The 143,779-nt window shown below is 30.4% G+C and overlaps 16 protein-coding genes and 1 pseudogene across 37 annotated transcripts in view; 8 read left to right on the top strand and 9 right to left on the bottom strand.

The window, feature by feature from the left end:
* The first annotated feature begins 8,138 nt into the window (after window positions 1–8,138).
* On the top strand, window positions 8,139–15,752 carry LOC105250783 (glutathione S-transferase theta-3). The gene is made up of 5 exons (XM_011257050.3): window positions 8,139–8,243; window positions 12,914–13,140; window positions 15,092–15,242; window positions 15,328–15,508; window positions 15,582–15,752. The coding sequence occupies exons 2-5, from the start codon at window positions 12,941–12,943 to the stop codon at window positions 15,737–15,739; spliced, it is 690 nt and encodes a 229-aa protein (XP_011255352.1). The 5' UTR covers window positions 8,139–8,243; window positions 12,914–12,940; the 3' UTR covers window positions 15,740–15,752.
* Window positions 15,753–16,900: 1,148 nt separating this feature from the next.
* Window positions 16,901–33,224, bottom strand: LOC105250784. 10 transcript variants are annotated; one of them, XM_025414223.1, is made up of 10 exons: window positions 33,156–33,224; window positions 32,842–32,905; window positions 25,589–25,968; window positions 24,707–25,061; window positions 23,044–23,567; window positions 21,907–22,845; window positions 21,441–21,547; window positions 21,086–21,284; window positions 20,118–20,345; window positions 17,297–18,499 (listed from the first exon to the last, which is right to left on the bottom strand). In XM_025414223.1, the coding sequence occupies exons 2-10, from the start codon at window positions 32,900–32,902 to the stop codon at window positions 17,297–17,299; spliced, it is 3,996 nt and encodes a 1,331-aa protein (XP_025270008.1). In that variant the 5' UTR covers window positions 32,903–32,905; window positions 33,156–33,224. The 10 variants fall into 10 exon arrangements, with proteins under 10 accessions (XP_019882942.1, XP_025270008.1, XP_025270007.1 ...); XM_025414222.1 differs by lacking the exons at window positions 32,842–32,905; window positions 33,156–33,224 and adding exons at window positions 27,561–28,333; window positions 29,906–30,480; XM_025414221.1 differs by lacking the exons at window positions 32,842–32,905; window positions 33,156–33,224 and adding exons at window positions 27,561–28,333; window positions 29,760–30,480.
* Window positions 33,225–33,269: 45 nt separating this feature from the next.
* Window positions 33,270–48,641, top strand: LOC105250826 (cilia- and flagella-associated protein 45). The gene is made up of 7 exons (XM_025414228.1): window positions 33,270–33,414; window positions 38,575–38,972; window positions 39,876–40,280; window positions 40,378–40,763; window positions 40,934–41,066; window positions 42,383–42,676; window positions 48,267–48,641. Exons 2-7 carry the CDS (start codon window positions 38,802–38,804, stop codon window positions 48,459–48,461), a joined length of 1,584 nt encoding a protein of 527 aa, XP_025270013.1. The 5' UTR covers window positions 33,270–33,414; window positions 38,575–38,801; the 3' UTR covers window positions 48,462–48,641.
* A 77-nt stretch (window positions 48,642–48,718) lies between these two features.
* Window positions 48,719–50,718, bottom strand: LOC105250786 (GATOR complex protein NPRL2). The gene is made up of 8 exons (XM_011257055.3): window positions 50,565–50,718; window positions 50,387–50,478; window positions 50,131–50,287; window positions 49,914–50,031; window positions 49,614–49,848; window positions 49,408–49,538; window positions 49,153–49,322; window positions 48,719–49,084 (listed from the first exon to the last, which is right to left on the bottom strand). Exons 1-8 carry the CDS (start codon window positions 50,670–50,672, stop codon window positions 48,908–48,910), a joined length of 1,188 nt encoding a protein of 395 aa, XP_011255357.1. The 5' UTR covers window positions 50,673–50,718; the 3' UTR covers window positions 48,719–48,907.
* A 923-nt stretch (window positions 50,719–51,641) lies between these two features.
* LOC105250787 (notchless protein homolog 1) lies at window positions 51,642–54,004 on the top strand. Its single transcript, XM_025414334.1, has 7 exons — window positions 51,642–51,816; window positions 52,092–52,443; window positions 52,529–52,768; window positions 52,898–53,151; window positions 53,245–53,473; window positions 53,549–53,770; window positions 53,848–54,004. Exons 2-7 carry the CDS (start codon window positions 52,092–52,094, stop codon window positions 53,985–53,987), a joined length of 1,437 nt encoding a protein of 478 aa, XP_025270119.1. The 5' UTR covers window positions 51,642–51,816; the 3' UTR covers window positions 53,988–54,004.
* Window positions 54,005–57,597: 3,593 nt separating this feature from the next.
* Window positions 57,598–61,963, top strand: LOC105250788 (pre-mRNA-processing factor 17). The gene is made up of 8 exons (XM_011257057.3): window positions 57,598–57,782; window positions 58,514–58,730; window positions 59,399–59,725; window positions 60,002–60,216; window positions 60,382–60,645; window positions 60,914–61,047; window positions 61,122–61,343; window positions 61,693–61,963. Exons 1-8 carry the CDS (start codon window positions 57,648–57,650, stop codon window positions 61,868–61,870), a joined length of 1,692 nt encoding a protein of 563 aa, XP_011255359.1. The 5' UTR covers window positions 57,598–57,647; the 3' UTR covers window positions 61,871–61,963.
* LOC105250789 (probable ATP-dependent RNA helicase pitchoune) lies at window positions 61,940–66,331 on the bottom strand. Its single transcript, XM_011257059.3, has 10 exons — window positions 66,141–66,331; window positions 65,839–65,901; window positions 65,627–65,680; window positions 65,272–65,532; window positions 64,655–64,969; window positions 64,274–64,575; window positions 64,035–64,187; window positions 62,987–63,157; window positions 62,552–62,729; window positions 61,940–62,144 (listed from the first exon to the last, which is right to left on the bottom strand). Exons 1-10 carry the CDS (start codon window positions 66,223–66,225, stop codon window positions 62,020–62,022), a joined length of 1,707 nt encoding a protein of 568 aa, XP_011255361.1. The 5' UTR covers window positions 66,226–66,331; the 3' UTR covers window positions 61,940–62,019.
* Window positions 66,332–67,104: 773 nt separating this feature from the next.
* Window positions 67,105–69,543, top strand: LOC105250790 (BRISC and BRCA1-A complex member 1). Its single transcript, XM_011257060.3, has 3 exons — window positions 67,105–67,513; window positions 67,656–68,500; window positions 68,863–69,543. Exons 1-2 carry the CDS (start codon window positions 67,381–67,383, stop codon window positions 68,459–68,461), a joined length of 939 nt encoding a protein of 312 aa, XP_011255362.1. The 5' UTR covers window positions 67,105–67,380; the 3' UTR covers window positions 68,462–68,500; window positions 68,863–69,543.
* Window positions 68,971–72,026, bottom strand: LOC112639641 (annotated as a pseudogene).
* On the bottom strand, window positions 71,980–92,022 carry LOC105250792 (laccase-2). 4 transcript variants are annotated; one of them, XM_011257063.3, is made up of 12 exons: window positions 91,963–92,022; window positions 89,836–90,092; window positions 79,753–79,820; window positions 78,953–79,242; window positions 77,468–77,678; window positions 77,035–77,312; window positions 76,005–76,128; window positions 75,244–75,464; window positions 74,976–75,162; window positions 73,357–73,572; window positions 73,058–73,276; window positions 71,980–72,495 (listed from the first exon to the last, which is right to left on the bottom strand). In XM_011257063.3, exons 2-12 carry the CDS (start codon window positions 89,847–89,849, stop codon window positions 72,134–72,136), a joined length of 2,190 nt encoding a protein of 729 aa, XP_011255365.2. In that variant the 5' UTR covers window positions 89,850–90,092; window positions 91,963–92,022; the 3' UTR covers window positions 71,980–72,133. The 4 variants fall into 4 exon arrangements, with proteins under 4 accessions (XP_011255365.2, XP_011255367.2, XP_011255366.2 ...); XM_011257065.3 differs by lacking the exons at window positions 89,836–90,092; window positions 91,963–92,022 and adding an exon at window positions 84,721–84,820; XM_011257064.3 differs by lacking the exons at window positions 89,836–90,092; window positions 91,963–92,022 and adding an exon at window positions 82,446–82,701.
* On the top strand, window positions 91,729–94,106 carry LOC105250791 (E3 ubiquitin-protein ligase MSL2). 2 transcript variants are annotated; one of them, XM_011257061.3, is made up of 4 exons: window positions 91,729–92,614; window positions 92,742–92,977; window positions 93,398–93,595; window positions 93,704–94,106. In XM_011257061.3, the coding sequence occupies exons 1-4, from the start codon at window positions 91,870–91,872 to the stop codon at window positions 93,974–93,976; spliced, it is 1,452 nt and encodes a 483-aa protein (XP_011255363.1). In that variant the 5' UTR covers window positions 91,729–91,869; the 3' UTR covers window positions 93,977–94,106. The 2 variants fall into 2 exon arrangements, with proteins under 2 accessions (XP_011255363.1, XP_011255364.1); XM_011257062.3 differs by having other exon boundaries at window positions 91,730–92,614; window positions 92,742–92,905.
* Window positions 94,107–98,078: 3,972 nt separating this feature from the next.
* LOC105250793 (kinetochore protein ndc80) lies at window positions 98,079–100,892 on the bottom strand. The gene is made up of 2 exons (XM_011257067.3): window positions 100,663–100,892; window positions 98,079–99,828 (listed from the first exon to the last, which is right to left on the bottom strand). Exons 1-2 carry the CDS (start codon window positions 100,814–100,816, stop codon window positions 98,114–98,116), a joined length of 1,869 nt encoding a protein of 622 aa, XP_011255369.2. The 5' UTR covers window positions 100,817–100,892; the 3' UTR covers window positions 98,079–98,113.
* A 368-nt stretch (window positions 100,893–101,260) lies between these two features.
* LOC105250795 (transcription elongation factor, mitochondrial) lies at window positions 101,261–104,360 on the top strand. 4 transcript variants are annotated; one of them, XM_025414284.1, is made up of 6 exons: window positions 101,261–101,289; window positions 101,665–101,810; window positions 101,908–102,118; window positions 102,231–102,377; window positions 102,612–102,783; window positions 103,119–104,360. In XM_025414284.1, exons 2-6 carry the CDS (start codon window positions 101,713–101,715, stop codon window positions 103,433–103,435), a joined length of 945 nt encoding a protein of 314 aa, XP_025270069.1. In that variant the 5' UTR covers window positions 101,261–101,289; window positions 101,665–101,712; the 3' UTR covers window positions 103,436–104,360. The 4 variants fall into 4 exon arrangements, with proteins under 4 accessions (XP_025270069.1, XP_011255372.1, XP_011255370.1 ...); XM_011257070.3 differs by lacking the exon at window positions 101,261–101,289 and adding an exon at window positions 101,406–101,427; XM_011257068.2 differs by lacking the exon at window positions 101,261–101,289 and adding an exon at window positions 101,466–101,537.
* A 6,881-nt stretch (window positions 104,361–111,241) lies between these two features.
* Window positions 111,242–130,193, bottom strand: LOC105250796 (cAMP-dependent protein kinase type II regulatory subunit). Of its 5 annotated transcripts, none has more exons than XM_011257076.3 (9): window positions 125,809–125,894; window positions 124,806–125,072; window positions 123,012–123,103; window positions 116,375–116,458; window positions 114,889–114,995; window positions 114,333–114,594; window positions 112,852–113,010; window positions 112,640–112,742; window positions 111,242–112,379 (listed from the first exon to the last, which is right to left on the bottom strand). In XM_011257076.3, exons 2-9 carry the CDS (start codon window positions 124,840–124,842, stop codon window positions 112,249–112,251), a joined length of 975 nt encoding a protein of 324 aa, XP_011255378.1. In that variant the 5' UTR covers window positions 124,843–125,072; window positions 125,809–125,894; the 3' UTR covers window positions 111,242–112,248. The 5 variants fall into 5 exon arrangements, with proteins under 5 accessions (XP_011255378.1, XP_011255377.1, XP_011255375.1 ...); XM_011257075.3 differs by lacking the exon at window positions 125,809–125,894 and adding an exon at window positions 125,412–125,498; XM_011257073.3 differs by lacking the exon at window positions 125,809–125,894 and adding an exon at window positions 125,176–125,359.
* A 1,588-nt stretch (window positions 130,194–131,781) lies between these two features.
* Window positions 131,782–133,806, bottom strand: LOC105250798 (60S ribosomal protein L18). Its single transcript, XM_011257078.3, has 4 exons — window positions 133,749–133,806; window positions 133,522–133,608; window positions 132,327–132,533; window positions 131,782–132,156 (listed from the first exon to the last, which is right to left on the bottom strand). The coding sequence occupies exons 1-4, from the start codon at window positions 133,749–133,751 to the stop codon at window positions 131,887–131,889; spliced, it is 567 nt and encodes a 188-aa protein (XP_011255380.1). The 5' UTR covers window positions 133,752–133,806; the 3' UTR covers window positions 131,782–131,886.
* A 1,171-nt stretch (window positions 133,807–134,977) lies between these two features.
* LOC105250799 lies at window positions 134,978–138,822 on the top strand. The gene is made up of 7 exons (XM_011257079.3): window positions 134,978–135,369; window positions 135,492–135,665; window positions 136,535–136,737; window positions 136,814–136,967; window positions 137,082–137,350; window positions 137,450–137,668; window positions 137,744–138,822. The coding sequence occupies exons 1-7, from the start codon at window positions 135,321–135,323 to the stop codon at window positions 137,795–137,797; spliced, it is 1,122 nt and encodes a 373-aa protein (XP_011255381.1). The 5' UTR covers window positions 134,978–135,320; the 3' UTR covers window positions 137,798–138,822.
* A 4,617-nt stretch (window positions 138,823–143,439) lies between these two features.
* Window positions 143,440–143,779, bottom strand: part of LOC105250800 (protogenin) — a 9,305-nt gene continuing 8,965 nt past the window's right edge. For both annotated transcript variants that reach the window (XM_011257080.2, XM_011257082.2), the window contains exon 19: window positions 143,440–143,779. This exon is cut by the window's right edge and continues 403 nt beyond it. The gene's annotated coding sequence lies outside the window, so the exon portion shown is untranslated.

Below are 143,779 nucleotides of genomic sequence, written 5' to 3' on the forward strand. Positions count from 1 at the left end.
CTCTCGTTGCCGAAATATTTTCTGTAATATAAAATATTTGCGCGAGGAATATTAAATTATAAAAGTATTTTAATTTATTGATTGAGATTAATTGATTATTTATTAAACTATTCATCACTCATGAAGTCTTTCGTTATGCTAATTATTTGCATCCATAATTCGATTGTTTTACTTCGTGTTCTCTCATAATTCAAATTATATTTATATTGTCAAGTAGAATGATAAAATAACACGGATGGAATATATTTGTGACTCTAAGTATTAAAATAATAATTATTGTCCGTAAAGATTGCAAACATCAATGTGATTATTCAATATGTTGGATTCCTATCATATTAAATCGATTCTCGATTAAATTGTATATTGTTTAATTAACTAGGATTGAGAAAATTTCAAGCATTGGTCGAAATATATTTCATTTTAATATTGTTGAAGAAATATTATAATAAGCATCGATGAAAGATCATAAGACAAAAGATCATAATATATTTAATTCTCTTGTTCCCTTTCTCTTGTCCCCTGTTTCAATTTTTATTCGCAGTAATGAACAATTACGATTCGATAAATATTTATCGTTCCGATACAGTCATTTCATGTCGTTTATCAAAAATTAATTAATTTTTAATTATTAATATTTATAGCAAATTATGTTTCGTACTAATCGTAATCGTGTTTCGTACAAAAATTATAACAATATACGAAGCGTTTCTCATCTCTACTTTATAACTCGAGAGTCACCGTGCGAATGATGACAAAGCGGTAACGTATAGCGCGCTACTGTTTATATTTTATATTGCCAAAGTCGAACATCATATTATCGATAATTCGTTGCCGAAATATTTTATACATTATAAAATATGCATTAATGCGAAATATTAAATAACAGATGTATTTTATTTATAGATTTATTAATCGATTATTTATTAAACAATTCATTAACATACGAATCATCTTGCATAATTATTTTAATGCTCGAGTGTCATCGAATAAATGATAGTAAAACCATACATACAAATAATAGCATCCTAATGTTTACGTCGTCAAAATCGATAATATAACTAAAATATGTAAATATTAATACGTTATATGTTGCAAAGATCAAACGCAGTATTATTATTAATTTCTTAACATAGTCAACCTTGGCGATATATATATAACAGTATCGCGATAATGTTTCTGACTGACAATCATTCGCTCAGTGGCTCTTGAGCAGCGAAGTAGCGATGTGAGACGTATCATATATTATCAAATTTTTTCTCTGAACACAATTGCAAGTGCAACGAAAAACTTTTCGTGAATGAGTGTAAGTGCAACGAGGAATTCAAATGATTGCAACGAAGATTGAAGTGTCACGAGGAAAAAGCGAAGAAAGCAAAAGAAAAAAGGAGGTTTTGGAAATGGATGGACCAAGAGATATGATGTGAGTCATTAATATAAATTATTTATTATATACATTATTTATTATATTGTTGCGTCCCCACTCCCCGTCCCGCTGTATTCGTCACCCGTTGAATTCTTTCGAAGAAGATCGTTTCGCGCGTTGTCAAGATATTGTTATAAACAACGACTGTCAAAGAGTCTGAGCCTAGCTGTCAAGTTGTGCGGACGCGCGTCTATTTGTGATCTATTTTACGATTATTTTGAATTCTTCTTACTCGTTACTGGCGTTATTAAAATTTTTGTGCATCTTAAATCGCGTTATTATTTACGAATGCACGAATGTCAGCGTATGCCGATTGTGTCATGCGCGATATATATTCGATATATATCGTTCCGCGGACGCAACAATATATAAATTTCTCATTAGTTTATATTCAAAATATACATATTTCACGTTTCGTTTTATTTATTCAATAGTGATTTTAAACTGTGACATATGTAATATATATACTTATAAAAAATATTCCGTTTTATTTTAAAATAATTAAAACATTATTTTAAAATAATTAAAACATTTATAAAATTTATTATTAATTAATATTTTCAGATACTTCTTATATTTTATAAAACATTTCATATTAATATATTTATTTAAATATTTCATATATAAAAAAATGGAAATTTTTTTATTTATCATATTTTTAAAAATTTATATCTATAAGAAATATAAATTATTTTGTAATTACGTGATTTATAACATTAAAAAATATCTGTTTAAAAGTAAAAATTAATTGCGCGCAATAATTAATTTTAAAATCAATTATTTTGAACATTGCTTTATATAATAGATTTTCTTTTATCTTTTATATTTTTATTTATGTACTATGTACGTTTAATTTATGTACTATATTACATTTATCGTTTAATTTATGTACTATATATTATATTTATGTTTAAATTTATGTACTATATTACAAAATAAATTTCAAATTATGTATTATATTATATATAAAATTATATATAATATAACCCTCTCATGGGGTACACCTTGTCGCGGTGGAGGGTTTAGTACTTGGATGGTGTCTTGAGATTTATCTTAAATTTTTCTATTTATGATAAATCTTAAGGTGCCTGAATAGGAAGCTAAGTACCCTCTCGCGTCGTCGGTGCCGTCTACGTGCCGTGGACGGCAAACGCTTCGTTACCGCGTTTTCGTGTTGTAATATTCTCGCGTCGTCGCGTTTTCCGAAACCGGGAGTGTCGTATATATATATATATATATAAAAGTATATATATATATTAGTATACAAAGTATATATATATATATATTAAATATATGCATCGCGCGACCAAATTTTTAATCGTACCGAATTAGTGCGGGAGTACCGTTTAGTATCGCGCGTAAAATAGCGGAAATAGCGATATAAAAATATCGCTCGTGAGTGCGGGAGTGTCCTTAAAAGTATCGCGCGTCAACAACATAAGAGGAGGAGGAGGCCTGGGAAAAGCATTCTGCATCGGCGGAACAACCTGATGATGAATATTTATTATTTGTATATCAATTGTTATAAATTGTACGCAATAATTCGGTCTTATTATTTAAATGGATTAAAGAGAAAATTAAAGAAAAAGATTTTTATAAAAGTCATATAAAACTTTCTCTTTAAAAAACAGTTTCAAAAATTTATAAAATGTTTCCACATGTTTATCTCTGCTTATTATTTTACATATTGGATGTAAAATTCCGAAGGATAAAAATTTTTTGAAATATTGATTGTATTTTGTGAACATTGTTATAAATAAATTTTATATTTGTATGTTACAGACAACGTAGCTTCGATAACTCCGCTGTTGCGCATCAGTGCCGATGAGTGAGAAAAACTTTTATTTAACTTTAAGGTAACGAATTCGTAGAGATTGTAGATGTAGATTGTAGATTGTAGTAATCCGTTTGCCTTAAAATGAATGAGCTAGGATTATTTAAATTAAATAACTTTTAATAAATTCTTTCGAAATGCTTTGCATCTATTGTGAAAATATATTGATGTATTAATTAAAAAAAGAGAATATTTCAAGAAAAGAAAATATTTTGTAAAGATCTTGTTTAATTTATTAAATAAAGAGCACGCATTAATATATAATTTTATCAATTTTATCAATTTTTTATGCTACTTTATTTCCATAATGTGCACTTATTTTATTGTAATTTTATAGCTCATCGTAGAATTTGTTTGTAGATATTGTTTTTAAACTTTATTTTAACTTAATATAATGCCAAATGATAAATTAATTAAATAATTTGTAATATGATAAAAGTTATACACATACATGAGTTTTATATTTTATTAGAAAATATAATATACAGAAATTTGTAGTAATTTGGCTTTGAGTTAAAATAAAATTATATTCAAATATTTAACGAACGATCGTAAAATCGAGCGATCGTTACGATGAGCGTGAAATATTTACGCTCATTTGCCATTAATTAATTGTCAAAAGAAAGAGTGTTTATCTCCTTTTTCGATCTCTGATTAGAGATCGAGTGAGAAAGTGGCCAGGATCAACGAAAAGTAAGTTCAACTGGCCTGAAGAAAAGCTTTACGTACAATAGTATGTAATGTCGGACATTTATTCACGCGGTTAGGGCACGCAGTTAGAGAATGTAATTAGGGCATGTAATTAAAATATACGTGATTAGAGATTAAAATATACGTGATTAGAGATAGGCTTTTCTCGAATAATTTTACTTAATCGAGAAATAGAATTATTAGGACTATTAGGTGTTCATGAAGATTTATTAATTTTCCCTTCAAGAAGTAGAGGATTGTTAGGGCTATTATGTGATTAATTTAGGTGATTAATATATTATGTATCTTTTAAAGAATCAGAAAATGTAGATTAGGTTTAAATAATATTAGGGACAGATTAAAAAATATTTCAATAATTATATTATTAATATTAACAAGAGGTTTTTAAGGGGGTTTTCAAGGGGTCAATATTTTTTGAGTGTTTTATTAGAATGAAAATTAAATTGTTAACACTCAATAATTTTTATAGTAAGATGATTTTTTTGCGAAATTTTATGTATGCGAGAGCTCAATACTACCCCGGCGGGACCTATTTAGCGGTCCCGCCGGGGTGTGCATAAGGAGCATTTTCCTTACGTAAAAAAAAGAAGATTGTTAAGGCTATTGGGTGATCATTAAAATTTTTTAAATATTCCTTTAATGCTAAAGAAAATATATTAAAATTCCAATAATCTTAGGGATTAATCATCACTAATCTTGTCTGGACTTTGTAAAAATTTTTAGTAAATTTTATATTATAAAATATCTATACCCGAGAACATATGTCCATAGAAAATATTCCGATGGACTCCATAGGAATAAGCATGATAAGTGATGGTAATTTTTGTGATATTAACACAGCAGAATACAATAAACCATAATAATCCAAGAACTCGAAGAAAAGAACATATTAGATAGAAATGCATAGTGATTGAAAATGATTAGAAAGTAAAAGACAGTATGCATACAACCTATTTATTAATAGTAATACTATTTTGTAATTATATTAAATTTTATAATTTAGTACATTGTATTATATAAAGTATTAAGCACAAAAGTATTATGCTGGTATGAAAATTATAATAAAAATATAAAAATATAAATAGTGTTAGCATATGAATTCTTTATATTTTATATAAAGGAAGAGACTTAAAATATATTGCAACATCTATATTTTTCGAGTCTTAAAAAAACTTCAGAAGAATCAGTGATTAATTTGACAAATTCTATTCATATATTAATAATTAGATTTTTTAAATAATTAAAAAAAATGATTGATAGATATCAAAGATCAGTTTTATAACTAGATATCAAATGTGTTAATTTTGCTTAAAATGAATTTTGACTGCAGATTCTGAAAGAACGGAAAATTTTACGTTTACATATGTATTTTAATTTTTTTTTGTATCATAACATATCAAGACAACAGCCACAACACTTATGATCTTTTGCTTTTTCTCACTCTTTTGTCTTCAAATGATCTGTGTAGTGGATTTCGCTTTCTCTTTTTCCATCCACAGTACTTTCTCTTTTTATCATAGGAAATAAGTTAAGCTACTCGGGAAGTGTTCCAAGTGTAAGTTTGGTAGTCGACCATCAGATGGCTACCACTAAAATCATAAAAACTGCAAGTAAATCGGCGTACCTCAGAGATAAATTCGGCAGATATGAAGACTTACTTTGCCGTCATGGTAGGCACACAGAAATCGGTTACGATGCAGGGATTCAGAACCCGAGTATCGTAACGATTTCTGTGTGCTACCATGACGGCAAAGTAAAGTCTTCATATCTACCGAATTTATCTCTGAGGTATGCCGATTTACTTGCAGTTTTTATGATTTTAGTGGTAGCCATCTGGTGGTCGACTACCAAACTTACACTTGGAACACTTCCCGAGTAGTAACTTAACTTATTTCCTATGATGAAAAGAGAAAGTACTGTGGATGGAAAGAAGAGAAGCGAAATCCACTACACAGATCATTTGAAGACAAAAGAGTGAGAAAAGCAAAAGATCATAAGTGTTGTGGCTGTTTGTCTTGATATGTTATGATACAAAAAAAAAATTAAAATACATATGTGAACGTAAAATTTCCGTTCTTTCAGAATCTGCAGTCAAAAATTCATTTTAAGCAAAATTAACACATTTGACCTTGAACTGACCTTGATCTGAACCTTGTCGGACCAAACGGACTACGGATTCGAATTCAGCGACCCCAAAAATATAAACATACACATTGTTCTTTTACGCATGTGATTTTTTCGCAATTTGACCTTGAAATGACCTTAAACTTGACGTGATACGGTAACAAGATTGATCAGATATTATAATTTTTTTTTTTTTTTTTTTTTTAATTAACAAGATAAATTATAGATATACGATTAGAAATATTTATCGCACAGCAAGCATTTTGTGTTTTGTAAATAAGACGATATAAATATGACAATAAATATAGAAAAATATTTATTTCATCTTTGAATATTACAGTATCTTTCGCGATTGAATAATTTATTTACTATCAATTTACATAAAAATATCTTGTTATACAGCACTGATGCTACCGACATTTTGTGCACATAGCACGGAACGAAACCAGAAATTGTGCACATTGTATATTACCCTCTGAGAACATTTATGGACTTTGGCTTTGTAGTTTATGTCCACATTTTCAATGTCCATAGAGAGAGTATCGCTTTCAGAGATCACCTAAGAGCAGGCCATGACATCTCTCACTTCTCTCTAATAGAAATGATGATAAAGTTGGCCGTAAGCAGAAGTACCTAAGATTTTAACTGGTTGAAATAGTTACTTCTGCTTACGGCCAACTTTATCATCATTTCTTCTAGGATACATAAAGCTGAAGCAATATTCTAATTGGTTCTTCAGCTTACGTTTACATTTATGGTTATGGCAATTCATGTGCGAAAGCCTTAAGACTCAAGAAATTGACCAATCATAGTCAAGTATTAAGAGAATACTCGATTGTGATTGATCAATTTTTTGAGTCTTACGCCTTACAACCTTATGCTACGGCCATTGTAGAATGGCCTTTAGCCGGATCTACATTGGTCGTATCGTAACGTCACAAGTGAGTCGTAGGCAAATTGACCAATTATGGTTGATTATTTTTGAAATAATCGACTATGGTTGGTCAATTTGCCTACGACTTGCGACGTTACGATACGACCAATGTTGATAGATGAATCTTGAAAGTTTATAAAAACATATAAAATAAAAAATCTTGATATAAATAAAAGTTTGTAATGATTATATTCAAGATAAGATATTGTAAAGTCATATCTAATTGTAAGTATATATATTTAGATATAATAAAATATATATATATACATATTTAAATATGACTTTACAATATATTATCTTGAATACAATCATTACAAATTTTTATTTATATCAAGATTTTTTTTATTTTATATATTTTCTATAAACTTCCAAGCGTCATATATCAAGAATGATTTCGAAAAAATGTTTTATATACAATATTATTACACGATTACAGCAACGTTGCATTTTTTTCAAATATATTACATTGCAATATTGCTGCGACAGTTCGTTGTAATATTACAAAAAGCGGACATCTTAACGTTGCCGCAACTTTACAGCAATGTTGCAACAAAGTTTCGCAACCAATTTGCAATATTGCAATGTTTCAATGAAATTATTCTGCAATATATTTGCAACCTTTCTGTGCTGTATGAGATGTACCTATACGATATAAAAAATTATATATATATATATATATATATATATATATATATATAATTTATAATTAAGTGTATGTACATTAAATTAAATAAGTATACATTATTTTATTCAAATAACTTAGATAAGATGATTAACGTCAAAAAATAACTTCGCAGAGAAATGAAGTATTGGTTGGATTCCAATTTTTTCGTTTCACATTTGCTGCCCATTTTGTTCTTCGTTCTTTATCGCGTAGAAAAACTTTCATTACGTATTCTTTTTCAGTGGAATTATTACAATTTAAAGCGGAACAACCAGGCATGTTTGAAATTTTAAACTATTTAGTAGAAACATGGCGGCAAATATGGCGGCACCAATCAAAATTGGAGACGTTATTTCGTGACTCTGATTGGAGGGTCTCTAAGTACTATATATCAATGACCATCTATATTCCGATGTGATTTATTGCATATATGATGACTTGGGTAAAGTTAGGATAAACTCTTCGCTCTATTTTGGTTGACTGTGTTGATCTCGTCACTTTCACTTATTTAAAACTGTACTTTCATAAAAATCTGTTTCATTTGTGTTGTATCGTAAGTATATAAATATATGTAGAATTATATAAGATATGTAAAAATTTAATACATTATTAGAGACTTAATATATTATTAGTCTTGTTTATCGGGATCAAGATTCCATATTCTTAAGACATATATTCTACGCTTTTAGCATTAATTATTGCAAAGTCATGTTTCTATCCAGATAATCAAGTTTGTTAACGATAGATTTTGTTTGATTTATATTAAAATTATAAAGAATATGATATCGTTTTTTTTTACAAATTATGCTATTTTATATAGTTTTAAAAATAATATATTTGATATAATTATATTATATATCTAGATAGCAATTTTAAATAATCTGTTTAATATTTTGTTGGGACCCCAACACAAGATTCAGAATATTAAATTATTGACCATTAAATTAGTTATAGAAATTAAATTGACAAAAAAAGATACATATATAGTAGTTTGGATTTTCGTCCTTCATAGATTTTTATTATATTCATAATGGAAAATTGAACACGAGTTAGCGAAATTTGATGTTACCGCGTAGCGGCAAACGAAAGATCATATAGTATATATAAAACATTATATACGTAAATGTTTAATAATTACTTTCCAATCTGTCATAATTATTATATTTGTTCTTAAATTGTTTTATAATATACAAATTCACGAAAAATATGTCCTCATGTAATAAATAAAAACAAAATTTTCGACTAGTTGAATTTAATCGTTTACTAATTTCAATCATGGACAGGATAGACGTCTAATAGCCGTTTTTTCGACCTATCATTCCTTATTAGAAAACTTCTCGGTTGCACTTTCGATTTTCTTTAATGATAGAAAAATGTTAATTATTTATTGAAATTAGTTGAACATATGACGAAAACATTTGAATTTTGTAATTTCATTATTATTATTATACAGAAAATATGTGCACACACTAGATCCTGCGCCTGGTACTTATAAGTAGAGTCTGGATCTTGATGTCGTTTTCTCCACTTCAAGTGAATGCTAGAGGCTAGAGGCCACGCGCCGCGAAAAGCAATATCGTCTATGCCGGTCTAGTAATGGTAGCAAAGGGAGCATCGTTGCATAGAAAAAATATATATATATATTAACATAGAATATATATTTATTTGATATACATAATATATAAAATAATATAATAAAATTATATATATATATATATATATATATATATAATATAAAATATAAAATAATATAATAAATTATTATAAATTATTTTCTTTTTATAATAAATTATTTTCTTTTTCTACGTGATGGTGCCCACTTTGCTACCATCATTAGACCGGCATAGACAGTATTGCTTTTCGCGGCGCTCGGCCACTAGCATGCATTTGAAATGGGGAAACCGGCACCAAGATACGGACTCTGCTTATAAGTTTATTTTTTTATTATTTTTTTAAATTTAATATCATCAGAATCCACACATATTTATTTTTAACACATAAAATTAATACATATTTATTAAATTAATACATATTTATTTTTAACACATAAAATTGCCTCTCAAAATTTTAGAATAATATAATTTTATAATTTAAAGCTATATATTATATACTATATATTATACTGATTTATATAAAGTGTTATAATCTTTGTATAATACTTTAATAGCATAAAATATAAAATTAATTCTACAAATAAAATAAAGTAAAAATTTCTAATACGAAAATGTTGAGGCTGCAATAATTTTTGATTTATAAGCAATCAAAGTTTTGCCAATGATATTGCACAGAATTCACGCGTTAAAGCCTGTAATTATACCACTGTAATCTATATATATATATATATATTACTGATTTTTTTATATCATGTGATATTGATTTTTACTGATTGTGAGTAGTCTGTAATTGTGAGTAGCTGATTTTATTTTTTTGTTTCTTATGTGTGCTTATTAAATATATGAATTTAATTAATTAATATTAACAGATTGTGAATAATAATATATAGAAAACATTTAATTATTTATTAAATAAAAATTTGAATATTTGATTAATTATTACATTTAAATAGAATTATAAAACCTAATGTTTTTTTACATATTTGAAAAATGAGATTATATTTATTTATACATTTTTTTTAATCAAAGAAATATTTATAGAAATTAATCTATTATATATAATATCATTATAAAATAAAATAAATCAGCTGTACAGTAAAAAATCAATATTATCTGACATGAAAAAATCAATAACAGATGGTAAATCGTACGCGTAAATGTAGTCACAGATTTGAATGTGCGAATTTTATGCGATAACATTGGTAAACTTTGTTTATCAAAAACTATTGTAGCCTCAACATTTTCTTTAAAATTTCTTTACTCTATTTTATCTCTAGAATATGCTTTTAAAGTAGAAGCTTTTAAAATAGAGATTGTGAAACACTGTTTATTATATACTATATTATATATTATGTTAAAAATCGATGTATGTAACATAAATGTTCACCATTGACAGTATAAATATCGGTCCGAAATTCAGTAATATGTGTTAGACATATATATTTACTATTTTAACAATATTTTAAAATATTGCTGAAATAATATTCTAAAATAATGTTTTCGTAATATTTTGGCAATATTACACTGCAATATGCAATGTTGCAACAATACATTGTAGCAATATTGCTGTAAGCTTTTGTGCTGTATGAAAAAGATTGGCTTTATTAAATTTGAAATACACTCGTTAACAAATCGCATAGGCAATTTTATGTCAAATTTTCGCATAACTTCAAATAAGTATATAACTCTGTCAAAAATGGTCGTATTTAAAAAAACTTTTTTTTATTCTTAAGCTTAAAGCTTCTATTTTAAAAATCATTTGTCAGATTTATTCTCCTCCTCTCTCGTCATCTCCTTAAAAGTGAGGATGTGTTTTGTTTCCAAATAATTTGACGCATTCCATGGGGTGAAATAAATTTTTTTCGCAAATTTCATGATAATCATCGTAAAATATGGACTTTTATGTAAATTAAAAAAAAATAAAGTTTGTACGATTCTTTTTTGGTGGAATTACGACACATCAAAGTTATCTATACATTTTGTTTATTTACTACCGCCAACATTAGCATTTCCTGATGCGCACCACGATGATGTTGCTGGTCAGATTTGGCGCATCGTGTATGTGCGTATGTGTGTATGTGTGTATATGAAACACGTCCTTATTTTTAAGGAGATGACAAGGAAGGGGGAGGATATATTCTAAATCTGACTGATTTTTAAAATAGATAAGCTTGAAAATGAAAAAAAAATTTTTCAAATACGACCATTTTTGACGGAGTTACACTTATTTGAAAATTTGATTATGCGAAAATGTGACATGAAACTATCTATGCGATAATTTTGTTGACGAGTGTATCTTTAAAATTGTATATAAGATTTTAAAAAAATAGCAAGAGAGAAAAAGTTTTAATTTTGACTAAATATGAAAATATAAAAAAAATATGAAATTTCTATTTTTAAAATTAAAGGTAACTTTCAGATAATCTTAAAATTGTATTCAAGATAAAATAAACATATAAATTGGGCTTGATGTCAATGCAAGTCAAGTGTCGAGCTTATTACACATTAATTAATTAATTTAGTAATTAATTTATTATTGTATAAAAACATATAAATATGATACAATTGTGAAAAGTTTGCGAACGTTTTGACATTATTTTTGGGTCATCTTCAGCACAAATATAATGATTAAAAATAACAAAGGCTTTACATAATCGGAGTCAATTATATTAAAAGCGTGCCGTCTAAAATTACATTAAAATTGAATGACTCGGTGTTTCATTATTCTTATTTTGATGGCCCGTATAACTTGTATTACTATCAAAGTCAATTTATCAAAATAAAATATTTTTATCCGCAACCAAACAATTTTTGAAATATTTTTCTTTTGATGCATATTTTTTAAGTTTTTTAAAGCGATATATTATAAATGATTTATCGTGTATACAGGTTGGCTGATAACTTTTTGCGATCCCGAAGTGTGAAGATAGACTGGTTCAAATTAAGAAGGAAGGTCCTCTACTGTTTTGCGATATTCGCAATAATTAATGAAAAATTAAATAAAGAAGATCAGCCAATGCACGTGGCTAGAAACGTGGCGACAAAGGCAGTCTTACTGTAACATAATGCGTGACAAAGCGGTGATTGGGAATAGGTCTATGGAGGAAATCACTATAAAAAAAGCACATCATGTTATCTCCGCAAGGTGTGGAAATAATAGCGCATCATTTTCTTGCCACTAAAAGAACGAGTCATTTTTCGGCGCGGTATTGCGATATATATCGCATGCTACCATCATGTCTCGGAGAGCGATCCGCCCACCACTTCGCCGCGCGCTTCTACTCATGCAGATTGGCCGATCTTTTTTATTTAATTTTTCGTTAATTATTGCAAATATCACAAAACAGTAGAAGTCCTTCCTTCTTAATTTGAGCCAATCTACCTCCTTACTTCGTAATCGCGAAAATTTTCCTGACACCCTGTATACATGAATATAGACACACACGCATGCATTCACATATGTCAAAATGCACACACGCACCAGTATAATAATTATATTAAAACTCCAAATAAAAAAATGTAAATGTATTTCATTTAATTTTTCTTATTTTTCAACATGATAATTAAGAAACGAGCGATTTTCTTATTTTTATTTTTCTTCTTTTTTTAGAAAAAATATTAATTTTTTTGCTAAAACATGACTTTAAAGTTATATTATGATTTACTCTCACAACCATCGAGAGTACTATACATATTTCTTAAAATATGTGATATACCATTTGAACAGAAGATTATAAACTTAAAGAATCTCGAGCAGTATACTCCAGAGTTTGAACAGATTAATCCATTCAAGAAAGTCCCTGTTATAGAACATAATGGTTTCAAACTTACTGAAAGGTATTATTTTTTTCTACAAAAACTAATAAATATATAAATATACAGGGTGTCCCATTTTATTTTTGTCAGTCAAATATCTCGATGTTTAGAGTTAGAAAAACAGTTTCAGACAAAAGTTGTATGGCTTGAAGGGGGCCTAAGATGGTGTCATTGGTTTAATTTGTAATTAACAATTACATATTTTTTTAAAACAGAACTATGTTTTTTCTTTACACCAATTGATTCCTCTTATTATTTTGTATATATAAAAATACCCTAACAACACACATGTCCAAAAGATGTCCAGAGGTCATCCGAGAGGACAATCCAAATATAAAATATCCCCCAATAGCCAAGTCTGCTAAAGCAGATCTTGTCAGGGAATCTGTTAGAAATTATTGTCGACAGAAAGATTACAGAATCGATGCAGGTTCTGATATATCATGTGATGTCGCCAGAATGTCAACAGAAATATAACAAAGCTTGTTAACATAATCAGTTACCAGATTGGCAGCAAAAATCGAACAGATTCTGCCGGCATAACTTAGTGGCAGATTGGTGGCAGAAATTGAACAGGATCTGTGCGATGCAATTTGACAACAGATTGTCGGCAAAAATCGAACAGGATCTGCGCATACAATCTCTGATAGCAGATTGATGGCAGAAATGGAATAGGATTTGCATGATTCGATAGTTCTTTCACTTACCACTACGTGAGCTGTACTTTCTCGTAATTGAATTTCTGTCAGAAATATATATAAAGTCACGAATATGAATAAAAGACTAAAAATATAGTAATTATCATTTTAATTTTTCACTTTAATTTCTGATATCTGATACAAGCAAATGAGAGTCAGAATTCAGAATATTAAACTGATTGGAATCAATATAATATATGGAAAATTATTCATGCACTGGCTATTTGAGGCATAAAGCAAGAATTTAATTCTAAATAAATTACATCTCAAGTTTTACAAGTTACATTTACTTTATTATTAATTTAATTAAATAGAATTGAAATTAGTCCTTCGCTATATGAAATATAACTATGATATAACATATTACATATATGTCATTTTTATGTATTTTCTATAAGAAAATTCTAATTAACTTGCTGATAATATTGTTATTTAGCATCTGTAATAATCAATTTTGTTGCATTTATATAATATTAATAAAAGTGCAAATCTTGTGAAATTTCTGCTGTCCATTTGCCATCCGCAGATTCTGTTCGGTTTCTGCGGACAATCTAACATCAAATTGCACGCGCAAATCCTGTTCGATTTCTGCTAACAGTCTGACACCAAGTCATGTTAGCATTGATAGCAGATCCTGCTCAGTTTCTGCCGACAATCTGATATCCGATTCTGTGAGCAGGTTCTGCTAGCAGATTAGAAGCAGAATGAGGACGCAGTAGATGTCATTCTGCTGACATGGTTTGATCAAATCTGTTGCCAATCTGTCGACATACTGCTTACATTTTGCTTATTGGGTCCTTTGGTTGTCCTCTATGGATGTCTTTTGGATATGTGCGTTGTTAGGGTATTAAGGTAAGCTAATCGAAAAATATTTTACTAGATATTTTATGGTTTACTAGATAATTTATGTAAAATTAAGAAATTATTTCAAGCCTCATAACTCGAAAAATACTCAATGAAGAAATACTTTATTATAGTGTTTTGGAAAGTTTATCTCTCGAGATAAGCTACAAAAATAAGTAATAAAAAATAGGGGGTTCCGTTTAAAAAATTGAAGGTGACCTTCACATGATCTTCAAACGACTTTCTAAGATCAAATCAATGACACCGTCTTATGACCCCCTTCAAGCCATATAACTTTTATCTGAAACATTTTTTTCTAACTCTAAATAATATCAAGATATTTGACTGACAAAAATAAAATGGGACCCTGTATAAAAAATAAAAATAGTAAATATTTTGATTTTAATTATTTTTAATATTGTTCTATATAGTATAGGGATTATACGATACATATGCAGAGAATTTAAGGTAGATGATTACTGGTATCCATCTAATTCAAAACATCAAGCAAAAGTTGATGAATATCTCGAATGGCAACATCTCAATACAAGACTTCATTGTTCATCATATTTCATAACGAAGGTAATACATTATTACTTTTATATACTTTCTTCATCTGCTGCATAAAAAGAATACATTTATAGATTATTTTTACTTTATATTTTAGTTTCTTAATCCACTTATGCAAAACAGACCAGCAAAGCCAGAAAAAGTGGCTGAATTTGAAAGTCGCATGAGTAATTGTCTTGATATTATCGAGAATATATGGCTAAAAGATACGCAATTCTTAATTGGAAACACAATCAGTGTGGCTGACATATTCTGTGCTTGCGAACTGGAGCAACCACGTAAGCTATATAAATTTTTTGCTTCCCCTTCCTCCAGGCATTATGAATCACTGTATCTTGCTTACAATTTTAGGTATGGCTGGTTACGATCCGAAAAAAGGAAGACCACGTCTGACTGCTTGGATGGATAAAGTTATCGAAGCAACAAGTCCATATTATCAAGACGCTCATATATTTTTAAATAAAATTGCTGAAGTCAATTCACGCGAAAATTTAAATTCTAAGTTTTAATTTAAAAATCAACATATATATATATATATATATATATATATATATATATACAAATAATTTTAATAGATGGTAATATTTTTAATATTTTGTTTGATGTTTTAGGTGATATTTTTTTTAATAAATTAAGATTTATATGTGTTATATTAAGGAATAAATAATTTATGTCACTCATTTATTTTTTATTTGTTTATTTGCATCCATTTAAACAAATATGGTGGTGCAATTTCTTTGCAAACTTTTATAAAAGTATAAAAACTTGATTATGATTTTACATGTATAATAATTAGAAAGCATTGAAATAAACATATGCTATTATTCCTTAAAGAGATACAAGATTTTTTTTAAATATACGTATATTCCTGAAATTGTATATTCGTTTTTTTAATTCTTCTCTCTTGGTGACATACTATATGTTTCCAATAATAATTTACTTTTCAAGTTTTTTTCTTAATTTTTAACAGGAATTCTCCTGATTTCTCATTATAGTCGCGTTACATTACAAAATAAAACGGGAGAAACTAAAAGTTAAAGAAATTACGTAAATCTTTTTTTTAAATCTATATCAAAGTAAATTATATGTAATTTAATAGTCACACATTTTTTTGCTGAATTGAAGAAACTGATAAAATATGTAAAAACTAATTGATTATATATATATATATATATATATATATATATATATAATCAATTATTTTTTATATATTTTATCAGATCATGACATCAGTACATATTACTAAAAGAATGATTTTTGTATATATATATATATATATATATATATATATATATATATACATATTACTAAAAGAATGATTTTTGTTTTGAATGTCATGATCTAACATGGCTACAATGGCGAGAAATTTTCTAGAAATGTTAATAAAATAAAAGATTCCAATCATTCAAATCATTATGACTATGCATACAAGGTACATGAGAGGTAGCACGTTCATTCGTTAGAACACGTAATTTATATATATTGATGCATATATGTAATTTTTGCATTATATAATTATTGCACAATATATATATATATATATATATATATATATATATATATATATATATATACACATATATATTGTGCAATATATATACATGTATTGTGCATATATATATATATATATATATATATATATATATACTATTTACCCTATAATAGTAAGATATAATTTTAGTGTGCTGAACTCTCTCTCTTCATATGTTCATAATTTACAAAACAAGAATATTACATAAATTGTGTATAAAGCACCATAATGTTACAATAAGCGTTTGTATTACAATCAGGCACATTTTATCACATTTGTAATGTAAAATCTGATTTGTGATCTTGCGATTGCAAGATAGAATACTCTTGCATTCGTTATTTTACTCTGACTAGAGAGATATATAATATATATAAATAACATATATAAGTTATCAGTGAAAATATACATATATCGAAACAGTAATACATCCATTCACACATTTTTTAGTTAGTTATTAGTTGATTACGAATATTATTCATTTGGCATGAGCATTTATTTACAAATCATCGATTTTCGTTATATTTTTATGATACTCTCAAACAAGTTTTTTCAGCTTAGGCATTCTTTTGGGGCACTTCTCCACATGAATATTCCAATGACGAGTTTGGCACCTCTCGTCGCAATAGAAGGCTGCTTCGCAGCCCAGGCACTTGAACATGGAACCAATTAGACCACAATTTGAGCACTCCAAACTGTTTGTAGTCTCCAGAGTGCGGTTCACTTTTCCTAGATGTGGCGTTTCGCAGTTACGATTCTCTTTTCTCGTGGATTCCTTGACACTCAACGTGCTGTTGGATGTCAAGATCGGAGTAGATTTGTAGGGAGTCGATGTGGCAGGTACCGAAGACGTTGATTCCTGCATATTGTCGCCGAAAATGGTGGAGGGCGGTTGAGAATAAGAGACATCATCCGTTTTCACATAAGGTATTCGGTCTAAAATGAGATTCTGTAGTTGGCAGTAACCATTGTTATTCAATCGCGTTGAATCTACGTTGACGCCAGCGACGGATTGCACCGGTTCTTGTGACAAGCGCTCGCGACTCGCAACCGCTGGTCTATTTGTTGCCATCAACTGTGAGGATTCGTTATCCATAACGCCACCAATACCACCAGACATTACCATTTCTGCATCGGTTCTACTGTATGATGGTAGAACCGTACCACCGCGTTGTCGGCCGAAGGAAGCTGCTGCGACCACCGCGGCTGCCGCCGCCGCAGCAACTACATCCGGGATCATTCTGTTCCTGCTGCATTGACCATTACTCGCGGTAGGATAGCCGCTTAGAGCGGTACGCGCTGCCAAGGTACCATGTTGCGCGGTGGCTGCTAACGGCGGAGGTGGCGGTAGCAGAAGCGATGGCAGACAGGCCGATGCAGTCCCATTCTGGGTGGCGGCTGTTCTCAATCTATGATCGTAGTCCAAGCCGGCGGCAGCGGCGGCGGCGGCGGCAGCAGCAGCGTGCTGATAACCACCCGCGGATAATGAACCAGGATACTTGAGGAGATCTGTAGCGGAGTAGTGGCGAGTTGCCGCGTCCTGTATGTGTCCAGGGAAACGCTTATCGAGATGCTGCATCTGACGAAGCGCAGAAGCGGGATGCTGCGGATCCTGTAACGGACTTATTGGATAACCGCTTATTGAGGATGGAGCGGGATGAAGGCGTGAATGATAAGAATAATCGCCATAGGGACATATTGCTGAGTGGTAACCGAAAGCCGCACCGCCATAAGGATCAATCTGCAAAGATAAATAAAGAAATACGTTATATTTATCGTATTATGAATGATGAAATTATATTTATAGTAAGCAAAATTCTTTCTATGCAACTGATTAATATATAGTAAAATGTTGATAGATGTTATAAATATAATACACATATTTCAAAAATATAAAATAGATTGTTGAGTGTACAAATTAGGCAGAAAAAACCACACAGTATTATTAGATTTTTTCTTGTAACCACCACATTGACTGAATTTTTTAATTTGATATAAAATAGATATAAATGATTCAAAAATGCAATTGGCCTCGGGAAAAGACACATATATTTTTTGCGCAAATGTAATAACATTTTGAGTTTAATATCCAAGTAAACACTGTTATATTAATATTATATAACGTATATATATTCAAAAAACATTCTGAAGACGTTTTTCCTGTCAAAGATGTCTTCGAAATATTTTTTTAACATCTTTTGGATATGCATGTGCAGAAATATTATTTTAAATAGGCAGTAAGGATTATTTCGCAATTTTAAATAATTTGTTTGAATTAATAATAATATTTTGAATTTGTGAGGATTGTGTATTAGAAATTAAACTGATCAAAAAGAAATATATTTTTAATTTTATGTTAGTATCATTCTTTATATGCATTTCATGGTAAAAAATTAAATACAGGCTAAAATTAAAAATCTGATTTTGCCATATAGCAGCAAGTGCGATGCAATATTATATATAAAATTCCGCATTATATATAATAGTAAACAACAGCAACTTAACATTAATGTTATAATTGCCCACTCAAGAATGTTACTATTACATACAAGGTGTGTCAAAAGTCTGGAAACGTCTGGAACCAATTATCTCCGAAAATAGAAGTCTTGTGGAAAAATGTTTCAAACAAATGTTGTAGGGTTTTAAATGACGCATTACATAATAATATTACTATGATCTTAAAGAATGTTTTTAAGGTCACGTGAAGGTAATCTTCAATTTAAATGGAACTTCTTATTTTTTATTACATATTCTTGTAACTTATCTCAAGAACTTTCCGAAACATTATAATAAAGTATTTTTTTATTGAGTATTTTTCGAGTTACGAGGCTTGAAATTTCTTAATTTTACATAAACCATAAACCATAATATCTAATATAATATTCATTTTTTGATTATCTTACTTTAATACTTTTATATATAAAATAATAAAAGGAATCAATTAATGTAAAGGAAAAACATAATTGTTTTTTAAAAAAAAATATGTAATTTGCAATTAACAATTACATATTTTTTTTAAAAACAACTATGTGTTTTCTTTACACCAATTGATTCCTCTCATTATTTTGTACATAAAAGTATTATAATCGAAAAAGTAAGATAATCGAAAAATAAATATTTTACTAGATATTTTATGGTTTATGTAAAATTAAGAAATGATTTCAAGCTTCATAATCGAGAAGACTCAATGAAGAAATACTTTGTTATAGTATCTAAATATCTTTATTTTTAGTATCTAAAAAAAGCATTAATCAAAAAATTCTCAAAAAATCCTATCAGATCGTCAATTGATTTGCACAGATAATTATCCTTAGTATTTTGTTTAATTGATAATGTGTCGAAAAATTATCATTTTTTACCGCGTAATTAGGTGGATAGAATTGAGTAACCGAGAGGGGAGGACAGATAGCTGGTCTCACTGCAGGTGCTGCGGATGATGCTGCCGTGTACAATTGTTGCTGACGTTGTTGATGCTGTTGACGCTGCCATCTTTCCGTATTCCATTGCGGTGCTACGTTAACTATATTGTTTCGTGTCGAATTACTCGGTGTGCTTCCACGGGTCTTTTGCGTTTCCAATCCGGGAACCTGCATACGCACAATCAGAAATTCTCAATAATCTATTTTATTATCAAAGAAAAGTAATCAAGCTTCTTGGTAAGAGATATCCAGTAAACACTGTTACATTCCTTAATGTTATATAGAAACAATAAAGCGTAATATTGCAAGTAACATACATTAGTGCTGCCGATAACTTACTGATTAATTGTAATTTCCCACTCAACATGTAATATAATGTTATATTGTTATTATATAGAATATTGTTCATATATAAAATTGTTAATTGAATAAATAAAATAAATTATATGTATTTAATTTACAAAAAATTCAAGATTTAATTTAGAAATTTCGATTTTTTGCTTTTTTGCTTCAATAATACGCAATAATTAAATTATTTTCCATTGACTCATTCAATTTCAAATAATTTGTTTAATATTTCAAATCCTTTGTTGGAATTATATTAGAAATACAAAAAAGAGATAGATATTTTAGATCTTGTACTAATACTCTTTATAAGCTTTATATCTAATTCATGATAAGAAATTAAATACAAGTTAGTTAAATCTGGATCTTTCATCGCGTAATAGTAAGTGTAGAAACATGTATATAACAATATATTGTAATAATAATATTTTGTTACATTATTGTTGCAAAATAATACGTATGATATATTGCAGTTTTATATCATATAGATAACTTCCATTATATTATTTGTTACTTCCACGTTATATTACTGTAACAAGCAGGATTTATGGAGATATACTAACACGAGCAGCTTCTGCCGTCGATGCTGTTGGTAAGGTAACTCCAGATTGTAATTTGGACTTGGATTTGGTAACCTGCTTTTTTGACATTCGCGCTACCCAATTGCCTAATGTAGGAAATTGTTCCGTCATGATGCGATTTCCGTCGTTTCGCTGACTTATAGGTTCTTGAATAATTTTGCTGTTGCAACTATTAGGCAAACTAATACGTAAGAAAAAAACGCGTGTTAAATTTGTATTATTATCTATAATATTATATTATTATACATTTTAATTATTATTTTTTTTTAATTTTGTATTAATAGAAATTAAATTTGTATAGCATGTATTTTATAGTATATAAAATCACAACACTTACACGATACATTGTTGATTCGAACTGCTAACTGTAGATCCAGATTGAGTAAATCCCAAGGACATTGCTGAATCTAATGCTTTAGGTTGATTCATGTTTGATGTCATCATCTAGAAGCATGTCAAATGCACTTCAATTTCTTAAAATTACTTTTCCAAAATGATTCAAGCTTTCGCAATAAAAAGAAATAAAAAATAGATTATTGATAGTAAATATAGAGCAATCTCATTTATTAATTACTCTAATTAAATTATTATGTGCATTAATTCGCAGAAAAATATTTAAAAGAAGAAAAGCAAGAAAAAAACTTAAAAAATGTCTATGCAAATTAATTTCAACAAATTGTATTAATTGCATATTTGTTTTATTTTTCATCTAAACATAAGTTTTTGAATTTTAGTACTTGATAACAATTTAATATATACAATAATTTTAGATAAAAGAGCAAGATCTTTATATAAGAGTTTACCTTCTGCGCATCTTTTGAATTCTGTATGACGCCTGTAAAAACGACGTTATCTCGCGCGACGGACGAACCATAATAATTTGACTGTAGTTGCAAGATATTAGTTACATTGGCGGTAGGTACTTGCGATCGTCCGGTTGCTATCGTTGACACAGCATCCTGCACAGCAGTGACCGCGCTTATGACCGCTTTATCCTCACGGTTGATCCTTTCTTCCGATTGATAACTTCCGTATTCCGTAGTCTTTTTAGTTTCTTCGACAATCGGATTGGATGAAGATAAAGCTTCGTTCGATCTCTGATCCGGTTCCTGTTTCTCGTAAACAATTTGTTTGCTCGCGCCAGTTTCCAAGATCTGCATTACTTCGTTAAGATGTCCAATTTGAGTACTCGATCCCTCCTTTGTATCTCTTACATCGCTTCCATCTATCTCGAGATCCATCGTTGAACCTATCGAAAAGTTATCCGAAGATATTGATGATGTTGCTTGATGAACGTCATCGAATGTTTTCGTATCTTCTGTGATTTTCTTCTTAATTTCCGGATTCTTCAATTTCAGCGAGGCCTCTTCTCTATCCCATTCTGCTGTACTACTTTCCACGCCTTCGATTTCGGACGATGAAACTGAAGATACAATTGTTGGTGCTCTTGTTACACGATCGCGAATTATCGTTTGATTCGTATCATCCATCTTCACATCCTTCTCGATTGTCGAGTTCGACGAACTGTCGTCTGCGTGCCAGCTCTTAGTGGTAGATCCAAGATTTTGTTTCATACACTCCAACGAAGTTGGTTGGATCGCGATATAAACTCTAGGTAACACCGGTGGACTATCTCTCATTGCATCAGGCGATTTACCTCTTTCATAATTGATAGGAGGTGATAGCTTCGGCGGTTCCGGAGAAGGAGATGGGGAAATACTGCTTCTGGATACTCCGTTTACCTTTTCAACATATATATACATCGTTAGTGGAAATGACATCATATAAAAGAATCGAAGAAATCTTCTATTATGCAAAAATTAAATAAAGTGAATTTTTATTCATCAAAAACGATTTCAATTACGCTCTTATCGACGAATAAAAAGATTATTTTATTTAAAAAAAAGAAGGATTTTGCAACAACTATTTTATCCCATTACCTGCACGATGTCACCATCAATGATTCTATTAACTGAAATCGAATGCTCATCCAATTCATAGTCAAGATCAACGACGATGTTATCATCGGTCGTTGATGGTATAGAAGCAGACAGTTTGCACAATAGCTTCGAGATATTCTCGATCTGTTTCTCATAGCAATTCATCATTTGACGCAGCCGAGTGCTATGCTGTGGGCTCATTTCGCCAACATTGTCGCACTCGACCATCTCCCGTGAGAGTTCCAATGCTTTGCCGCGTAATTCCCGCAGCTTTTGACGCAGCCGGTTGCGACGATATTTGATTTTGTAGCCGTCACTCTTCGACGAGGATCGCCGATTCTTATCTTGCGTTGACGATTCGCTAAGCTCGTTCTCCGAGATTACGCTGCTCCAGAAAGAAGTGGTGGAATACTCGAAGGGCGATTCCGGACGTGGCGTGGCGCCGGTGACAATGCGATAGTTGGATTCGTTCTCCGACTTTCCGGTATTCATCTCAACATTGTGATATTCGTTGGTAGTGTTCGCTGAAAATTAAATCAAACAACTATTAGATAATAATTTGAAAAAGAAAACTATTTTTAACATATCCACGCAAATACGACATTTTTTAAATGTTTAATTCTACGAAAAATTTCCGATTGTCTTCTGGCTATGAAGAATTTATGAATAAGATAAATAATTCACTTGGAATAAATAACACAGGTCTACAAAAAATGGGGTCATGACTGTTGTTGGGCAGCTGGGGGTCATTTCCGAAGTAATTTTCTGCGTAGAATCCGAATCTGAGGTCAGAATTGGTCCATCACGTCAGAATTTTGAGATATTTGAGATTATATACTCGAAAAATGGCTTTTTGGGCTACTTTTGAGGTTATGTACAGGATGCACAAAAGTTTTTTTAGCTCTTTTCTACTAATTGCATCATTTAGTACTACTCTTCTCCTTCAAAATGAGCTGTCGAATGATCATCTACGATTTTTCCTTGCAAAGTTACAGCCATTTTACGATAACATGATGAATTCCAAACCCTGCACCGTTATAGCCTAACAATCTCATGAGCATTCACATTAAACCTGTAAACTTTGAACTATAAACCCGAAAACCTGGATTGAAAACTGTATATATACGTTTTTGGGGACGCTGATGGAGAATTTGAAATCAGATCTTGAATTTTTAAAATCTGATTTCAAATTCTCTATCAGCGTCCCCAAAAAATCTATATATACAGTTTTCAATCCAGGTTTTCGGGTTTATAGTTCAAAGTTTACAGGTTTAATGCGAATGCTCATGAGATTGTTAGGCTATAACGGTGCAGGATTTGGAATTCATGTCATCTTAAAATGGCCGTAACTTTGCAAGGAAAAATCGTAGATGACCATTCGACAGCTCATTTTGAAGGCAAAGAATAATACTAAATGATGTAATTAGAAGAAAAGAGCTAAAAAATTTTGTGCGTTCTGTACATAACCTCAAAAGTAGCCCAAAAAGCCATTTTTCGAGTATATAACCTCAAATATCTCAAAATCCTGACGTGATGGGCCAATTCTGATCTCGGATTCGGATTCTACGCAGAAAATTATTTCGGAAACGATCCCCAGCTGCCCAACAACAAAACCTTGTAGACCTGTGTAATCAGAAGCATCGAATCTAAAAAAACGACATACCTTCGCGCACGATTTTTTTCAGTCTTAAAGGAGGCACGACTTTATTTGAAATTTCCTTCGTTTTTTCCCCTTCAGGCTCCGTCGTTGATACTACCACCGATGACGAATATCTTTTATCATCCCACACTTTTATCACCACGTGCTGCTGCGATCTCCTTTCTTCTTTGTCAATCAAATTATTCGAATAATTTTTAGAGTATTCTTTTAAAATATTCTTGACACGTTCATCGCGTACATAATTGGCATCCACTTCGTGAGATTTCCTCCGTTTCTTCACGTTTTTAGCAAGTTCCTTCTCGTATTCTCTGTCTCTATCTTCACCGGATTTTTTCTTAACATTGTTCATCTCTTTTGTCTGTAATAATAACAGTCACTAAGTCATACAATTATATTAATGATACGATATTTAAAATATCGTATAATTAAAATCAATAATTATTGATTGACTCTAATCTTCAATTTCGATCCGCGAACATATTACTTATTTTAGAATAGCTGTAACTATATATAACGAACTATAATAGAAAATAAATATATTAATAATCAAATAATATAATTAATATAATAATAAAATAATAAAAATAATATAGTTAATATATAAAACAAATATAAAAGAGCAAAATATTGATAATATATATTATTACACGAGAAATTATTTTAATAATAAATTTTAAATTCACAAACAGATAACAGAGAGACAGTTTATACAAATTCATGCAATTCGCATTGCAATCCGAAATTATTTTAACATAACGATAGAAAAGTCTCATGTGTATGTTAAAAATATAGTAAATTCAAAAATAATTGTTTTTTTACTTAATCTATTTTTTTTAAGAGAAAAAGAACTAAAAAACAACTTGATCTCCAAGTTTGCTTTGCTACCTGTACGGCGTTAGTTGAAATATGTGGTAGACTGTAGCGATCCGAGCGATCAATCGTGAATATGCCGTTTTCATTCTGTTGCCCAAAAGGAGGGAATTCGTTCGAATCCTCCGTCAACATCGAAGACGATATATCCGATTGCACTTCGACCATATCTTCGAGATTCGACGTTTGCGATTTTGACAATTTAAGTATCGGTGAACGCGATGTCACGAGCGATGCCGATCTTGTCGGCGTTGGGGGTGCCGGTCGGATCGGTAGGGAGCGATTAGGTTGCACGGGAATCACGCAAGGGCCACGATCCCTTAAGGCGGTCGCCAAACTGCCGCCCGTACCACGTTGCAGTCTGCTGGAACTGTCGGCTATCATGATGCGAGATTCTGGGAAAGAACGGAACTTAGAATTAGAATTTTTTCGGCATGACATAGAAAAGAATATACACTGGAACTTCTCACGAGTAGATTGGAAAGTTCTGATATACTTTAATGAAGTTACTTTTACTCTTATTTAAGTTCAAATAAGAGATATCAATTCATATGATAATTATTCGCGAGATTTGCATGAACATATCTTTTTTATACCGCCAGAAGAGAGTATTGCTTCTAGCTTGCATTGCTGCATGGCTGAATCATTACTCTTATTCAAGAACTTATTATCCAAGAATAGCTTTGTCGTAAAATATATTCTTCAGAAATATACTTTTGAAAGGTTTCAGCATAAACCACTTAAATTTTATAAAAAAAATTTTTTTATTTTCCAGGGATTTTTGTACAAAATTCTAGCTAAAGAAAATAATTTTTCTAAAGGTTTTTTCTAAGGGTTTTTTGGTTTCAACTTTCTAAAATAAATTTGTTTATTTTATATGCGTTTTCTTATGTTTTTCTGAAGGAAGAATATGGAATTACTTGAGTTTCAAATATTAAATTTGCAAATGAAAAAAAAAATTGAACAGTTTTTGTAAGATAAACATTTTCACTTGCATAATATTTTCATCTTTTATCATTAAAAATTATAATAAAGAATATGTACTGCATATATTTTATTAAAGCGTTATATAAACAGATTAAATAATTTTTATAAGATTTTTTGATACCATAAACAGAGATATATATTTACAATATATTTTAAATACATAATTCACACTAGGTTTATCGGTAGATTGCCAACTGCTTATAAGAACAAAATTATTAAAGAGAGAATTTTCTTTTAAATTTCTTGAATCCAAATAAAATTCCTTGATTTTTTCAAATATAAAAGAAATCCCTGAGAAGATTGAGACCAGATTTTCCATGTTTTTTTAAGGGAGAGGCGAGGGATAAAATCTCAATAAGATAATCCCCATCGAAAAATTTTCCAGAAAAACATTTTAAAATTTCATTGCCATATTTGAGATACATTCTATCGTGGAGACTTTCAATAAATTTTCGAGCAATATTTTCAGAAAATATGCAATTAATTTAATACATATCAAAATATAGACGGAAATTTTAATTTATTTTAATATATGGCGGTAGATAGATAGAAAGATAGACACACACAGAGAGAGAGAGAGAGAGAGAGAGAGAGAGAGAGAGAGAGAGAGAATTATATTTCTGACATTTTTTTTAACAAATCTAAAAATTTTCAAGCCTTATATTGCAATCTTATTAATATGATTTTTTACTTTTTATATTTTTTTCGTACCATGAAGAAACACATAAAAACGGCAAAATAATTTTCCGTGTTTATATTTCTCGAGCTTCAACAAAACAGATATTGGAATAGACAAGAAGAATTTGAATATCAATTTATGCATATGGCTGTTTGATATTGTACGATTTATGCAACTATTTGTTTTTACATACATACAGAGTACATATGACGACTTATCATATGTATATTCTTGAGAAAATATTGGACATCAAAATTAGTGAAGATTGACGAGGGGGAGGTAATTGCGTGAAACCGCTTTTGCTCATTATCACATTCTCACCCGCCATCTCTGAGTTCTTTTCGGTGCCGCCGAATCGCTTCAGGATCGTCTGCTTCCAAGTGGTTTGCTTCGATTCTTCGCTAGTCAGATCTACGAGAATCGGTGATTTCTCGTGTTCAATCGAGGCAACCATGGAATCTGTCTCGCCGCCGACAACTTCGGCTTCGTAATAATCCAAATGTTCCGTCAGGTCTTCGTCCTGATCCTCCTCCTCTTCTTCTTTTGTCTTACGTATTTTTGCGACAGCGCAATCTTGCTGCTGCTGCTGTAGCTGGCATTCTGCGCAATTTTTGCATGTGGAACACACGCCTTGCTTCTCGAATTCCTTCGAGCTGAAGATCCGTGGACAAGTCGGCCTTTCTTCTTTATTCCCGTCGCAGAGAAGCTCGACGATGTCGTAGACGACAACGTTGGAGTCGTTAACAGGGGAATCGAGTCGGGATAAATTGCTTTCGGGATCATTAGATTCATCGTGTGATTTTTTGTCGTGAGATATCATGACGTTAGGCCAGCAAGATGATTCCGTGGACGATTGATCAGATTTTTCTTTCGACGGTTTTTTCCTTCGCGGCTTTAACGTGACATCCGAGTGATGATCGTGTGATCGCATTGTCTTCTTTTTTTATTTCTTACGCGTTATAATTGAGCGACATGAGGAGGAATTTTTTGATTGTTCAGTAAATGGAATATATCGCTAGATTTCGTGTTCCGGTCGTATTTAAATTCATAGATGGAACAGCTCATCCCATCTTCCTTTCCATTTACAAGACATACTATGATAATAATTATAATTGAAAGAAGAAGAAGGGAGAGAAGAGTAATTAAGTATTAAAGAACCAACACTGTACTTTATCAATTTTGGTCGATGAAGTTGAACAAAGTCTCGCGACGCAAATAATACATATGTAGGGGAGAGACGATCGCTTCGTGAAAGGGAAGGCAATAATTGCAAAGCTTCGTGTGCTACATGTCAACTGTTCTAGATGGTGTTTTTTTTTCTTTCTTTTTTTCGTTAGAGTTTCTCTTCCTATCGATTTTTATCGATCGTTTCTCTTACGCGCTGTGCAATACACACGAAAAAGGGAGAAATTACGTTTCGCACGCGATGCACGCCTCTCTTGTTCCATTCCCACCCTCTCTCTCTCTCTCTCTCTTTCCCTCTCTTTTCTTTTTTTACTTGTTCGATGCATACACGCATTTTTCCTTTTTTTTACTGCACGGAAATTCACAATCGCGCCGAGTTAGGAAAAAGTTGAAAGCATAAGCCCCTCAAAGCAATCGAATATCGAAAAAAAGACTCTGTATTAAAAACTTTCGTCGTACACACGCATGCTTGTATAAAATATAATTACTTTATATTCAACTTAACATCGCGCAATTAGGCCGTGAATATATTTTTTAAATAATGGAATAATCAACACTTAAACAAAACTACCAGCAATAAATGGGGGGGGGGGGGGGAAACGAGTTCATCGTTTAAAATACGAAATACATCAGTATTCCCTCTATATTAAATCCCTATATATTAAGTTTACATTAAGTAGCTTATCATAATTATTGATAAAACAATTGATTGCATATAAAACAATTAATCAATTAAATGTTTTTTTTATTTAATTTGTTCCTTTCCATCGTCTCTCTTTTTCTCTCTTTTTTAATAAACGTTATTATATATATATATATATATATATATATATATATATATATATGTATGTATGTATGTATGTATGTATGTATGTATGTATGTATGTATGTATGTAGGTATCTTGGAGAGAGAAAGAAAGAGAGAGAGAGAATATTTAAAGAGCATAATATTCTTTTTCCATTTATATATTTTTATATATTTTTGTTTATATATTTTTGATATTATTTTTTTAAAATATAAGTATAATAAAATTTGTTAAAGATTACCAATTGTAAGAGAAGCTATTATAGTATTTTGACTTATTATACCAATTAAGAGACCGTGCATACATTTCATCGACTTTACATCGTTCGTGTCAGTTTCGATAATAAAAGAAGTATAGATGCAAATTATCTTTGCGTTGAGATATCGAATCGTTAAACGAATATCACGAAAGTGATACGATCGTGCATAATTATAAAATCGAGATGTTGTGAAAATCGGCAAATAACATTTTATTTGATTAATCAATTGTTCATCAATGTATATTACGTTAAAGTAATTTTTATACAAACACACAAATCGCGAATCAAAATATTTTTCCGCGTGATCATCATAAACACGTCGACTTTCGAGTGGAGATCTTTTTTATCACTTTCTATCGCTTTCGATCTTTAGCACCGACGAGTTAATATATACTTCACACCAAATCTTACGTCACCATATCACATTGCGCCAGGAATCACATGTCATCACCAGTCACCAATTGGAGACCACCAACCTCGCGATAAACTGTAAAAGATTAACAACGCGAAACCTCACATTTTTGTTCTTCTCTTGTTCTCTTCTTTCTTCCTTTCTTTTATGAATTTCTTTATAAGAACGCGTTTCTTATCTCTTCTTTTTTTATTTCAATTTTTGTCTAATCTTTAAGAAATTTTCCAATGGCATCTCAAAATATATCAACTCTGTAAAGTACACCAGAATTTTTAGCGACCATGTAGAAAACAGAATGCGTTCTGTTCTTGTCGACATCGTGGCGAATGCGAGCAAAATTTGCCACGGTGAACATCATCCTCCGTGTTTTGTGGAAACGCGATATACTGCGAACGATGGTACCTCAGACGTGTCACAAAGTTGCAATGTAGACTGTCATGCGAAGAAGCGGGCCCGTTAGCGAAGGGGGAGGGGGGAGACGATGAGAGTGGGTCGTGCAACATGTGCGTGTTGTATTCTTCTCCCCTCTTTATTTAACACCACACGCGTTACGACTAGCCTCCCTTTCAGGAGCCCTTCGATACACGACAGGCGTATTTCAATTGGCCGTTCAGGACGCGCATCTTCTGGCGCAGACGGAAGGACGAAGAGAAGGGACAGTCGCGAGTCGATCACATTAATGTCCCTCTGCAATTTATTTTTCTTTTGTTACGCACCTGCCCGACTTGAGGCATTTATTTCTTATTAGAATCGAGGACCGATGTTCACGAAATTTAACAATGTTCTGATTCTGTAGAAAGATATATTTCTCTCTTTCTCTGCAGCAAGTCTCTACGAATAGCGCTTGATATCTAAATGCTTGTGTGATTGTAAAACACGTTAAGCAACATTGTTGGGCGTCATGAGAGCCGTGTTAATGCTTCCTTTATCTACAATTTTATGCGGTTGTACGGCCGTTCAAGGATTAACGATAAGTCCATGATGATAAAAAAAAAATGGAGACCAAGCGCCGTCGTAAAACTTGACGCACACGCCCAGTTCTTCATTTTAATTTATATTTTTCTATAGCTCGATACACGATCATTTTAAATCAATTATTAGATTTTCAATATCGATCTTTTTGAGAAATGAAACAATTATTCCAGAAAGCTATTATCGAAAGATAAATAGGGCTATTATTTTCATAGGGTCGTCTTTTTTTATTGACCTTCGCCATTCGATGAGTTTTGTAAAACGAGCATGAAACTCGTTTACATAACAATGTCGTTCTCGAGTTGAGAAAATCGTTTCGATATTGTTGCAAAAAATGAAATTTCTATATATGTTGTTCTCCGTAAATTGAGGCCGGAGAACTTTCGAACGTGTATGGTCAATACGAAGGGGATAAACGAAGATGTACCCTTCGCGGATAATGTTAATGCAACGTGCATATAATCAGACAAGGAGAGAGAAAAGGGGGAGAGAGAGAGAGGGAGGGAGGGAGGGAGAGAGAGAGAGAGAGAGAGAGAGAGAGAGAGAGAGAGAGAGAGAGAGAGAGAGAGAGAATAGAACCTATTTGGAAAGAAGCTCTTTCATAATTTACATTCTTCCTCCCTCTCTTCTACGCTTACGCGTATCTTGGTGTACTTCTGTGTTATATAACTTCGTTTAAGAATATACAACCTAGTACCACCTCACTTGACATCTATAAGAGAGTGTCGTTTCTTGCCACTTTCCAGCCAATAATATATGTATTATAATTTCGAGGAAGGATCCCGAAGGAGAATGCACGAAAGATTATTTGCCGGAGAATATATGTATATTCCTTCATGCTTTTGAGACACGATATTGATTTGCTTCCAGCTTAATGGGGAATGGGGAATTATTATATATTTACAGCGTGTATAAGTATTGTTATTAGATTCAATTTTAATTAATTAATTTATAGGAAAAGGGGATGCGAGAGTGCAAGAGATATCGGCCGTTCCTTGAAGAGGGAAGGGGAGGGGGGGAGTCTTTGTTGTGACAACGCCAATGACGTTGTATATGTGCGACGATGTATGGCTACGCGATGAACACTATGTCTATAGATAGAGCTTTATGTGCGCCTTCGCTTCTCGTCACGATATCTACGTCCGTATGTATATAAGGGTCATTGACATCCTTCTTTCACAAATATCGATAAAATCCGGATAAGAAATCGGCATGAGGAAATCGTTAGTCAGTTCGTAATTCCGCTCACTTCGGAAAAGCTTCACCGGTAATATATCCATATCTGCGTTTATAGAATGTATAGTGCGCTTAATACAAAAACGGAGCCAATATTGATTGAAAACAAGTTTCGCAGAAAGTCCCAATGGATAGCTGATGAAATATCGCGATTTTGCGTTGATATGTTTGAGTTCTTATGACAGCAAGTGTCAAACGGCAGCAGAAGAGATTTCTTTCTTAAAGAAATGTGAAAGTGATTTCGGAGAAATATTGGAGTAATGAAGATGGGTTAACAAATGTACGATTGATGAACAGGACGAATGGTACAAATGATAATAGATAAAATGTATATTTTTTCTATAATGCGAATTATATTGACTTGTTTAAATATAATTTTTAAGTATAATTCTCCATGTCTAATCGCTCTTGTTTAATTAAACGAATTGAAAGGTAAAGTATACGCTTCGTAAATATTATGATCGAGGTTGGACAGTTAAAATATGGATGTTTCATTGAAAATATCGAGAAGATTGAAACAGAGGCACTTAATTATTAAATATATTTTAAATAAAAAAATATACGTGTACTCACCCGATAGAAAGGGAAATTTCAGAATATCCTGCGATTATCATTTCCCGATGATGACAGTCAAGCCATCATCTTGCACGCACATGATCTCCTGTAAACGGATCTGCACTAGGAGATCGGCGAATTGTAGAGTCAAACTCTCATACAAACATATCCAGTTACCTTCGTTGTTTAATCGGACTGCATTGTCAAAAGATTCACTTTCGATCCAATGTAGAGGCATTCACTGGCATATTTCATCACCAACATTATGTTTTGAAAAAAAAAAAAAAAAAAAAAAAAAATTATATTTACACAAATTAACAAAAATAAGGCAAGAGAGTTTTAATATTTATTTTTTGTTTTCATTGAATTTTTCAGGAAAAATAATGTATTTCTCTATATATCGTGAAAGACAAGCGTTATCGATAATCCATTGTATGTATATCACTTGAAGTCGTCTTGAAGCGGTCTAAAATTTATTAGTGTAATTTCACCTGTCTAAGGATGGGCGACGTCGATGCGACAGACCGCGATGCGCCGAAACCGGTGTGCCGCACGCGAGTGCGATTGTCGCGTCCCAAGGTACACATAGCAGCGCCACGTGGTACGTTACGGGGTCGTTACCGTCGATGGGGGTTCGCAGTCGTTAGTAACTCTCTCAGATCAACGATAACGGGGGGATGATGACGACAACCACTGCGCCACGATGGCATTGTAATCAGTCCGCAGCCACGCGCCGAGTCATTTGTGACGGTGAGTGGTTGCATCGTGAGATCTGCATCTTTATATGGAAACTTTGTGTGTGTGTGTGTATGTATATATATATATATATATATATATATATATATATATATATATATAAATTTGTAACGCGAGTATATTTTTTTTTGAAAATAATTATGTTTTTTTTATACCAATTGACTTTCCTCATTATATTTTGTTCATAAAAATATTAAAGCAAGACAATCAATAAAACGAATATTTTATGAAATTTTGTATAGTTTATATCAAATTAAAATATTAAATATCTCATAAACTTTAATTTTGTAACTCCAGCTTGATAACTCTTTATGCCGAATATTACGAGGAATTGTTTTGTACAAAAAAAATTATGGAAGCCCATTTAAAAAAATTAAATTGACATTTACAAAAATCATAGTTAATTCCATTTCGTAAAACAAACATTACATAAAAAGTATGCTACGAAAAATTAAAATGTCTCCTGAAATATTTATTTTTCAAAAAAAATATCTTTTACTTTTATATTTTTATAAATATAAGTATACTTATATGAAATATAATTTATGTTAAAAAAATAGATAGTTCTGTCAAAAAAAAAGAATTGACCTTAAAATATCCAAAACGCTTCCATTCTTTCAAATAAACGAGTATAGTATCTCTCTCTCTCTCTGATATCCATTTTGAAACAATTTAATCTTTATTCCTCTTTTATCATTTGTTATTCCAGAGAAAAATCTATTTATAGATCTACTTATTATTCCCCGAGAAAAATCTATTTATAGATTATATTGGGTTATCTTGTATACAAGTGTACGATTAATATATAAATAAAATATATTCAATTTTCATACTTTTTCAAAGAGAAAATTGTGTTTTTTTATAAAAGGTATTCTTTTTTTTTAATTAGATCAAATTCTTTTTTCCTCTCTTTTAAAACTTAAATTTTATTTTTCAAAATTAAATTAAATTTATACAGGGTGTATCTGAAATAATTCACTAAATTTTAGGAGCGTATTCTAGAACGGATCCATGTTCATAGGAAAAAAGTCTTATTTTGATCTCTAGAATACGCTCCTAAAGTTTAGTGCATCATTTCAGATACACCCTGTATATAAAATGCCCCTAGATATAACGATCGATCTATATCTTTATCTTTATCTCTTAAATTTTTATCTTTATCGATCTATATCTTTATCTTTATCTCTTAAATTTTGTTGTTCGAAAACTTAATTAAACTTACGCAAAACCTCTATTTCTACTTATTGATCAGATAATTATTACTTCCAATGTTAATGTATCATTTCCGAATTATTAGACTTGAGTTATTCTATATACTATATTAGCAGTTTTTGCTCGTACAATATAATATGCGAAATTACGAGAAGAAGAGAAGAAAAGGAAAAAGATAAAAGCAATAAAGAAAAAAGTAATGATTTCACATTGATGAGAAATAAATTATACATATGAAAAGAGTAAAGCATATATATATATATATATATATATATATATATATATATATATATATGCTTTACTCTTTTCATATGTATAATTTATATTCATATGTTATATATATATAACATATGAATATAATATATATATATAATATATATATATATATATATATATATATATATATATATATAATTCGAGTCTAGGCATGAATTACGTTCTCATGGTAACTGGTGGTGAAGGTCAAGTGTAAGGGTAAGAGTGCGTAGCAAGCGGACAATAAGAAATGGAGGGGTTGCAATATTGAATATCGCGATGTAGCATTTTTAATAAATATCCATCTTATTTCGTAATTACATCAAAAATATGTAATATATTTTATTGGATATTAGTATGTATATATGTCTCTAGTTTTTATCTTTCAGTAATGATAATATCAATCAAGCGCTTGCGTTTAAAAAAAAAAGTAATAATAAATGCGTTTCAAATAGTGTAAGTTACATCTGTTTTATTCGTCTTATCTAACTACCATTGCGTGGCCTTCGCTTAATTTCACTCACGCGATAAGTGTACGCATATGTATCGATAAATGTAATTTCACGTTCTGCCTGCAAAGAGTTTCCCTTTTTCTTTTCTTCTCCTTTATTCTCGTCTTTTGCATGCGTCACGCAAACCATCATCCTTATTTTATAAGCCAGAAACGATAAATTACGCACAATTTATATGCTTCTTTCTTACATAATTTCTATGTATTTGTGATCCGTAAAAGAGTTGTTTCCTTTATATTTTATGTAGACAAAGGGAGAGAGAGAGAGAGAGAGAATTATACGGAATGTTCGGAAAATAACCATACATCTACATATATACACACATACGCGCGCGGTTCACGTCCCCACGTATACACGTACATACACACACACACACACACACACACACACACACACACACACACACACACACACACATATATATATATATATATATATGCATATATTGTATATCACTACTTAATTAATAATACAAGAACATAAAATCTTGAAGCTGCTGTTAAATCAGAGACATGTGTGTGTGTGTGTTACCAGAAGTATTAAAGTTTTTTATAAAAAAATTAAATAAATTAAAGTTTGTCTGCATATTTGTGGAGATCATGTCTAACCCAGGTAGCAAGCACACGTTATTTTGACGTTCCAACTAGTCATTTTTGGTCGTATGTCGTCAAAATAACTGATTTTTTACATGACTTTATATTGACGTCTTGATATAACATTATTTTGGCGTCATTTTTCAATCATGAAGTGACGATTATTTTGTTATTAATGTACATCGATCCCATAAAAAATCTTTTAAAATTTTTTATATAACATGACTTTCGCGATCAGAACAATTGTTAACAATTGTTAAAGTAAAATTCACTGTAAAACCAGTAAATTTCACTGTAAAACCAGTAATCGTTAATTCGTTCGTTTTTACCGCTATGATCGTTATCTCTCTCGTATTTAGTTTTAGTCATGAGAATTATATGAAGTTTGCAAAGAATGACAGATAAAATTAGAAATATTACTTCGATTTAATTTCTTATACAAACTCAATAGAGAGGCTTCAGATATTAAATCGATTTTATAAGTCGGACAAATAAATTGTCTGGCTACTTAATGAAAATTATTCGTTCATTATCTATTTAAAATAACAAGTTCAATATACATGTAATATAAATAAAATAAAATTTTTAATATAATAAATATTTAGTAAATATAAATAAAATTTTTAATTTTATATATATTTATTTATATTTATATATATTTATTTATTTTTATATTTATTATATTTATATTATATTTAGGAAACAGAGAGATGAATTGTAGTTTAATATTACTGGCAATAACGAAAGAAGAACAAATTACATTTATTGTAAAGTGTGTAAATATAAATACTTCAGATAAACAAGTCGACATACGCGATTTTTTTTGGATTTTTATCCCGTCATGAATACTACTGGTGAAGGATTGTATAACTTCCTATTAGAAAAATTGTCAAATTATGAGTTGGATGTTTAAAATATTAGGGGACCAGGTTACGAAAATGGATTCAATATGCGAGGTAAAAATATTGGCCTGCAAAAGCGCATTTTAGACATCAATCCAAGAGCACTCTTTGTTCCTTGTAATGCTCATACTTTGAATTTGGTCGTAAGTGATGCGGCAAACAGTAGCGGGGAAATATTTGATTTTTTTTAAATTGTTCAGGAATTATATAACTTTTTTTCTCCTTCCACATATCGATGGAATATTTTGAAGAAACACATTACAAATTTAACACTCAAAAAGTTTTAGTGAAACAAGATGAGAAAGCAGAATTAAAGCTATAATATAAGACCATTACGCCTTAATCTGAAGAACATTCATTGACAGTTTATCTGAATTAACGAATGATCCTATCCGAGATGTAAAAACAAAAAATATGGCTCATTCACTGGCACAAAAGATATCTTCTTTCAAATTTATATGTTCTATAATCAAAGATAGATATTGTTATAAAATGCTTCAAAACCCAAAAATAAGCTTAGCCGAATTCATGCTTTAAAAAATCTCCAAAATTACATTATTAAAAAAAGAAACGATGAATGTTTCAATATGTTCATTAGTAATGCCGTTGAAATTGAGAAAATTAACGTACAACTAGAATTTCCTATAATTCGCCATATAAAAAGGCCACGTGATTTTTCTATGAAAGCAAAGCTGATTCGGTTGCAGATCCTAAACAGCACTTTAAAATATATTTTTTTTTTACCATTTCAGATCACATAAGCAATTCTCTTGATCAAAGGTTTGAATTAGTAAATGAATGTGAGTCTCCGTTTAGCTTTTTATATGGTTTTAAAAGATGGATAATGGCTCTTTAATGAAATCATGTATGGATCTCTATAAAATTCCAGTCAAATGAAAATAATGTGTTAAAAAGGGATTTAGATGGTATTCAGTTATATAATGAAATATTGTCGTACCGAGAAATTTTCCCTGACGCATCGAACAATCCCTTTCATATTTTACAAAAAATCGTAGATGTTGATTTAATACTTTGTTTTCCAAATTTTACTATTGCCCTGAGAATTTTTTTAACACTGCCAGTTTCCGTTGCATCTGACGAGAGAAGTTTCTCAAAACTAAAAATTATCTCCGATCTACGATGTCCCAGGAAAGACTAAGTCTTGCACTTATTTCTATTGAACATGAAATATCAGAAGATATAAAATAGACTTGTCAGAAATGATAGACGAATTCGCATCTCTAAAAGCTAGAATTATTTTGAAAACGTAGGTACATTTATTTTGTTATTTAATTTTAGAATATTTTAAAAGATATAAAGATTATTTGTGTTTCTGTTATTTTTTTTATAAATAATTATTAAAATAAAATACATAACACATATTTTATAAGTGAAATTATTTGTTTATTCTATATGAAGTACGAGTATTTTTGTATTTTCCCAAAATTTAATTTTAACGGACGAAAAGTGGATTTTTGCACACGGGCGGCCAAGTACCCAGGACCGGCACTGATCTCATGTAACACGATCGACCACTTGTATCCCTTGGCATAATTCCTCCTATCGAACAAACAAAGGAATGGTTACTCGTCGACAAACAGTCAACGATGATATACCGATTGCCGCGATCCTTCCTATCGGATTACTTAAGCTTCTCTCGTTTTGTCGCCGGTGTCAAAGGTCATCCGTCATCAAAGGTCGTCTTGCCCACGAAGAAAACGCCGTGAATACGTACGCAATTCTGTACATGTCGTCCGATCGTCCCCAAAGACAACAATTCGGAGTATCGGTCATCCTGATGAAGGATCGTCGTGCACGCAACGCCTTACAACTCACAATTGTCGTTTGATTGGCTTTTTTCCCTCGAGAAAACCGGTAAAGTCGATTCGATCAGACAAACGATTATCATGTCAACTAACAATAAGACTGCAGTACGAAAGACGGGATCTAGCAATTTCGAATACCATGGCGATTCGAAATTCCCACCGGGTGTGTACACAATTCAACCTCCGTCGATATGCAACCACATGCTCGATGACGAAGCGATTTACTTAAGAAGTAATGCGTATGAAGGAAAGGTAATATACATAGTCTATTTCCATCATATGCGAAATGCAGATTTTCATATATTATATATCATATACGATATATTATATTTTTGCTCAATTATAATATATATTAAGAAAAAAGTATTTTATGTATAATTTATATTTTATGTTATATATTACATATATATGTTATGTATATATATATATATATATATATATATATATATATTCCAGCAAACACCAAGTAACAGTTATATAAGTGTTAGTTGCAATTTCCCACTCAACAATATAACTGTTATATAACATGTAAATTATATAACTTGTTACTTGGTGTTTGCTGGGATATATAAAGTATTTCGGCAAAATAGCGAAATTCTACTAAAAAAAAGTTTCTTTCATTATTTTTATTTAATAATATTATTTTGCTCCATATTTTTCTGTTAATATAATAAAAAAAATTTCCCTATAAAAAAATTAATTTCGAAAGAAAATAAATTAAAAATATAAAAACTTTAGAGAGTTTTTTTATTATATTAAAATAGTAAGTAAAATACATCTTAAAAAATTACATACAAAAAAGTATATTTCTATATTTATAATAAATACAATTTGTTCAAATTTGATTTGTTGAACAATTTTTTGAAAATTTATCTAATTAAAAATAAAATATGGTCAATTTAAATGCAATCTATTTTAAATACGATCTATTTAAAATAATAAGAATTCAAATCTAAATTATTATAAAATCAAAAATAAAATGTAAAATTAATTTGTAATAGTCAAAATTTGGAGATATTAAATACATATTAAAAAAAAAATAAGACTTGTATATTTTTTGTCACAAAAAATAATATTTTATGAAAACTATTTAGTGTTTCTTTACATCTTTGTTTATTATTGCTATATGCGCTAAACAATTTAATTGAATCTCAGGTTAGAAAAATAAGGGATAAAAGCGATACGAGAAAGTATCTGATTCCTTCGAAGATGCCTACGGTCTATCCAAAGATCATGACAAAGAAAGAATATGAGGACCTGAAGGAACGCAGTCGCATGATTACAAAGGAAGAAAGATTAGCAATCGCGGAAGCTGCAGAGAAAGAGAAGGAGAAATTGGCGAAGAAAAGCATTGAGCGCAAAGAAATGATTCGCAGGATAGATATGAAGAAAAGTCGTGAAAAAGATTTGAGAACGAGGGAAGTCGAGGAGGAAGCGAGAAGACGAACGATGCACGTCCTCGAACGTGCGCACAACATGCGTATGGAGCAAGAGGAAGAAATACAAAAATGCAATCGACTTATCCTGGAAACCAAGTGCCGTGCTATTCGCGATGCCCAAGTAAATTCGTTCATACTACGATTAATTTTGAAAATATAACGATAAATATTTCTCTATAATATTTAAAATTTTCATACATTTAGCTATCTGTTTGTAGATTGCAGAAAGAAAATTGATAGAACGAGAGCTTCGCGAGGAAGAGAAACGGCTGAACAATATGATGGAAAATGAGAGGAGATGGGCGATCAAGGAAGAATTGCGGAAAGAGCAGGAAGAAACAGCCAAAAGGCTACAATTTGCAAAGTTTCTGAAGGAACAAATTCTAGAAAACGAGGAGCAACGAATTCTCGAGTTTGAGAGGAAGCAAGAGGAAAGTCGGCTTATCACTTTAAATAATATCGCGTTTCAACAAGAGGAGATTGAGAAGCTGCGTAACAAAGAAGCCGAGAACATTAAAGTGCGACAAGAACTTGCGGAGGGAAACAAACAATTGAAATATTTTAAGGCCATGGAACAAGAGGAAAATAAAATTATAGATTTAAGGTATATTTTTATTAATTTTAAAATTAATTAATATTAATCCTAAAATTAAGAGAAATACACTTTAAAATTTAAATTTTAAAATTAATTATATATTTTATTTAGAATGTTTTAAGAATATTCTTCTCTTAATTCATTATCTTTTCATTATGAAAAAATGAGTTTTTTTTTAGGATACAAAATTATCATCGACTGAAAGAGAAACAAGAAGCTGAAAAGGCGAAAGAACAAAGATCGGAAAAATTAAGAAAAGAACAAGAGAAAACCAGAGTGGCGATACAAACAATGCAAACACATGAACTTCAGGTATGGAATATCCAATTTGAAAAGTTGACAATTTTTAAAGATAAAAAATAGTTTTTTTATCTTTTTTAAATAAAAATTTTTTTCATTTCTTTTAATATTACTTTTTGTTAATATAATAAAAAAACTCCAAAAGTTTTATATTTTTTCCTCTTTTGAAAGTAATTTAAGTAAATTAGTGAGATTTTTGCGATATGTTACATTAAAAATCAAATAATTTTCAGTTAAATAGATAATAATAAATTTTGTTATATGTCTACTAATTGAAAATTATCCGAATTATATCATGTTTTTTTAATTAATTTAATTTGCATTTTCATCGCACAAATATCTATGAATTATTAAAATTACTTAAGAAAAAATTAATTTAATATAAGAATATTAAAATATAAGAACATTAGTTTTTTTTAATTATATTATAATAAAGACTAAGACACGTTTTTAAGAACTGTTTTTTAAAAACAGTTTTTATATAGATTCAAAATCTAGATTAAAAATAATAAATTTTTAAATTCAATTTTGATATTTTTGGAGATATTTAATTAAAAATATAATAATAATTACAAAATATACATAACTGTATAGTCAATTGAAATGCAATTAAAAATAATACTAGTTTAAATCTATATATTATCTAAAAAATAAAAAATTATGGAAAATTAATTCGCAATAATCAAAATATAAATATATTAAATATTTGAAAAAAAATAAATTCTTGAAAAAAGCATTTTATATTTTTTTCTATTTACATTTCTACTTGCGATATTCTTGACGATATGAGTAATATCTAAAATTCTATTAGATGTTTGTGTATATATAAAGAATTCTATATATAAAGTGCACATAGTGAAAAATCATGAATTTTTCTTAGTAATTTCTGCAATGCATCATCATTGCATTGCATATCGCTCTTTTATAATTACCTTCGTACATCCTTATATTTACTTGTTATCAAGGGTCAATGAGTGCCACGTCAGACCTCGCTGCTATCTACAATGTGCTTTCTTTCTTTTCGAAACTTCGATCCGTATTTTTTTCACTTCACTTTGATTACTTTTACTTAAAAAAATTAAGTATTATACGTTATGCTAAAAGATTAATGTTTATTGCTAATAAAATGTTAAATTTTTTTTAAACATTTCTTTGTTATTTTTTAAACATTTCTTTGTTATTTTTTAAACATTTCTTTGTTTTTTTATTCGTATATTATATGATTTTGCTTAATTAATATTTGAAAATACATATACATGATACTTATTGAAAAATATAAGTTATACATAATAACTTCGACTAGGCAAATCATAGTGATAAATTTCCAGGCACAAATTGATGAAATCAATGCAGCTCGAATTCAGGAAGAAGTAGAACGGGAATGGAGACAAAAGGAGAAGGAAGAAGCGTTGAAAAGATTAGAAGCTCAAAGAATTCTTCAAAAAGAGAGGGAAGAACAAATAAATAATAAGCGAGTAATGCGAACTATTGAGATTGAACGTGATAGGCGGGAATTCGAGAAAATCATACGTGTTCAACGAGCAGCTTTTTGTAGAGAAAAGAAAGAACTTGAGCAGAAACAACAACAAATTTTAATCCATCGCAATGAAATATTAAAGCAGGTTTGTAATTATTTTTATGTATTTACCAAAAAATTTAAGAAAAAATATGAGACTGTAATTGTAAATTCATATTTTTTTTAAAACCGTGTTTTTTTTACAATTGATTTCTCTCATTATTTTGTACATAAAAGTATTGAAGATAAGATATTCAGAAAGTGAATATTTCGCGAAATATTTCATAATTTATATCATATTATATATTAATTATATATTAATTATATATGGACTTCCGGTTCGGATACGATAGCAGAGTGCACGCAGTTTAAGTAGTGTGAATTTACATTAAAAATTTAGATATTTAGCAGTAAGAGAGGGACAGGAAAGAGAAGTAAAAGAAAGAGGAATAGATAGAATAGACATACACGAGAAGAATAAGTTAGGAAACTAATAGGTAATCTTATAAAAGGATTAATCGAGGCGGCAACAGAAAAGTGAGATTAAGAAGCTGGGCCAAGTGATTAGAGAGAACAAAGGAGATTTAGTACATAGAGGAACAGGTGGCGTCAATGACGGGAAGATCAGGTAGGAAAGCACAGACAGAGAGGACATATGTACGAAAAACATAGAAAAAATATATAAAGAGATAGGAGAATTGAGAAAGCAAATGGAACTAATGTATACAAAAATGCAAGATAATTTTGCAGAACAAATAACGACAATTAGAAAGGAGCTAATTGAAGAAAGAATGACAAAAAAAGAAGAAAGAGAAAGAAACGACAAAATGTGGAAGGAAGAAAAAAAACAGTTGGAGTGGAGGATAGCAGAACTGGAGTGGATAAATGAGAAGAGAGAAAGAGAAAATCGCAAGAAAAATGTAGTGATTAAAGGAGTAAGATAGGAGACAGGATAAATCGAATAGGAAGTGAATAAATTTATTAAGGAAAACTTAGATGTAAAAGTAGCGGCGAAGAAAGTATATAAATTAAAAATTAAGGAGAATAAAGAGATTGTAGTTACGGAATTAGATAGCTGGGACTAAAACAGAGAAGTAATGAGCAAGAAGAAGAATTTGAAGACAGGAATCTGGATAGAAGATGATCTAACGAAGGAGGAAAGGGAGATATAGAAGCAACTAAGAGAGAAGGCAAAGGAAGAAAGGACAAAAGGAAAGAAAGTAAAAGTAGGATATATGAAAATATTTATTGAAGACTGTGTATATATATATGGAATGAAAAGGACAGAAGACTAGAAGAGAAATCTAGAAAAAATTGAGAAGAGGAAGGAGAAGAGACGGTGAAGGAGGGCTTAAAAATCTATTTTTGGAACATAGCTGGGATAATAAATAAATACGACGAGACTTGGGAATATCTGGACAATTTTGATATAATAGGATTAACAGAGACTTGGATAGAAGAAGAAGAGTGGAAGAAAATAAAAGATAAAATGTCAAATAAATTTAATTGGATCTGCATATCGGCAAGAAAGGAGAACAAGAAAGGAAGAGGAGGAATTATCACAGCTACAAAGAAAGGTTTGAAAGAGGTAATTACAAGAAAATTAAGCCAGCAAGTAGTAGAAATAAAAATGTTATATAATGGAAATAGATGGAATATAATTACGGTATATAGTCAAAATATAAAAGAAACAATGGAAACAATAACGGAATATATACAAGAAGAAAAGAAGAACATTTGGTAATAGGAGATTATAATGCAAGAGGGGGACCAATAAGAGAAGATAAGGAAAAAGAAAAAAGGGAGAATCTAGAAACTCAAGAGACAAGGTGATAAATAGAAAAGAAAGGGTATTAATCAGTAAGATAGAAGAAAGGGAATGGACAATTTTAAATGGAAGTTACAATAATGAAAGAGGATGGACTTACCCAGTCAGCAAAGTCTGTTCAAACAGATTTTGTCCATTTCTGCTACAAATTTTTGTCGACAGTAAGATTGTAGATTGTATAAAAAATTTGTTATATTAAATTATGATAACAGAATGTCAGCAGAAATGTTACAAAACCTGCTGATATAATTTGATAGCAGAAACTGAACAGGATTTGTTTAAAATTATATTATAGCAGATTGATGACAGAAATCGAGCAAGATCTGTGCAACACAGTTTGATATCAGATTGGTTGCAGAAATCGAACAAAATCTGAGTAATGCAATTTGATGTCAGATTGTTGACAGAAATCGAACAAAAGTTATATAAAATTATTATAGAAGATTGACGACAAAAACAGAGCAGGACCTGCGCAAAATAGTTTGATGTCAGATTGGGTGTGTTTCGAGGTCACATCGCTACAGTAGCGCTATTGTAGCGCTACATAAGCGTGTTTCACGTTATTAAAGCGCTATAGTACCTAAACAGCACACATGTCCAAAAAACATCTAAAAGACGATTTAAAAACGTCTTCTAGAAAGTCCTCTAGACATCTTTAAGACATCTTTTGGCCTTTTTATGCTGTCTGGGTAGCGCTATAAAAGTACGTTTCAGGACTTTCTGCTACAATTGTAGCGGTCGCCATTTTTTTCTGCTACAATTGTAGCAAAAAAGCTGAAGCGCTACTGTAGCGATGCGACCCCGAAACACACCCATTGATTGCAGAAACCAAGCAGGATCTGCGGAATGAAATTTGATATCAAAATTCTCAGCAGATATCGAGTAGAGCCTGCTGATATAACTGACAGCAGATTGATGGCAGAAATTTAACAGGATCTGTGCGACGCAATTTGACAACAGATTGTCGGCAGAAACGGAGCAGGATCTGCGCAATGAAATTTGATTTCAAATTATCGGCAGAAATCGAGTAAAACTTTCAGATATAACTGATGGCAAATTGATAGCAGAAATTTAATAGGATCTGTGAGGCGCAATCTGAGCAAAGTAATAACAAAAATCGAACAGGATCTGCGCACACAATCTCTGATAGCAAATTGACGATAGAAACGGAACAAGGTTTGCATGATTCGATAGTTCCTTCACTTACCGCTATGTGAGCTGTACTTTCTCGTAATCTAATTTCTCGTAACCTAACCTAACCTAATTTCTGTCAGAAATATATATAAAGAAGAAGAAGTTACAGAAATAAAGTATTTAGGATACATAATGCAAAAGAACAGAGGAACAGAAAAATGTCATTGAAAGATTTAAGAGAGCAATGATTGCTATGAAAAAGACGTGGAGTATAGGAGAAAGAATATTCGGAAATGATTTATACAGAGGAGAGAGAAAATGTTTGATGCGCTAGTAAGCAGTGTGGCATTATATGGAGCGGAAATGTGGGGATGGAAGAATGAAACGAGACAGAATTAAAGGAAAATATGTGAAATGGATGTTAGGCTTAGACAGAAGAACATCGAATTATATACTAATAGAAGAAACAAAAATGATAGAAATAAGAATAGAAGCAACTAGAAGAGCAATCATCATGAGGAGAAAGTAAGGAATTCTAGAAAGAAATTAGTCGTCGAATGTAGAAAAGATTTATAAAAAGTAAAAACGAAGAAAGAAGAAGAAAAATGGGAAGCGGCAAGAGGAGATCTACTAAAAAGGATAGGAATAGATAAAGAAGAAATAAAGTGTGGGAGAGAGAGAGAGAGGAAACCAGGAGATAGTTAATATAGTATTGACAAAGATTTGGAAGAAAGAAGAAGAAGGAAGACGGAAGAAAATCAAGAAATCAAAATACAACAATCCTAACAGCACATGATATCATCCGAATATTCTATACTCATACTATAAATATACGTTACAGATGTAATATACTGAGAATGATCCCATAACATCTCTTGTTGTATATTATTTTTCATTTATTCTCAGAATATACTTTGAATACTTCGTATTAATATATTCTTTCTCGTACATTTTCAGGATATTCTATAATATTGCATGTGTTTCCTCATTTTGCCGCTACGCGCGCTATCAAATTCGTACTTAATTTTTGGTGAAATAGAAATAAAGGACTGGTACTAACATGAGTTCCAAAGTTTCTTCTGTTTTCTTTTTAGTCAGTTTAATTTATAATAAATTGACTTAATTTAAAATTTGTTTAGTAGTTTAGTTGTTCTGGATTTCTGGTTGGGATTCAGAATATTAAAAAGATTATTTGAAATTAAAATGAGAAATAATGTGTGCGTTTACGGCATTTATCAAAAGTATTTATATTACATGTATGAATTATACTACAAGATATTCTCAGTATTTACTATTAACCAAAATAGGCAGACATTAGAGCAGTCTTAGTATATACTTAATATATCATAGTATGTATCTTGAATGTTCTGAGAATATATGCATTATACTTTTGCGATATTCTTCGAACATTCTCAGTATCTACATGAGCTGTTAGGGAACATATATGAAGATATAATAACGGAAGATTTACCAAAGTATCTACAAGAAAAAATGAAAAAAAAAGAACAGGAGTTTAATAACAAGATACAGATGTGGAAATGAACTAAGAGAAGGTCAATATTAGAGAGAGATAGAAGAAAGGATATGCAGAGTATGTGGTCGAGGAGAGGAGAACCTAATCCATGTGTTAAAAGAATGTGAGGCAACAAGGATAACATACAAAATGAAGATTTTCTAAGCGTGGAAGACAGAAGATTGGAAATAATGAAGATAGAACGAGAAAGGAAAAAGCAAATAGAAGAAAAGACAAAAGCGCAAAAAGGAGTTCAAACTAAAGAGAAGCAGGCGAAAGTTTGAGACTGAAATATATAAAATATATAAAGTGATGTAAAATTAAGAGTTAAAAAATTAAAAGTTAAATGACTTTAAATTTTTAGGTTTTTAAGTTTTTAAAGTTTGCAAGATTTTAAGTTTTAGAGCTTTTGAGTTTTCAAGTTTTTAGGTTTTAAGTTTTAGAATTTTTGAATTTTTTTTTTTAAGATTTTGAGTTTTCAAGTTTTTAGATTTTTATGTTTTAGTTTTAGTTTTACGTTCTAAAATTTTAAAAGTAAGATTTTAAAAGTTAAAGTTAAAGAAAAGTTTAAGTTTCATGATTTCAAGATTTTAAAGAATTAAAGAGTTAAAGATACAAAGGAATAAAGACTGAGTTTAGAATTTATAGTTTAATAAGTGAACATAAAATAAAATAAAATAAAATGAGTATAAATATAAATATATATATTGTAAAGATTGATGTATTGAACAGGAAGTCTATCTTAAGCCGAAAGACAAGGATTAATGGATAATAAATAAAAATATTAATTAATTAATTAAAATAATAATATTAATTATATATCATATTAATTATATAAAATTATAATAATTAATAATGATGTAAATAATAATGTAAAAGTATGCCAAATTAAGGTACAAAATATCATAAACTATATTCAGTTTTCGATGTCCTATTCTTATAACTTTTTATGCTGAATATTGCGAGAAATCAATTTATATAAACAAATTAGAGTGATTCTATTTATAAAAATCTATTATATTTATAAATATGACTTTGAAATAACATTAGGATTTTCATGTAGGGTCAAATCAATGGCATAAACTTTGTTTTCTTCAAAATCACTAAAATTTTAAACAAAACATTTTTCCATAGAAGTCTTGATTTTCAAGAAATATCAATATAAGATAAGCCATCCTATATAACAAATATGTATTATTGATTTGTTATCTTGTTGAATAGGTAAATGAGAAGGAACGAGAACGTATCGCTGAGCGACAAAAGATGTTTATAGAAGGTCTAACAATCCGCGCAGAAACAGCGATGCATAAAAAGAAATTACAAGATGTAATGGAACGAAAGTGCCAAGAAATGAAAGAGAACAAAGTACCAGATATTTACATTAATGAAGTAAAACGAATGATCGAAAATATTTAGAAATTATGAATTATTCCATCAGATTTTGAAAAGTAAATATTACTTTTACCCATTTTTCAAGAAAATAAATATGCAGCATATCACTATGTATTTGATATGTATGTATGGATGCCTACACAAAACTATGTACATGATTACATAAGAAAAAATATAGATTACATTAAAATAAAAAAATCCTTATCATGATTGTGAAATTTTTTACATGAATATACATAATTGATCTCAAAATGATTAACATATTGTTTTTAGTCCTCTGATGTTTAATAGAAAAATTCATTTTTTGGAAGTAATGAAAAAATAAATCATCTTCAACTTATCAAATATCAAATGTACATGTTTTAAGAGTCATAAAATAGTAAATAAAAAGAAAATTTCAATTTCTTTGGCATCGAGAATACATTTGTAGACTTTCTATTTTTTTATTTTTAGGTTTTGTTAGTTTTATATCACTTCCGTATTATTAGTACATTTGGATCGCGTTCAATGATATCTTCGATTTGTGCAGTTGACTGGCCTGTACTACAGCATATTTCATCAAGACTATACGTGCCTGTGAAATACTTATAGATTGGATTGTTTTTTGCTTCTTCACTGCTAGCTGCACCAGGAAGAAGTACAGGATACTATAAAACAAAATACAATGTCATATTCATGTATTACTATATTCAGTATATATGCATAAGCTGCTCACATTATATACTCTTCTAATAAGTCCCTCTATTAGACCAAATTGTACCAATCTTCTCTCGTTTATTCTTAAGTTTTGTGGATTAAGACGCTGGCACAAGTCCTTCATGGTAACACCATAAGTCATACTTGAATACATACGGTATATATCTCTAAAATACGCAGGTTGCCTGGCTAGATATAAAAAACAATTTATAAATTTTATTACAAATTTATTAATAAAAATATCATTGTAATAACATAATAAAACATTGCTCACGTGATTTAGAAGCATATGCTATACATCTCTCCTGTAATTTTATATCGTCTCCTAATTGCTTTAATTTTGGAGTTATAGCATAAACATTACTATATTGAAATATCGGAATCAGAGTCACAACTCCATAATATCTACAAAAATTCAAACATGTCTTTCAGAATAATTATTTGCAACAATTAAAATTGCATTTTTTAAATATTTCTTACATAAGATTTTGTACACAGCTTTTAACTAAATTATTTTCTACATCAGCTGCAGCTGCTATACGCGCCACATGATTAAAGCCATCAATATAAGGCAACACTTGCTGTGTTGTCAGATCCCATTGATCGCTCTGAAATGCCTCTCTACTCTCCAAGAATATCGGTACTTGATGATCGAGAACTGGCTTGGGCTCAGGTGCTAATCTCACTACTTTCAGATGAGATGTCATTGTTCCCTCTATTAAAACATTACATATATAAAATATAGTAAAATTTTCTATTGAAATAATGTATAAATTTTACCAGTTAATGTACACATTTTGTGCAGATTTAAATCCTGCATGACTTGTGCAAGCATCTCTGCTAACCTGGTTTTGTCATCAGAGGCAGATAAGAAGCAATTTTCTATTTCCAAAGCCATCTAATCATATAAAATATATGATACATAATAACTTATTCTTTCTGTATTTTCTGAGTATATTAAAAGAAACATAGAATTTTTTATAAAAAAAATTATTACCAAGAAATCTGACATTTTTTTAACCACTGGTTCATAGTGCACAGTACGAGCATTTGCATCACACACAAAACACAAATTGAAGTAAAATGCATTTCTTGCATATTTTTTATCATCAATCTTTACAGGAAATCCTAAAATTTTATAGTCCTTTAATGTGCTATAAGAAAGAAAAATTTTTAGATATTAATTAAAAAATTGACATACACACACAATTTTTTTTAGAATTAATTTTACAACTTTAATTTCTTAAACTTACATTGTAATAGTGCTTCTTTGCAATTGTGCTTTGGGTATGATATAAACACTGACATTGTCAAAGATATCCTTGGATATAAAATTATCAGGTACCTACAAGAAATAATATAATTCATATGTCAACTTTAAATACAAAAGGAGAACATTAATCATTTATTTATAACGCACACTCTCTTCACCTGATATGTAATTTTAGGGCCCGCTATGTGATGAAATTCGGCAAAGAATATGCATCTGATTGGACCCTCTTGTCTTTTCTCGTCGACATTCTTCGAGGTAGATGCCATTATTTTTTTAAGGCCGGGTCTATAATAGATAATTTAAGCCTTAAGCCTTAAGACCGCAGCACACACTTTTGCATAAGCGCATAACCATAAGCATAAGAAAATTGATTGGTTCATTTTCTTATGCATATACTTGGGGACCAATCAATTTCCTTATGCTTCTGGTTATGCGCTTATGCAAAAGTGTGTGCTGCGGCCTTGACCTTAAAGGCCGCAGCACACACTTTTGCATAAGCGCATAACCATAAGCATAAGGAAATTGATTGGTCCCCAAGTGTATGCATAAGAAAATGAACCAATCAATTTTTTTATGCTTATGGTTATGCGCTTATGCAAAAGTGTGTGCTGCGGCCTTCATTCTATAATGGCCGTATCATAAAGGCCATTCTAAAATGGCCAAAAAATTGATCAATCACAGTCCAGTATTCTCTTAATACTTAACTGTGATTGGTCAATTTCTTGAGTCTTAAGGCCTTTGCACGTACAAAAATTTTAATCGTAACCGTAAAGTCGTAAGAAAACTGACAAATCATAGTCGAGTATTCTTTCTGCGATAAAAGAATAATCAACTGTGATTGGTCAGTTTCCTTACGCTTTACGGTTACGACTAAAATTTTTGTACGTGCAAAGGCCTTTACGCCTTACAACCTTATGCTACGGCCATTGTAGAATGACCTTTAACTGAGGAAAATTTTACTCGATGGCTGATTCGAACCAATCGGAAACGCTTAAAAGAGTTTCGGAACGGCTATCGAGTAAAATTTTCCTCGGAGAGTACGTTTTGGAACGTATCTTTGAAAGAGAGACAAAGAGAAAGATAAAGCGAGACAGAAGATCACTGCCGTGATTGGTTACTTATCAAGTCCGCGCATGCGCAGTTCATTTTTATCCACGCTGATATTGCTAGAATTGCGCTACTGTGGCTGTGTTCCAAAATTCACTGCCAGTACTGAAAATCTATAGTGTACGTCATGTAAACTATAGATTTTCAGTATTGGCAGTGAATTTTGGCACGCAGCCGGTATATACTGTGCTGTGGAATTGACGGTTGATGGAAAACACGTGCTTTTATAGTGATTTTATATATTAAATATATAAAAAAAAATAATAATAAAATATCTGCTTATAAAAGATTTCATTAACAAATGTAAGTCTTTGTGACTTATCAATTTTATTTTTAAAATAATGAAAAAGAGTGTATGATTATATATGAATATATAACCTATATATTCATATATAGGTTATATATTCATATATAATCATACACTCTTTTTCATTATTTTAAAAATAAAATTGATAAATCACACAAATATCACACACACACATACACATATATATACATATATATATATATATATATATATATATATATATATTTGATATTTAATAATGACAGTGTGTTTTTACATTGATTTTATCAAGATGACTAAAAGGAAATTTGATGACGAGAACTACATCACTCAATCTGATACAGATGTCAAGATAATTGCTTCTCGTTTTAAATCAGAATCTGGTGAAATTCTACCTGGTGGTCTATTAGAATTGCCAGTCAATGTTACTGTAAATAAACTACAAGATATTTGCAATGCTCTGCTGCAGCAAGAGGAGTCATTGCCTTTGGCCTTTTATGTGAATAATGTAGAGGTCACAGATACATTGGAGAAATTTGTAGACAAAAACTTTAATGTTAGTGAAAATGTTGTAGAGATTGTATATCAACCACAAGCGGTATTCAAAGTCAAAGCTGTTACAAGATGCACTGGATCTCTAGAAGGTTGTTAATAATAATTTTATGTAAATTGGGATATTCAAAAACACGTGACAGAATGTTTTATAAACTTTTTTGCTTTTATATATAGGGCACAAAGAAGCGGTTATATCTGTTGCTTTTTCACCGGATGGCAAGCATCTAGCCAGTGGTTCTGGTGATACAACAGTAAGGTTTTGGGATATCCATACGCAAACACCACACTATACATGTGAGGGACACAAACATTGGGTCTTGTGTATTTCCTGGTCACCCTGTGGCTCTAAGCTTGCTTCTGCATGTAAAAATGGATCAATTTATTTATGGAATCCTCATACTGGCAAACAAATAGGTATATATTTATAAATTATATTTAATCAGTTAAAGTTTTCATGTCTTTTAAAAAAAAATTTTATCTTTTATATATTACATTATTTTTTTATCTTTATATCATATTATATTACATTTTTTTATTTTATAGGAAAAGCCATGACAGGACACAAAATGTGGGTGACATCCTTATGCTGGGAGCCTTATCATAAGAACCCAGAATGCCTATATTTAGCTAGTGCATCCAAGGATTGTGATATACGTATTTGGGACACAAAGAGGGCACAAACTTGTCGTGTTTTGTCTGGTCATACAAAAAGTGTGACTTATATTAAATGGGGTGGTAGTGGTCTAATTTATTCTGCCTCTCAAGACAGAACTGTCAAAGTATGGAGAGCACAGGATGTATGTATTTTAATACTAAACTAGTTAATATCCAGCTCCACTTCTAACTAGTTAATATCCAGCTCCACTTCTAACTAGTTAAATCGATTCTAGGGTGTATTGTGTAGAACCTTGGAAGGCCATGCTCATTGGGTGAACACTTTAGCTTTAAATGTTGATTATGTACTTAGGACTGGTCCTATGCAATTGGGATCAAGTGCAAACGATCCATTGGAATATGCAAGAATGCAATATGAATCTATAGGTGAAGAAAAACTTGTGTCTGGATCTGATGACTTCACATTATTTTTGTGGAAGCCGGAAAAAGACAAGAAACCTATTGGTATGTTATATTTCAAAATATAATTAAATCAAAATTATAAAAAAGGAAATATTGTGGAAGTATTTCTTTTTTTAGCAAGAATGACGGGTCATCAGCAACTTATAAACGATGTCAAATTTGCGCCGAATGGTCGTATAATTGCTTCTGCGTCCTTTGATAAATCTATCAAATTATGGGAATCTTCTACGGGGGCGTATATTGCTTCATTAAGAGGTCACGTTCAGGCGATTTATTCACTAGCATGGAGCGCCGATTCTCGTTTGCTGGTCAGTGGCAGTGCAGATTCAACTTTGAAAAGTAAATATAAAAAAAGTCGGGTATAGAAAAATTTTATTAACTAGACTATTTTGGATTTATCACATATTTGTTTACAGTTTGGAGCATAAAAACTAAAAAGTTAAGCCAAGATTTACCTGGTCATGCTGATGAGATATATGCTGTCGATTGGTCACCGGATGGTGTACGAGTCGCTTCAGGTGGAAAAGATAAAGTATTACGACTATGGCAGAATTAAATCAACATACATATGTATATAAATAAACTTTTTTATACAAAATTAATGGAATACATTTTTTATCTTCTAAATAATTTTTATATTATTGTTTTCTATTAATTAATAATATTCAATTAATAACATTTTATATTAATAATATTGCAAATATAAAAATAAGATCAATATATAATTACATCAATATATAATTACATATATAATTAAAAAAAAAAAAAAACGAATCATAGTGTATATTTGGTTATTAGTAAAAGAGGAATTAGACAGATCCGCTACTTTTCATAAATTTTAAGCATTTTCGGAACATTTAAATTGTATGTAAACAGATGTAATGCTTCAAAACCCTGTTTTGAAAAGCGACCCCAAAGATGAACTTTTACAGGGTGTTTAACGGTCCGTTGTATTAATCTATTGGTCAAGGTTGACCAGGAACGTCGGATGGTAATATATCCCCAAACAGAAGCTTCGTCCGTAAAGATCACGTTGCTCCAATCTCGGTCCAAATTCTCCTTTGCCCAAACGAGTCTTTTCATCACATGTTTTTCGCTTAACAGGTTTCTTCATTGTGGTTTCTTCATTGTGCTTCGATATTTGATGTTATGCGCAAGGAGATGGGTTCGAATAGTTGTATGTGATATTTCTACACCCTTCTGTTTTAATTTTGCTGCTCCTTGTCGCAAGGTTAAGGTCGGGTTCCGCTTAAACAAATTCGCAATTTCTTTTTCCATGTTCGGCGTCACTTTGCCTATCGAACCACGTTCTGGCAAGTCATCGACATTTTTGGTCTTCTTATATTGCTGAACCCACTTAGCGACGAACGATTTTGACTTTCCCATGTATTTAGCAGCCGCTACATATGACATTTTTGGTCCTTTCGGGTGGGAACAAAGGAACACAGCCTCGTAGCGTGATGCGTATGCGGCACTCATGGCGGTTAACGTGTTTCTCAGATAAGAATTCGACACCAACTGAATCTTTTGTGACAAAGCATTCACGACAAAGATTCCATCTATCGACTCACAAAAAACCTAGAACGATATTTGAAGCCAACTGCCATTTATGCCGTACACGCTCTTACTTTACAGACTGTAAAGGCGTCTTTAGATGGAAGCGTTTAGCGTCAAGCGTCGAGCGTCAAAAACACGTGCGCAGCACCCTTGCGCATAATTCTGAACAGGCAGATTCCAGCATCTTGACGCTAAAACCGCTAAAACAATGTCTAGTAACAAAATTTTAATAAATACGGTAGAGGTAAGTAGATTGTATATTCTTAATAGAAAATGTATTAATATATATAATATATAATAAATATAATAGATATAATAGATATAATAGATATCATTATACAATATATATTATAGAATTGCGCGATTAGTAGCGTATTACAACATAACCAAACAGAAGGAATAATTGCATAAATATATGTTTTCTAAATACAACATGAATATTATTTATTACAATGTATTCTTTGTATAGGATATAACGTGTGGAGTGTGCACGTAACTTTTTTTTTTCTTATATTCATGATTAATAATGCTGCTGCATTCTAATAATCATTGATGATAACGATAATTAACTGACATTTTATTGATAATATTTGATAATAATGATAATATTGATAATATTGATAATAATGATAATATTTGATAATATTCCGCAATTTAGATGATTTACTGACTGCTCCAGCGTTTCAACAAATCACTAGGCACACTGCGCATGTCATACTTTTTGACGCTTTAACGCTCGACGCTAAAACGCTCCTATGTAAAGGCACCTTTAAGGTGCAATTTCATTGACGCTAAAAAGTAGTGTCAATCATTGGTTAAACAATGAAGCAACTACTTACTTCTTTGTTCAACCAATGGTTGACGCTACTTTTTAGCGTCAACCATTGGTTAAACAATGAAGCAACTATTCACTTCTTTGTTCAACCAATGGTTGACGCTATTTTTTAGCGTCAATGAAATTGCACCTTAATGGTTGGGTTGTTCGGAAAGTAATTTCGTTTTTTCCCAACAGAGGACTTAATTGTATTTTTTCATAGCCAACTTCACACTTAAGCCGCATAATCATTATATATTTTGACAGCTGATATAGCAAGGCTTGCTTGTGAAAAAGTTCGATTGATTCTACGCAGTAGTTTTTAGTTGGTGCCCTTTCAAATATGGAAAGTGAAAAGCAGCATTTTCGGTATATTTTACTTTTTTACTATCGAAAAGGTAAAAATGCTATTCAAGCAAGAAAAAAATTATCCGATGTGTATGGAGAAGATGTATTGACAGAACGCCAGTGCCAAAACTGGTTTGCAAAATTTCGATCCGGCAATTTTGATGTTGAAGATGCACCACGTTCTGGAAGGCCAGTTGAAGCTGATGAAGACACAATAAAGGCATTAATTGATGCAAACCGGCGAATAACAACTCGTGAGATCGCTGAGAGATTAAATTTATCGAATTCGACCGTTCATGATCATTTGAAACGCCTAGGTTTAATCTCGAAGCTCAACATATGGGTTCCTCATATTCTTACGGAAAGAAATTTGTGCCGTCGCGTTGACGTTTGTGATTTGCTTCTCAAACGTCAAGAAAATGATCCATTTTTGAAGCGCATCATCACTGGGGACAAGAAATGGGTTGTCTACAACAATGTTAAACGCAAGAGATCATGGAATAAAAGAGATGAACCGGCTCAAAGCACTTCGAAAGCCGATATTCATCAAAAAAAGGTGATGCTATCTGTTTGGTGGGATTTCAAAGGAATCGTTTTTTTTGAGCTTCTACCGGACAACACAACGATCAATTCTGAAGTGTACTGTCATCAGCTGGACAAATTGAATGATTCACTTAAACAGAAAAGGCCAGAATTGATCAATAGAAAAGGTGTAGTGTTCCACCAAGATAATGCGAGACCTCATACAAGTTTGGTAACTCGCCAAAAGCTTTTACAGCTTGGATGGGATATACTGCCACACCCACCATATTCTCCAGATCTGGCACCTTCTGATTATTATTTGTTCCGGTCTCTACAAAATTTTTTAGACGGTAAAACCTTTACTTCAAATAAAGAGGTCAAAAATCACCTGGATCAGTTTTTTGCCAGCAAAGAACAAAAATTTTATGAGCGTGGAATCATGCTACTGCCAGAAAGATGGCAAAAGGTATTGGACCAGAATGGACAATATATAATTCAATAAAATATTTATTCACTATAAGAAAATCGTCTTTCATTTTCATAAAAAAAAACGAAATTACTTTCCGAACAACCTTAAGTAGTTGCTTCATTGTTTAACCAATAGTTGACGCTACTTTTTAGCGTCAATGAAATTGCACCTTAAGCCTTAAGAAATTGACCAATCACAGTCGAGTATGAAGAGAATACTCGACTGTGATTGGTGAACTTCTTAAGGTACAATTTTATTGACGCTAAAAAGTAGCGTCAACCATTGGTTGAACAAAGAAGTAAGTAATTGCTTCATTGTTTAACCAATGGTTGACGCTACTTTTTAGCATCGATGAAATTGCACCTTAAGGCTTAGGGCTTAAATTACCAATTGTAGGTCGGAACTTGTGCTTATAGAATTTTATGTGTGATGGCCATCAGTCTTCTCTTTGTTCTATGTCTGACATATGACGCCAATTATTTGATAGAGACCAATAGAGATACACCATGGCTCTCAGCCTTCTTCGTGATTACAACAGCAGCGATGAGAATAGCGAGAACGAAAATGAATCGTTTACTCTTAATAAATTAACAACGCCTATTAATTTAAATATCTGTTCTGCTCCAGACGTCGTACCTATGGTAAGTATACTGTGATCTTTTTTTTGAGGTTATGAACATATAATATGCGATAATTAGATTAATTAATTAATTAATTAATTAATTTTTCAGCGTTAACAACTTTTGATAAAATTAAGGATCAATCTGTCATTTTTTGATCATGTAATATCTTTTGACGCTAAAAATAAGCATTCTTGGGCGTCCCATAAATTTGTATCTTTATTAATTAATAATAATTTATTAATTAATTTATTAAGCGTCAAAAGATATTAATAAATAAATTAATAAATAATTATTAATTAATAAAGATACAAATTTATGGGCCCAAGGACGCTTATTTTCAGCGTCAAAAGATATTACATGATCAAAAAAAAAATGACAGATTGATCTTTCATTTTATCAAAGATTGTTAACGCTGTTTAATAGTGAATGTTATCAGAGACTTGTACAGTTGTATTTATGGTACTTATTGGTTATTTTGAGTTCCGATTCAGTGAGGAACATACATTTATAAATATACTAGTGCCACTTATAATATACATGTTTGACTTTACGCAACCGTTATTCCTTTTTTTTCTGCCCTCTAAGGACCCTAATATTTGTCGTGAGGGCGATACTCAAAGCCTATACTCGCGCTGTATCCATTGAAAAAATAATTCCATCGAAACATTTTCCTTACATAATATTGCCCACTTTCAATTTTATTTTTTTAATAAAAAATACATAAGATTTATATGTATCATTTTTTTTAGGGAACAGAATTGTGTATAAAACATGTGGATCCTACCACTACAGAGATAACATCCAATTTAAAGTTCGAGGAACTTTTTGGACCAGAGATTGGCCCAGAAAATCCATTCAAAACGCAGCAGCAGCGCGCAGTAAAAAATATGCTTTCTGGATATGTAGAAAATGCACATATTAGTCCTTTTCAGTTTGAAAATCAAAGAAGGACGTTTGCTAGTTATGGTAATATAAATGATATTTTATATATAAAACTCTCTGATCAATTTCTTCTAACAGGAATAGCTTCTTTAATATAAATTGTACAAAATATAAACGAAAATTTCAAAGTCTTATTTTCTGAATTTAAATTATAACAGTAATGTGACAAAAAGGAACTTTATTCAGATTTTGCAATTTTTGAAACATGCTACAAAAGTTGAATTATATGAGTTACTCAGATGGAGTGGGGGGCAAGGGAGCTAAATGATGCAAGTCCACATAAACTCTGTTTCAAGTTATTAGTAGATTTGAAGTACAGACAATGTAATCTATCAATATAATTACATCATCAATCATTATAATTACATCATCAATCAATATAATTACACTGAAATCTGTTTTCAAAGTCAATCAGACTTGCATAGTTAAATCATTTATATGTGTGTTTATATAATAAATGCAAAAGTTATTAATATATTTTTCAAATTTTTATTTACCAACCTTATAACTTAGCATCTGAGTTACTTGTATAAGAAATATAATTAAGTAAATTGTTGGATATGTGTATACATAAAAATAATACACAAAAATATTCAAGATAGTTTTTTATATTCTTAAATATCTAATATTTAAATTTAAATAGCTTTATTCATTTCTTAAATTCAAATCAATATCTATATATTTTGCTTTAGGATATGCATTAGATCCAACTGTAGATGGTAGTGCAGATGAAGGTAAAGTGATAATTGGCTCAAAAGAGGCTGCCGAAGAATCAGGTGGTAAAACTGTTTTTGAAAATACTACTCTAAGGCCATCGGATAAGCGAAAAAGGAACAGAAATAGCGATCCTTCAGATATAGAAGGTTTCTTAGGGCCTTGGGGAGGCTACACAGACGAAAAACGAGTTATAAAGCCAAGTGAAGAAGAAGCTGCTGAATTGGAAGAAATACTAGCAAAACGAAACAAACGAGGAAAACAGATAGAAGAAAAGCCACTTGATGAAAAAACAGTATTACACAGTAATATCTTTGTTAGATATTCTTATAAGATATTGAATTGCTAATTTCTTCCATATAAAGATATAATTTATTCTTTCATTACCAAACAATTTAAATGAAACTTTAATAGATAAAAATCTTAATTCAACATAAGTAATGATTTCATTGATGTAAATTTTAGCTTAAATTTTCAAGAAAATTCCTTATTTCGAATATTTTTGTAAAAGAAAATTGCACTGATGACATTTTTTTTATCGTTGTTGGAACATTTTTAATACTTATAATTTTATACTGCAGTTAAAGACTACGTGGATTATCAAGGACGCTCGTTCTTACACGCACCTCAGGATGTAGGCATAAACTTGAAATCGGAATCACCTCCCGATCGCTGTTTTTTACCGAAAGCGCAAATTCACACTTGGGAAGGCCATACAAAAGGTATTTCGCAAATTCGATGGTTTCCACGAACCGCGCATCTGTTACTGTCTTGTAGCATGGATTGCCGAGTAAAGGTATTCATTTCGCTAAATAATGTGATAAATTATATTATTACTAAATTATAAATAATGTGATAAATTAACTATATTACTTTGATTAATATATTACTTGCAAATATTATAATAATATAATATATATTATAATAAATATATTATACAAACATATTTCTTATTATACAGTTGTGGGAAGTGTACAAGGATAGGAGATGCGTCCGTACATATTATGGACATCGTCAAGCGGTACGGGACATAAGTTTCGATAATGACGGCAAACGATTTTTATCAGCGGCTTACGATCGGTATGTGAAACTATGGGACACAGAAACGGGAGCTTGTATCAGTCGTTTTACAAGTAGAAAAATTCCATATTGTGCCAAGTTCAATCCTGATCCAGATAAGCAGCATCTTTTCGTAGCTGGTACAAGTGATAAAAAAATTATTTGTGTAAGTATTTTATATATATATATATATATATATATATATATATATATATATATATTTTAAAAAATATATTGTGAAATATACTTTTTCATCAAAAGTTACGTCATTTCGATGGAAATCTAAATTAAAATTATACATACATAATATATACAAATTATACATACATAATATATGTGAGGCAACATTTATTATTTATTGTAAAAGTACATTTAGCATAAAAGATAATAACAAATCCGGAATTGAATGATTAATAAATGAATTTTCGTTATAGTGGGATATACGTTCCGGTGAAATTACTCAAGAATACGACAGACATCTAGGGGCTGTGAATACTATTACATTTGTCGATGAAAATAGAAGATTTGTCACAACGAGTGACGACAAAAGTTTACGAGTTTGGGAATGGTATTGCTTTATTAACTGCGAAGGATTATTTTGAAAAAATCAAATTGATTAATAAATTGTTGTTTTTTATATAGGGATATTCCAGTGGACATGAAATATATAGCTGATCCGTCAATGCATTCTATGCCAGCAGTAACACCGTCGCGAAATCAAAAATGGCTTGCATGCCAAAGTATGGATAACAAAATAGTCATATTCTCGGCGCTAAATAGATTCAAAATGAATCGAAAAAAGACTTTTACGGGACACATGGTCGCTGGATATGCATGCGGTTTGGATTTCTCTCCAGATATGAGGTAATTTATATTTAAAAAAAAAATACTAATTTTTTTACATATTTTCATAAAGTGTCTTCTATTTGTAAAGAAAATTATTGCATAAGCTTTGATACAAACACAAAATATAACGTAATTTTTTTTTCTAAAGACTTCAAATATTTTTCGTAATCTTCAAATCTTAATATTTATTATTAATTTACGAATTGAATAAACATGAGAATATAATGATATCTATATATATCTATATATATAATGCAATAATGTTTTGCAAACATTTTTTACACTTCGCACCTTTACATACATATATATTATTTTATACAAAAACATATTTAGTAAAATATTTACATTTTTCTTTCAAAAAAAACAGCTATTTGGTATCGGGCGATGCAGACGGAAGATGTTACATATGGGATTGGAAAACTACGAAATTGTATAAAAAGTGGAAAGCACATGATGGAGTTTGCATCGATGTCTTGTGGCATCCGCACGAACCTTCCAAGCTCGTTACAGCTGGTTGGGATGGAAAAATTAAATATTGGGACTAATAGATTACTTGGTACTTTAATTTTTAGAACTGCATTTTATAGACGCTCTTTTTTGTATTTTAAGCCAAACTGTGTACATAATAAATCATTTATTACATAAATATATATATTTATTATAAATGTACATAATAAATCATTTATTTTAATCGTTAGTTTTCATTTCTTGATCTATGTCGTGGCCATCGATGATTTTGATTGTTGATATTTTTGTAACTTCCAAAACCACCTCCACCGAGCCGTTTTCTTGGTCGGGAAGCCTTACTGTACCCGATTTCTGTATTGTACAATCAAAAAGTTAAATAGAATGCACAAGATGTCCCATAGACATTAGATTAATTAAGTTTGCATATTTATATTGTACTACTACATATTCTCAAATATACACACACATTTTATATAATTTAATAATCAAGATATACTGGAACAAATGGCAAACTGACCTTAATTAATTTATAATAAAGGCGCTATAAAGTAATAAATATATAAAGACACATTCTTTTATTATATTACACATATTTTTTTATAAATAATACTAAATTATAATAATCTATCAATTAAAGAATATTTTGCATTATTTTGTTCCAGCTTATCCTTCTAGGAGAACATTGTATGTGTTGAATGTATGTATTTTTTATTATATAACAATTTTTAATGTTAAATTATTACTAAAAACACACTTACTCAAGTCTACCGCCGGCGGTACAGTAAATCCAAATGATTTAGCAACTTTGGCTAGATCTAAAGTTTCTATGTCAAAAACTTGTTTCAGATGATGAGAGTCATATGCTCTTACGTAGTTTTTGAATGCCTCCTTTGCTGACTGATGTAGAAAATAATTTTTGGAAATTAGTTTCTCAAGCTAGAAACAAAAAGAAAATTATTTCTCTTATATTAACATTCATAATGTACAGAGATATTAATTAAATAAATAAAATCGTAGATTATATAATAGTTAAATTTCTCAGTTTTTCCAGCAATCAAACATGTGACAGCCATATTTCTAAACTTCTTAATTGTGACTTGTTCACAATAACTATGGCTCATATTATCACATTAAATATAATATAAATACATTTATATATAGCACACCTATAAATATATTTATATATAGCATACCTGTAATTGAATATCGGCAATTTTATTCCAAGAAAACTCGTACTCATTAACGGGTACGCGAGCTTCTTTGAGATAACGAAGAAAACCAAGCTCTTCTGGTCGCAGTATCAACAAAGCATGACCGCTACTACCTTCTCCGCGAGCAGTTCGACCTACGCGATGAATATATTCCTAAAAAAATGTATGATATCTATTAACCATAAGTCTTTATGATTGAATTATCGTTTCAACAATAGTTTAATTATACAGTGTGTTTCAGACCTACCCATTTAAAAACTAGAGAAGTTATTTAAAAAAAGTAAAAACATTTTCTTTATAAATCGGGTGCACTCTATCGAATGGTGATATTTTCAACTTCTGGTTCCGGTCGGAAATAGGCGATTCAGACCGGAAGTGCATTTTTTAAAATGGAACCCCCTATTCTTCATTATTCTTGTAGCTTTCCAAAACACTATAATAAATTATTTTTCCATGATGTACTTTTCGAGTTATGAGGCTTGAAATCATTTCTTAATTTTACATAAACCATAAAATATCTTGTAAAATATTCATTTTTCGATTATCTTATCTTAATACTTTTATGTACAAAATAATGAGAGGAATCAATTGGTGTAAAGAAAACACATAGTTATTTCGAAGAAAAAATATGTAATTTGCAATTAACAATTCCATATTTTTTACTTCAAGCCTCATAACTCGAAAAGTACTTCATAGAAAAATAATTTATTATAGTGTTTTGGAAAGCTCTCGAGGTAAGCTACAAGAATATGCAATGAAAAATAGGGGGTTCCATTAAAAAAAAATGCACTTCCGGTCTGAATCGCCTATTTCCAGCCGGAACCAGAAGTTGAAAATATCACCATTTAATAAAGCGCACCCGATTTATAAAGAAAATGTTTTTACTTTTTTGAAATAACCACTTCTCTAGTTTTTAAATGGATGGTACGGATGGTCTGAAACACCCTGTATATCGAATTTTTCTCTTTCTTGTCCTTTCTTTCAATAATAAGTAAAATGAAACTTTTAATCTTATCGTAACAATCTATACCTTAGGATCGTCTGGTGGATCATACTGCACAATCCAGTCGACGTCGGGTATATCTAAACCTCTCGCAGCCACATCGGTACAAAGTAAAATTCCGGTAGAAGCGTTGCAAAATTGATAAAAAGTGGTAGTTCTTTTCGTTTGCTTTTGCTTACCCTATCAACATCATCAGAGCATAAACATTAAGTCAAGAGTGATTTAAAAAAAGAAAAGAAAAGAAATAGATGTCTAATAATACATACATGTATACTCATTACGGGTAAGTCGATATAATTTAGGAGTTCGTGATGATATTTGACAGACATGCACGAACTAAAGAAAACCATTATTTTCTTCTTCTTATTTTTCTTTAGAAATGTGAAAAGAAGTAAAAATCGCTTTTCGCTCGGACATGCTACATAGCCCTGCTGTAAACCGTCCACGGTTGCCATTTCCTTATTGTCATCCACTCCAACATATATAGGTTCCTTCTTGAGAGCTAACGTTGTTATTGTTGTTACTTTTGGCGTTTGTGTTGCACTAAAGAGCATTGTCAACCGACGCTCTGCAATAATAGATTTACATAGTAATGAAAAAAAATATAAACAATTTAATTTTAATGTATAGTGTAGTGTATCACTCACTAGGAAGAATGTTAATAATTTGTTTCAACTCTTCTTCATATCCAATATCTAAAATACGATCAGCTTCGTCAATCACCAGACACTGAAGATTCTTGTACAGGAAACCAGGTGTGTTTTGCAAATGATCTAACAATCGTCCTGGTGTCGCCACGATAATATTGATTCCCTTTTCAAGCTTCTGTGCTTCGGTTTGTCTATTGGCACCACCCATCAACAAACCATATGTGTGATGATGATATTTCATTAACTCTTTCAAGACACCGAAAGTTTGCATAGACAATTCTCTAGTAGGAGACATAATAATGCATCCAGTACCTACAAATATATAATAAATATATTACATTTTATCTTTTCTAATTTGATACAAATTAGAACAAACGAGACAATATAAGAAAATTTATTAGTTATTTATTTTATTATTTATTTTAAATTTAATTTTTCTAATTTATTTTCATATAAATTGATTAGAACACATTAAATACATTAAACAGAATTGGTTTCAATGATTATTATTTATTTATATAATAAATTCATAAAAATCATTCATGAAAAAAAATTTCTCAATATCATACTGATACAGATTATATATTTTAAACTCTACCGAGTGGTTTACATACCATTACGAGGCATAAACTTCAACTTATAAATCAGTTCAACTGCAGGAATTAAAAATGCCAGAGTCTTGCCAGATCCAGTTTTAGCAGCACCAACTAAATCTCTCCCTTCTAGAAGAGGTGGAATAGCTTTTGCTTGTATCTCTGTCATTTTTGTAAAGCCCATGTCTTCTATCCCTTTCAAAGTATTCTCACATACTTTTTCTTTCAAAACAGAGAAACTTGTATCATTTGATATTTCGAAACCTACAGCTGTACCTGGTACTAAATAAAAAATAAATATATATACACTTTTTAAAATTTTAAAGAAATATTGAATAATATTTAACTTTAATATCATTTCATTAAAAGTACATACAATTCTCAGTCAGTTCAGTAGGATCCTCCGACTGTTGAGATAACTTTCTTTTTTCTAATATGCATAAATAAATATATATATTAATAAATAATTATATAATAAATATAATAAAAGTAAAAATATCAATAACTAATTTACAAATAATATTAGAAGTTTCTCAATAGAATAGATTATATATTATTTATATGAAAATAGAATAAATTAAGTCTTACTTTCGGGAGGAATTTTTTCTTCCATGTCTTTTTGATTTTCAGTTTTATTCTCTCCAATTACATCTGTAATAGAAATAACTATTATTTAAAATAAATAATAGTAGAGGAATATTAAAAAAAAATGTAACTGACAAAGAGAGAGACTTTCAGCTTAAATAAATGATTATTTCAAATCAAAATTATATAATAATTATCAGTCAAATAAAAAGGTTGTATACATTTTGAAAATAAATAAATGTGAACAAATTCCTTTGAAACAGTCTTTGCCTCACGAGTAACCTCGAAGATTGCCACTCTCTTACCTTTTTGTTCTTCCCGTTGTTTTAGCTTCGTTACTTTTGTCCTTTCCCTTTTCTTAATTTTTTGCATCAGGAATTTCTCAGACATTTTTTTTTGTTCTAATTACAAAAAGGATTCTATATTTTACCACGTGTGTACTCGTACCTTTCTCTCCCTTTAATGATCAACGTTGATCGTTGATATCCTTAAATTATGGCTGCATTCAGCGGATGTAATTCGAAGCTGATTGGCCGGATCTGAAAGTAGAAACCAATGGCCGCATTCAGCGGACTCAACTGCTAAATAGCAATCTAACGTGATTGGTTTCTACTTTCAGATCCGGTCAATCAGCGTCGAATTACATCGGAAAATCTAGTAATGTTACGATAATGTTATGACACGATAACGATTCGATACGATAACGATGAAAGTAAAAATCGAGGTGGGGAAGTGGAGAAGTAAAATAAAAATCGAGGAGGAGGAGGTGTAAATTTATTTTATGCGGCCAGACAACTTCTAATATTAATATATTATTTTACCTCGATTTATTATTTTATTATTTTATTTTATTTATATTTATTATTTATTTATATTTATATTTATTATTATTAATATTTATTTATGTTTATATTTATTATTACTATTATATATTCATATTATTATTATAATATTTATTATTATTATTATTGTTATATTATTATTATATTATTATTATTATATTATATTTATATTATTATTATTATTATATTTATTATTATTATATATTTATTATTTATTTTGAATATATTGGAAAATATTCTTTTTAAAAAATATTGAGAAAAATCAACCAACGTGCATTATAGATTAATAAAAAATTTAGTTTCTTCATATTTGATTGGCCGATTTTTTTACGCATGCGCGTAATTTATTTGGACAATTTTAGTCGCGCGTACATTTCGAATCATTGACTTCGTATCATACGTCACTGCATTCAATGGACAAGTCTACTCGCATGGGCTTGCAAGGATGCAGGCAAATCGGTGAAAATATCGTGCTACGCTTATTGATACCTTTATGATCGCTAATAATAATTTTCAAAGTTATCTGAGTTGAAGTATTTAATATTACGCGACGAAACCTAACGCGCTATGTGAGGTTTCCAAGTCGCTTTGGTTCCGATCAATTCGGACAACGTATTCAGTGAAGAAAAGTCACAAAGCCAGGCTTGGAACAGCAAAGAAAAAATTCCATTTATTCGCTACGCTAAACATTTAGGATATAAATATGTCAGATAAAGAATCAAACGACGAGATCGAGGTGATATCCGAGAGATTGCAGGTCGCCACGACCATAGATTCCGCGCACAATAACGTGCAACAACAACAGGGAAAAGGCTCGCGGAAAAACAGTAATAATGGTGCGACACGTCATTTATATTTATTATTTATTTATATTTATATTTATTATTAATATTTATTTATGTTTACATTTATTATTTATTTTTATTTATATTTATTATTTATTTTTTTATTTTATTTGTACTTATTATTCTATTCTAGTTCAACCTGGGGACGTCAGAAAGTCTTGCTCCGCTATCACTAAGACTACCACTACCACGCTGGACAATTGTGTCCTGGTGAGGAATATTCCCGAGCTCAATCTGCCCGAAAAGATTATTTTTGTTATTGATACAGTCCGAGAGCAGCAATGCACGCCTTTCAAGCTTGGCACTGGAGCGACGTTCTCACCATTGTACATGATAAGACGCGTTGTCGAGAGCTTTGTTGGTGCAAAATCAACAATACAACCCGGAGTACACGAGTACGCCCTGATGAGTCTGGGTTCGCAGGGTGCGTCATGGCTCTGCGACTATACCAGCAACATTAAGACAGTGGTCAATCACCTGGAGAGCATCACGGAGGATGTGCTGGACGAGGAGCAAAAGACCTACGATCTAGGACAGTTGTTCGAGGCGATACACGCGCGAATAGCGATACCAGCGATGAATCAGCCAATTTTCGTCTCGCGTGTCATCTTGATCTATGGACGATCAAACTCTATTCCCAAGTTTCATACTGGTCACAAGTATCTGGAAAATTTGACAGGAAATCCGTGTTTCTTCTTGGACGTGCTATTCGTTCACGAACCAGCCAGCGATGATAATATGTGCGAGGCGGTATACGCCGAAATCGCGGCTCTAGATACTACAAGTTATTCTTATATCTTAGAAGTCGGCAGAAATCCTGCTAAGCTGCACGATAATATGGCAAAACTCTTGGCGCATCCGCTGCAACGTCCACTGCAGAAAGATGCTTTTTATAGTTTTATTTCAAATACAGCACAGGAAGTGCATACTAATGTATAGAATGCTGTGTATATTTGCATTATTTATTTTCATTGAAAGGTTCGTATATTTCTTCCAAATTTTTTTATTGGCATCGTCATGTAATTTCAAAGAAATGTAGAGTTTATATTTAATTAGTAACACATTTCCAGCAATTTTTATTCGTCGATGAAATTATATAAGAAACAAAAGTATGGTTGTGCATTATACATTATTGTTCAAACTATTGCAAAATAAATAATATTATTTTTGTATATAGATTTCTAAATTAGTCCTACAAATCAAATATATCTTGTAGCAAGTATTGATTCTAAAATCTAAAAGGAGATACTCTATAACTAAAAAATGTTATTTTAAAAAATATTCTATCTTATTCTCTTTACAAAAAAAATTGTTTCTATCTGATTTCTATGTTATTACAGGACATCACTTTGTTGCTGTGATTTGTATTACATCTTATATTATCACATCTTGAACAAAGATTTCAAAACTTTGTGATACAACGCTTTGCTGTTAAAGCGGAAAGCTTTTCAAGTAAAGGTGCGCCCGCAGATTTGACAGAAAAATGGCCTTATTCTGGAATGCGTTTGTTGATGTCTGATGAGATTAGATGCATATGAGAATTTTTGTTGATATTCGTTACATGTGTAAGACTGGTCGCCAGTATGTTTCCTCTTGTGCTTATTGAGAACTCCTGTGTGAATTGAACTTCTGACAGAAGTCGCACGTCAATTGGCATAGTTTTCTTCTTGTCCCTCCAGCATTTTCGTCCAATTGCGAAGTAGCGGTACCAATGTGTTCTCCGTATACGCGAAGCTTCAATTACAAACACCAATTTTCGCGGCTTTTCCGGATTGTATATTCTTGTAGGAAATTACGTGATAATATGGATTATACTTTGCATTTAAAGAGTTTCATTGACTTGCGACTTTTCTGTCATCTCTAAATTGCCAATTGAATTGCCTGTTGGAGTTTTTGTATCAACTTTTCTGACGGTTATTATCTCAAGAAGTAAAAAATCAGGAAAATTCTTCTTGAGATCTTTGAGAATTTAGTGATAGGAGGAGAACAAACTGTGTTCAAAATCTCTAAATATAGATAAAGAGACGAATTAATGTTTTTTTTATATAAGGTGTAATTAGACTTAATGTGTGTATAAATGTAATTACTACCAATTTTTCTAAATGCGTCTCAAAATTGCAAATAATACACATTTCACTTAATATAAGATATTTTTTATGGCTTTTAGAAATAACTACGTACATACGATATGTGATATTATTTACAAATTCATGAAAAAATTATATTGCTAAATATCATAAATGTTATAAATATATGTTTATATATACATATATATACATATATACATATATATATATATATTATATTATATATATTATATATATTTTATATATATTTTATATATATTATATATATTATATATATATATATATATATATATATATATATATATGTTTTACGATAGTGTGCAATAAATTTCTTTATCACGCGATTTTATATCTATTGTAACATTTATTTTCATCATAATAAATAGAAAAAGCATCTTAAAAATCCATTCAATAATTTCAGAAAAATATAGAAAAATAAAGAAAAATATGTTCCGATTCTTATTTTATATTTGTCACTTAATTTATATATAGCGTTTATGCTTGAATTAATATTCAAAATTTGTCCATTACAGGTAATATTGTTTAGTACGAATATGATAGGTCTATTACATATTAATTTTTCTAATTACTTTTATTTGATTTTAATCCCAAATTCTTCGCACAAATATAATGAATGAAAATTATTCAAAGTTATGAGAAAAAGGAACATAAGTACGTAAGACATTTTGTTTGTTATTTAAATAATGATTTCACAGAACAGTATTACGTATTTTGAAGCTCGAGCAAAAACCGGTTTGTGGTATTTGATTCACAATTTACCCTAATTATTGCACTTATTACAAATTACAAATTCGATCTCTATAAAAGAATATGCGCTGTTTCGTCGCTTCCAAATACCGGCACATGTTTCTTGCAGCAGAAATAACAACGTCTTTGAGTATCGCATATCGCACGACATGCTTCTGTGCGAATGCTATAATTACTGATATATGCATTTCTAAACAAATATGAGGAGAGAGAGAGAAAGAAAATTGATATTTAGAAAAAAATAATAGATCAATCCATCCATATCTGGATATTAATACACGGTTCTCCTGATAAAATAAACAACATGACTACCGTGATAATTGTGAGAATCTCCATTAAGGAATACTCAGTGCATAAGGATTCCAAGTTTATAACGCAAATTCATGAAAAAATTATATTGATAAATAATATCAAATGTTATAAGTATATATGTGTATATATATACATACACGCGGATAAACAAAATAAATAATATGGTATCAATTATATTGAAAGTATATTCGATTTTGTGTAGGAATTTATTAGATTTTGTGTGGATTTGTTTTGCACAATTTGAGTTGGCGTATCGATTACAATAGTTTTGCGAATTCAGGCAAACAGATTTTCCATATTTTCTTATACAATAAATTTATAATACAATAAATACTGTAATCTTCAATTATTTCTATAAATATTACAAAATATATGTCAGTTTTTCTTAATAAAAGTGTCGAGATACTAATAGTTTTTAAGATAAGAACTTTTATCGAATAATACCATATTTAAAATGATATACTCGATATAAATATACATGCAAACATTTTCATCCATTCGTGTAAAGAAACATACATTCATTCTGCTGATAACGCGAATACAAAATCTATTGATTACGTTAGAGATTGAATGATATAATAAAAATAATATATAAATATATAAAAATAATATATATAATATATATATATATATATATAAATATATATTTATTTATTATTTTGTATATAAATATAACAATATGTGATTACATATATATATACAATATGTGATCGAGTGACATAACTGCAACAATGCATCTCCCGCATTCATTCTCTAAGATGTCCCGTTTCTATTGGGATTACTTTTTAATGACGGATTTTTTAACTCGTAGTTGGTTAATTGAAATATAATCTAGATTTTAAGAGTATATATATATTGCTTTCTTCTGAAATTTAATTCGCAAATTCTTTTTCAAATCGTAAATTACATTATTATTATTTACAGAGAAAAAAAAGTTACTTCACGAAGAAAATTGATTCGACAATAAAATTAATAGGAGTATCAAAACGGGACATTTCGTATGCGTAGTGAAATTAGTGAAGATAGTCTAGTAACAATAAAATAATAATAATATACTTTTTTTATCACAGTAATGTAAGTCACTTGACTTGTTGATATAATGTCCGCTTACTTATTTGAGATTAATATACAATATAGCTGTCTGTAGTATGTCTTTAAAATTTCAATCTCAAATTCGTTAACTTCGCGCGATCGCATTACAAAATATTTCATGATTATCGATAAAAACATAAATATTATATATTGTTTATAAATATTAATTTTTTAATATAGATATATTAATACTTTATAATACTTAGTTACGTCAAAAAAAACGTCCATTACTTATTACTCTTCATTCTGGCGCATTTTATTGTCTTATTAGTCTATTTAAATTGTTTTGTTTGCGTGCAAATACTCCTTATATTAATTATATTTGTAATCTATTATTACTATTACATGTGTATCATAAAGAGCGCGCGCGAATCACAGAACTCAGAATGCAAGCGACAAAAAGGATTAATGTTATACTCGAATTGGACGCCGAAGATTTCATTTGTAATTTCAAAAGTTGTTCAAGATATTTCAGAAGATGGTCTAGTCTATCTATGAGATGATTGTGTTCTTCTGATTCCTCTTTATCGATTGTCGTTGAATTTGTAGTGATCTCCGAGTTACCTTCGTTCTGATCATCTGTCAATTTCCAATCCCCGCATTTAGGAAAATTACGAGGTACTGGCGGCATCTCTTCGTTTTCACCTACCTTGAAGATCAAGGCCATTCCTATTTCCGCGTGAAATTCAATGTGACAATGAACCAGCCAGTATCCTGAAAAATATGTATAAAGAATCAATAATGTGTATCTTTTTCTCAATCAATCTCAAAATAAATATTATATTTTATTAAAGAATATATTATATTTATATATTTATAATATATATTATATTTTATATATATATATATATATATATATATATATATAATATATATTATATTTTAAATATTATATTTTATTAAAGAATTTTTTATTATTATATTATATTTTAATATTATATTTTATTATTAATTATTAAGATTTACAAGTTTAATTAAATTTTCTTTTCACATTCAATTAGTTATAAATGTTAAAGTTAAATAAAATACAATAATAAAATTATAATAAAACAAAATACAAAGTCATTATTTTAGCATTGTATAATTTCATTTATTAAGTTATTTTTTGTGCTCACGTGTAAAAGTTTAATATTTCTCGAGTTTAAAGTTGAATCTTCTTTTTTAACGTAATTTATCTCTCGATGCGATATTTTTAAAGCAAGTACTTCGATTATTCCCTGGCTCTATTCTTTTCAGTTTTTTTTTAATAATATGCAAGAGTTCCGCGAGGTTTTACCTGGATTATCAGCGTGAAATCGCACAATGGTGTAACCACCATCAGGCACGGTCACCGTGTCCTTCAAAGGTGCTCGCGTGAGTCTCCTATTTATTAAACCTTGCTTATCTAATTCCTTTACTTTAGCGGCCGTAATGTTACTTCCTATCTTCTCCATCGCCACAACGCGGAACTGGTAACCGTGAAGGTGAAACGGATGATTCGCGTCATACGGAACACCTAAACAAAGGTCATTACTTATTAGACAAATTAAAGTTTACGGAGAAAAAGGATACTTGTAAGAGGAGATGCTCGTGTACCTTCGTCAATCAGAATCAGTTCCACTACACTGTTAATTTTCACCTGGAGTACATGAGTACAAGCGCAGTAATCACTCTCGCATCCCTCGACCGTGCTGGAGTTACAAAACTGATTCGGCTTTATAAGATTTCTTTCGGGCATGAGTGGAAATGATGGTAGCTTCATTGATATGTGATTTAGTTGCGGTGTGAATAATTTCTGTCTTATATCCTTTACTAAAAAAAGAAGAAAAAATGTTTTACAAAACAAATAATTTAGATTTTTGAAAGAATAAATTTGTAATAGATACTTTTTATACTATATTGTATATTACTGAAAAAGTATACACAGGATTGGAAAGTTTTACTTTTCTTTTAACAAATTTATATCTCTTTATGTATTTAATTATATCTTAATATATGTGACTGATATAAATTTAAAATATTGCATAAATATGTATTTTGTACAATATGTATTCTGTACCAGTGTACAGAAAAAATAAGTGTATCATATTTAAAACAAGAAGAGAGAAAAACATTTTTAATTAATTTAAAACTGGATATTTATTTTGTTAACGTATTACGTTGATCAAGATATTTATTTTATTGTTAACGTATTACGTTGATCAAGATAATATTTATTATTTCTCTGAAAAAAGAAAATCAATGATACACTGTTGAAATATGCTTTTCCACAGATTAAAGCTATCAAATGGAGTAGAAATTAATAGTATTGCATTATCAGAATAGATCTTGTGTCTTATTGTCAATAGTCAAAAACTGTATTGATTTCGAATTGATTTTGCGATTTTGATGTAGACTGTGCAGGAATCATAACGAGATTATTATTCATTACACTTCACACTATACATTTAACTTCACTGCTAATGATTATTTTCGCTCTTCTTATGGACATGATTCGATAAATGGATATATTTATCTTCCACCAGACAAATTCACAAGATTGTTATCTAAATTTCAGATATGGTCTGTATCATAAAGATGAGAAAAATTCAAAGGCAACTTAAAAGCGGAATGTATGTATGGATTATTTTCCAACATCATTAAAACATATCAATACAAAGCTTACATTTGTATATATTTCATTCACCGAGAAAAACATAAGTCATCGAGTCTTTATGATTGCAAGTAGATCTTAAAAAAGTTACTTAGAATAACATTCCCAGGTAGAACATGAAACTCATAATGATATCATTATGACGTCATCTAAAAGTCACCTAAACATTTTTAGAAAAATCATAATGATCTCATTTGATATACTTTTGGCAATGTTTTGGTGATTTATTAATATCATTTGGTGTTTTGGTGATTTATTAATATCATTTGGTGATTTATTAATATCAATAATCATTTTTTACATATATATATTACGCAATTACTTGTTTATTTAATTATTCATGTATATTTTAATTATATTTAAGCAACATAATCTTTTAAAATTATATAATGCAATTATTGAACTTAAAAATTTATAATTCTTTTTGTCATCTTTAACTCATTTTTTAATCATTTTTGTTTAAGTAACTTTTAAGTGATGAATAAAATCATGATGACGTCATAATAATGTCATTATGAGTTTCATGTTCTACCTGGGATTTGAACTGGGACTGGGACTGTACCTTGATGAAAACCATATAGATTCTTGCGATTAAAGTGCGGGTTATCTTTCCCATAAAAATCATACGATATGTAGAACTGATAATCCGGTTCTTTGGTATTCGACACGTCATCGTCGTCCATCGCAATCAACATTGGGATACTGATACTATTATTTGATTCGATTCCTTTATTCAGAGCATTCACTTGCTGAAACCGGAAACATTGTCATTTTTAAAATCTCCCGTAAAATAATTTTGGAGGAGATCGCGAAGACGTTTATACACATACCAATCCATAAGAATCATTTTGCACGCGATTATATGTAACTTCCACCGCCGGCTCTTCCTCAGGCGCTCCTTCATATCTAAGTAAGGCGACTTGATAGGCGCTCAGAAATCTCTCGTCGCAATCCATCAGTCCTCGAAATCTCATCCAATAGTTGTCCACCGGTTGGTCCATTTCGATTATGAAGTCGAACCTTTCGCCGGCGTAACTCACTAGCGATTCGGCTGTAATCATTGTGCAATATATATAAGCATTTTTAACATGAAAATTTTTTTTTATTATACTTATTTCGCGAATTATACTTAATATATTTATATGTATATCTTGCTTCATATCATACACGTTAGAAATTCTGTTACAATTTTTGTATAATCAATTTTGTGTGTGTTCTCATTTTATTTAATAAATTAAATTAAAATAATTTTTTTTGTGTATGAGTAAAAATAATTACAACACTTTTTAATATTTTTGATTATTAAAATAAATAATTATCGCATCAACTGGTTTAAAAGAAACGATGTATACTTAACTTTTATAAATATCATGGATATTAATAAATAATAATTATCATGAAATATTAATAAACAATTTTATTCATTTAACCAGTATTTTAAATGTGTTAAATATTTTATTATATAATCTTATTTATAACATCGATATGTTTGAGCAAAATTGTTCGCAATTTTCGCGATGCTTATTAAAACTCAATTACTGATCTTGTGTAAAAATAATAAGTGGCACGTAATATGAAAATAAAATCATACCTTGTATCGGTCCAACATCACGTCCGTCTGAACTGATCACATATAAAGTATGATTGTCGACGGAAATTTCAATGGGACAATTCAGGAACTCCGCGTTAATAAGTCTGAATCTGTATCGGAAATTCTGCAAGCGTAAATCGTAAAATCGATTGCTATGAATACAAAAATTATGTAATTTTATTCAAAAATAAAAAATAAAGCTGATGTACTCAAAACTTGAAAACTATTTAGGATAAAATTATGCCCATGATAACATTTCAAAACAGATTTACTTTAATGTGAGACATTTTTCTTTTTTTCAAGTGGAATAAATATTTTAACCAAGCTAGATGAAATATATATATACATATACATATATATATATATATATATATATATATATATCGTTTCTTTAATTTAGTTTTAAAAATGTTTTGTACAATCCCAGCAAATAGTTGAAAATCAATATTGACGAATATCTACTTTTAGTGTATTTTGAATATGAGAAATTGTGTGGAATATTACAATTTGATCTTAGCTACAGTGCAGAGATGTATTTCTTAATATTTATTGCGTTTTTACTGAAATATTCCGAATTTTGTTAATCGAAATAATTAACTTTTGGCAGAGAATTTCCTCTTGTGACAGATACATAGCTAACTTCATTGAATTATATTTAATATTTTTTTAACCAGTTAGTACTAATATTATTTGACCAAATATTTCCTCTGTATCTAAACTTTTGCGAATTTTAAACAAATTCTGAATATTATTTCCATGTGTTTTTGTCATTTGAATCGATGTGGTTATACATTTCCCATAAGAACACATGTTAATTCGGTGCAAATTAAAATCCTTATAACTTGTGAACGCTTTAGTGAATCGATTTAAAAATTATACTCAAGATTCTAAACATATGTAAGGATATTAAATTCTCAATATTTTGAAAATAGGTACAAAACATCCTTAATCAAATATATTTATAGTTTTTATACTTGTAATTTTTTATAAATGCATATTTACAAAAATTAGCAAAATGATAAAAATTTACCGATTTTACGACGAATGTCGAAATAGGCATTTCAGCTAATGTCTTGTTTTCACCTTCGATAGCGATGAAACGGCCCAGGCCGTTTATAAGTAAGTTGGGCGCTTTGTTATGACCATCCGAGTGATGATGCGCTAAAAATTTAGTGAGACCCAATTCGTGAACCCAATCGGCGACTACTAGAATATGCTCATCATAGTCATACAGATCCTTGTGCCAGTTGACTTTAGGAGGTACACGAACGATTAACGATCCGAATACACCGTCGCCTCTCTGGAATCCTATGGGGGCAAAAATTTGCAATAAAATATTATATTAATTATTATACAATCGAATGAATTATTGAATTTATAAGCAAAATTTTTCTTTTTCCTGAATTTTCTGTTGAAAATATTCTTGATACAACAATACTTGTTTAACGAAAGTTCAAACGCACCTATATGAGAGTGCCAGAAATGCGTCCCAGCTTCACTGGCAATGTAGTTGTATCGGAAAGTCGCTCCAGGAGGAATGGGACATTGGGATACATAGGGTACACCGTCCATATACGGCGTGGCGAGATGATGCTGGCCGTGCCAATGCATCGTAGTGCTCTCCGAGTGTAACAAGTTGATCATATCCACTATTATCCTGTCACCTTGACATACCTATAATTAAAATAATTTTTTCCCAATATTCTCGATATTTTTAATTAATAGTCTAACATAAGACTCGCAACATATCTGTGGAAAGCTTACGTAAAGAGTCTCAGCCTTCGTTATCTGTAATCCATGATTAAAGTGATACGACACGTGAGTCAATTACGAGCAAGCTGCAAACAATTCTATTTTTATAGTTGATAACTGCAGTAAAAATAAAATGTACAATGATCGCGAAACAAAACCAGCAAATATGTATAAAATAGCTGAGTGAATAAATGGAAAAAATTCCGAATGATTCCTTAGAATCATATTAAACAATTATCACGTAATCTCACCACAAAGATATATTAATTAAAGCCTGAATTTAGAAATGAATCCCAGCTTTCATGATATCATTCTATAATTGCGAAACGGAAACATGAGTGATAATTATGTTCAAATTCCTCGAAATAATATAAACGAAGCGGCGAATCGTAATCTTTTTTTCACTTGATTGAATGAATTACACAAATTTAGCCTATCAAATAATAACACAGAAAAAATAGAAAAATTATATATTAGTGAAGAAAAGTTCCCAGGTAGCAAGATGACGTCTCCAGACGTTTTAATGACGTACAATAACGTTATTAAAACGTCATTTAGATGTCATTTGACGTCACTCTACTACCTGGTTATATATATTAACTTTGCATTACTTATATATTAGTCATTTGATGTCACTCTGCTACCTGGTTATATATATTAACTTTGCATTACTCATATATTAGTAACATTGATTAATAATAAGTTGATTTTTACGATAAGCTTGGATTTACGTGAATTTGTTCTTGAATAAATTTTTTAAAATAATATGTAGCGAAATTTTAAAAATATAAAAAGTAACCGAAAATATACAAGACTTAGGTCATTTTATAAAATAATACTTTATAAAATATAAAATATTAAATATAATTATTTATAAATATAATATATTAAATTTAAATATAAAATATTTTATAAAACTATTTTATAAAATATAAAATATTTTATAGAATAATAAATACCAGATACACAAGTATTAAAAAATCTGCTTAAATTATCTGCTGATTAATACCTTAATCTTGTAAATTATCTGCTAATTAATATCTCAATCTTGTACATTTCTCAATATTTAACAATTTAAAAAAATAAAAAAGAATAAATAAAGATAAAAACAGAACGGATAAAAATAGACACTCAAATGATCTCTGATTAAAAGCCTCGTCAAACTTGTCTCGCAATCCAACAGCTCGATTACACACCTCGATCGCTGGACCCGGCATTTGCCGGTTCACGACCAAGAGAGATCGCTTTATGCCATCCGCCGGGATGCAATGAGGTCGAAAGCAATCCGTGATATTGAAGGGGCAGTTGTAACAAGCTTTGCTCATCGCGTAATAAAACTCCAGCTTGAAAGTGTAATAACAGTCCAGAGGTGCCGCGCCATCCTTGCATGTTCGCCGACACGCATGTCGTTTCCAATCGATGACGTCAGCGATCTCCGGATCGATCGGCGACAAACCGAAGTCGTCGTATGCCGTTATTATTATTTCTAAAATCAATATATAATGATTTAAAAGTTGTTCCTCTTTACCTGAACTTTGTTTTTATTTTCAATAAAATATGTTTTCAGATAAACATTTATAAAATATTTAAAAAGTGCTTCGATCTCTCTTTTCTTTCTTTTATAGGGTGTCCCAAAAGTCCCGGACCGGTCGAATATTTCATAAACTATGCAGAAATTGAAAGTGACCTTTACTCACTTTCAAATGACTCTCCCATATCAAATCATTGCACTATTTGATGGCCCCCTTCAAGCCATATAACTTTTGTCTGAAACATTTCTTTCTAAAGTGCATAGTTTATGAAATATTCGACCGGTCCGGGACTTTTGGGACATCCTGTATATATTTTTTTCGAAAAACTTCGCTTCTTATAAACTAGAATTAATAAGGGAAAATTAAAAGCAAATTAGATATATAAAAATAAAAGTACAATTAAATGCAATTAAATGCGATTATTAAAAAGACCAAGGTACAATATGAAAAAAAATTGGACTCACCTGATCGGCTTTCATGAATGATCAGTTGAAGCGAAATAAGGAACACATTCCAGATTATCATTCTCGTTCTGCAAAACAAGAATTCTGTTTTATAATTCAAGAAAAGATCACAGACATATGTAACATGTAAATTCAGTTCATCACATACATTATTATGCTAATTAGAGTTACAGAACAAATTACAAAAATAAAACTTCTCGATAAAAGTAACCGATATACGCAAATAAATTGAAGATTAAATAATAATAATAAATATATATTAATATAAATAATAATAATAATATAATAATAATAATAATAATAAATTGAAGAATAAATTGAAGATATTGTGTGTCTGTGCAGTGTGACTTATGTAATGCGTGCGTATAAAGCATTTAACACATGTGGCGCTTTATAAATCTAAATTTAACTTCAAACATGGTATGTGTATTTAATTCATTGTGCAAAAAATTTGAAAAGATAATACTAAATTAATAATTTTCGCGAAATTAAATCCGAAAAGATTTAAATTTATTTCTACTTCTTGCCTTTTTTTTAAATCATTTCATGTACATAAGCATTTAAGCAAATACAATTATTTTAATTCGTTAAGATAAAGTGTTATCTTAATATATTTTTAATGTCTTTTTATTCATGTCAAATAAAAAGTTACCAGCCTTTTAATTAGAGCAATTAACTTAATACCGCTCTTCCGGTTTCTCGATGATGCTATATTTCCGACTATTATATTTCTGACTTCTACATATGTTCAGATGATCATGGATTTCTCACATAATTGATTTTTAGAAATAGAGGAAATCATGAAAAGGCTATTGCTTAAGTTTAACCGAGTTCCAACAATCTTCGTTTGTATTTGACATTCTCTACGTTAACGTCAATAATGAAACGAAATTAATTTTACCTCATACGGAATATCTCACTTCTAATGCATTTGAATGCTGCACACATGCAATATACATACAATTAAAGCAAAATGGAATTTTTCCTCAATCATGATGATAATCGTAATTTATCACGATTTTTCAATCTCCTTCACATCATGTATCTTTATAAATTTTAATCTTTATAAATTTCATACGAAAAATTTCGAAGTAATATCATGTACAATTTTTTTGAAAAGTAATATTAAATATGAAAAATCTAATTTGAAATTTTATTTTTAAAGAAAATATATCTTTTCTTAATAATCTCAAACTTTCAAATTAAATTTTCTTCCCTAATATCCCATAAATTTAATATCCATATTAATGATAAATATTTTAACACATATGACTCAACAGAATAATTATTAATTCTTTCGCAAAGAATTCGTGTGAGACGTGAATTTCATTTAATTGCCGTACATGGATGTAAAAACTGCACTTGGCGTTTCAAATCGCCGATGTGCAATGTCGAAATCTCTCTTACAACATAATACATCATAGTTTTACGAATTTAGCACAACGCATACCTGCGCCAGCATCACTGTAGTATAAAAACAAAATTATTACTTGCAATTGTGCCACAATATCATCTTTCTATTATTACAAACATTAACTTTGTCGCGAATCCAAATAAATCTAATACAATTTTTTTAATGATTTTTTCAAAGAAATGACTTTAAATATTAGAACAATTGACAGAAAGAATTATATTTATAGAATACATCTTTCTTTTATATATGTATACAATAATATGTATACAATATGTATACAATAATATAACTATGTATTCGCACAAAGTATATACACGCACACATATGAATAATTTTTAATTTAATTTTTAAACATAAACATATATATATGTTTCAATATATCCTCTCTAATATTTTTAAATATTAAAATTGTTCATTGTACTCAAGATTATATTCAAGCTTTTACATAAAATATTTATGTATATCTAACCACGTGACACACACGAGAGTTTAACACTAATATATGTATTAAATTAATTTTATATTTTAAATTAATTTTTAATGTATTAAATTAATTTTAGAATATAAATTACGTAAATATATTATTAAATTAATAATAAATTTATTTTCTAATAAAAATATCTTATAAAATTATACAAACTTAATAAAAAAATTACAGAAAAATGTATTTGTCAGACAAGATTCAAAGAATACTTATGAAACATGCTTCTGGTTTCCGTAGAACAAAAGTGTAAAAGTACTGATCTAATCTTATGAATACTTTAATTTTTTATTCGTTAATTTTATCTCTTTTTATTTTAACTACGTAACGATAAATGTAATGACGTGCAAGTAATTGTTAGTTTTTTATTTCAGATCATAAAGTTTTCGAACGTATCATACCGTAATGAACAGTGGCAAAATAATGTTCAAAACGCACAAAATTTGTATAACATTTGTTGTAACGGAAAAACTATCTTTATATTTAGCTTTCCCGTTACAAGAAAACATCATCTTGAAGTGTTCTTTGAATGCCCGTAATGTCCGTAGTCATTAAAGCTACTTAGGAATTTCAAGGATATTTAAGCAATCCTATGTCATTTTTAATAGTAAGAGGCACATGCGATTAAAGTATCAATCGAGCAAGTTCCAAAATTATAAAAAGATTAGATACTTTAATTATATATATATATTGTATTTAATATTTATATTCAGTACTTTAAAAATATCGTCTTTTTTCTTCATTTAATATTTATCGAAAGAATAATGTAAGAAATTTCAAATCTCTAACGCGACTTACTGGATCATATTTTTGATGCTCGAGATCGATGATAACTCCAAATTAAATTATGCCGGTGTAGTATAATTTGCGGCCGATATGTGATACGTGTTGTCGGGCGTTCAACTCTCTGGACACGGCCAAGATTCGGACGCACCAATATCACAAACGCGCGAGACAACGGAAGCTACGTCTCTTTCGGCTTTCGACGAAAGCAACGCGGATATGCACCACCGGGAGACAGTTTCACGGACGTGGACGTTTTACGAAGAAGTGGACCGGCGTCGTGCCACTCGCTCGTCTATATGATTCAGGAGACCTCCCGCGCGGAGATCAAGCGTACCCCAGGAGAGCGGACTCGAGAGGGGTCTCCTGTGCTTTACCTGGACAGTATAGAGGATAAGTCTAATACTGTCGTTAGAATCATACTAAATGGGCTAATCCCCATTTTACGGCTCAACAGACCCCTGCTTGAGTTTACGCGACCAATAACTGTATGTTTTTCCTGAGCATGAATTCGTCAGTGGACTTTCCACTCGTTATCCTAAACTTGTCCAGGAGCAGCAGGCACGCGGAACCGGTATGTATCACAATATTTTTTTTTCTTATAGAAATAATGCGTGCAGAGAAAGATACTCAACGAGAACTTTAGCGTTTTTATAAAAATAAAAGAGGCTTCCGGAAAATTAAACTTTAAAGAAAAAATGGATGATATTTTTCAATTAATTTCGCGCGGCCTTTATTTGGGCAAAGGTTTCATTCTAAATATGTTGATGATAAAATATTATTTGTGTATGCGTGAAAAACGATGACTTATTTCAATATTTTCATTAAGAAGAAATTGTTTGTAAATCATCTTAGGATATTTTGAGTAAAAATATATACAAAAAAAATATAAAATCTAATAAAAATATATTCAAAATTTATGTAATGTATCACAATATTTTTTTGCTTATATAAATAATACGTGGAGAGGAAGATACTCAACGAGAACTTTAGTTTTTAAAAGTAAAAGAGACTTCCGACAAATTAAACTTTAAAGAAAAAATGGATGATATTTTTCAATTAATTTCGCGCGGCCTTCATTTGGGCAAAGGTTTCATTCTAAATATGTTGATGATAAAATATTATTTGTGAATGCGTGAAAAACGATGACTTATTTCAATATTTTCGTTAAAAAGAAATTGTTTGTAAATCATCTTAGGATATTTTGAGTAAAAATATATACAAAAACAAATATAAAATCTAATAAAAATATATTTAAAATTTATGTAATTTCCTCATCAATTTTCTCTCTCCTTGTCTTTCCTTTAGACTCATTTTTGCTAATATAAAATATTCATTTGTTTGTTGTAGATTTTAATAATATATATAATTGAACATATATAATACACATATAATTGAATGATTGAAAAAATCTACATTTGTATAAATTATATAAAAAGAGAAAAAAGAATCATAATCGTTTAACAATGTAAATTTTAAATCAAGATATGAGTAATGTTATTTCATCAATAAATAACTTGTTTGTGCATTATATAATTAAACATAGAATAAGAAGAAAAATAGAGATAATTTATCGAAAAATGTATATTAGATAAGAAATCTTTTTAATATTCATCATTAATTAAAAACAATTTGAAAGAATAATTAAATAATGATTAAATAATTAAATGATGATGACATGAGTAAACACAGAAAAAATTAAATATCAAATCAAAACTTATATATTTAAACTAACGCGTTCATTGTTTCGTATATACGCAACAATTTATAATCTTCTTAGAAGAATTTAATAATTTTAAATTTCAACAATATTATAGTCTTATTTTAATATTATAATTGTCAGGAATATATAATTATTTGATTCTACTTTAAGAAAATTATAATCATTAAAAATGTTATTTTCTATTCAACATTGTTTCTTTTCCATCCAAGAAAATTAAATCTTAAATCACAAGAATATATTTTTCTTGATTAAACTATATAAAATGGCTTCATTCAAGTAAGCAATTATGCAAGCAATTATTATTTTTCTTTAATTAACGCAATATCATTCAAGATTTCTATGTTAAAATATATTTTCAAAACAAGAATGTCCTTTTTTTCTGTACAATTGCGTAAATATGAAGAAAATAGAAATTACAGACATTATTCTTTATGTACACGCAACTTTTGTAACGATGTGATATTTTGAAAATGTAGAAAAATTTTTGAAAGTAATAACTTCTATAAAAACGTTCTATCAAGTTCATCTACGGAATCGAATTTTGTAAATAAATAAAAAAAGACTTACGATAATAAATAATTTTCCCTTAATTGCACTTTCGAAGCCCGTCAAATTTTTGTTTTCTCGTGTACGTCTAATCACTAATTACGTGATGTTACAGTTCGGATGCATAGCTTGATAAATTGGTATCGGAAACATAACTGACATTCCTGGAGCTTATCTTATCGATTGACGTGACATTATTCAATACTCGTCCATCTCTGGACACAACTATGTTACGAAAACAACGAAAAGAACTACGAAAATTTAATGATACACTCGCTGATGATACTACGTCAATGTATGTCTCTTCGTCAATGTACTCTTTTCAAGTTTAAAGGAAAAGCACCGTTATCTTTGACGAGATCGGACTTAATACCCCACAATAATGAGATAAGTGTTACTGATTTCGTAAATTTTAAAAAGAATATTATCGAGCATATTGCGTCACTTTGACGCCTCATTTTGCATAATATCGGTGATTACGATATCGAATATTATGAAAATTTCAGTTGTTAGTTCTTCGAAGTTTAATTCAGATAAAATTTCTTGCACATAAATTATTTATAGTTCTTTTTTTAATTCGGAAATAAACAACAAAGTATACACAAAGAAAACATTATTGATGCACATTAGGCGCAAAAACGACCAAATTTTATTATTACAATCAATTATTTGACATTGCATTAAAATATTTATTGAATAAATAAAAAAATCTTGCCGAATAAATCTTTTTGCAGAAGCATAAATTTGTTTTATTAAATTAATCTCAAGTATTTCGTAATAAAATCGTCACTTAATATATTAAGAATCAATCAATATGTTATTGTAGCGAATTAATCCGCGGAATTTATATATTATAAATAATAGATTATATATTTTTAACAATTAAACTGATATTTTTAATAAATCTTTTTGTCGTCCACACACATAACAAATTTATTAAAAATATTTGTAGACTATTAATTATTTTGTAACCATTAATGTCTAAAATTATTACTTTTTTACATAATAAATGTACTGTCTTGAAATACATAAAATTTGTATCCGTGCATCTTATTGCGTGTTAAGATGATGCATTTTATCAATATTATCTATGATGAATTCCATTTTATATACGCATAATTAATTTAACGGAGAGCAGGTTTCTGTGATTTATACGCCAGGATTTATTACATATTTATACATATACATGTAATAAACTAAATAATGAAATATGCAAGATATATCAATTGCATATGCGATATTTTCCGAAATATTATTTTCGTAAAAGAATGAAGCGCATATATCTTGACATTGTGCTTAGATAAGAGTAAGCTTCGATACGTATTCAGATATATCTTAATTAATGCAACAATTACGTAATATCACGCCATAATTGACATAATAAGAACCAACTAATTTGCGCAATTACAAAGGTGAAATGAAGTTTAAAAATTCACATATTTTTTTACGATGTATGTGCATGATAAGAAGAATCTTTTTAAGAGATTGAAATCCTTGTTGAATGTGATTAACACTGTAAAATAAAGAGATTGAAATTTTAAGGGATTGAAATCCTCAATTGGAATGTGATTAACATTGCAAAAAAATAAATAAAGATACGGAAAAGATATAATTTTTGTAATCGTAAAATTAATATGTAAAATATAAATTAATATGTAATTATGTACAAGAAATCACTAATATATAAATTAATATATATGAGAAATAAAACTACGATATTTTTATTTAATAATATTATATACGTTTTATATTTTACAAAAGAATATAATTATAATTATTCAAATATTATAATGCACGAAGAAATAATATAATTGTCTCATAATTGTCTCCAAAAAATAGAAAAAAACAAATGCATAATTTATGCATTAATAAATAAATGCACAATTTTTATAGTAATAAATATTTTAATATCGTTATATTTCAATTTTACTATAAATATTGTAAAAAAGAATATATTTTTTCATGTAATTTGTACAAAACATTTTAAAATTTTCCATAAAAAAATTTCTATAAAAAAATTTTCTATAAAAAGATGATGGAATTTTATTCTGTGAGATTTTCAAATGCCTATTTATGAAACAATAATGTTACGTGGAACATGGATTGAATAATTCATAGAAATTTATGATTAATTATAAGTATTACAATGATTATCAATCATAAAATGGCGTCAGTTAGAAATATCAAAGAATAAAAAAGAATTGAAATATTCATGAAATATGAGTTTTCAAAGATTAAGGATTCAGTTCCACGAATTAATTTTATGTAGCGTATTTTTATTCACTTGTGTACGCAAAAAGCAGATTTTTAGATGATTTTTATATGATTTTAAGAAGAGTTGCAATTCTTTCTAACAAACTCAATATTTCAATACTATTCTCTAACTACTTAATATATATATTCATATTCATACTAATATTCATATTCATACTAATATTCATTTTTAATATTCATGTATTATTTAACTACTTAATATATATATTCATATACATACTAATATTCATATTCATACTAATATTCATTTTTAATATTCATGTATTATTTTGTCAGAGAAATTATATTATAGAACTGACATTCATATTTTTAGATTTTAATATTAGAAAATTATTTTTAATATTATTATTTTTAATATTAGATAATCTAATATTATTATTTTTAATATTAGAAAAGATAAATAGATTTTGCTGATACATGCTGACACATCACTTTATGTGTATGTCACTAATGAGATGAGATTAAGGAATGTACATTTTCACGAAAGTTTCTTCGTTATGGAAATTTGAGTAACACCATACAGATTTATATATATATATATATATATATATATAATTATAATATATAATTTTTATTAATATATAAATATATTTTAATATATTCTATTGAATTACAACATTACAAAATCGACTTTTGAAAATTGATGGAAACGAAAATAAAAAAAGCAAAACATTCTTTTTTGAGATATTATATTAGTATAAATTAAAATCTATTTTTATCTATTTTTATGCATCATATTATGGATGAAATATGACTAAATCAGATAAAAAAAATAATTTACATTTCTTCAGCAAAAGTCCCAGAAAACAAGTCTCGGAAGGAATCCCCCGTCAAATAAAAAACCGGTAGTTGCCTATTCACGTCAATCGATGATATTACAAGAACTTCCTAGTTTAACTAATAATTTGTATCCGTCTAATTACAATTGATGCAAGTAGTTTTTGCTCCATTTATATAAATGTATATATGTTTCTCGATTAATTATTGTCGGATTTTTATCAATCACAATTAACAGCCATCATTTTTCAATAGTTTCATGACAAATATTACACGATCTTTACAATCGCGCTTCTCAACAACTCCAACACGCTTTATTGACGGGAAACAATGTCTTTAATTATGATCTATTATCTTGATTATATTCAATCTTCGAATACAAGAGAGAAAAAGGAAAAATGAGCGTATAAGGCCGATAATCGATTTTCAAGATTAAATCCGTTGGAAAAAAAAGAGAAAAAAAGAATCAAAATGAGCTAAAATGCTAAAAAAAGAGAGAGCAAGATATTACATAATTTTGGAACGGGCTCGATCGCGAAGGTCGCATAATGAACGCGTAAGGAATAACGACAGACTGATGAATGTAAAGAAAGAACATCGTGCGAGTATGCACAAGACGAATTATTATCTACATTCTACGAGACAATCTTACCCAACCAGCCATGCGCGCGATGGGCCATGGCCGCAAAATCAAGGGACGTGGAAAGTAAACTCAGAGTCCGATATCTATATAATGATGTTTGTTAAGAAATATTACGACACATGTTACGGCTCGACATACGTGTGTATGTGTGTATGTTAATATTTCCCGAGTTTCCTTCTCTCTCTTCTAAAGAAGCGTCAAGTTATTAAGAAATATCGAGGTCAATACGGTTGGAATGTGTATGTGTGAATACCGATACATATTTTAGTTATTTCTGTTCATTTTGCATCGCAAAAAATTTGCGTTTCAAATGTATGCAGAATATTATATAACTCATCACGCGTTCGTAATAAATATAAAATATTTTTTTTACTTTCTTTTTACTTTTTTCCTCTCATTATGTATGTGTTCCGGTGTGTTTAAGGGTGTTTGGTGCCTATTTTCAAAATATTGAGAATTTAATGAAAATTGTACAGAATGTCCTTACATATGTTTAGAATCTTTAATACAATTTTTAAATCGATTCACTAAAGCGTTCACAAGTTATAAGGATTTTAATTTGTACCGAATTAACATGTGTTCTTATGGAAAATGTATAACCACGTCGATTCAAATGACAAAAACACATGGAAATAATATTCAGAATTTGTTGAAAATTTGCAAAAGTTTTAGATACAGAAAAGATAGAGAAAATATTTGGTCAAATATTATTATACAAGTAACTGGTTAAAAAGATATTAAATATAATTCAATCAAGTTAGCCATGTATTTGTCACAAGGCGAAATTCTCTGCCAAAAGTTAATCATTTCAATTAACAAAATTCGGAATATTTCAATAAAAACGCAATAAATATTAAAAATACATCTCTGCACTGTAGCTAAGTTCAAATTGTAATATTCCACACAATTTCTCATATTCAAAATACACCAGAAGTGGATATTCGTCAATATTGATTTTCAGTTACTGTTTGCTGGGATTATACAAAACATCCTTAATTATATGGTTTAAATACTTTAAGTATATATTTCTTATCTTTCCACTTCATGTCTTGTATTTTTTATTATAGTGTATAATAAAAAATATAAGATATTAAGTGGAAAGATAAAAAACATATAAAAATGCTAAAAACGCGAAAAAAGAATATACAAATAAAAGTGTAATATTTTTCGATAATATAAACCGCAATTGTCACAATTGTCGCAATTTTAATTATAAATATGATATTCAATATAAGTAAATAATTATATACTTATAGTTTTAACAAGATTCATCATTGAATATTGTTGCAATTATTACGACGATTGATATTTCAATTTCAAAGTAATTTCATATTAATTCTGAAAAGTTTATATTATCTTTAATCCAGTTTAGGAAAACATCCATTCGTTTCTTTTATTTACACAGTGAAGAATCAATTTAATATATTATTCCAATCTCTCACCTGTAATTGCACATTTCGACGGAAAGGGAAGAGAAAGTCCGGTCCAAAATGTCTCGGGGACGGCATAATATTGACGAAAACGACGACACTGCACGAACGACATCGCGTAACAACGTGCAAGGACGACAAAGAGCATTTCCCTCGGTGCCGTGCGTAAATCACTTGTTAATAACACCGCAACGTAACCGTCGTGCCATCTTCTTCTCGTATAAACAAACACCTTTCTCCGTATACCTTGCCACGAGGAGAGTAATAATCTGAAATTAAATTTTTGTTAGAAAAAAAATAATAAGAAAAATATTATTTTTAAAAATCATATAAATTATAACATAAGGTATTAATAAAAAAAACATAAGGAGCTTAAAAAAGATAGTACTTGAAGGATAAAATTTAAATAAAATACTTATACGATAAATTAAATTAGAGAAGATTGTATGAGAAAATAATTTAGAAAAATGCTCGTTGTTTTTTCAACAAGAAAAGGATCTAAAACATGCACGCGAATATGAATTTCCTTCTTAATCTTCTTCTATTGTACTTTATTTAATACTATCAGCATCTGTATTGAATGCACAGATATTTAAAGTACTTATCATGTATGACAGATTATACGTGAGGTTGAAAGAAGATAAATAATTAGTTTTGTGCTTTCAAATAAATTAAATTAAATTAAAATAAATTAAATTAAAAGTTCAACAAATAAAATTCAATAAATTAAATTACAATAAATTAAATTAAAAGTTCAATAAATAAAATTCAATAAATTAAATTAAATTAAAATAAATTAAACTAAAAGTTTTATGCATTCAATAAATTAAATTAAAACCGCTGAAAAATCGTATCGCATCGTATCTTTAAGGATGTTTTGTATGTACAATCCCAGCAAACAGTAGCTGAAAATCAATATTGACGAATATATCCACTTTTGGTGTATTTTGAGTATGAGAAATTATGTGGAATATTACAATTTGATCTTAGCTACAGTGCAGAGAAGTATTTTTTAATATTTATTGCATCTTTACTAAAATATTTCGAAATTTGGGAATCCAAATGATTAACTTTTGGCAGAGAATTTCGCCTTATGACAGATACATGGCTAACTTGATTGAATTATATTTAATATCTTTTTAACCACCCAGGTAGAACATGAAACTCATAATGACATCATTATGGCGTCACCTAAAAGTCATTTTAGAAAAATCATAATGATCGCATTTGATATACTTTTGGCAATGTTTTGGTGACTTATTTTTAATATTAAACAATTCTAGCGAACTCTGTTGGAGAATATATATACTTCGCGTATGAAATCTTAAGAATCAATCATATCATTTTTTATATATATTACGCAATTACTTGTTTATTTAATTATTCATGTATATTTTAATTATATTTAAGCAACATAATTTTTTTAAAATTATATAATGCGATTATTGAACTTAAAAATTTATGATTCTTTTTGTCATCTTTAACTCATTTTTTAATCATTTTTGTTTAGATAACTTTTGAGTGATAAATAAAATCATAATGACATCATAATGATGTCATTATGAGTTTTATGTTCTACCTGAACAGTTAGTACTTATATAATATTATTTGACCAAATATTACCTCTGTATCTAAACTTTTGCAAATTTTCAACAAATTCTGAGTATTATTTTCATGTGTTTTTGTCATTTGAATTGACATGGTTATACGTTTCCCATAAGAACACATGTTAATTCGGTGCAAATTAAAATCCTTATAACTTGTAAATGGATTTAAAAATTGTACTGAAGATGCTAAACATATGTAAGGACATTCTGTACAATTTTCATTAAATTCTCAATATTTCGAAAATAGACTATACAAACCATCCTTAAACGACAATTATAATAAGACACATGGCCGGCAAGTGACACTTGACGTTTGACGTTTGACGTTCGGCACGCGCCTGACTTCAGGCGACACGCGAGACGCCGACGCGGAAGAGCCGCTCGTCGCGACCTCTCTGAGGATGCGGCGGAGGCACGCGTCGCCAACGAAACATGGCGTATGTTTTGTTTGTGTGCGCGAGGATGGTTATGCGCCGAGTGTTTAGCAGCGGCCGCAAGCTTGAATAATTCACAATTTCGATATCCTACGGACCTGGAGAACGGGCGATCCTCGCATGTGTCCGAATCGGTCCATGGACGTTGCGTGAAAAACGCGATGAACGCGACGAGTCTGTACGTGTCTACGTGTCGACTGGTGCTGCAGGCGGATGCCGAGGATCCCAACTCCTGGACGGACCTCTACAGGCTGGTGCCCTATCTACGGCAGAGCCTCAGCTGCACCGTCTGCTCCAACCTGCTCATCGAGCCGCACACGCCTACCGAGACCAACTGTCAGCATCACGTGTGCCGGGGATGCCGCGGTGGCCGCAAGAAGCTGAAACCTTCGTGCGGCTGGTGCAAGGACTACGACAAGTACGTGGAGAACGTGCAGCTGCGGATACTGTTGCAGTGCTATAAGAAGCTGTGCGAGTACCTGACCAGCACCGGTATCTACCGTACCCTCCTGCTGTCCGTGACGTCTGCGAACAGTGCCACCACCAATGGAGCACCGTCCACCATCGGTGCCACCAGCCTCATGGAGCTTATCCAGGAAGGGGCGGGCTTCAAAGATGAGTTCAAGAGCAACGCTGGCCTGTCCAAGTCAGCGTATAGCATCCTACCGTGCGTTTACACCAGCACGACCTCGACACAGACACAGGGAAACAGTGTTCAGGTCACTGAGGCGATATCCCAGAGTATACCTGGTGCGTAACTAATAAGTATCATCCTCCTGAAACAAGTTAACTCAAATTATGAATGAATGATATTAAGTAAAAGGCATGAGTATTATTCAACCGGTAAATAATATCCAGTTTCCTATTGTCAAACTAGAATCGCCAACGATTCGTACGGTATCGAATGGATCCTCTATATATTCTGTGATGTATGCTGGATCTGGTAACAAAATTACGATAAAACGTAAAGCGGCTGCTACAGAGGACATGGAAACGAGTCAACAGGAGACGGATGGAAGTCAACACAGCTCTGTAGGAGGGGTAAAATGCATTCCGTCTTCCCACCTTAGATATGGGACCCCTTCTGAGAAAAAATCTTCAAAAGGCAGCAAAGTAATTTCAATAGATATTCGGTTAACCTTACGCCTTACATGATTTATATTGCACAATAATCATTATTTAAATGCTTAAAGATGTGTACGTCCTCCGTTAACACTTCTTGTAAGGTACAATAATTTTTCTGACCTATTAACAATTGAACAGCTCAACTCGTTAAGTTATTAACCTTTATATATAGCGCTCTTATTTTTGTACTAATACTAATTTTAGAGAAATCTCGAGAGATTTATGTTCGCCTAGGTCCCATAAGAAAGATTAATGCAGATGTTTGTCTTTTTTTTTTCCATGTTTAAAGAGATATTTGCTCCAACTTTTAATTTGGCTACTTCTGCATTGATCTGTAATATATACTCTTAAAGCAATGTCTTTTTTTCTTAATATTAGTAATAACGTAATTCACTTTGTTATGAGCAGTCTTCAGGCAGTTTTAAGAAGCCAAGGTCAAGTTCTGCTAGAAGTAAAAGGAAAGGATGCCGATGTGGCAACGCCACTCCAATACCTGGGAAACTTACCTGTTGTGGTCAAAGATGTCCTTGTTATGTGGAAAGTAAACCTTGCGTAGACTGTAGATGTAGAGGTTGCAGAAATCCTCATACAGCAGATGGATTAAAGGTGAATTAATTTACTTGATTTCAAGCTTCTTTTATGTTTAACTGTCTTCTTTGTTTTCAAACATTTTATATAATTTATATTTTATATAATTTTATACATGTATTTCAGATCCGTCCACATATACCTGAACTTCATAATTTACAATTGCAATTATCCACTTCTTTGGATTGCGATGCACTAAGTGGAGATCCTCTAGGATCTGTACCGCAGTGTTTATCGACGTCTCCTACAACAATACAAGTTTTAAATGTGTACTCCACCCCGAGATTAGACATTGATAATGTACCACAAAACTTACCTGCTGCTTTGTTAGTGGGGGAAGATGCTATGGTGAGTACTGAAAGTGAAGCGGAAGATAGTGATATACAAATTGATGTGTGACAAAGTATTTAAATGAATATTACAAAGTGATAAAAAATACCTGTGGTAACAGATTATGACGAGTGCGCCAGAAAAGGACGCGTTATGTAAATAACTTACTCGAATCTGGTTTGCATTAAAAATTATAAAAATCAAAAATATGCAATTATGAATTTACAGTGATGATAGTAAACATATATATATATATATGTATGTATATATATATATATTTACTATCATTTATATATTTCTGTAAATATTTTGTACATGACATGGAAAAACTGAAAAATTTAATTGGATATTTAACACGTTCCCTGCCATGTGAGTCTACTGAGCCTTCCATTCAATTCATTTAATTTTTACTATTAATTATAACATTATTATAGATATTTTATAAAGTTATATATCAATGCCTAAATATCCATAGTGCAATTATATTATATCAAACAATTATATTATATGTTCCACATGTATCTGTTTAGATATTTTCAAGCTCTATATACAATAAATTCTTTTTATTTGTATTTTATAGAGCATTTTAAATGTTACGCTTTTTTGTTTGATGAACAATTATCACAGTTTTATGTCATAAGTAAAATTATGAGCTTCAATAATATAAGGTGACCAATGTAAAATGAACGGGAAATCAATCTGGCACAGAACATGTTAATCACAATGTCGATTTTGTGTGTAAGATTAATCACAATTATGATTTAATGTCTGTTATTTTATTAGTACGTTATATGCGTTCACATGTTTTTAAAATTGTATAAACGCTCATAATCTCTACTGAATATTGTTCCGTTAATTGTATAGTATAAAAGGCAAGTTTCATACATATGAAAATATTTCTCACGTGCCGTGCTTGACTATGTGTATATATATTCTTTTCTTTATAATTCCAATAATATTCTACTAAGTAAACGTATGTTTTGTACATATTTTATAGTTACTTGATTCTTCAGCTTTTGTGCCAAGAAGGGACTTGGTTACAAATTGTACATATTTTATATAGATATGTTAATTATATAACATTGCATGTTTTATTCATATACATGAGTATACATTGTAGCAAGTTCCAAGTTAATATATATGTGTTCTAAATGATATTTATCTGTCCACATTTTACAATTTGTGAATATTATATAACTGATGCCGAAACTTTTTACACACATATTCTTTGTGAAAATTGAAACAAAGCGGGCTAAATTTAAATATGAAAGCTGATGAATTGAATATTTACACATTAAAAGATATCTCGTCAACTTGCCAGTTGTACATACAATGTGACAAAAAGATCATTATCTATTTTGCATACTGATTTTTATAATCCCTAAGTATAAAACTCAAAAAATATGAGTAGGGCGATAATCTGTTAAATTTTCCTACAATTTAAGATTGCATCGAAATAATGACAAATACTCTAAGTAAGCTGCATATACTAACAGAGAATAATTTAAATAATATAAATGAGAGATAAGGAGATCTATACGTAATTCAGGTTGTAAACATTGTTTGTTATTTTAGAAAATTAAAGATATAATTAGATAAACGTCTAGTTTTTATTTGCTTTGAAATTTTATATGAAAGCAGATTTGTATTAAGTAGTGTTACTATCGGGGTTGGATTTTTCCAATAATAATCATCATAGGTATGGATTCAGGCAAATTTTTAAAAAGTACTTGAACAAAAAAGTATTAAATATAAATATAAAAAGTCTTCTAAAAGTTGATTTTTTGGTGATGATAATAGTACATTTCAAAAGAATAATTTTATTTAATATGAAAATTATGCATGTTATAATTCATAATTAACATATGTTATACTCAGTGTATCACTGAACAGAAAAAGAGAGAGCAATAAAAAATATAAAATATTTGATATAAGATACTCTATTTGTAATATAATATTAATGTCATAAAATTTATTTATTTATATTTATTTTGTTCTTTTTTTATTATATGTAATATTGATATATATATATATATGATGTATATTACTTATTTTTGTTACTTATATATGAAAGTTATTTAATAAATTATAAATATATAAAAATATATATATGTGGATAATCCTTCTCTCAAACACTATTTAGGTGCCTATAGGCAACTATAGAGTTAAATCCAATCCTGTGTGGTGACTATATATTACATATAAAATTTATTACAATAATTATATATATATTATTATGTATAAATGATATCTTATGTCAAAAATGTGTAAAATTTTTTAGTGATAATTCTATTGAATTTTCTAGTATAAACATCGAGGATAGCAAATTTTAGAATTCTAATTCATTCGAGAATAATCGAATGTGTTAATTACTCATTACACTATATTTAAAGCGCGTACGAAACATTAGTACAAAATTATTAAGTGTATGTAGAATATTTCTTAATTTTCATGTGCGCATGTGTGTGTGTGTGTGTGTGTGTGTACATACTGTATGTATGCACTTTTCTGAAGCATCTATGAATTCATCAATGAATCCATCATGTTGATCATATGTAATCATGTAATCATGCTTGGATACAAAAAACATACATCTTAATCCTTTCACAATAGTCAACACAATAGCGTACATTCTCACAGCACATAAATGATCTCATAGTTTACGATAAGACAGTTTATTAAATATGGGAAGAAAGAGATAATAAAATATATGCATGTGGGCTAAATCCTTTGTAAATCTTATGAGTAAAAAAAATTTATACAGTATATGATCCACATATAAAAGGCGATATGCACTAAAGCTCAACATAAGATAAAATTAATGCAAAAATCTAATATCATATATTTTTGTATGTAAAAATTAATATTTTATCTAATCTAATTTTAATTTTGAAAATCACAATACATATTTATAGTAAATTAAATATTTCCTTTTTTATTGTTAATTTTGTCTTATGTAAAGCTAAATAAATTGGAAATTGTTTAAATTATTATTTAAAGTGCTATTTATAGCAAAAAAAATCAATTTGGAAGAAATTGCAAATGCCTAAAATCGATTATACTAAATATCGCACAATGCATTTTAATTAATGTAGCATATTAATTACTATGTTTCATATGTACAGATTAATATAAGACAAAAACAGCTCGGGACCTAGTTATAGCTTAAATGATACATTCAGGTATAATTGAGGAGTGACTTTGAAAATATCAGTCAAATGATCATCATTTGATCACCAATAAAGCATAATATTTATAGTAAATAGTAATAATAATACAATCTACAGAATAGAGAACATGTAATTCACATTCATATATTTAGTTGGAGCACTCTTTTCTGCCACATGGCATAATTTCTAATATGTTTTAAATAGAATGGCTTATAAAACTTAAACTTTTAAAAAATAATATAAAAATTGTTCAAGTTCAAAAGTGAAATTGTACAGCAAGCTAATTAGAAAGTTACTCCTCAATAGAAGATCAATTACTCATCATATAGTTAAGCATTGATGAAACGCAGTTATATTGTAAAATATAACTCTCGAAAGATGAATATTTTATTGGCATGTAATATTCCTTGTATGTAATATACATAGTATTCGTTAATACCTTTTGTTATTTATAAATTATTAATGTATCATGTACGTCGCAGAGTTAAAAGATGTATGTTTCAACTGTGTAATTTGTCAGATCATGTTAAAACTTATCCAAAAAAGGAAAAGAAAAAAATGCGAGTTACATATTGTCATAACATATAGAGCTAATAGAATAAAAATATTTTACATACTAGAATTTGCATCATTTTGTAAAAGCAAATGAAAGAAAAAAAATATAAGACAAAAATGTGCATTTATTTTGTTTGTACGATATAAACGACATACGAGTTTCTACGAGAAACGTATTTATTAAATTCCTTGTTTAAAATGACATATTTCGTTTTTACATAATTATTTCTTTTTATAACTATTTATATATTATTTTGTATTTATAATTCGTATTTATAACTTTTATTGTGATACATTTTACTAAATAACTCATATAACGAAATGGCCTAATAATAGATTATATATCATAAATAATATAAGAATAAGAGTAATGAACATATACTATAAAAATCTTTATGAACATATACTATGAATGAAAATTAATTATGAGCGCATGCTATATAAAGAGCATTATTATAAAAATATTTACATATAGATTTTCTTATTCTGTGGATTTTTTTCTTGTTAAAATATTATAAAGCTCGCTTCTGTGTTCACCAATTATTTTATAAAATTTGCCGAAAAACTCTTCGGCACGTTGTTCTAAAAATATCCGTCTTCTAGTTACTGCGTTTAATTTATCTTCGGCCTCTTCTATTTCAAGATCTATTGTTCGTATATCTGGCATCATATCCTGTATTGCCTTAATTTCATTTTTCAGGACTTCTATCTGTTTTGTCAATTCAATTTTCTCATTTCTCACATCTGTCTTCATTTTATCAATGCAAGCTTTCTCCTTTTTTAATTTATCTTCATTCACAAGAAATTTAACTTCTTCTTGCAATTTCTCCAATTTCATAGTCTCAGAACAGATATAAGAATCTATTTCAATGGATTGTTTTGTCAATAATTCTTTGCAAGTATTCATTAAAGCAATTTTTTCTTTCATAGTATCCATTATTTGTGGATTTAATAATCCTTTCTCCGGGAGTTTTAATTCATCAAAATTCACAATGTCACTATCAGTATGCATAAAAATCTCTTTATTATATGCCAATATTGCTTTATTGAGATCATTATTGAAAGATGCGAGTTTGATATCTAAAGTATACAATTCTTTTTGATAATCTTTCAAATGCTCATCGAATCCATGTATATAGTTTTGTATCTCCGTGCATTCTTTGACAATTTTTTCTTTTGCAGATTTAGACATGGGTTGGTCCTTTACAATTGATATTAATTCTCTGTATTGTATCTTTCCCTTTTCAAGTTGCTCATTCAAAACATCGCGTTCTGCATTTAATTGATTTGTCTCAGCAGAAGTCTTCTCTATGTAATCTTCTTTAGCTTTAATATTGTCCAATTGTTTATCATGTTTATCGCGTAAAAACAATAATTTCTCACTCAAATGTTTAACTATTTCATCCATTTCTCGTGACTCTTCTTCTATTATCTGTAATTTCGAGGTATTTTCTTCCAATTCTTTACGTGCCTGAATTATATCCTCCTCGGAAATGCCTTTTTGAGTTATAACGTCCCGTTGATATTTCTCCAACAATTCTGCTTCCTCGTCGAGTTTCTCATCATTCCAAGCTTTATAAGATTCTAACAATGATATAAATTCTATTTTGTTAATTTGAGCTTGTTGCTCTGTTCCTATAAACGGTAAAGTTTCTAGCTGATATCTATTAAGCGCGAGTTCTCTCACTTGGCATGCTTCTACCAGCCAGCCAATCCATCCGAGAACATTGGGCCATGAATGTGGTACATTGGCAGTCTTTAACCACGACTTGCTTATTATACCAGGATAATGCAACTTCTTTGCACTTGTCGGAATCTCCTCTATATAATTTTTTGTTGTGAGTTCTTGCTTGATGTCGAAAAATTTCAAAAGAAAATTAGAAGTCTCTACAAACATATTCAATGTAATCGGCTTCAAACTACCATTACTGTTGAGCATGTTTGAACGCTGATTTACATGAAAAAAATTATCTATCTTATTTAACAACTCCATTTGGTAGCTCTTATCGCTCAAGGGCCTTGTATCCTTTCTGGGACCCTTAGCACCAGTATTGCTAGCACGTTCACCGGATGGCGATCGGGCTGTTGATAATGCTGCAAGATGTCCATCTGAACGTGCTGAACTTGGTACATTAAGTCTAGTGGAAACTCTCAAAGGTGTAATTGGAGTCGACGATAGATGTAGAGGAGTTTTACCTATGCATATACAAATATATATATATATATATATATAAAATGAGCCACCATTAAAATTTGAGATCTATAAAATTTGATATGTTCCAGATTACAAATATTCTCAATAAAGTTCTTGTTATATTATTAAACATATTTTTATCCTGCATCAACACATATTAGCTTTTTAAATTAAAATTCTGATTTTATAATTGTAGAGTTATCCAATCCAAGTCATTGAATCTTTTATATTTTAACTTTGTACATGCATGTATAAATTGCATACCCTAAATTAGTTGAAGAATCGAAACAAATGTAAGACTTTTTCTGACTTGATTTTTTACTCGAAAAATTACCTTTCCCATATCTTTACTTTTTAATTTATAAAATCATATTTTAATATAATAATTTTATACAAACATTATTTGACAGTAAATGTTTTTTACATATGTGTATACATGTATACATTTATCTTCAAAAAGTCATTATATATTTTAAAATTAAATATAATGATCTGAAAAATAAAATAAAACGGTCTGTAAGATAAACAATCTAATATAAAAATAGAAAAGCCTAAAAGACCACAAAATATTCTAACAGATTGAAAATTATTTCTGTTTTTGTACTCTTCATTAATTACACTCGCATTGAAAAATATTTGGTATACAAATTTTGTATAAATTTTTATACAAAAATTCTATAAGAATTTTTTTATATAATATTTATACCTTAAAATACATCAAATAAACGAGTTTAAAAGGCACCTGTACACTGAACAATAATCTTAATCGTGTTATTATCACTCAACTGATTGAAAGATGACACAAATTTAATTGCTATGAAGTGTAACTCTTGTACCTGTAGATTTTAAAAATGATTTTCTGCCAATCGAGCCCGCTCGATCGCTGGAGGAACTCCTGAAACGAGGCCTGGGAATGTGACTTTCGTCAGTCGAAACTTTTTTCGGCTTCAACGTTACAGTCCTTCGCTGATCGTTTCGAGAGCGATCCATTTTAGAGACTGTTCCAAGTATTCGAATTCTTCTTTCTTATAGATTTCCGCCTCTAGAAAAAAACGTATGTACACAAATATTCGAATTTGGTAGTTAATGGCCGTATTCAGCAGACTCAACCGCCAAGTGGCAATTGAACATGATTGGTTTCTACTTTCAGATCCAACCAATCAGCGTCGTATTACATCGGAAAATCTAGTAACATTGAATCCTCTGAATGCGGCCAATTTATCCGAGTCCAGTGTCGCCAACCTAAGATAATAAAATTTTCTTGAGGTAATATTTCATTTGACACATGATAGAGATTTTTCGCACTGATTGGCTGGTTAATGGAAAATATTTTCGGAACTCTAGATATTCTCTATCTGGCAGCCAATCGATATGTTTGATGAATTGTTCGATTGACCAATCGATATAAAGAAATATTTTTCCTCTTTTGTTAAAAAGAACGCATTTTTATCATTTTGTTGCAGGTAAATATTTACTTGTGACGTATTAAAAAAATACAAATTGTCAGAAATTATATATTAATAATTAATATATCCGAATATATATAATTAATATATCTTACGACGTGCCAATCGAGCATAATAATAATGTATGATTGACCGGTATGTGTTCTTATATGCATATATAATTTGTTATAATAAAGAAAAAAATGTGGAATATGATGCTAAGAAGATTATTTAATAAGACTTTTATTAAGACTCAAAAAACGCAGGTAAATTTCGTGCATTGATAAGAGAAAGAGAATACAATACATTATAGGGGTTAATAACTTTTATATAAATAATTGTTTTTTTTTCGAAATTTAATATTCTCTTTATTTTTTATATCTCAATCTGCAGATCTACAAACATTGGGAATCAGGCGCAATTACTTTTAAAATAAATAGTATGTGTACTGATACTATGAATTTAGATTCCTTCTCTGTAGAAGATGAGAAGAAAATTCTCCAAGTAATAAATTCCAAAAGGATGGAAGATCTACTTCAGTAAGAGAGTTAATTATTTGTATAAAAAAATTTTCTATTTTATACACATTGAATTTTTTTTTATATTCTTTATCGTTGAAATTATACTTATACTAAGGTATTCCATTACTAAGAAACGTGCAGAGAATTTAGAATGCCATCGTGCAAATAATGGACCATATAAGTCATTGGAAGATTTATTACAAGTTAAAGGTATAAATAACAACTGTCTACACAAGTTCTACAAGTCTATCATATATGGCAACAAAGGAACGCCTAAGAAAATTACACGAGGCTTAATTCTAACACCAAAAGCTAACGACCAGAAGGTATAAGAAATCAAACTTAATGTTTAAGTTGAAATATTGCATTATATATATTATTAGTAGCTTTTTTCTCTTATCCTTGTGTAATTAATTCTATCTATATGAAATATTGCAGGATGTTAATACAGTATTAGGCGTATACATAGGGTCAGATATGATAAGTTGGTCATTGTTAAATCGCGATTGCGAAGTATTACAATGGAATTACAAGTGTTTTCCACAAACTAAATTAAAAGGGAACATTCATTCTTTACTTCAAATAGTAAGTACCACAAACAATTATATTTTTCTTGTACAATTATAATTTAATTATAATTTCTGTGTTTTTTTTAAGTTTTCTATTATGTGTTATAAATCTATATAAAAAGTCTGTTTTAGGATTTCGAATTGATTATCAATTATAGAATGAATATTTGGAGTTAACAACTATTTTCATTAAATATTTTTAAATGTTTAATAAAATATTTTAAATATTGAAATATTTTTATCTTTTTAGACATTACCAATAGCTGAAAAATTACCAAAGGCTGATCGATATGTACTGCAGGATATTGTTGGTAACATAGGCCATCATAAGGGCCAATCGGCTTATCAGGCTTATGTACAAGAATCTGTGGTTAACGCTATTATTCTGTCATATTTGTCAACATCAAATAGTAAATTTAACAGTATGAAGATTCACTTCACAAACAGTTATATTAATATTAGAACGATTAAAATTCATAATAGTTATTGAAGGAAGAAGAAAAATTGTTTCCAAGACAAAAGAATCAATTAGAAAATAATAAAAAAAAATATGAATTTTTTTTCTTTTTTAATTTACACTAATCATGATTTTTTTAAATATAAATTTATTGATTAATGAGATCGATTATTCTTAAAATAAATAAAAAAGTTACAGCTATGATTGAATGAAAAAATAATCGCTTTTATCGTTCTAGTATTAGTAACATTTGTTATATATTTCAAAAGAAAGATAAAAATATTGTTACAAACTTTTCAGATAGCATGGAATTTATAACAAATAACATCTTTATATTGCGCAAGCGTATTTTACCAAAAATCTATGGACTCGTAGTTGATAAGGAAAATATAGCTACAAAATATATGATGGACAAACTACTGCAAGAAAGCGATAGATTAAAGAAAACTAAAGAACGCTTGCCGAGCGTATTAATAAATACAGAATTAAAAAATATGTACAACACGCAAACTCCTATCTATCAAGAGCAAATTAGTTGGTCTTTATTGATAGCGTTAGCTTTTCTAGAATTGGTTGTACATCAAAGAACTGATATGATCCTTCGTAGTGATATATAAAGTCCATTACTTATTGTTATCTAATAATATCAAGAGAATTATTATGATCGATGAATTTATTTTGTAAGTTGATATTATATATAATCGTTAACAGATAAAGAATATTTTTTTTGTAAATTTCAATTTTAGAAGGAAAGATAAATCTGAAGTTATCAGTTAAATTTGTATCTTTATAATCGAGAAAGACACATTGCCTCGACGCTTCAAATTGTCCTTCCAATATGTATGTTTGATACAAATATAAATAGATAACACAAAAGGATCTTAAAAAAGGATATGTATATATTTATAAATTTCAGTATGTGTAAGATTATCTAATTCTGAAATTTTACTAGAGTTTCCTAAGTAATACAAAGAATTGGCAATTCTCGTAATAGTCGATTCAGGAAATGTTGTATTTCATGAAAATAATTATATAAAATTATTGATGAAATTGTGAGAGAAAAAATTAAGAATACGCGTAAACCTGGGAGAATTACCAACAATAATGACAAAATACGATAGATATCTTTTTATACAGGTCCATTCATTTATTATATCCTCACGTTTTATCATGCTATCTATTTATACCATGTGTTTATTGTTGCTCGCTGCTCGGATACAAACTCGCATCGGTTTATGTGAGATTTTGTATAGCATATTCCACGGCATTTGCGACAAAAATAGAATTATCCGAGCGATGATTCGCAAAACGATGGAGCGAGTATACGAGAGCAAGACGATGAGCGGTGGCTGCCTCGTAGATTTCATACGAGAAGCTTCTTGATGAAGTGAATATACATCTTCATACATTCTGTACATTTTGTACAAAATTCTTTTCGTACTTGACATACACGATGCTCGACTCGTGAGATACAGTTACGGGAGACATTTAAACGCCGCTGCTTAATTGAACAGTGATTAAAATGTGTGTAAAAAAAAAAAAGAGCTTGTATACGAAAATGGTGATCAAGCGTAAAGGGAAACACACCAAATCTTTATTTTTCATTCTACGTATCTGAGACTTGACCTTGGTTTACAACCGCGCTTAGGCTCCATCACGAAGATACATGCACGTATCCGAGTTAAGCTTATACGCGACGAGATGTCCACGAAAGGGTATCGCAGAAAGAATGGAAGCTGTTTAAAGCTGAATAAATTATCAGACCTGAGATGTACAGGGTGTATCTTAAAAAGCTCCCACTAAGCGAATAGAGTTATTCCTGATTAAAAACCGAGTCGAAAAGTCCTGAAGCATTTTTTTTCCATAATGCTTAATAAAGCGGTAATTAATGATTAAAGTCGCGCCAATAAAAAAGACAAACTTCCTCGTTACCAACGTATGAAGATTTGGATAAGCAAAAAAATTAATTGTTTTGTGTTCATTTTTAAACAATTCATCTTTTCAGAAATCTTTTTAATACTTAAATCTGATTAATTATTAATTAATATAATAATTAATATAATTAATTAATATAATACTTAAATCTGATTAATTATATTTAATGAATCTTGGGGGAAAAAATGGTTCAGGACTTTTCGATTCGGTTTTTCATCAGGTATAACGCTATTTGCTTAGTGGGAGCTTTTTAAGATACATCCTGTATACATGAATAATAGATTACACGAGGATGACCGTACATAGAATTGTAGTGACCTAATTTAGGAGAGACTTCTTGCTCTGGCAAGCACTCTACTGCTTTTAAAACAGTGTCCAATTTTCTACGACATCCGGTATGAGTGATAAATGAATAATAATTACATCAGCTATATATATGAACAAGATTACTCGATTAATCCTGACTTCGATATGGTTATCAAATCAATGTGTCATTGCACACGTAAGAGATATGCATTTGCCGCACAGAAATTTATCTCCGACTTTTTTTCAATCTCTTCCTGAGCAAAAAAATGAAATGTTACGGAAAATATATTTAGTTATTTAAATATATTTAGTTATTAAATATATTTAAATTATATTTAGAATATTTGTAAGAAAAAATTAGCTAATTAATAATTGTTTAAATTAAGATATTCTAAATAAAATTCCATTCATTGATTCTAACGAGTGATAATTATAGATGAGAATATATCTGTCTGCCAAGACACTTGCACGCGAATCAATGTGTGACGATCAGAAATAATCTATCTTGAAACATAATCAATTGTTAAGTATCGTTAAATTCCAGGCATATAAAAGTGAGCGTGTCTATCTCTAATTTTTAATTATCGATTGCTCTCTTGCTCCTATAAACGCATGATTATTACAAGTATTGCATTTCTGCGGCGAGAGATTTATTTCATATAAATGAATTTTATATTATTAAAAAGAGAGAGAGAGAGAGAGAGAGAAAGAGAAAAGGAGACGCATGGACGACATGTGATCGCGCATCTTACAGATTTATATTACAAAGCGTGCGCAAGTACTCTGTTTAATTTACCCTTCGTCCTTCGATTATATATATCTCCGGATTATATCTATGTATTGTACGTTGTACGTAAGATAAACTTGTGCTGCATTCACAGAGCATACAGAAAATCTTTAGTAAAATCTATTTACCTCTCGATATATTAACAAATCATATATGGACATACATCGTATCGTACAATAAATCGATCCGTCTGCATCGCATTCAGCTCTCGATTATTTTGAATCACATCGCCGCCAGATTTTTAACGCAATTTATATAATTATTATATATATATATATATATATATATATACATATATATATATATATATATATAATATATTATTATATTTTATAATATATATAATATATAATATGTATTATAATATATATATAATATATTATTATATATTATTAGAATGATACCCGATCAGACCAGCTGGAAACGAGTGTCGACATATATACTGATTTCATATATATATATATATATATATATATATATATATGTATACGTATATGTTTGTATATGTATCTTTTATATACATTTATTTACATACATGTATATAAAAGATATATTACACTATATACCTTAACAATTGTATACATTATACGCACCCATAGATTATCCCATATAAATGGAATAATCCGCAAATTTTTTTGAAAGAAAAGAAAAAAAATGTTCATCTTTTTTTCACAAGGGATAGCAGTATCGGTCTATATCCCATCTATATGGAAATCATCCTATATATATGTGCATATTTCATTGTACAATACTATAACACATTACGAAACGAGGGGCATTAAGTACGTACTAATTCGTATAATTTACAACACTCTGTTATAACTAGAAACGTTCCTATTGCATGCATATGTATAAAATCTATTCAGTTTAAATATACAGTTCGGGGAAGGGCCGCAGAAATTTTGGATAATAATGGATCCGCATGTTCGATAAAAAAAAAAAAAGCTAGAAAATTTTGTTGCGCGCAAAATAATTATACTCTGATTATTTGACATTTAAAAAGAAGGCTACGCATGTGAGCGGATCTCCCCTCTTTTGTCGTTTCTCCTTTCTGAAGGTACAAGGATCTTTGATACATCAGATGGGTATAAGTGATCGAACGGGTTAACAAAGTATAGGATATACTTTACAATTTTACTGTTCGTTTTAAACGATACATATAATATTTAACCGAAAACAAGATCGACTTTTCCTTACATCACTAACGGAACACAAAAAGACTATTCTGATGTTATTCGCTATATATGTATAGTACATTTCGAGCAACATATGTATACATACACTTTATAAGACTAATTATATATTCTAAATTTATTCAACATTTACAATACAATCAGAGAGATTTCTCTTTAGCATGCTTTGGTTGGAATAATATAATGGAAAATCGGACATAAAACGGGGAACTCGCAACGAAAAGAAACTTCTGGGCTCTCGAACGTCCCAATTTCCCGTAACTGTATACTCTTTTTCTTTCGTTCTTTTGTTCTAACTGCACTGTAATATGCTCATGATAAATTATGTCATTTTTGAAGAAATTTAGAGAATATATATTAATATTAATATAATTATATTAATATATATAATTATATTAATATATATAATTATATGAATATAATTATATATTAATGTATAATATATTTCATTAATATAATTATATATTTCTCTTTCACAGTGAAATACTAATATTATCGGAATTTAAGTGTGGGAGAAAAGTGCAGTATATGAATAAAAAACGAAGAAAATGTTTTAACAAGATGACGATTATTCTAAAAAAAGAAATAAAGTATATGACTACCATAAGATACTTTCAATCGTACAAGCATTCTCAGACGACGACACCGGACGATTGTCGGCACGCAATCGAGTTTGGGACTCGTATTGCTTCTGTTAGTGTGCATTAAAGCATGTGACTTGAGAATTATTTGAAGGATTACTTTGTCAGATTTTTCTCGAGTCACGTTTAGGATTAAATTCATATAAAGTTTATCTGCCATAGGCCCGTTTCTACCAACGCCGCTTAACTTTAATCTTAGCTTAACTCATTCTTTGTCTCTTTCTAAAAGAACAGTTAAAAGGAGACAAAGAATGAGTTAAGCTAAGATTAAAGTTAAGCGGCGTTGGTAGAAACGGGCCATAGACGTATTCGAGGAAATAACGTTTAAAAAATTATCATTTTTAGACTCATACGCGCGACAGAGGCAGTAAAGTTATTAGAACGTAACATTTTAGAACTCGCATAAGAGGTATACATTAGGGAAGATTTATAATATACGCTAGAGCTATACCATAAAAGAAAGAATATTAGAGTAAAAAAAAAAAGAAAAAATAGTCGCAAGCTCAATTGCTCTTTAAAATTGGTCCGATGCAAAGTGCATTGCATTATGTGCACAATAACATTGATAATACACATACATAACTGCTAACATTACATTTAATAAATCAAACATATTAAAGGAAATATCGTTGTACATACGGGAAAAAACTTAAATTAAACGTGTAAAAGAAACAAGCATTACTGGTACAGTAATTAACCAGTTATAAATATTGTTACCGCGATCAATTCATCAACTCTCTCTGATTTTCGATACTTGATTGGAAACATTTTTTTTATTATGTCACCTTGGACTAGAATTGCAATATAGCGATGGGCTGAGACAAGCGTTTCAATTATTGCAAACACACAAAGAAAGAGAGTTTTGAATTATTTCAAATATTATTTAAAATTAAAAACTTTTTAAATGATGAATAGTAACTACGAAGGCCTCGTATTAAGAAGTTTTTTTTAATATTCCTGTATTTGTTAAACATTTTTTAAATTGTAAATGGATATTGCATACAAATTTGAGATTTATAATAAGACTCTCTGCAAAAAATATTTTTTATGATAATTATAATAATTTAATTAAAATAATTCATAACACTTGCAATAAAAAAATATGCTTGTTTCAAACATTGATACATAATTCATGTACCGTTCAATATCCAAGAATTTCAGATTTTTTAAAATCAGAATTTCAAAAATTTTATTTAAACTAGAGAAAATTCTTCGAGATAGTCAAGATTAACCAAAATTTCTAAATTTCCAATAATATTCGAAATAATTCGAAATTCCATATTGATTTAATAGCCTGAAGATGGAAAGTTGAAAATGCCCATTGCTGAATGTAACACATGCGAATAACTAATAAACTGCTGGTTTAATAATAAAATATTGAAAAGCTTTTTGATATATAAATTATTATTACATACATACCAAACTGATTCATATACTGATTATAAACTAATAACAAAATAAAATAAAATAATGTAAGTAATTTTTAATTTAAATGAAAATAATGGCTAAAATTATAAATAAAATTCTTATGAATATTTACACAAAGTTTAGTAGGACGTTTTATCCAGCAGTGTAAATCGCGGATATATAACGAAATCTATAATCTTCGGTTCTTCATGGATCTTCCCCTCTTTAAATGTAAAAAGGCAAAGATCCAATGTACGGCACAGTAAGGCATATACTACTGTTACTGATATTTATCCATAGGACATATTTCGATATATTGCATTAATGACGATAACATGATTTAACAACTATCGGAGAGTGTAAACTATCAATATAATAGCAACATAAATCAACAAATTACTGGCTCGATCGTCACACACGCATATCAACATCCATACTCGCACATGAGAGACAACACGCAACATATAAGACAAATCACATGATAGATACATACAGCATAATATGAATCGGACAGATTTTCTAACTTTTAATGCTTTACATTTAATTTATCGAATGTAAGCTAACACAAGTAAGTACTTATGCGTATCAAGTTTATTCAATATGCGAATTATTTTTTTGCTTTTCTTTTGCGATACGTCTAGAGTTCCTCTTATCCAATAATAATCAAGTCACTTTTGCTAATCCATTGAACTCTCTGTTGCACTTACATATACAAGATACGTTGATTTAGTCATTTAAAATAAATTTATCAGTTTTAATGTATCACGAATTTGATAACAATTACAATATTCTTTTATTCTTCTTGTAGGAAAAACTACAAGAACGGGAATGAAATACTCAGTCGAAAATAATATCACAGCCTGGAGATACAGTGGAAGACTAAAGATGTTGACATTGCGACGAAAAAAATCTTTAATTGCTAACGTGTTTAAAGTGAAAAATTTTTTCCCAGTTTATTGACATCGAGTCAATTAATTTAATTTGTTTAACTTCAGAATAATTCTCTTCAGAATAATTCTCAAACTGTTTTTAAGAAAAGTGTTCGTACATGAAAAAAGAATTATAAGTGCAAGATATCATAAGTGCCACAAACGAACAAAGAGCAACACAATTGTTAACAATTCCTATGCTATCTTCTTTCTATTTCACCCTCATACTAGTCTCCCCTTTCTCCCTCACACGATTGTGATATTATTTAAAAAGCTCTGTCGCTTCATCGAGTTTCTCAGTCATGTAGTAAATGTACGATTTACTATAATAAGACGTATCTTTTCCTTTTTCTATTTTTCTTGACCGAGCGTAATTGTCACAAGAAGAATGGGTGACGATAGCACGATCATTAAAAAAGTGACTAGCATTCGCAACTTCTGTTCGTACAATAATCGAATCGGTTACTGGACTCTTATCACGATGATAGACGTATATCATACATGTATAACGTGTATATCATACACACGTAATAAAAATAAGTTGACGGATTCTCATATATCTTCGAGTTACCATGATTTTTATCGGCAAAACACATTGAATTTAACGCTTGGCTTAAATGCGCGGTTATCTTCTTCACACCAAAATTTACATAATCTTTAGCGAATGATGACTTCAAAGCGAGGAGAATCTTATCCCTTTTCTCTCTTATTTTGCATTTACATCTGTGTTATTGTAAAAGAGAAAGTATTATTTCATACGAACATACATGTTCAAATATATATTTGCTTTGCAATATCCGCGCATTTAAATCAATCTTAAGGCTCGCTAGTCTTCCTATGCATTTTGTGAGAGTGCTTTATATCCGAAATAGAATGCATTTAAAAGATTCTGGCGTTTATTAATCTTTATCCTTTAAAAAAGCGGATATAAACCAGTACCCTTTTCACCGATTTCTTATATCCCTGTAGTATTATTGAGATCTTTTAAAAACTATGAAAATGTCAAACGTAATTAATGCGTATTTTCATTTTTAAACAATTAATTTGCAATTTAAAAATAATTGGTATTTTCTCGAGTAGAAAACTATTAATCTGATATACTGTACTAATTTAATCATAAATAATTACCTATAAAAATGCAATAAATTTTAAATATTTTGTTTTCAATATGAAATAATATAATAATGCAATTGATAAAACTCATAAATTTGTAGAAAATAAAATAAAAATAATATTATGGATTGAATGTTGTGCTTAAAAATGATTTTACTGCAAGTATGTGCGTTTATGTGCGATGTTTGTTTGTGTGTATATGTGCGTATTTATTCACAAAGAGAATGCGTGTTGATTCTCGTTGGAAATTATAGATAGAATCTTGATTGTCTAATCTGATATTTTTTATTAAGATATTATGTTATGTTATTAAATAGATGTATCAAAGGATATTATTTTTATTTAGTTTAATAGTGGCAATGTTACTTTCATTATCTTCGAAAAGGAGTGATATGCATACGTAGGTATCTCATAGAAACTTTGTAAGATTTGTGTCACCACAATTAGTATGATCATTTCTCTTGTAATCCATCTTTGCCAGAGAGAAAAAGAAGAATATGTTGGAAGAGCATTCAATTTCGAATATTTTAGACTCCTGCTGACTTAAATGTAGCTGCCAATTTGTCGAAAAAATATATAATGCAAGGGAATATACGCGAATTATGTATGCATAGATTGAATACATCGAGATAAATCGTTAAGTCATTTTAGGGATACGAATATTATATAACAATATATACTAATAATGCTGTCCTAGATCTCGAAGTATTATAATCCAATCTGAGACTATAATAGATGGAGATACTCATTTCACAAACGATCGAGCGCGTGATATAATGCACTAACGTACTCTCTTTTTGATCTAGTACAGTCTTAGAGGATAATTATTAAATACCACTGTTATTGTTTTATACATAGTATCGAGCAGCCTATAGTTTTGTTCAATGTGTGTCGTAGGTATAAACTTGGTAACTATCGTCGACGAATCTTAATCGGTACGTCTAAAATGAACAGTCATACCAAACAGTTGATCTCGAGACGATACTCGAAATACGCGGGATGAGATTCAAAAGTAGGTGGTACAAGTTCTCTTTTGTGCACGTTATACATTATATACTGTACGAAAGTGTCGCGTCCTTTAGTACAGCAGCGCGGGAACGTGTCTCTGCCGGAGACAGTTCATCGAATGTCGGAAATGTTGGCTTTGCTGCCGAATATTTTGACTAGCTGATCTTCGTAATCGTCAATATTACGTTTCATAAGTTCCATACACGGGCCGAGCAAACGCTCGAAAGCTTCAACGTCCAAAACTGTAATGATTGGAATAAATTAAATAATCACTTTAGACAAGAACGAAATAATTATTATTGCGTGAGTTGATTTAAAAAGTTGATGAAAAATTTGACATAAATAGAGAAAATTTTTCAATAATGTTAAATGCAGAAATATCGCGATATATATTTCCTCTCCGATATAACAATATTACTGTTAATATCAATATTCGTAATTGACACAATATTATTGATTACCTATCAATTTGAAAGTTGTGGGCGTAACGAAATAGACTTACATGCCAGTTTAATGTCCCCTACAGCGTAGGCCGAAGCGGCGCGTGGTTTATGCGTCACGAGTGCCAACTCGCCTAAATAACCGCCAGCCGGAACACGATTAATCTGCGTAATATTAAAGGTACTGGGTAAAATAAGGAATTTTCTTGGCACTCGTAGTCGTAATCGGATCGTTTCGCGGGGAATTAAATTAACGTGTAATATAAATGCGCACCTCAATTTCACGGCCGTTCTCGCCGAGTATAGTAATCCTGACGACGCCGTCCTCGACAAAGTACATCCCGTCTGCGGTGTCACCCTGCCTGATTATTTGCTCGCCGTCGGAATATTGTTTCGGTACAAGGGCATCCGCTAAATTCATGCGTTCGTAAGCCTGAAAGAAGAATTTTCACATTTAAGGATGTTTCGTACCTATTTCCATAATATTGAGAATTTAATGAAAATTGTACAGAATGTCCTTACATATGTTTAGAATCTTTAGTACAATTTTTAAAGCATTCACAAGTTATAAGGATTTTAAATATTTGGTCAAATAATATTATACAAGTACTAACTTAAAAAGATATTAAATATAATTCAATCAAGTTAGCCATGCATCTGTCACAAGGCGAAATTCTCTGCCAAAAGTTAATCAATTCGATTAAGGATGTTGTGTACCCATTTTCAAAATATTGAGAATTTAATGAAAATTGTACAGAATGTTCTTACATATGTTTAGAATCTTCAGTACAATTTTTAAATCGATTCACTAAAGCGTTCACAAGTTATAAGGATTTTAATTTGCACCGAATTAACATGTATTTTTATAGGAAACGTATAACCACGTCGATTCAAATGGCAAAAACACATGGAAATAATATTCAGAATTTGTTGAAAATTTGCAAAAGTGTGGATACAGAGCAAATATTTGGTCAAATAATATTATACAAGTACTAACTGGTTAAAAAGATATTAAATATAATTCAATCAAGTTAACCATGTATCTGTCACAAGGCGAAATTCTCTGCCAAAAGTTAATCAATTCGATTAAGGATGTTGTGTACCTAAACGTATAATCACGTCGATTCAAATAACAAAAACACATGGAAATAATATTCAGAATTTGTTTAAAATTTGCAAAAGTGTGGATACAGAGCAAATATTTGGCCAAATAATATCATACAAGTACCAACTAGTTAAAAAGATATTAAATATAATTCAATGAAATTAGCTATGTATCTGACACAAGGCGAAATTCTCTGCCAAAAGTTAATTATTTCGATTAACAAAATTCGAAATATTTCAGTAAAAACGCAATAAATATTAAAAAATACATCTCTGCACTGTAGCTAAGATCAAATTGCAATATTCCACACAATTTCTTACTCAAAATACACCAAAAGTGGATATATTTGTCAATATTGATTTTCTACTACTAGTTTTTCTACTACTAGCTACTTTTTTCTGGGATTGTACATACAAAGCATCCTTAATATCACATAAGAATTAGCATTTCAAACATTATTTTGTCGTTTTGCATTTCAATCTCGTTTGATTAAAATAGAAAAAGGAATAGAAGGAGAACACGTAGTAATTTATAATTATATTTAACCTCGAAATATGAAAAAAACTCGAGAGTTATTTAAGATTTTACAGCGCAAACATAATCGATAAAAAAAAAAGGCGATTGGAGAAAAGCTGCGTAATAATACTTACCTCGAGAGATTTCAACATCGGCACTTTATTAATAAGAGTCTCGTACATTTTACGCTTCCTGTACGCGGATTTAAGAAGAATGCGTCGAAAAGTCTGTCTATCCATAGCCCAGAGAGTCCCGAGCGTAATGGCTTTGACGGTGGCCGCTCTGGGCATATTGTACAGAAGGGCTAGTTCTCCGAAAGCGCCGCGATTATCATAAGTATGAATATGATTATCCGTCGCCGTGGCAGGATCTTTCACGTAAACGTCGAATTTTCCCCTGAAACATGAAACAATTAGAGACGAAATCGGAAATGAAAGGAAGAAATTGTAATAAAGCGTGACTCAAAATATTCGTTTTTTCTTGAATAATTTGAAATTACGATAATTATACGAACAATTATATAAATAATAAAATTATCGATTGAACGATTGTTCTTTCGAATATTTTCAGCTCTAAGTAAAAGCACCGCGATCGACTGTGTGCATCTCATCTTGGTTCATTGGAGTTTCTCGCTGAAGGGAGAAGCCTATCGATACGTTAACTGTAATATATAAAGAAAAAGTATTATACCTCTCGATCACATAAAAGTTGTCACCATCGTCGCCCTGTCGGATAATAAATTCTCCCGGTTGAACGGTTTTTTCGAACATCGCGTCAAGTACGTCCGCCATTTGTTCCTGCAAAAGTAATTTTTATTATACACGTATAAATACATTTTAGAGCGATATTAACGTCTGGAATTTAAAATATATCGGTTTTAAAATTGCAATTACGGACTTGATTATCGCAATAATATACATGTGCCTCTGCATAAGAGCATTTATATATACATATTGCGAAAGTTTTTACGACGTATTTAGCTCAATAAAACTTGATTGATCGATTCTGAAATGATACACTGAGAAAAAAATCTGGTTGCATTAATTAGAATTCTGGTAGATTCAACTAATATGTTTATTGGAAAATGGACGAACCAGAATTCTTGTAGGAATTGCCAGATGAATCTGATTAATTTCTTCCTGTTAAATTTACCAAATTTTCTGGTTAATAATACTAAACTCACCAGCACCAAGTCGTCTAAAATTTTTTCCATCTAATCTCAAAAGTCTGTTTAATATTTTGAATTCCAACAAGATTATTGAATAAATTCAATCCAGATTATTGAATAAATTATTTTAAATTCAGTTTGTTAGAAATTAAACTGATAAACAGTGATGCAAGAAGAGGATGCAGCTCAAACACACACAATCAGAGAGCTAGCGTCCTCTTTCTGGCACTACTGCTCGTAAGAGAAAAAAAATATACTTTAGATTTAACGTTAATACTAGTTCTTTATATACATTTCATGGCAAATATTGAATACGAGTTGAGAGTGGCAAGCAAAGAAATTAATGTAACAAGAAATTTTATAGATCCAACCAGAAAATACTAACCAAATCCTTACAGTAAAATCTATTAAACGTTCTAGTTATAAAAAATCGAGTCTTATCGTGATAATTACAAATTCTTGTTTGATTTAACCAAAATGCCTTCAATCATACGTTTTGTTGGTATAATCAAACGATTTTTCTCAGTGTATAAAATTGATTTTTCTTGGCGAAAATTTTTTAGATAAATAATAATAATCTTTCTCGCAACTTTTTACATGCGATATCGAATAGAACTCGACACAATTCAGATTTGAATATATATATATATATATATATATATATATATATATATATATATATAAAGTAATCGCATTAAGTATTACATTAAAATGAAATATATATTGGGATTAAATAAAGATATATCTCGTGTAACACATTTAATATTAATCTAATAATCAAGTGACGACCGCGATACTATTTTATTTAGCTCGAGCAGATCGCTGATGAAAGGAATAATTATCCCACACTATGTGCGAGTCGTCTCTCGTCGTCAAAACCAATTGCTCCTAATAAGAGATTATTCGTGGATTTCTTGGTATTTCGCCGAGCTGGCGCGAATATCCAAGCCGCTTATATCTATTCCTGTTTACGATCATGGCTTATGAAAGCGTAGATGTTTAACTTGCCTCGTCTAGAGCGCGAAACAGAAGTATGTTCTTGACGCTTTCGCTGAGCCTTTGTCGTTGCTCATCGCTCTTTGGATGGACCATCTGAAATCAATGAACCGGATATGAAAATAAAGTTAAGCTAAGATAAAAAGCGAATCTACTAAATCCACTGTTATACCAGTACTATCGAGAAACATTTTTCTTTTCTATCTTTCTTACGTGATTTATTACTAAGATTTATTACTAAGCTTTTTCTTTCTTGACCGATAATGAGAAATCGTACTTCAATATAACACGTATAAATCTATAAATAAAACTTGTACAAAATGTTTTCTTTCTCAAAGATTATTTGATGAATTTATTTACTAGAAAAAAGAAAATTATTATATAAATTATTATTTAGTAAATATATTTATATATATATATTAATATATTTATATATTTATTATATATTATTATATATTAATATATTTATATATTATATATTAATATATTTATATATTTGTTGTATTAATTTATAATTCTATTATATGCTATGTCAATATATTCGTTTAATTCAACATCCTACGTTTTCGATCCTTTGAGTAATTCTTAAGCTTTAGAAACTACTTTATAAGATTTTATGACAGAGAAAGAGAGAGAGAGAGTGCAATTCTCTCGAAAAACCGCAACGTGAACAAATTCGATATTTTAACTCTAGAGATATTGCTCTTTACGTTGAACTTGGTATAGTGAACTTTGACATATCCCATGCTCTCCACTCAATATTACTTCAAAGATAAGTACATCATATTTTTTTTTCAAATTTGAAGGATTATCGAGCGCAGTTTTATATTAAATTCTTTGATGAAATTATTGGCAATCGAAAAATCATGTAAATTGCATAAGACACGCGACAAAATTTTCGCATTAATTTCTTGTAAACACATTACAAAATTATGCATGTAAAGATCGCATATTATGAATATTGGTACATCACGAATATTGAATACAATAACGACATAAAGTTTAAAATTTTAATATCTTTGTGTACACGCTTTAATATTTATGTGCTTGTAGCGTCTATTTACTTTAAAATTTAGAGCGAGATATATATAAATGTTATAATCACAATAAATTTTCCGTGCGTAGGAGAACAGCACTTTAGTTAAAAGGTTCCATTTTTCAGGAGAGTTACTTATTCGTTTTTTATTCTGAAATCATTGAAAACATTACGTCATATCATTCGTTTGTACCTAAAAACTTTATTCTTTTTTCTTATAGTTTCTATATTGAAATTAATTACTTTTAAAATTTCGCGTATTTTATTTTCTTCTCAATAGCGATATTACGTTTGTTGTACGATAAACTTTTTAAACACACTGATTGATTGCAGAATAAAAAATTCCTGAATTTCTAGAAATTTTTTATTTTGTAGCTCATCAAAATACGACAAAAAAATTCGTCGTACGACAAACGTAACATCAGCCTTGTCAACTTCGCTTCTCATTTGCGAAAGTAAACGACGCGATAATCAGTCTCTCCACAAGCGGGCGAGTTCTTTGTTTCGTTATCGTCGCAATTGTTGCACACAAAAACGATCAATTTTGCAGGGAACCATTATTCTCTCCCCTCCTCTCTTTCTCTCTCATACTCTCTCTCTCTCTCTCTCTGTCTCTGTCTCTCTGTCTCTGTCTCTCTCTCTCTCTCTCTCTCTCTCTGTATCTCCTTGTTCCTACTACTGACATATCCCATCTGCGAGCATTGTGCGGTTGAGTATGGTATGTATGTATCGCACATGATTAGACTTCGTGGAGGCTCAGGCCGATCAGCCATTTGGTCGACTTTGCCACCTGTAAAGCTGTTATTTCGTCGCACATATTCGGTGCATTATCTTTTCGAACACGTAGCAGGGTCCCGTTGTATTTCAACCAAAGATTCTTCGGCCGGAATTTGAAATCGATTTTTCTCTCCGATGGGATTGTCGAGAGAGATTGCTGTTTTTTTCGGTAACGTTCCTTACAATCAAGTTTCGAATGAAGATTTCATCAGAATTTTGAAGCAATTAATTTCTTGAAAAATATGAATTTGTTATTTATTGGACTCTCCAAGTTTCCTTTTTAAAAAATTATCAATGTGCCTCGATCTTCTCGATTAAAAAAAAATCTGATTGCATTTATTAGAATTCTGGTAGATTCAACCAGTATGTTGGAAAATGGACGAACCAGAATTCTTGTAGAAATTGCCTGATTAATTTCTTCCTGTAAAATTTACCAAATTTTCTGGTTAATAATACTAAACTCGCCAGCATCAAGTCATCTACAATTTTTTCCATCTAATCTCAAAAGTCTGTTTAATATTCTGAATTCCAACAAGATTATTAGATAAATTCAATCCAGATTATTGAATAAATTATTTTAAGTTCAGTTTGTTAGAAATTAAACAGTGCACTGAGAAAAAAATCTGGTTGCATTAATTAGAATTCTGATATATTTAATCAGTATATCTCTTAAAAAATGGATGAACCAGAATTCTTGTAGGAATTGCCAGATGAATCTGATTAATTTCTTTCTGTTAAATTTACCAAATTTTCTGGTTAATAATACTAAACTCGCCAGGATCAAGTCATCTACAAGTTTTTTCATCTAATCTCAAAAGTCTGTTTAATATTCTGAATTCCAACAAGATTATTGGATAAATTCAATCCAGATTATTGAATAAATTATTTTAAGTTCAGTTTGTTAGAAATTAAACTGATAAACAGTGCACTGAGAAAAAAATCTGGTTGCATTAATTAGAATTCTGATATATTTAATCAGTATATCTCTTAAAAAATGGATGAACCAGAATTCTTGTAGGAATTGCCAGATGAATCTGATTAATTTCTTCCTGTAAAATTTACCAAATTTTCTGGTTAATAATACTAAACTCGCCAGCACCAAGTCGTCTAAAATTTTTTCCATCCAATCTCAAAAGTCTGTTTAATATTCTGATTTCCAACAAGATTATTGGATAAATTCAATCCAGATTATTGAATAAATTATTTTAAGTTCAGTTTGTTAGAAATTAAACTGATAAACATTGATGCAAGAAGAGGATGCAGCTCAAACACACACAATCAGAGAGCTAGCTCCTCTTTCTGGCAATACTGCTCGTAAAAGAAAAAAAATATACTTTGGATTTAATGTTAATACTAGTTCTTTACATACATTTTATGACAAATATTGAATACGAGTTAAGTTAAAAGCGGCAAGCAAAGAAATTAATGTAACAAGAAATTTTATAGATCTAACCAGAAAATACTGACCAAATCCTTATAGTAAAATATAAATATATAATCTATTAAACATTCTAGATATAAAAAAATCGAGTCTTATCATGATAACTATAAATTCTTGTTTGATTTAACCGAAATGCCTTCAATCATATACGTCTTGTTGGTACAATCCAACGATTTTTCTCAGTATGATCGAAGAATATCCACGTAGGATCCTGATGTGCACGAGTAAAACGCAGTCGAGAAGGTTGCGTAGCAATTTCCTCGAGTTTCACATCGTAGTCTTTTTAAAAAGACGCAAGTGCCCCAGTTTCTTCTATCTGTTGTCCTGATCTCGTTGTAGCACGTAGGGAGAAAATATGATCGGTCGGCCTAGCAGCAGCAGCCTAGGGGAGAGAGATCGCCGATTTTCCTCTTCGTGTACCAGCCACCACGGGACGTCGATAATCGGATTCACCAGGCTGTCTTTGTGAAAATATTCTCTCTCTCTCTCTCTCTCTCTTTCTCTCATCAAACCCGACCTATCGCGGCTACTCTTACAAACCTTACTCTCCGCACACATACATCCCTTTCTCCCTCATTCAGCGCATGCTATCCGTGGACGTACGCGATGATAGACACAAACACACACACACACACACAGATATATATATATATATATATATATATATATATATATATATATATATATATCTGTGTACGTGCATGTAAATCACGTCCGTCCAGGTTATCGAACACGCGGCCTGACGTCACAAAGGTACATCGCCGGCCTCGCATCGTCGAGCAAAGTAACTCTCTTCGCGTTTCGTCACTCGCGCGGCAGCAGGTCGAGAGACAGAGAGCGAGAGAGAGAGAGAGGGAATGCCGCGATGCTTTAATAGACCACGGTATATTATGTACCTCTATACTATATACGTACACACATACACACGCACGTACACACACGTAAGTGCGGTGTATGACGACGTTTCGTAACGAGAGACTATTTTCTGCCGCTACCGAAAAAAAAACCTAAACCGCCTCTGTCCAAGATGAGGACGCTCGTCTCAGGACGAAATATCAGCGAGCGATATGCGATATAATGCATACACTGAGGGAAAAATTATGTTGAAATTTAAAAAATTTAGTTAACTCAAGAAAGCTATTTATTCAGTGGGTACTAATCACGTATTGCATTTACTTGTATTGAAAACTGTCTGTTTGACTTAAGTTAAGTATTTATTTACATATGTTTAAAAATATATATATACTTAAATATAATTTTTAATTAAATATTTTTATTCTAATTTTACAAAATATTTATTAAAGTGCATTTTTTATTCCCAAAAATTTAAAATTTTTTAATTTTAAAAAGTAATATATTTAATTTAATAAATTATAGTATATATTTTACGAAAATAGTATTTAAGTATAAAAAATAAATGAAAATAATGTACTTAATATAACATGCATATTTAATTAAAATTAAATGCTTTTGCTTAAATGAAATAAACAATTCCTTCCATTTAGAGCAAAAGTTTCAAGAAAACAAATTTATTTGATTCAAAAAAATTTTTCCCTCAATGTACGATATTCTTGAAAATCTGAAGTCTCACTAGGAAAGTAATTAATATAAATACGTTAACCTTGTCTAACGAACCTTCTTTGTCCAAGTTGACCAAGAAATCGAGTAGACGGTTTACATAAATACGTATCTTTGATTTTAATTACTTGTTCATTAGTCATTGAATTTTCATTATTTCTTTCAATCTTTTTATAAATTGTTATAAATATATGAATTTTTCATAAAATAATTTATTATAAATTATTATTATAATATAATTTATTATCAATTATTATTATAATTATATAAATAATTTATTATAAATTATTATTATGATAATTTATTATAAATTATTATTATGATAATTTATTATAAATTATTATAAATTCCTTATTAGCTTCTTAATAGCGAAACATGTTTCGCAGATGATGTACTTTCGCGTATCGGTTTTCGTCAATTCGGCAAATCAGGTGCTTCAAGTGTCGTGCCGTAAGCATAAAAATATATATTTCAAAATGCTAAAAGAATATATATCGGGCATTATGGTATCTGATCAAGATCTTGATACGGCGACATATGTAACATATCGAGATATCTTTTATTGAGGAAAGAGCCGCTGTTTTTGGATAAAACTGCCATTGTGAAACAACTACCAAGTCAACGAATTAATCAAATTCATTATTAATTATTAACGCAGTTATTGATCAAATGTGAGTCGTGAAACATATCGATGTGTAAGTTGTTGAATCAACTTTTATTCAGCTGCTGGCACAAAGTCGGTCTTCCTTTTTAAAAGTAGGGTTGCACAAGACCTAAGACAAGACAATATTCGTAAAAATATTGTATTGTGTGTGGTATTGAAAATTTTAAAACATTTAAATCTTGTATTGGTCTTGAATATTGGTAGCAAAAATCTCGTCTTGTATTATCTAGTCTCGATTTTATTAACAATTTTTTATTTAATATTAAAAAATTATTTAAATAATATTTAACATAATTTTTGTAATATAATTTGAAATAATTATTACTATTGTATTATATTTTAATTATAATTATTACTGTGTAATCGATATAAATGCCGTCTATTTATTTAAAAAAACATTTACTGTTTCATGGAAAACAGAAATTAATAACTATTTACAAGCTCCAAGGGAATGTGCAGATATAAATATTTTGGAATGCTAAAAAAATCAAGTTCATATTTATTCCCTATTGTCAAAAATGGCTCGAGACCCATTTTAAGTTCAACTGCCTCGTCCATGCCAGTAGAAAGACTTTTCTCAATAGAAACTCTATGTTAAAAAAATAGAACCAGATTACAAAGATTAAATCTTTAAAAGTACTAATATGCATCAATTCCTGGAAATGCTCTTTAATGTCTAAAATTTGGGAGTTTGATTTCTAATTTATAAAAATGTTATATCGTATTAATATTAAATGTTTTTAAATTTATCAATATAAATGTTTTTATTGAATAAAATTTTTTAAAATTCGTATATAGTGATTTTTTTTCATTCACAAATATAAGTATTTTAGCTTTTTTGAGAACCAATAATCTTGACAAGACTAATAATCTTGACAGTCTTAGTCTTGATATTGTCTTGATAACTAAATTAATAAAAAATAAATTAATAAATTAATAAAATAATTAAAAATCTTGTCTTGATCTTGTCTTGAAATTCAAGAAAAGACAAGACAATATCAGGACTAATCTTGATACCTCGTGCAACCCTACTTAAAAGATATCAGATACAAGAACATCATATCTTCGCAAAAGGTACCTCATTAGTTTGTCTCGTTATCGAGAACATGACCGATAGATCGTGAAATAATATAACAACGGTATAGTGCATTACCTTAAAGCCGTCATCTTCCTCGTCTTCCTCGGGATTGTACGTCTCTGCGAAAACGCTCTTCCTTCTGGAAGCGAATCGGCCGACTGGTGGCTCTAAAATGCAAAAGAGACGCATGCTTCAATCTAAATTTGAGAAAAAATTACGATTAAACCGGACATAATTTGCAACGCATAATTGCTTCCAAGGAAGAAAAAAAAGTTTCCGGCGAAAAAAAAAGAAAAATAAAATTATCAACCGCTCAATTATGTAAATACAAAAGGTTACGCGTTAGCTCGTTTTAGTTCTCACAGCCACGGGAAAATCCGGTCTCCGGTAATTACGAGAGAGGAATAAATTGCGACTTTAATATTTAGAGTTTCGACATTAGCATTTTGAGTGGTGTCGCACGCAGGAATCGTGTATCTTTCCAAGTTTATCGTAAGTTCACCGCGAAATTTGCATCTTCGATCCTCGATGCACTTTCGCGAAAACTCGCCGGGACATTTTCACAAGTATCGATTTTTTTTTCTTCCCTTAAATAACGACTTCGCGATATCAATGTTATTCTTTCGCGTCTTTCAAAACACTCTCTATATTCCCATGGGAGACATAAAACGGAATACCGTATCATCTTCCTTTAAGAGAGTCCTCTCGAGAAAGATTTTATTCCATCCTTTCATCCTCATCTCTCAATTATAGAGATATATTTTTTCTCCGCTGTTATAGAGTTTTTCTTATGTATTATAAATTCATAATTATAATGTCACATGGGAAAGAGGCGAATTGGAGAAATAGCGAATAAATTTTTTTACGATATTTCTCTTTTAGAGAGTCGACTTTGAAAATGGCGAAAATTTATTACGTCCTTCTCTTTTTAGCTTTATTAAGTAAAAAGAGAGAGGCTCGAGAAGCAATAAAAAAATAATGTAACTTTAATATATAAATAATAAAATAATGTAACTTTAATGTGTAAATAAATAATGATAAATTAATAATAAATAAATAGTAAAATAATGTAACTTTAATATATAAATAATAAAATAATGTAACTTTAATGTGTAAATAAATAATGATAAATTAATAATAAATAAATAGTAAAATAATGTAACTTTAATGTATTAAAAAAATTGCGCCTCTTTAAGGATGTATTGGACCGTCTGTCTCAAAAGTTAATCCAAAGAATCAAAAAATTAAAGTTGGGCAGAATACGAATTCTAATTGATCAAAAACTTTTTAAAAATCACGAAATCATACTTCAAAGTATTCTTTAATATAAATAGATCTTAATTACAAATAAAGTTATGCAGTGTTGCCACGTTTTATCATCAATATTGCGTCAAATCGATAATCACACAGTTATTTTTTAATAATAATTTCAAAACGCACAAGTAAATCGTTTTAAAACTTTGTGGGAACATTTTTACATGTATGAAGAATATAATATTACAAAGTGAAATTTTTATCATTGTTTTCTTATAGTTTGTGAATCATTTATTATAAAATAAATAAATTATAAAAAAATAATTTATTACAAAATAAATAAATTATAAAAAAAATTGAAATAATTCATAACGATTTAGAATGTTGTTAAGTATGTTAAATTAAAAATTCACGGCGATTCTCATTGATTGTGATACATCTCCGATACATACTTAGCAAACGTGAAATTCCGAAAATTTGCGAACAATCTCTGCCAATGGTTTTGATCGTTTATTTTCCTTCGGAGATAAATGAAGTGGTATGTCGGAGAGGCTCTTATCTGCGCTCCTACATCACGTTATTCGGATAATGGGACGTGTGGAATAGTATTCGCACCTTTATCATCCAGCGGCTCGATGACGGAGAGCGACATTTGGCTCGTGGAAGAAGGGAAGACACGCAGAAGAGAGACACGCGAACACAAGGGAGACTTTCCCTTTCCCCCGTAAACACGCTCACACTTTTCGCACTTGTGACACGAAACAAGTATATCCCGATCGGAGGAGGGATCGACGATATCCCGTATCTGCTCACAAATGACTCACGCGCATGAATTTATCATAATCAGGGATGAAATATCGATGCGGTACGAAATAAATGTCTCTGAAACACATCGAGAGGCGTAGCATGAAATAAACAATTTTCCGCGATCACTTATCGCGTGCAATAAATATACACCATAGATATATTTGGCTTGATTTCTTACGACAGTTTCTCGTCTCTTCCTGCTCTACATCAGCGTATTGTACAAAACATTACATAACGATCGCAAAAGTGGACCGACCGGTTGAACGAAAATCGAGAGGTGCCTTTACATTTTCGAGAGACCTTCAACCGGTGAAAATTTTCGGAGAGAGACAATAAGAAGAGTGGCACAGTGAAAGCGTGCTGGGCCCATAACCCAGAGGTCCGTGGAACGAAACCACGTTTTGCTAGGTGTACCTTTATACTTTTTACTCGGGGAGAGACGAGTGACGAGATATCACATCTTTTACTGATCTTTTAAAAAAAAAAAAAAAGAAAGAAAGACGAAGAGAGGAGGTTGAAGAAGAGCGAGAAGAGCGTTCCTTTAATAAAAAAAAAAAAGGGAAAAAAAGGAATCCAAATCCGATCCAAATCGCGCCTGTTACACAAGACGGGATGAGGCACGCGCTTGTGTTGTGCCGGTTAAACGTTGGACGAAACTGTCGAAACTACCGCGCATCCGAGAATCTGGCCTCGCGACAGCGCCTGACGAGATTTTCCCAAATCGCGCGCAGGTCTCGCAAGAGACGGTCTCGGCCGGATCGGAGCCAAGGTGTTGTTACGGTTACGGATCTGGATCTTCGACCGTACGTACCGTTTTCACGCGCGCCACGTACGTATCTTTCTCTCTCTCTCTCTCTCTCTCTCGAGAACGGACGAGATTCCTCGGGCGCGTCTCGAGGCAGAGACTGCTCTCTCACCCTGCGCGACACTCTGATAATATCTTGGGCTATTCAGGGAAGGAAGATGGCGGGGTGTCTAGAAACCACGTGAGAGAAACCTGGAGGGATTCTGATCGATTATCGGCTTCAATCCGTGAAAAAAAAAGCTGAGAAATATTGCGCCCGACGATTAAAACAGATGCATCATCACACTGAGAAAAATCGTTTGATTGTAACACAAGACGTATATGATTGAAGGCATTTTGGTTAAATCAAACAAGAATTTCTAGTTATCATGATAAAACTCGATTTTTTATAACTAGAACGTTTAATAACGTTTAATAAATTTTCTTGGGTTGGATCTATAAAATTTCTTGTTACATTAATTTCTTTGCTTGTCACTCTTAACTTAACTCGTATTCAATATTTGCATTAAATGTATATAAAGAACTAGTATTAACGTTAAATCGAAAGTATATTTTTTTTCTCTTACGAGCAGTAGTGTCAGAAAGAGGACGCTAGCTCTCTGATTGTGTCTGTTTGAGCTGCATCCTCTTCTTGCATCATTGTTTATCAGTTTAATTTCTAACAAACTGAATTTAAAATAATAAACAATGTATTCAGTAATCTGGATTGAATTTATCCAATAATCTTGTTGGAAATCAAAATATTAAACAGACTTTTGAGATTGGATAGAAAAAATTTTAGGCGACTTGGTGCTGGCGAGTTTAGTATAATTAACCAGAAAATTTGGTAAATTTAACAGGAAGAAATTAATCAGATTCATCTGGCAATTCCTACAAGAATTCTGATTCGTCCTTTTTCCAATAGATATACTAGTTGAATCTACCAGAATTCTAATTAATGCAACCAGATTTTTTCTCAGTGCACTGTTTATCAGTTTAATTTCTAACAAACTTAATTTAAAATAATTTATTCAATAATCTGGATTGAATTTATCCAATAATCTTGTTGGAATTCAGAATATTAAACAGACTTTTGAGATTGGATGGAAAAAATTTTAGACGACTTGCTGGCAAGTTTAGTATTATTAACCAGAAAATTTGGTAAATTTAACAGGAAGAAATTAATCAGATTCATCTGGCAATTCCTACAAGAATTCTGATTCGTCCTTTTTCCAATAGATATACTGGTTGAATCTACCAGAATTCTAATTAATGCAACCAGATTTTTTCTCAGTGCACTGTTTATCAGTTTAATTTCTAACAAACTTAATTTAAAATAATTTATTCAATAACCTGGATTGAATTTATTCAATAATCTTGTTGGAAATCAAAATATTAAACAGACTTTTGAGATTGGACGGAAACAATTTTAGGCGACTTGGTGCTGGCAAGTTTAGTATTATTAACCAGAAAATTTGGTAAACTTAACAGGAAGAAATTAATCAGATTCATCTAGTAATTCCTGCAAGAATTCTGGTTCATCCATTTTCCAACGGACATACTGGTTGAATCTACCAGAATTCTAATTAATGCAACCAAATGTTTTCTCAGTGCAGTTACTAATCCTCGGCGATTTTGGTGAATCCCTCGGATGACTTTAAGTTTGAGCGATTAGTAAAATAAGCTTGTGGAAGAATCTATATTCGACGAGGGGAACGCCTGTTTTCATTTACCTAATCAATATTTGCCGAGATATGAAATTCGATGATAAAACGCATCAAATTTTATAAGAATTTTTTTTTTTTTTTTTTATAAAAATGTATCGGGTAATTTTTCTTTATTCCGTCTGACAGCGAGAGGATTCTACTAATAGCTTAAAAAACATTTATCTTTCGATCAAGTTTCTTTATGTGATTTAAGAGATTTCTTTCTCAAAATGAGAAAAAATTGAGAATTAACCTTCGGAGAGAAAAGGGAAGAATTCGAAAGTAAAAGAGCAACCGTTTCCAAGATAAATAGACGGATATCCGGATTAGAGAGAGAAAAACAAGAGCAAAAAGAAAAAAAAAAGAACATTTTTAGCTCGCGATCCACCGGACTCGGAGACCAAATCAAAACTGTACGCGAATAAAAATGCAATATACGTAACGTGCACATGGAATAAATGCGTTTTCGCGTTATTTTGATCGCGCATCATTATTAAGGAGAATGTCCCCGCGCTTGTTCCGACATGACGTATTCATCGCACTTGTATCCAATATCGGTTAGCACTAGTTCTCGATAAATAATTGTCCGCATTATAGTCACTACTTAACACTCGTAATTAATATCACGCGGTGTCAAAGTCTAGACAATCGACATTCGTGCTAATTGTCAGAACAATATTCCATTGATTAGAGGAGAAAAAAAAAGAAATTGTCGTCTGGTATTTATTATTAAATTTATCAATCAACGAGAGAAAAAGGGGGAGGAAAAAAAGACGCGACGCGGAATAAATAGCGAATTGTTCCGTGTCATTAAATTATTACCTATCGTTGTCTGCACGCAATTCACTGTTAAATTATTGATATATATTCCACGTCATAGCCGCCGATATTATATACGTAATTTAAGAATGAAATGCGAATCTCGCCAACTAAAACGAGTCAATCGACGTAGGTGGAATCGACCCTACGTTCGCCAGCTTATAACACAACCGATATCGATCTCAAGCTTGTCGACGAGCTCGGACTTGACTTTACCAACGTCGATTGACGCTAATTACAATCAGTTAACTGTAATCCATCGCTCTCTACACCAGAATTATGATCATCAGATTCCTGTCGCCTTCGCGTATGTTGGAAAAAGATCGACATTCGACGACGATAACTGATCTTCAACTCCGACAAATTTTTGCGCTCTTAAAAAAAATCTCTTTCCAACACGAGGTATTTTTTAATTTACTACTTAATTATATAATAATATAACATAATATAATATAATAATATATATAATGTATTATATTTAATATATAATAATATGTATAATATATTATATATACAGGGTGAACATTCCAGCCAGACTTTGAGATCTTATAGGAAATTTAATTCTGAAGAAAAAATTTCCTATAAACATGGATCGAAAAATGCTTCCTTAAGAAGTTATCGCTCAAAAATCTCTGAAGGAAGAGCAAAAGGTGAAAAGAAAATGAAACTAAATAAATTTCTTGAAAAAAACGATAAAAATAAAAAATAAAAATCTTTTTCTTTTATGAAAATAAAATAAAAGTTAGTTAAATTATTTAAATAAAATAATATAATATAAAAAAAAAAATTATTTTATTTTCATAAAAGAAAAAGATTTTTATTTTTTATTTTTATCGTTTTTTTCAAGAAATTTATTTAATTTCATTTTCTTTTCACCTTTTGCTCTTCCTTCAGAGGTTTTTGAGCGATAACTTCTTAAGGAAGCATTTTTCAACCCATGTTTATAGGAAATTTTTTCTTCAGAATTAAATTTCCTATAAGATCTCAAAGTCTGGCCGGAACATTCGGGGCTACACTGTATATATATATATATAATATAAAATATAATACATAATATAAAAATAATAATAATAATAATATAATAATAATATAACAATAATATAACAATATAATATCGATAATAAATCTCGAATGTCAAATGTTGGAGCCTCAATTCGATGAAGGGCGAGCGAAGCGTAGAACGAGAAGAGAGACGGAGCGAGATAGATAGAGAGAGAGAGAGAGAGAGAGAGAGCTCTAGTCTCGACTCACCCTCGTCAACGGACTCGTCCGGCGTGGACGTGCAGGTCTGACCGTCCTGGATCAGCTGCGTCCTCCGCGCGTCGCGTAGCCGCGTGAAGAAGTCCACGGCGTAGTCGATGATGTCGCCCGGCTGCTCCAGCAGGTAGCTGATGGTGAACTCCAGCAGGATGTCCCGCAGATCGTCCGGCACCGTGATCTTGCGGACGTTACGTTGACAGCTCATGGTCTCGCCTCGAGTGTCGTATATCGCCTCTCGTCCTATCCGCCCGCGAATTCACTCCTCGCGTTATCGAGCCTCCCGCTCCTCCTCTCCCAGGCTGCGATGCGACCTGTCCACGTCACGTAACGTAACGTCACGTCACGGAAGCTTGACGGAAGGCTCTCTCGCGCGGAGGCCGGAGCCGGAGGTCGGGTGTGGAACGTCCAGGGACCGCCTACCTTCGGCCTCTCTCTCTCGCTGGCTGGCTCTCTCCCGTCGTCGTCACCGGCCTCTCTTGTGCACCGGCGAGAAACCGTTGCCGACGAAGCTCCCCGGTGCCGCTTCCCGGTGCCGCGCTGACTCTCCGCCGACCGGGGCAGAGGGAGGGGGGCGGGCTACCTGTCTGCCGAGACGACGCTGCGCACGGTCGCGCGGAACATACGACGCGTATCCCGACGAGAGAACCGATCGCGCTCGCTAAGATGGCGACTGATAACATTCGCGTAGCGCTGCGAGTCGCGTGAAGTTTCACCAGAGTCGAATTCAATTTCGTCCTCGACTTCGATTCGAGCGCCGATAGGTTCACCTCTATATATCGCACTTTCAAACATTTTTTCCTTCGGCAAACAACCAAGTGATTATGTATGTTTGATAGAAGAAAAATTCTTCTTTAATATTTTTCTTAATATTTAAATTTAAATTTTTCTTTAATATTTCTCTTAATATTTAAATATAAATTCTTCTTTAATATTTCTTCCTAATATTTCTATTTAATATTTCTCAGGGAATATATAAGAGCCCGGACAATTGATAGCAAATTTATCATTTATTAATATTGAATTAATATATTAATTAATATTAATAACAAATTATTTTAATATCGTTAGTCGATTAATCAAAGGATCGTTGGAAATAATATCATCGACCAAAACTAGCCAGAAATTTTTTGTTGTTTATTGAGTAATCAATAAACACAAAATTTCTATTAATTAATATTAAATATTTAATAAATAAATTATAATAAATTATAAATAAATAAATAATAAATAAAATAAATAAAACAAATAAAATAAATAAAATAAATTATAATAAATTATAAATAAATTATAATATTAAATTATAATCCAGCGTTTCGATTCGGATCCTTTGCAATGACGAAATAAGAAAACGCAAAATGAAATGTAAAGAGAAAAGGAACGCAATAGTCGAGTTACTCGCAAGCAGTACAAATCATATTCAAGGGAAATAAAATGCAAATGAAAGGTCAAAACGTGAGAAACGGAAGTAAATTCAAATTAACAGCGGCACAGTTACAGCAGTTGTTAATTTGAATTTGCTTCCATTATTTTTTCATGTTTGACCTTTCATTTGCGTTTTACTTTTCTCGGCTATAATTTATATTTAATTACTGGTTGTGATTAACTTGACTGCTGCATTTCTTTTATCCTTATATTTCATTTTGCGTTTTCTCATTTTGCTATTGAAGGATCTGAATTGAGTCGAAGTGTTTGGCTAAGATTTAATTGTACATTTAATATTATTAAAATTATGCTGTCAATTGTTGCTGGGTTCTATTATCTTTTTTTTATGCTCGATCTAGATATATGTCTAGCCTATTCTCATTACATTCATTAATATTTTTACAATTTAATATCGTCTAAAGCGTGATTTACATCTTCTAGTAGAATATGAATCTTCGAGCAGAATATGAATTGTTTTTATTATAATATTAAGTATTTTAACACATTTAATTACAAATTGCCCATAAATGCTAAAATATTCTTCCTACATAATAACATTTGTATAACTAATAAAAAAAAGCATGTAAATCACACCGAACCTGTTATTTATTATTTAACTTTATACTTTATTCTTCACATATGTGAAACGTTTACAAATTATTTAAAGACGCAATTATAAATCATGATAATAACATGTAAGTTGTAGTAATGAAAACAAGAGAAAAAGCTATTAATTAGTGGAATGAAAAATTCTGTGTACCTGTAGCGTAGTAAGAAAGGAGAGAACAAGAAGTAGTTGTTAAGTAGTTGTTCCAACATTTATTTCCAAGCCAATCAATTGTGTGGGAATATGATTGCGAATGACAGAACGACCACTGAAGTGTATTTGTTATAAAACTTATTTCTTATAACCACAGCTGCGCCTACGGCCTCTTGCCCTCTCGAATTTCCGGCCCTTAGACCGCACGTACGGTTTCGAGTGAGAGTGCGGTACACCTGGTGCTGGACCGAAGTGCTTCACGCTCTCGCGAGCCTTGCGTGGTCCTTGCATCAAAACTGTGCGTTTGCCGGTTGGTGCGCGTAATGCCAGCTGATCAAACGTAATGATTTCACCGCCGGCTTTCAAGATTCGTGCTCGAGCTCTTTCGGTTACACGTAAAGCGCATACCTGTAAGATTCAAAATATTATAATTAATTGATGATACACACTGACATTACATTGCATGTATCGTGCATATATTTCATTGCACATATTTCAAGTATAACATATAATGATTATGCAATACAATCTTAATATTTCCAAGTATTAATATATGCATAAATATGTTATATACGTACCGTCAACTTTGGAATTTCAAAAATCCTTGCATCGTCAGTGACACTACCAACAATTACAGCGACACAGTTCTCCCGTCCAGGTTTCTTCATGAATCGCACAATACGTGCAAGTGAGATAGGTGGTCGATTAATTTTACTCATAAAGAGTCTTCTCAAAATAATTTGATTGAATTTGGAATTTGTCCTTCTTGCCAGGAACCGATAGAGCTAAAATATGACTTCTATTATTATCATGATTTCACGATATAAATTTACTTAAGTTTCAAACTTTAGCTCCAGTGCTTTCCAGTATCCTTTAGAAACTTTATCAATTTTATAATAAAGAAAGATACTGCCAGACAGAAGAAACAAAAAAAAATATATATATAATTTATTAAGAAAAAGATAAAACACAACAAATTTGTAAAAAAATAGACATAAATGTCTTCTTAAATTTTATTTTATGGAGAAATTTGATAACATGTAACATGTAAGTCACAATAATGAAAAGAGAAAAAGTTATTAATTAATGGAATTAAAAATTCCATGTACCTGTAGCGTAGTAAAAAAGAAAAGAAGTACTTGTTCCAACATTTATTTCCAAGCCAATCAATTGTGTGGAAAAATGATTGCGAATGATAGAACGACCACTGTAGTGTGTTTGTTACAAAATATGTTGCGTATATGTTACATGTTATCAAATTTCTCCATGAAATTTTATTCATGTGAGGAGTTACGGTGGGGAAAGTTTGAAAACGACAATTCCACAATGAGTAAAAAAATTACAGCAAGCACATGTATCAACCACAATAATCGCTTTTCAATGTTACAAATAAGCGGAATAGGATAGTTGACAAGAGTTTCTCTAGCGAACTTTCAAAATTGAATCAGTCTATGTAAGATCTGACACAGAGTGCAGCTCGCAGGAGTTAGATTGGATTAAACCTCTTCTCTCCGTCAGTACGAATTTTAAGCTCCTCTTATTTTATTCGATTAATAGATGAAAGATAAAGACTAGAAAATCGCATGGTATCTCTCACGTGTAATAAAAACACGAGATCTAACCTAATCTAGCTTCAATAAAATATTAATAGTAGATGCACTCTTAACTAGACTCGAACGCAACGAAATCGAATGTTTTCATGCAAAAAAGTAGATTGCTGCTTTAAAAATATAAATTAATTAGTAAATGATATAAAGAGAAAAGCTCATTTACCTTGACGAGAAGACGTAAATATACGTCTTGCGACTTGGGCTCCGTTCGCCGCACCTTCCTATCATGTTTATGATTAATATCGATACCCTGCGAAAAGAAATATGCATCGTTAATTAAATTCAAATAGTAAAATATTCGATGGACGAGTTTAATTATCGTGATTGAGCGACAATAATACAATATCGTCTGATTTTTCAATCGAATAAAGTATCGCGGCAACCTCTTACCATTTTGGCAAACCGGAAAAGAAACTACCAAATGCGAGAATCGTGTTTAGAGCGGAAGTGACAGAGGGCACTGCCGTTCATTTTTCTCAGTGGGAGAAACGTACCAAAGACCCTCTAATAACAGACTGGTCATCAAAAGGTCACTTTTGATTGGTCCACCATTTTTATGCAACTCCCGCTCATATTCAAATTTTAATAATCCTATTTAAAAAAAAATATGTAATTGTTAATTGCAAATTATATTTTTTTTTTTTCGAAACAACAATGTCTTTTCTTTACACCAATTGATTCCTCTCATTATTATGTACATAAAAGTATTAAGATAAGATAATCGAAAAATGAATATTTTACAAGATATTTTACGGTTTATGTAAAATTAAGAAACGATTTCAAGCCTCGTAACTCGGAAAGTACTTAATGAAAACTAACTTAATTATAGTGTTTTGGAAAGCTTTCGAGATAAGCTACAAGAATATGTAATCAAAAATAGGTAGTACCATTTAAAAAATTGAGGGTGAGCTTCAAGTGACCTTTAAGTAACTATTTAAGGTCAAATTAATGACACCATCTGATGGCCCCCTTCACGCCATACAACTTTTGTTTGAAACATTTTTTCGTATCTCGCATATTTTTCAAAATATTTGCCTGTTAAGATTAAAATAAATCACCTTGTATAGATAATATCTAAAAAATATTATATAAATTATAATAATAAATTTTAAATTATAATATAAATTATAAATTATAATATAAATTATAATAATAAATTTATTTATATTAAAATATTAATATTATAAATAAAAATAATTATAATGATATAAAATTATAATGATAAATTTTATTTTATTTAAATAATAAATATAAAAAATTATTTTGAAATATATTATTTAGAAAAATTTTTTAAATTAACTTTATATATTACTAATCTCACAAAGATATATGATTACGGCTTGCGACTCATTGTAGATGAGTCTTAAAGAATCGACCAATCACAGTCAAGCATTAAAGAATACTCGACTGTGATTGGTCAATTTCTTGAGTCACAGCTTTAAATCCATTAATCCTACTGCTATTGTAGACAATGCTTAAAACGCACGAATGACGAAAGAGTAGGATCCATCGCCATTTTGAAAATTGTCGAAAGCTCAAATTTGATTGGTCTAGGATGTTGAATATTCCAATATGATTGGCGGAGGGGCGGAGCCATATTTTTGTCGCGGAAACCGACGCACGCTAAAAAAATTAATCCTCTGATTTTTAGGGATTTTTAGGGATTCCTCTTATTTTTATTGTCGTTGACAGTTGTGTTCCTTTTTTCGTGGAATCACTTGTCTCGCCGGGCGCGATCTGGTTCTGCGATAAGCGAGCAGAGTGCGTCGGCGTGTCAAGTGTGCTTTGTATCAATCGAGCTGGCGAAGATTAGGTTATTTAATCAAGACCGCGGGGCGAGAGCGCGGTGGGTCCTACGTGTCATTAAACCGTTATATGTCGTTGCCCAACGACCTTTCCGACGACACTACGCTCTCCAACTAGGAAACGTAGAGTTGAACAACCGTTCAATGACAGGCGATTATGGCAACGCCCACCTGTGATAAGAAAGCGAGGGTGATCGTTCTAGGAGGTGAGATATTGTCAATTTGATTGGTACTTATGTATGTATATGTTATAGTCTGACACATGCAGTATGGGAGAGCGGAAGAGCGGGCAAGATAAAACTGTGACTGAGAGACTCTTATCACGCAGGATGCGGTTTCATCGGACGTAATCTTGTGGAATATCTGCTGGATAACGATCTGGTTTCGTACGTGCGAGTCGTGGACAAGGTACCACCGCAGACTGCATGGCTCAACACAAAACATCAGCGGTTGTTTGAAAATCCCTTGCTCGAATTTAAGAGCGCCAATCTGATTAACATAGGTAAACGCAATAGGATATACTAAGGCAAGCAACAAAAGAGGAATGTTATTTGGGTAGGAATATTATTTGAGAGTTAACAAAGGTCATTAAATTCAGCAAAAATCTTCAATCTCAATTATTTGCTAGAAATTTTTGATAATTTTGTAGAAGAATGATTGAATATTTCAATTCCTTCATTTAATCTCTATATTCTGATTAAGTATGTTTTGTACATATTTTCAAAATATTGAGAATTTAATGAAAATTGTACAGAATGTCCTTACATATGTTTAGAATCTTCAGTACAATTTTTAAATCGATTCACTGAAGCGTTCACATGTTATAAGGATTTTAATTTGCATCGAATTAACATGTGTTCTTTTGGGAAACGTATAATTACGTCGATTCAAATGACAAAAACACATGGAAATAATATTCAAAATTTGTTTAAAATTTGCAAAAGTTTAAATATAGAGAAAATATTTGGTCAAATAATATTATACAAGTACTAACTGGTTAAAAAAATAATAAATATAATTCAATCAAATTAGCCATGTATCTGTCACAAGACGAAATTCTTTGCTAAAAGTTAATCATTTCGATTAACAAAATTCGAAATATTTCATTAAAAACGCAATAAATATTAAAAAATACATCTCTGCACTGTAGCTAAGATCAAATTGCAATATTCCACACAATTTCTTACTCAAAATACACCAAAAGTGGATATATTCGTCAATATTGATTTTCAGCTACTTTTTGCTGAGATATTGTACATACAAAACATCCTTAATTGAAACCATCTCTCTTGCCTCAGTCTATCATGTGAAATATGAAACATGATACAGACAGTTATATGTAAAGGGATAATTTTTGTCAACCGGTACAAGCATCCTGTCAAAATGCATTTTCATCCGACGAGCCTATCGATTATGTGTTCAATTGTGCTGGCGAGACAAAGAGCAGCCTCACAGATCCGGTGTATAAAGAGGGCATTTACAAATTGAGCGTAAACTGTGCCCAATTAGCAGCCAAGATTAAAGTCTTGCGTTATGTGGAAATATCTTCTGGCCATCTTAATGTTTCTGAAAAGGTATCCTTTTGTTATTCACATATATTTTAATATATGAATATGAATTCAGGATTTATTATTGTGTAATATTGTATAGACACCTCATAAAGAAGAAGATGCTGGAGAACCATGGACGTTTGTCGCGAAATACAAGTTACAAGTGGAACATGAATTGAAAAATATACCAGATTTGAAGTATACTATACTTAGACCAGCCATTGTGTACGGTTGTGGTGACAAAACTGGCTTAGGTAATTCTAAAAAATATAATTTTCATAATTTTATTTTATTACTGAAGTATCTGCATCTTCCATTAACTTAAATAAAAAAGAGGAGTAAAGTTGAGTAAATTTTATAATTTTCAGCACCGAGATTAGTAGTAGGCGCAGTTTATAAGCATTTAGGAGAAATGATGAAATTACTCTGGGGACCAGATCTTCATATGAATACGGTTCATGTAAGAGATGTCGCGAGAGCTATCTGGCATGTAGCCAATAGACCAGAAACAATAGGCCAAACATATAATCTCGTCGATGAGGGAGATTCCACTCAAGGTTCTATCAGTGCCATAGTCTCAGAATTGTTCAATATCAATCACGATTATTGGGGCACAACGCTATCTACATTAGCCAAGGTAAAGTATATTATTTCAGCACATATCTATGACATTTAAAAACAGATTATTAAAATTTTCAAGAAAATAGTAATTATATCTTACTCTGATACTTTGTAGACTGACATGAATTCTGTTGTTGAGGAAGTAAATGACAAACACATGGGCCCCTGGGCAGAAGCATGTCGCAAGGATGGAGTAGAAAATAGCCCTCTGTCACCCTACATAGATCAAGAGCTTTTATATAATAAACATTTATACTTACAATCTGGAAAACTTTCAAATACCACAGGATTTACGTACCTGTATCCTAAATTAACAAAAGATGCTCTTACAGAGGTAAGTCGAGTCTGGAGAGAAAAATGCATGTAAAAGTTTAATTACTTTTAATTAATTGGTCTCACGAATTTACAGGTACTCGATGACTATGTAAGCATGAGGATCTTTCCACATTCTTTGGTCCTGTAAACTTTAGCAATATTGACTGCCGAATTCAAATATATTGACAAGCGTACGATAATTCTACAACTATCAGATCCAGACGGACGCCAAGCGCCGTTTCACCGTGTGCCTAGAAAAGGGTTCTATACGTGTTATTATATACATTCTATCCCAAGTTATATATTTTTACTTGACGCTTGACGCGCGCCAACAGATGATACTAAATGAGTTTATAGAGAAGCGCATATATCTGGAATTCGAAGATTTCGTAGATGGGCCTATCTCGCCAATGTGATAAAATAGCAATTAATGTACTTAATTTTACCAATTTTCAAAGTACAGACATTTTTTGCACCTTCGCTGAAAGGTTGCACTAGTCAAACTCTTATGAATGATTCGGAACAATGTTAAGAAGCTTGTGGTCGAAAAAAAAAATATATATATATAAAGAAGCTTAAACTTAAGACTATATTCATAATTCATAAATCAATTTGGATGGATATATTTTAGATCAAAAAAAGAAAACTAAAGAAAGACGCTTTTTATATGCCATTTTTTCCAGACTGTGGATTGTACTAATAAAGTTGTCGGGAATCCATATACTTTTTATTGTTGGATATGGGATATAGAGGAGGAATTTTCTCTTTTATATTCGCCACATTCCAAGATGCATTTTTTATAAGCTATGAATTAAGTTGAGAAATCTTTCTATTCCAGTCAAATATTACTATCGCATAGCTTTATCGATAACTCAATTATGTATGTACGACCTAAAGGATCGCACGAGTACAAACTTTGTGAGAAACGCGTTTCTAAAAAGTACATACAAAAGATATTCCTTATTCACGTATGAATGATTGTTTATATTGATAGATTTATATATGAGCGCTGCATGTACTTGCATACATTTAATATAAAACAAAAAAAAAGTGACTATTCCTTTATTGGCATTGAATGCCTCGATAATATTAATATTACATTATTTCGATTCTATTGTTACACGTCGTTGTATAGATTTTTGATAATAAAGTTGCTTCATTTATGAAACTGTATATTGGATCTTGCTGTACCCTTGTAATATAAGTTCTCTCAATGTGTGCAGAGGGGACACATTTTCCACATAAAATGCATTTGTACACTGTCTTAATTTTATTGAATCAGAGGTATTACAACAAGACGACGTATTCAAGAAGGGTCAACAATATTATTAAATATTTCGTATATTTAGTCTTAATACTTCAAACAATAAGATTATAGTTTCATGTAGTTTCATTCTTTTTTTTATACGTAATATATTAAAATATATATTTTATATAATGTTCTTTGCAGATAATACATATATAATATATATACAAATCGCAGATAAAACGTATGTACAAAGTAACTGCACCCTAAAAAATACGTAATCGCGCATATATTAAAATAATAAATCTAAATAAAAAAAAAAGAAGAGGATGAGATATGAGGGTTTACGGAAAATAAATTAAATCTTCTCGTATATATATATATGTATATAAAGTTATAATTAACGATAATAATAATATAAATGAATAAATTTTTGCTGTGTAATTTTTCTCTCTTCTTTTTTTGTATATATCGCGTAAAATAAAGTATGTAAAATGTGTCTTGGCAATTATACATACATATATTGTACATACTAGAGCTGATATACAGTATACATATACATATATATGTATCTATACATATTGTATACGTGTATATACCCACCGGGCGAGAAAATATATTCTTTGAGGTAAACTGTGCATAAATGTAAACAATAGTGTCTAATAGGTACCGAAGTTAAGTTAAAATTAAGTAATGTAAATCACTCTCTATGTTGTGAGAGAGTGACAATTACGGAGGTATATTCGTTCGACTAGAGCCGCCGTACAATATAATCAATACTTGCTACTGTGTATTCAACGTTACAGTTCGTCTGTGATGAATTATATCGTACTCTGCATAGAAGGAATGTGTGCATATGAAATAATCTTGCACCGATCTCATTGATATATGAGGGAGATTTAAAAGACGATTAAAAAAAAAATGTTCTTCTCTCTCTTTGGCTGCCTGTATATTGTATATTATTCCTAAATTAAAGTATAGTAAAAAAATAATGCATAAATGAAAATTGACTATCGAGAGATCTACAATGTGTTGATCCTTCGAGTCGTTAATTATTATAGTAATTAATGATCGATGAATATGCGAAATATTGAGATGCAGTGATAAATGGATTATAGATCTATGAGGGTGGTGTGTGTGTATATCATTTCCGACATTTGCATTTGTACACTGAAAAAAAAATTTTGTTGAATATTGCCAAAAAAATATTCTGTTGTAGTAACTGTACATCGTTGTACTGAATTCTCTTTTGAATAAGCTTTTTTTACATCAACAAATTATTTCGGAATATTTTAATTATATTTATTTGAACGTATCGGACAATATATTTAATTGAGCAAAACAAATTTTGCCTTTTTCAACCAAGTTTTTTTTTTCAATGTAATAATACAAAAAAATGCTATATACAATGCGATGCTTATTGCTTTTGTATGTACTAAAATAATAGTGGATTTTATGAGACGTATACGAAGTGTATTACGTAAAGTGTTACCCAGTTGTACTCTCAAGAGAAACGACCTGCAACACTTTACGGAAGGCACTTTGCATAGTTGACGCGATTATCTCTCCGCACGGCGACTCTATAGTCTCTGTCAATTGTTTACGACGCCTAAAAACTTATCACATCCATGAAATTATTTCAAGAGCACTATGGTATATACGGAGTGTTTGGATTAAATTATTGATTGCTGTTGTTGACGTTTAACTCGCCGCTGCGGTTACTTTTCTGCACGGTGCTTATGCCTTCTACATAATACAATAACGATATCAAATCAGGAATACAGCAGCAGAAATGTGACCGGAGAAACGTGTGTTACAACTAGAGAAGTATAAAAGTATATTAGCCTACTTAAATGTAAAAAGATGGATGAGGACAGTTTTGATAAGCGTAAACCCATTCTCTTTCACTCAACTCATATACAACTCTGCCAATCGTATATCTACCACACAAGAGGAAGTAAAATAGTGCGAAAAGCGAATTATTATTCATTACATACTTTCTGCCGCTTGTATTTCATCACTCAACGCGTCATACCTCTCTTAAAGTTAAAAGATCTCTTTTCGATGACCAAATATTCTTATTCTTTTTTTTTTCTTCTTTCTAATAATATTGGTGGTTCTTAAAAAAATTATTCTTCAAAGTATAAGCTGCAGATATATATTTCTTTCGGAACATAAAAAGTTCAATACCGCGAGAATATACCTTTGTGTGTGCGATGCATGTGATATTAACAATATGTAATGAACTAAGGAACAATCGGTTTAGTATTCTGATTTTTTTCTCATCATTGTATACCAGCTGTCATTAACGCTTTATAAGATCCATTTTCTAAAATATACCATCAACAAATACAAAAAAGTACATGAAAAAGAAGCATATGAATGTATATACTTTCAACAAATATGGAAATAATATAAAATGTAACAGGCATATATATGACAACAAACGCAAAACATATTAATTAAATAAAATCATAAGCCAGACACATTGAAAATGTGCAAACGCACGCATTCGCAACAAATAAAGGTTGCTGCGCAAGAACTATTTAATATATAAATTCAATATCATGTATATATGCGATCTGTGAGATTCTCATAATTATATTTATAATACATATAACAAGTTCCATGTATTCATGTGTGTAAATAAAATGATTCTTTCTATTTCTGTAGAACTGTATGCAATCTGTAAACTATATAGAACTATTGTAATGATTTGCGGAGCCCAATAAATGGAGAATAAGTAAATCATGGTGCACAGTTATCAACTAAAATATTCATTAAACATCAAGTATCTGCTGTAACAATGGTATCTTTTCTTTTCTCCCGAATAAAAACTGAAACTATATTTTCGCGGAACATTTTCCATATATATATATTAGATTTCTAACAGACTCTGTTATGAAAATGCGGTATAATATTCTATGGAATGAAGATACGATATAGAGACCTTTTTTTAATATACGTGCAGATTGAATTAATTCTAGCATTACTTGTTTTCATACTGTGCTCATGATGACTATATTGCATGATCCAGGGTGTAATGTGTTCATCTAAAGTATATACTGAATGTAAAATGCAATAAATAACAATTAGTGGAGGTACAGTAATAACATTGACATTTCTACGTCTCACTCTAAAAGATATAGCTTATTTTCTATCAGGTACTGTGTTGGGTTTTTCTGTCATGGTAACATGCACCAGTCTGGAATATGTGTCTTGTATGTTAGTCTCAATGCTGCTTCTTGCTTTTTTGTGTAATACACAGAACTGCTTTATACCAGCTAACACGCTAAATATCGTACAAAAAAACGTTGACGTTTAATTGTACCGATTATCTAATCGTTTTAAAAACGATATCAATCTTATGAACGGAAAGAAGCCGAGAAATATGTAAAAATCTTACGTAAATTATTCTGAAGAATAATCTCCGTTAATTATAAAAATATCGCGTCTATTAATACATACAGTCTTTAAGATCTCTTATAGAAGTAAATGAACGTGAAAAATGAGATGATCTCTATTTCCTTTACGTGCTATTTTAATTTGAATTACTATAATTCTGAGCACAATTATCTTTCCGAATATTCTTCCCATTCATAGGATCCCTCTCTAAAGTATGACATATCAATAATCCATTTTAAACTAATACAAACTTACGTTAAATATTTTAGGAAAAGCTATATTCGATAAAAATTATTATTTTTCAATTCGCTGCACACCAACTCCAAATACAAAAGAAATTTAACTTTGATTTCTTAAAGAAATCAATGTTTACTTTTTTTTATATAGAAATGAATATTTTTAATGACACACATACGGTATATTAAAATAAAAAGAAAGAAAGAGAAAAAAGAAAAACACGAAATAAAATGTTTTCTTAACATTCCTAAAAACGCGTAGCATCTGGTTAGAGCCTTTCCCTGTCTTCTTAATACTAAATGTTTTTTTTTCTCTTGTTTATAATTAAATATTATCAATGGAAAACTTATTTTGGAATGATTAGTGTCTGCGCTTTCGCATTTTAAGCGATCGTCCGAAACTGTTGTCAGAACGAAACTTCGTCGACTGAGTTTAGGCCATACTTTGCCCGGCATATTTAGCAATTTTATGTCTCCAAACGAAGGAATGCACGTTTGTATATGTTTCTATTACATCAGCATTCAAAATGATTTTTTATGAACATATTCACAATTAACAATTATTCTATTCTATTTACAGAGGCATTTGGAAACTTACTATTTCATTTGTTTATTTTGTTCGCGCATCTCTTAAGGTTGTTTATTTTACATAGAATTATTCAAAATATCGAGAATTGATAGAAATTAACAAATTAAGCGTTTTTGAAAAGATTTATGCAGAAATGTTGCATTTGGTTGTTAAATTTGGCTGAAAAATATGTTTGTATTCATATACATTGCTCAAAGGAAAAGTTTCAAGAAATATTCTCAGTTAATTCTTTCATATTAATTAATTTCATAATTATTTTCGCGCAAACTCTTTAATTATTTTCAAAAATACATAATTTTTTAACACTTTCCTATCAAAATCCCTTTAAATAATATTTTGAATTAATCTATGTACACACAAATAAGTCCGGCAAACGTTTCAAATATCGTTTACATGATCAATGCACTGCAACGTTAGGAATGTCAATAATGCAAAGCAATGAATTTGGGAAACGTCTTGCTTTTATCGAAAATTGCTTACGCAGACATTTGTCTTGTTCTCCGCGGGCAATAAACGTATCTTGCTCGTAAATATTTACATAACATGCGACCAACGTCTTGAAATCGGATGCGAATTTCTACCCTGATCGCATGTCAGACAATATTTCTACTTGCACAAGTCGCGTCGAACTTAGTCAGGTTGTGGCAATTTTAC

Source organism: Camponotus floridanus, unplaced genomic scaffold, assembly GCF_003227725.1.
Source record: "Camponotus floridanus strain SB8 unplaced genomic scaffold, Cflo_v7.5 scaffold8, whole genome shotgun sequence".
Lineage (NCBI taxonomy): Eukaryota > Metazoa > Arthropoda > Insecta > Hymenoptera > Formicidae > Camponotus > Camponotus floridanus.

What these genes read in the sequence shown, in the direction of transcription:
- LOC105250783 (XM_011257050.3), top strand. Translation starts at nt 12,941, where the DNA reads ATGACTTTAAAGTTATATTATGATTTACTCTCACAACCATCGAGAGTA. An exon ending in GGTTTCAAACTTACTGAAAG is followed by an intron (nt 13,141 to 15,091) that starts GTATTATTTTTT and finishes TGTTCTATATAG; the next exon opens with TATAGGGATTATACGATACA. An exon ending in CATCATATTTCATAACGAAG is followed by an intron (nt 15,243 to 15,327) that starts GTAATACATTAT and finishes TTTATATTTTAG; the next exon opens with TTTCTTAATCCACTTATGCA.
- LOC105250784 (XM_020027383.2), bottom strand. Translation starts at nt 28,170, where the DNA reads ATGCGATCACACGATCATCACTCGGATGTCACGTTAAAGCCGCGAAGG. An exon ending in TTTCAACTAACGCCGTACAG is followed by an intron (nt 25,062 to 25,588) that starts GTAGCAAAGCAA and finishes TTATTATTACAG; the next exon opens with ACAAAAGAGATGAACAATGT. An exon ending in ATTCAAAAGATGCGCAGAAG is followed by an intron (nt 21,548 to 21,906) that starts GTAAACTCTTAT and finishes ACATGCTTCTAG; the next exon opens with ATGATGACATCAAACATGAA.
- LOC105250826 (XM_025414228.1), top strand. Translation starts at nt 38,802, where the DNA reads ATGTCAACTAACAATAAGACTGCAGTACGAAAGACGGGATCTAGCAAT. An exon ending in GTGCTATTCGCGATGCCCAA is followed by an intron (nt 40,281 to 40,377) that starts GTAAATTCGTTC and finishes ATCTGTTTGTAG; the next exon opens with ATTGCAGAAAGAAAATTGAT. An exon ending in TGCAAACACATGAACTTCAG is followed by an intron (nt 41,067 to 42,382) that starts GTATGGAATATC and finishes ATAAATTTCCAG; the next exon opens with GCACAAATTGATGAAATCAA.
- LOC105250786 (XM_011257055.3), bottom strand. Translation starts at nt 50,672, where the DNA reads ATGGCATCTACCTCGAAGAATGTCGACGAGAAAAGACAAGAGGGTCCA. An exon ending in AAAAAATGTCAGATTTCTTG is followed by an intron (nt 50,032 to 50,130) that starts GTAATAATTTTT and finishes TTATATGATTAG; the next exon opens with ATGGCTTTGGAAATAGAAAA. An exon ending in TTATTAGAAGAGTATATAAT is followed by an intron (nt 49,085 to 49,152) that starts GTGAGCAGCTTA and finishes TTTGTTTTATAG; the next exon opens with TATCCTGTACTTCTTCCTGG.
- LOC105250787 (XM_025414334.1), top strand. Translation starts at nt 52,092, where the DNA reads ATGACTAAAAGGAAATTTGATGACGAGAACTACATCACTCAATCTGAT. An exon ending in TCATACTGGCAAACAAATAG is followed by an intron (nt 52,769 to 52,897) that starts GTATATATTTAT and finishes TTTATTTTATAG; the next exon opens with GAAAAGCCATGACAGGACAC. An exon ending in AAAAGACAAGAAACCTATTG is followed by an intron (nt 53,474 to 53,548) that starts GTATGTTATATT and finishes TTCTTTTTTTAG; the next exon opens with CAAGAATGACGGGTCATCAG.
- LOC105250788 (XM_011257057.3), top strand. Translation starts at nt 57,648, where the DNA reads ATGGCTCTCAGCCTTCTTCGTGATTACAACAGCAGCGATGAGAATAGC. An exon ending in AAGGACGTTTGCTAGTTATG is followed by an intron (nt 58,731 to 59,398) that starts GTAATATAAATG and finishes ATTTTGCTTTAG; the next exon opens with GATATGCATTAGATCCAACT. An exon ending in TGAAAAAACAGTATTACACA is followed by an intron (nt 59,726 to 60,001) that starts GTAATATCTTTG and finishes TTTATACTGCAG; the next exon opens with TTAAAGACTACGTGGATTAT.
- LOC105250789 (XM_011257059.3), bottom strand. Translation starts at nt 66,225, where the DNA reads ATGTCTGAGAAATTCCTGATGCAAAAAATTAAGAAAAGGGAAAGGACA. An exon ending in ACAACGGGAAGAACAAAAAG is followed by an intron (nt 65,902 to 66,140) that starts GTAAGAGAGTGG and finishes TTTCTATTACAG; the next exon opens with ATGTAATTGGAGAGAATAAA. An exon ending in AATTATTAACATTCTTCCTA is followed by an intron (nt 64,576 to 64,654) that starts GTGAGTGATACA and finishes CTATTATTGCAG; the next exon opens with AGCGTCGGTTGACAATGCTC.
- LOC105250790 (XM_011257060.3), top strand. Translation starts at nt 67,381, where the DNA reads ATGTCAGATAAAGAATCAAACGACGAGATCGAGGTGATATCCGAGAGA. An exon ending in GCGGAAAAACAGTAATAATG is followed by an intron (nt 67,514 to 67,655) that starts GTGCGACACGTC and finishes ATTCTATTCTAG; the next exon opens with TTCAACCTGGGGACGTCAGA.
- LOC105250792 (XM_011257063.3), bottom strand. An exon ending in CATTCATGAAAGCCGATCAG is followed by an intron (nt 79,243 to 79,752) that starts GTGAGTCCAATT and finishes TATTGATTTTAG; the next exon opens with AAATAATAATAACGGCATAC. An exon ending in AAAATGATTCTTATGGATTG is followed by an intron (nt 75,163 to 75,243) that starts GTATGTGTATAA and finishes TTCCGGTTTCAG; the next exon opens with CAAGTGAATGCTCTGAATAA.
- LOC105250791 (XM_011257061.3), top strand. Translation starts at nt 91,870, where the DNA reads ATGTTTTGTTTGTGTGCGCGAGGATGGTTATGCGCCGAGTGTTTAGCA. An exon ending in GATATCCCAGAGTATACCTG is followed by an intron (nt 92,615 to 92,741) that starts GTGCGTAACTAA and finishes TTGTCAAACTAG; the next exon opens with AATCGCCAACGATTCGTACG. An exon ending in ATACAGCAGATGGATTAAAG is followed by an intron (nt 93,596 to 93,703) that starts GTGAATTAATTT and finishes CATGTATTTCAG; the next exon opens with ATCCGTCCACATATACCTGA.
- LOC105250793 (XM_011257067.3), bottom strand. Translation starts at nt 100,816, where the DNA reads ATGGATCGCTCTCGAAACGATCAGCGAAGGACTGTAACGTTGAAGCCG. An exon ending in ATCATTTTTAAAATCTACAG is followed by an intron (nt 99,829 to 100,662) that starts GTACAAGAGTTA and finishes GTATATGCATAG; the next exon opens with GTAAAACTCCTCTACATCTA.
- LOC105250795 (XM_011257068.2), top strand. Translation starts at nt 101,475, where the DNA reads ATGTGGAATATGATGCTAAGAAGATTATTTAATAAGACTTTTATTAAG. An exon ending in TTAAGACTCAAAAAACGCAG is followed by an intron (nt 101,538 to 101,664) that starts GTAAATTTCGTG and finishes CTCAATCTGCAG; the next exon opens with ATCTACAAACATTGGGAATC. An exon ending in TTCATTCTTTACTTCAAATA is followed by an intron (nt 102,378 to 102,611) that starts GTAAGTACCACA and finishes TTATCTTTTTAG; the next exon opens with ACATTACCAATAGCTGAAAA.
- LOC105250796 (XM_011257072.3), bottom strand. Translation starts at nt 129,771, where the DNA reads ATGAGCTGTCAACGTAACGTCCGCAAGATCACGGTGCCGGACGATCTG. An exon ending in TGTTTCGCGCTCTAGACGAG is followed by an intron (nt 114,996 to 116,374) that starts GCAAGTTAAACA and finishes TTACTTTTGCAG; the next exon opens with GAACAAATGGCGGACGTACT. An exon ending in AACTTTTATGTGATCGAGAG is followed by an intron (nt 114,595 to 114,888) that starts GTATAATACTTT and finishes TTCATGTTTCAG; the next exon opens with GGGAAAATTCGACGTTTACG.
- LOC105250798 (XM_011257078.3), bottom strand. An exon ending in ATTTACGTCTTCTCGTCAAG is followed by an intron (nt 132,534 to 133,521) that starts GTAAATGAGCTT and finishes GTCATATTTTAG; the next exon opens with CTCTATCGGTTCCTGGCAAG. An exon ending in TTGAAATTCCAAAGTTGACG is followed by an intron (nt 132,157 to 132,326) that starts GTACGTATATAA and finishes TGAATCTTACAG; the next exon opens with GTATGCGCTTTACGTGTAAC.
- LOC105250799 (XM_011257079.3), top strand. Translation starts at nt 135,321, where the DNA reads ATGGCAACGCCCACCTGTGATAAGAAAGCGAGGGTGATCGTTCTAGGA. An exon ending in CGCCAATCTGATTAACATAG is followed by an intron (nt 135,666 to 136,534) that starts GTAAACGCAATA and finishes AACCGGTACAAG; the next exon opens with CATCCTGTCAAAATGCATTT. An exon ending in CGCTATCTACATTAGCCAAG is followed by an intron (nt 137,351 to 137,449) that starts GTAAAGTATATT and finishes GATACTTTGTAG; the next exon opens with ACTGACATGAATTCTGTTGT.